Below are 144,179 nucleotides of genomic sequence, written 5' to 3'. Positions count from 1 at the left end.
GGATTTGCCCTCAACTTCACTTCTAACTGTACTTTTATGCTCATTTAAAGTCCTACTGCAAGGTGCACATTTCAGCAAGGTGAGCAGAAGAGAAAAACTCTACCAGTAAGAATTACATATATAGTTCTTTAACATTTTTATTGAAAACATGCTTTATTAATTTTTCACATATGAATGAAATCAGACTTTCATTTCAAAAATGCACAGCTGACTGTTAAAGACACAATATTGTATCCTTACAATTAAAAGTGGTTTGAAACTGTTCGAAAATGTTACAGCAGTCAGCATGAATCATTTTAACACATACATGTTATCTTGTGAAGTCTTAAATAGTCTATGCCTATTTTATTTCTAATCTATTAAACAATTTCATTACATTCAAACTGCATATTTTCTCCCATACATATATAAATCTGTGTTAAAGAGGCAGTCTCCAATACAGAATGATTACAGTTTTACTGGTCACATATCTGAACAAAGTTACTTAATTTTATATATTTTATATTGCTATTTCTGTATTAACAAATGTAAATATGCTTGTCCATGTTTAACTGAATCTTTTTCAGCAAGTCACACCATTAGACTTCAGCTTCTTTGAAGACTCCTTAGTATTTGCTATTTATCTCATATAATGTTAGTAAGCAGTATGTTCAGCTCAGGTCTGATGGTGAGATATATGTAATTTTATTTGCATTAAAAAGAAAACTATCAAAGAAAAAATATTAGTATGTTTTCCTGTGCTTTGTAAGTGGTAAACAAAGCAACAAATATAGTTGTTATTCTAAATCTTACACACAACTGAGACAGATAATGCTCTGTCACAAAATCATAGAACCATAGTATAATTTAAGTTGGAAAGGATATTCGGAGGTCATCTAGTCCAAACTCCTGCTCAGAAGAGATCTAGCCAGATCATGTCTATGCACTCCTAGAGATGACTAGTTTCAGTGATACAGAGAATATAAAATACCTCAGCATATGCAAGTAATACAAAGTCTAAATATGTTCTTATGTAAGCCAAAAAAAAACCAACAACATTCCTTCCTATTTAACCTCCAATGAAAAATGAGCAGATAAAATTTATGCCAAATGCATAAGAATATTTATAAGTACAGAATATTTATACAGCCTATAGAAAGCTATAATGTAATTATTTATTGTTTACTTTTCCTGGACAATTAGACTAATTTTACAAATGCCTAGAAAATCTAGTATAAAAGCAAACAACATGCCATGTTGTATCCCTCTAAACCAAGTCAGCAAACAGTGAGAAATGCTCACTTTGGGGAGGGAGAAAGTGAGAGGGAGATAACTAACTTCTTTCCAAGACCTCCATAACTTCTATGTTGACTTTACCACAATTCATTTATTAGATTACTTCTGGAAGCATCATGGACTATACAAAGAATCTGATTTGGTGTTTGGTAAAGCTATGACCACATGAGCAACTCGTGAGTTATGGTAGAAGCAAGTTTCTAGGACAAAACAATTGGTGATGAAGACGTAACACCTACACTGAATTTTATCAAAGGGTTATTTCATACTATCTCTTGTTAGATCTGACCCAAACTCCTACTAGAGATTGTTGACTCACTAGGTGAACTCCTGAGAAGTCCATTTTCTAGTTGAGTTTCATCTGAAGTGAATTGAGTTTTTGTACTGTGAGCCTGCTCTGCAGTTAAAAGCAAAGTGTGATAAATGGGAACGTCTGTCTTTGCTTTAAGAATTCATTTCTCTTCTATCTGAAATACTGACATAGATGTGCCAAAGGAATTAGAATTACAAATATAACTTCTTAAATGGACAATTAAGAACCTAAATTTCTTCCAAGTCCTAGAGGGCAGTCTTAAAAAAACTGTTTTACTCTTTCAACACCTACATTTCTGCTTCTTTTTGTGTCAAAAAATATTACCTGGTTTAGACTACAAACCAATGCTGTGACTGTCTCCTCAGGGTCTTCAACCCCTGTGCTTATCCACCTCCTTAGATCTAAAAGCTGAGTGTGATCTGACTCCATCACCAAGGTAATTTCTGCATCATAAACTGACATGATAGCCACTCATTCAAAATAACTGGAGTGGGTTTTAATAGAATAGTCAAGTTGCTAAGACAGTTAGAGAGTTATATTCAATCAGATCAAGTGTAGTGATTCTTCCTGACAGATTAGATGTAACAGAAGAATATAAACATTTTTGCTGCCTCATGACTGACTACTTTCCAATTAGCTGAGACAGACCATATTAAGACCCGCTTTTCTCCTGTGTTTAAGTATTAAATTAAACTTGCTTTATTAAGAAAACAAGGAAACAGAGCTACCTGTCATAAATAAAGACAGACACCAAAAGAGTAGAAACACACATTTTTTCCCCACTGTTTCTTATTCATTAGCTTATTGTTTCTCTGTTACCTTCCTTGGTGATTGGATCCTGTTCTGAGGTATCTGATTTCCTGTATCCTTGTTTAGGAAAACTGGGTAAGACTTCATTGTACACTCAGAAAAACAAAACAAAACAAAACAAAAAAAGGTAATATTGGCTGGCACATCGATGTCCACTATTACAGTATTACAGTAACTAAGTCCTTTTGTTGAGTCAAGTGCATCTTTCATTCCTAACTAAAAATTTTGAAATGCAAACAAACAAAAAGCTGCAGTCCTGATCTCTTTAGACTCTTCTTCTTTCTGTTGCTAAAAAACACTTTCTTTCCTACATTTTTCCCCAGAAATGCCATAGGTAAGGTATGTAAGTAGGTAAGGGAATGTTATACAGCTGAGAGTCAGCAGCAAAGAATAGGGACAAGTAATCCCTTTTGCCTCGTACTGCAAGACTTTCACATTTTAAGTTCATTAGTTCATGAAAAGTACAGTAAAATTAGTCCAGTGATATCTAGCTTTAGAATTATAACAGCTTTTATTAATTATAATCAGTCTTTATCATAGTAAAAACCAGCCTTCTAAACCCTGCAGGCTTAAACTTCACATCTCTCCCAGACACCTTGTACTAACTGCCATGTCTGGAGAAACAAGGATATTCAACACACTAGCTGGTACACATAGGAACAAAAAAGTACTTACAGCCAACTCTGTTCACGTTCCAGAAACAGAAATGCAGATCTCATGATGTCAACTCTAGGAATTTGTGCATTCCCTCACTGTTATACATGTTCTCAGAATGAGAAATTTTGCAAATCATTCATGGCAAGGATGGCTTTTTTTCCCCCCTCAAGAAACTGCGTTTTCTGTCGGTTCACTATAGTTAGTGAAATAGAATTCTCTCTATTTATACATATATTTTTGTGTATATGTATATGTATATACATAAGTATGTATATATATTCTGGAAATATTTGACATTATCCATCATGTGAAAAGCCTGTGAGATTGGTTTGTAGGAAACTGTGGGGGAAAATATGCATACATTCTCACCAGATTGTCAATACAGGTCTTTCGGGTTTTGATAGAAACAGCCCTTGTGTACGTAATGAAAGTGTAGGCAAGAAGTAAAATGATGGGATTTTTCTTCTTCACAAATGAGTAGCTAAACTAGTATCATTCTCACTCTTCACTTCAGTTGTACTGTCTTACAAGGGTTGCTGGACTGCACTGCTCACCGTCCATTGTAGATCCAGAGACAAAAAAAGAGCCACCAAAAGACCTGTATTTTGTATTCCCACAGTGCTGCTGAATGCTGCAAGAGGTTCCTAAATGAAGTTTCCTAAGTAGAGTCTCAAATCCACAATGATTGTACTAGTTTTTATATGCATCATAGAAGGGAATTGCATTAGACTATCAATTTATGTGTGTATGTATGTATGGGGAGGAGAAAAAATCGTTGGAAAAAATAATACAACACCATGCAACTACTAGAACAATGTCTAACCTGATCAGAGGTAAAGGTAAAAAGTGCCAAACATCAGTAGGGGTACGGTAAAAAAGGTACACTTTCGTGTTATACCTTTGTATGTCCTCGGGACAAACACTTCTCTAACTTGTTAGTAATTCACTTCTCTAGCTTGTTAGTAGTAGGTCATTTTACTAGTCTACCTAAACTGAATTTGTTTTGCCCATGATGATAATTGGTGAGTCCTTATCTCAACCCTTGAGCCCTTTTCATTGTATTTTCTCCCCCTTTCCCTTTGAGGTGGGTTAGTGAGAAAGCAGTTGTGGTGGAGCTCGGCTGCTCACCTAAGTAAAACCACCACACCCTAAAACGTTGACTCTGTATTTCATTAACCCTGTTCTTATGTAGTGTGTAATTAAGTGTATATACCAAATTACAATCAAATATACTTTGCCATCACTGAATCTTTGTTAAGTTAGGTAAGCTTTGCCAAATCACTACTTTGTATCAATAAACCATATCATTGCTTCTCTCATCCAGGTGGGGTGCATATCATTTCCATTTGCAACACCAGCAGTGAAATAACCTAAGAATACTTGCTTTTTGGCTGATTAATATTCCTTATTAAAAATAAGTGGGTACTTTACTTTTTTAACAATATAAGAGCTGGTTACAATCAGTGAGCTGTTGGACTGAAAATACTTGATTCCAGGATACTAAGAAGTAGGTTCAATACTTAGTTGGCTCCTTTGCTCTGCTCAGCATTGTCTAACAGCTCCAGTGAACATTGTCCTAAACAGGCAAAATGGTGAATTCACTCTCAAGCAGTAATTATCTTCCCCAAAGCTCAGATGGCTTGGACACACCTCATTAACATGTCATGCATACCAGTTTTACTCTTTCACCCAGTTCTACCTTTTTTTCCTTTCCCTGAAGAGCTTTTCTGTTTAGCACAGCCATGAACAACTCTTGCTAGCTCACTATGGGTCCTTCACACCACATAAATGCTTCAAAGAGCATTTTTGCTGAGTGACTGTATGCATGCAGCTGTACTGGGTCTGGCTGGAATGTTAACTTTCCCTGAAGCAGCCCATATAGTGCTGTGCTCTGCACTTGTAGCTGGAACAGCAGTGTTATCACACCAGTGTTGTGTCTACTGCTGAGCAGTGCTGGCACAGTATCGGGACTCTCTCTAACCCTCCAAGGGGTGAGCAAAAAGTGAGAAGAGAAACATCACCAGGGCAGCTGACCTAGACCAACCAAAGGGATATTCCATACCATATGATGTCACACGCAGCTATAAAAGGTGGAAACAGGAACAAGAGGGGAGGGGTGGGCTCTTGTGAAAATTTTTGTCCTCCTCCTGTGCACCAGCTACGTGCGTTGAGGCCCTGCTTCAAGGACGTGGTCAAGCATCGCTCCTTTGTGGGAAGTAGAGAGTAATTTCTTTCCTCTGCACTTCCACGTAGCCTTCATTTGTTTTATTTGTTTGTTTCCCTCCATTTTTTTTCCTTTCCCCTTCCCTTTTCCCCTCTCCCTTTTTTTTTTTTTCCCTTTAGTTACATTGTTTAGTTCATAATAATCTTTTTAAATTATTATTATTATTATTATTTTCCTTTAATTAAATTTTCCTTATCTCAACCCGTGAGTTGTTCTTTGCTTTACTTCTTCCCCTCTTCATCTAAGGAGGGGAAGTGAGAGAGCAGTTGTGGTGTTTAGCTGCCCAGCACAGTAAAACCACCACAGCAGCTTAGTACATGTGCCTTTTATTTCTGTTCTTATTGTTTAGATACATAAAACCTGAAACTCCATTGCAGCAAATTTGGCATTAAGGTTGATTTAGATCACTGAGTAGCAATGATGGCATATATGCTTTTCAAGAAGACCTCCACAATTTCCTGATCCATTTTGTTTAGTAAAAGGTAGCAACTAACCATAACAAAACTTGTAATTTCTTACATACTATTGTTAATGAGTCTGTAACTTCAGTTAACAATTTCAGAACACCTATTTAAGCCATGAAAAAAAAAAAAAAGAAAAAAAAAAAAAGATGAAAAGTGTGTGCATAAAGACTATCACAATTTTTTATTATAAAATTACAAGTATTCATTAAAATACAGTTTGAAGTAAATGGTAGGTAAAATTTTGTAGTCACATTTTTAATGTGTTCACTTTTTAATAATTCTTAGATTTCACTCTTGAAATCAGTTCAGATTTTGACCTTGATCACTCTGTCCACTTACTGTTTTTACACAGTTATTCTTCCTAAAACTGGTAAAATTGTGAACATTTTAAAGGGAACTAACTGTATATATATTTAAGAAAGAATAACATAGGAGACATTGCTTTGGGGTTCATAATTTTCTTATACATATATATTTCCAAACCTACTTTTTAAATTCTTCATCTAGTTTTGCTAGTGGTAAACACTGAATTTCAGATTATGAGCTTCCATACAGAGGAAATATTATAAGGTTGTATGTTTGTTTCAATATCGCAGATGTTTTGAAAATTGAAAAAACAATCTCAGAGAGCATTCTATATGCGAATAATAATAACAACAAAAGAAGTGTATCTATAGTAGTATTTTCAGCCTTTTTTCTTATGCAGATACATCTTATGCCTATTGATAGAACATGCAGGGGCCTAAAAATAGAGTTCTGATTTTGAAAGTACATGGTACCAAGAATATCAGAATTATTTACGATAACTCTTACAACTACAAAATCTTCTGCAATATTAGTCTTATGGCTTGCTCTGGGCTACCTGGTCTTGCTGTTCCTTTTCCTAAATTCTTTCACTTGCAGGCCTCCAGATTGCAAATGTCTGCTTGTTTTCTGAGCAGACAATAAAGTCAGGCAAAAATGCTAGGAGGCCTTCATGGATGAACAAGGAACTCCTGGTCAAACTGAAACACAAAATAAAGCCTACAGAGGGAGGAAGCAAGGACAGGTAAACCAGAAGGAATACAGAGATATTATCCAAACAGCCAGGGATCAGGTTAGGAAAGCTAAAGCCCAGATAGAATTAAATCCGGCCAAGGGCATAAAAAGTGCAACAAAAACAGCTTCTACAAGTACCTCAATGACAAAAGAAAGACTATTGATAATGTGGGCCTTCTCCTGAAAGAAAGTGGAGACCTGGTTACTGGTTACAGTGAAAAGGCCAAGGTACTGAATGTCTTCTTTGCCTCAGTCTTCACCAGCAAGACTAGCTTTCCAGATCCCAGAGTCCAGGATGAATGGCTGGAATAAGGAAGATGTAAGAGGATCAGGTCTGAGAATATTTGAACAAACCAGACATTTGCAAGTCCATGGGCCCTAGCTAATCGAATGAACATACTAGTGCTGAGGAAGCTGGCAACTGTGATTGTTAGGCCACTCTCTACATGTATAATCTTTGCTTGATCATGGCAATTGGGAGAAATGCCTGAAGACTGGAGGAAAGCAGATGTCACTCCTATCTTCAAGAAGCACAAGAAGGATGACATGGGGAGCTACAGGTTGGTCAGCCTCACCTTGATCCCTGGGAAAGTGATGGAGCAACTAAGCTTGGAAACCTTTTCCAGGCCCATGAAGGAGAAAAAAATTATCAAGAGTAGTCAGCATTCCTCACCAACCTCATAAGCTTCTATAATGAAATAGTCTGATAGATGAGGGGGGAGGTGTATATATTGTCTTCCTGGACTTCAGTAAGGCCTTTGACACTGTCCCCCATAAGATCCTCATAGAGAAGCTGTTGGCTGGATGAGCAGATGGTGAGGCAGATCAAAAACTGATTAAATGGCCAAGCCCAGACAGTAGCGGTCACTGGTGCAAAGTCTAGCTGGAGGCCAGTAATGAGCAGAGTAACCCAGGGGTCAATATTGGGTCCAGTCCTGTGTAACATCCTCATTAATGATCTAGACAAGAGAGTAGAGTGCACCCTCAGTAAATTTGTGGATGACATGAAACTGGTGGGAGTGGCTGATTCATCAGAGGGCCGTGCAGCCATACAGCAGAATCTTGACAGGCTGGAGAGGTGGGCTGACAAATAGGACCTAGGAGTCTTTGTGGACACCAAGTTGAACATATCAGCAATGTGCCCTTAGAATGCTAATGGTATTCTTGCTTGTATCAGGCAAAGCATCCCTCGCCAGCAGGTCAAGAGATCCTTCCCCTCTACAAAGTATTAGTGAGGCTGCGCTTGGAGAAATGTGTCAAGTGTTAGGCTCCCCAGTAAAAGAGAGACATGGAAAGCATCCAGCAGAGGGATACCAAGATGATCAAGAACCTCTCCTATGAGGAGAGGCTGAGAGAGCTGGACTGTTCAGCCTGGAGAAGAGAGAAGAGGAGGGCCAAAGGGGATCTTACCAATATCTACAAATACCTGAAGGGAGGGTGGAAAGTGGAGAGAGACATGTTATTTTCAGTGGTGCCAAGTGCCAAAACAAAAGGCAATGAGCACAAACTGAAACACAGGAGGTTCTGTCTAAACATCAGGAAGAACTTCTTTACTGTGCAGGTGATGGAGCTTTGGAACAGGTTGCCCAGAGAGTCTGCGGAGTCTCCCTCTTTGAAGATCTTCAAAAGCCATTCGGACATGGTGCCAGACAACCTCCTCTATGTATCTAGTCCTTGAGCAGGGGAGTTGCCCTGCTCAAGACCTCAGATGACTTCCAAAGGTCCCTTCCAACCTAAACATGATTCTGTGATTCTCTGTGTGTGCTTGTTTCTCATACTCTGCTTGCTAGAAGTATAAAAAGAAATTCAACTTCTGAGTTATTGTTGCCCAATAAATTTCTGACATTTTTCGAGTCACTGTTGTTTTGTTGTTGTTGTTGTTTTTAAACCTAGTTTGACATTGACCCTGTTCCCAAAGAAGAGAAAAATCATTGACATTTAGAAATTGTTCCCTATTACGCAGTAATGTTTCTTCTCATCAGAGAAAATAAACAAAACACAGATTGTCAAATAGATCTTTCAAAATGTCACTCAGAATTTTCATCTCAATTTTACTTGTTCTTATCTTGAAACTAAATACTAGCCCCACTGAAGACAGTGTTGAACTCCCTTTCTACAATGTCAGCCACAAAGCATTTTGTGGGTGGCTTATGCTTCTTACTGTTTTTTCTAAATATATCTTACCAAATGCTGTTATCCTGTCACAGAGGCTTTCTAAGACTGACCATGGTTAACTACGTACTATTCAGAGGAAAAGATTTACAATCCTCTGTTGTAATGTTTGGTAGAAGAAGCCTGGCTGAAAGTGCTTCTTAGAGGCACTGTAAGTTAATCTCAGTTCCTTGTCTGAATTGCCCCTTGCTCACGTAAGACACTTTGAATGTCATTCTTCTGCCGGCATAGATTTTCTATCTAACAACAGAAAGACAATTAACATATTAGCCAAATTCTTTGGTGAAATAAGATTATGAAATACACAAAAAATCACACACACATGCACATAGGCAAACATGCACACAGAGTTAACATCACTGTTTCCCACTGCATTGGGTCTGTCTGGGATGGAGTCACCTTTCCCTGCAGCAGTCCACACAGTGCTGTGCTTTGCACTCATAGCTGGAACAGCACTGATATCACTCCAGTATTGTGTCTATTGCTATAGAGTGCTATAGTGCTGGCACAGCATCAGGACTTCATCCAAGCCTCCAAGAGCCAGCAGGTTGGGGGTGGGCAAGTAATGGGGAGGGGGCATCGCCAGGGCAGCTGACCTAAACCAACCAAAGGAATATTCCATAACACCTGATGTCACATTCAGCAATAAAAAGGGGGCTCTCATGGGGGAGAGGGCTGTCCTCCTGAACAACTGCTACTCATTTGGAGTCCCTGCTTCCCAGAACGTGGCCGAATATTGCTTGTTGATGGGAAGTAGAGAATAATTTTTTTTCCTTCTCTCTGTGCTTCCGTACGGCCTTATTGTTTCTTTGGTTCTTTTTCTTTCCATTCCCTTTCCCTTTAATTAAACCATTCTCATCTCAAACCTCAAGTTCTTTGTGTTGTATTTTCTTCCCCTTCCTCTTTGAGGATAGGTGGAGTGAGAGAGTGGTTGTGGTGGAGCTTGGCTGCCCACCCGAGTAAAACCACCACACCCACCAATCTGAAAGGGCCTTTTAGAGATTCATCAAAGATATCAGGCAATAAGTCTTCTGTTAAAGCCCACCAGGAAGCTTCTCACACCTTCAGTCTGAACTTCTGCTTCAGTCATGTAGTCATACAACACAAACATCACCAAATCTCTAGAATGCACAGGCTGGGCTTAAGGCTGTCAGACTGCTCCTATACAGCAACAGAAGCTTCTCCTCAGCACTACAAAGATGGTGAAGGGTCTGGAGGGGAAGACATACGAGAAACAACTGAGGTCTCTTGGACTGTTCAGCCTGGAAAAAGGAGATTGAGGGGAGACATCACTGAGGTCTACAACTTCCCCACAAGGGAGAGCAGTGGGGCAGGCATTGTTGCATTGTTCTCTTCTCTCTGATCACCAGCAATAAGGTCACCAAAAAAAAAAAAAAAAAAAAAAAAGAAAAGGAACCTGTTCCCAAACCTCAGGAAACAGCTTGAAGCTGTGGCAGGGGCAGTTTAGGCTGGATATCAGGAAAAAGTTTTTCAGTGAGAGGATGGTTGGGCACTGGTACATACTCCCCAGGGCAGTGGTCACAGCATCAAGACTCCCAGAGTTCAAGAAGCATTTGGACTCCACTCTCAGACAGACAGTCTGATTTTTTTTGGTGGTCCTGTGTAGAGTCAGGTGTTGGACTCAGTGATCTCTGTGGGTCCCTTCCAACTCAGGACATTCTATGATTCTGTAATTCTATCATTCTAATATCTACCTGAGAATAACCAACCCATAGGAAAAGTGCCCTAAAGAATATAAGCAATCTTTTAAAGTTTTGTTGAAATTGTGAAATTGTGCATTAAACTTAAACCCAGAAAGTGAGATCTGGAATATCTGCAAGCTTTCGTAATTGTTGTTTTTTAAAAAGTAAAATCAATTATCTTCATGGTAACTTTTCAAAGGGATATTATGAAGTGAATACTTTGGAGTCTATACGGATTGACAAAGAGCACCTCTGTAAGTGGCTAGCTGTTTTATTTAGCTAATGAAAGCAGTAGCTGAAAATGGAAACCAATCAAGTTCAGACAGGAAATAAGACATTCTTTACATTAGGAGAGCAGTATCATTGTAACAACTTTACTTCAAGTCTCTTCCCTTCTTTGAAGCCTTGATGGAAAAGGCATTAAGTTCAGGCTTGTCTGTTTTCTTGTTTGTTTGTTTGTTTTTCAACTGTATCAGCTGTTTAATAAAAGCTGTTCCCTCTCCCCTCAGGCCCCACTTTCTTTATGTCAATATTCACATGCCTTTTTAACATATACACTACAGTTCATCCAAAAGTGACAGCTTCCTTTCATACATAATTACATAATTACATGTGCTTAGTAAATAAATTTAAAGAAAAAAAAAAAAAAAAAAAAGAGAGAGAGAGAGATTGGGGGAATCTATTTGAGTAAACAAGCTTCTCACTTTCTTGTTAAAAACAGAATTTTTTTCCTAAACTTGATTTCGTTGTGAGAATACCTGTGTGCCATGTACAGCTAATGAACTGTCCCTACAGCCTTTGTGAAACAGGGTGTATAAAACCTAAGAAAGTGAGTCCAGGTTTCCACAGAACACACAAAATGCTCCTTGTATCTTTAAAATTTTAACTTTCAGTGATAACCTGAGTATGCGAAAATTGTTTGAAAATAGCAAAAGCAAGGTGTTCTGGTAACCTTCAAATGTTATGCATTTATATAAAATGAAATAGAGATGAAAATTAGCTTAGAATCTACTTGTGTTCTATTGTAGATTTCAACTGTTTCAATTGTATTTTACAGTTGCAGATAAAAAGTAGCAGGAATGTATGAGATTAGCTCCTAATCTCCCAGAAATTGAGGTACTGAATTGATGGCACTGACATACTAGTATTCTAGAATTTAGGGTCTAGGATCAGCAGTTCCAAAACTGTTCCTGAAGCAAGAGCTTATAAAAGCTTCTGCAGTAGCATGTCAGCTGCAATTATTTTTTAAATTGTTTCATATCTAAATCACAGGGATGACATTATATGATCAACTGCTGAGCTATTGAATCACATTTAAAAACTACATGGGAAAATGTGCTGTAGTATCTGCATTCAGGATCATCAGATGTGTTGATGAGTAGCAAAGGAAAGGTAACTGAGGGACAGACTCCAAAGCTGAAAAATTATTCCCACAGTTTTCAATATTTAGCTAGGGGCTGCAGAGTCAGTAGTAGAAAGGGAGCAGCAAGCACAATTTCCTGAGTTTAAATTAGACACCATGAGCCCTAAGATAGTAATAAACAGGGATACTATTTTAAGGCCTAATTCAAACACCAGCTCTAATACTAACTTCAGCTACAGCTAACAACTCATGGCCTCCAGAACTGTTGGCATCTTAGCTTGGCAGGAGAAGCCAGGTAATTTGGTTTCTGCCACAGTTTTGACAGACCAGTACAGTCTCTTCGTGGACATGTTAATATTAATATTAGATCAAGTTGAATCACAGAGTAAATACTGAGGCTAGAGTGAGGTTTGCATTTAAAATTATGGTTCAGTCAGCAGATACACTACTAAACCTCAAAAGACAGGACAGGATATTCTGACAGATATATTTAATAACTTTTATTGACTGTATTTATCAGTGGCTGGCTATAAAGGATGGAGACAGAACAGAGTTTCAGATCAGATGCACACACAGACAACTGCACAAAAATCTCAGTTCATCATTACACTATAGCCAGTTCACAAAACTGACATGAGAGTAGTGAAAACTAAGCAGTGTTTGAGTATTTGTTCCTGGATGAGACACCAAGGTTATAATTAGTATTGTGTGTAAAATTACCGTTAGTCTTGGGAATAAAATGGTTAGAATAAATTTATTGCAAATACAGCAGTCTAAATTAAGGATGGATGTTTGACATTACAAAGGCTTTATAGTGCACTTTAGGGTGATGGTTCAAGAGCAGGATACTATGAAGAATAAAAAAGGTTGCAAAGGTTGGAAAAAGGCTAAAGGTTGGAAATACATTAGTTTGAGGACAAATAATTCATTTTACTGCTTGATTCTGTTACACCCACAAAACTAGTCTGGGTATTCAAGTCCCAAAGAATATTTTAATTTTGAGAGGTGAAGGATAGGGTCACTGTTGGACTGGATTAGGATTGAGTGTGGGAATCCAGTCATCAGGAATAGAAGGTTTTAATATATTTCCAAATTCCGTGAGTCCTATGAAGACAGTGAAATATAATCACTCCAAATCAAATTATGAAACATTTATGAAACACCACATTATAACTGAGAATAGAGATAAAATTAGGCTTAGAACCATTTCTGGTTGAAGAGCTCAGATTAATGCACTCACAAGGCTTAAATTATGTGAGCGAATACATCCCACAATAACACGTGTGGTGGTTTTACTCCACAATTGCTCTCTCATTCCCCCTCCTCAAAGGGAAAAGGGAAGAAAATACAATGGAAAGGGCTCAGGGTTTGAGATAAGGACAGGGAGATCCCTAACCAGTTATCATCACAGGCAAACCAAACTCAGCATAGGGAGATTAATAAAATGTATTGCCTATTCCTAGCAAGTGAGAATCAAAGGAAAGAAACTAAAAACACCTTCCCCCCATTCCGCCTTTTTCCACCTCTTGTGGAAAGCAGCACAGAGAAACAGGGAATGACTGTGGTCAGTCCCTAACACCATCTCCACTGCTCCTTTAGTCACTGCCCCTGCTCCAGTGTGGGGTCCCTCCCACGGGATGCCATCCTTCCTGAACTGGCCCTGCAGGGGCTTTCTACAGGTAGCAGCTCTAAAATCACAGAATTTCTAGGTTGGAAGAGACCTCAAGATCATCGAGTCCAACCTCTGACCTAACGCTAGCAGTCCCCACTAAACCATATCCCTAAGCTCTACATCTAAACATCTTTTGAAGACTTCCAGGGATGGTGACTCCACCACTTCCCTGGGCAGCCTGTTCCAATGCCTCACAACCCTTTCAGTAAAGAAGTTCTTCCTAACATCTAACCTAAAACTCCCTTGGCTCAACTTAAGCCCATTCCCCCTCGTCCTGTCACCAGGCACATGGGAGAACAGACCAACCCCCACCTCGCTACAGCCTCCCTTGAGGTACCTATAGAGTGTGAAAAAAACTGCTCCCACATGGTTCCGTACCACAGGGTCCATCCATCAGGAACAAACTGCTCCAGCACAGGTCCCCCACAGGTGGCAGCTCCCACAGACCCGCTACAAGGGCTCCTCTTCACAGGCTGCAGCCCCTGGGGCCTGCGCCTGCGGGGCCTCTCCATGGGCCGCAGCCTCCTCCAGGCCACATCCACCTGCTCCACTGGGGGCTCCTCCACAGGCTGCAGCATGGAAATCTACTTCATGTGGGACCCATGGGCTGCAGGGGGAACAGCCAGCTCCAACAGGGGCCTCTCCACAGGCCGCAAGGGACCTTCAGCTCCAGTGCCTGGAGCACCTCTTGCCCTCCTTCTGCACTAACATTGGGGCCTGCAGGGCTGGTTCTCCCATATTTCCTCGCTCCCCTCTCTCCCAGCTTCTGTTGCACAGCAGGTTTTTTCCCCTTTCTCAAATCTGCTCTTGCAGCATCACTCACTGGCTCAGTTCTGGGTAGTGGCAGGTCAGTTTGGAGCCAGCTGCAATTGGTCTTTATCTAAAACTGGACGGCATCTGGATTCTTTTCATAGAGGCCACCCCTTCAGCCCCTCACTACCAAAAACCTTCACAAGTAAACCCACTACAAGCTGTCTCATTACTCTTAGATTTTTCTGGCATATATATGATAATACATTTATATTAAAATTAGAAACAATGTAAAAATACAGAAGACCTCACCACTATGCATGTATTTGTATGTCTATAGTAAATCAACTGCACTATTGCTGATCGAAAAATCTTAGAATTAGAAAAGAAAATGCAGAAAAAATGAATTCAACCTATGTTAAAAGTCTCACATTTTGATTAGTGAGTTCATTTAACACATATTTCTGAGCTTAGCTTGGCTTTCTTCATAGCTTTGTAATTTGGTTTTACAAATTTTATCTTTGACACTTTATATAAAATAAGAATTACACTCCAAGATAATGGAGTAGAAGCACTACTGGGAACAGAAACACTAAGGGCAGAGTTAATCTGGGTATATACTTGTGCCCCTGAGGACAGAAAATGTCCCACTCTCTTGGAACAGAATTATGAGAAAGACTGAGCTGAGAACAACCATGTGTACATATAACTGTCTACCCTTCTGGATACGTTATTCCTAAATCTTATATATCCTGTCAGATCTACTAGCCAACTGTTTTCCAGTTATATCACTGGTAATAAAGGACAGTACAGTTACAGATATTTTTAATGATATACAGATAATACCTTGTACAGGTATAATATAATATATATATATAATAATATAATATATATATTTGTATAATATATATATATATGTATTATATAATTTATTATGTAATATATATATTATATATATATGTATAATATAATATATATATATAATAATATAATGATATACAGATAATACCTTAATACAGATATACCTTATTGATAGTACTGAATTCTTAAATAGGAGTTATCTGCTTGCCTATCTTCCTCCAAATTTACAAAAACCTCTTAGTATGTGCTTGAGTCTTAGTGTTATTTGTATGTGTTCAGAATTATGATTCTGCAATTAAATTTTCATTAATTTTGCCACTAATGTTTATTCACCTAAAAAGTCATTGAAGATTCTTTATTGCTACTTTCTTGCTTAAAACTACTTGGTCATTTGAACTGATGAGCAAAAGCAATAACTTACATGTCTAGCCACACAACATAAATGATGGCTAGTCAAGGCAAATGGTTGGAACAACCAACAGAAGGTAAGTGTCAAGGTGGTTTAAAAATTCAAATTGCTAATATATTTCCATGGCTTTGATAGACAGCAGAAGCATAAATACAATAAAGTTATAACTTAACAACAGAAACTATTGAAAATAGTGCTCTGTAGAATGGATTAGAAAGTGTAAACAACCGCATACAAGATTAAGTGTGTGACCATCGTTAGTTCCCTGCTTCTGTTCTAGCCTTGTATGGGCACTGATGTGAAGGAATACAGCATTAGCTGCATTTCTGAATGTGCTAGCCAACATTATAGAAAAGTATATGACTATAACATTTTTTCATTGGAACAAGCTTGTTCTTCCTCGGAATACATTGTCATTTATGCCCACATAAGCCACAAATGGGTATATTTCCCATTGGATATTGGATATTATTGGATATAAGGATATATATATATTGGAGATATATATATATATATGTATATATATATATCTCCAATATATATATATATATATATTGGATATAAGGATATATATATCCTTATATCCTTATATTAATATCAATTGTAGTGAGCAAGTCTTAGGAAAGTTTTACTCAATACTTGTACTATGTCCAGTGATATGTTACAGTTCTTTCTAAAGCCTAGTATATAAAATTGTTTGCTACTTTTTCGTCATTTACATAGTCTGAAACTTCACAAAGTGGTTGTTAATAGTTTACTCTGCATGCTGAAATTGCAGTGGTTACTCGTAATTGAACATATAACTCAAATTGTACAGTTTCAGTTTCCTGGCTGAATGTCTGTAGGTCACAAATAGAGAGCAGTCTTGAAAACAATCAATGTTGCCTATACTGAATCACTGAAAGTTAGTCTTTGTTATGTAAAGTTAAAAAATAATTAACCCTTTGACTTGTTCATATCTCTCAGATTACTCTTGGGGAAAAAAATATTGAAGGATTTACCATGAAATTCACATATAATTTATTATATGAATCCAAACTTGTTCTGCTTGCAATATACTCTTAATTGTTTAGAGTGGAGTCAGGTCATATTTAGACTGAGATTACACATTTAAAAGAATTCAAAATGGGATTTTAGGAACCCCAGCCTCCTACTGCATCAGTTGCATTCCAACTGAGTTACTTTGGCTGAGACAAAGTAATTCCAGGGCAGAAGTGGATCTGCTTTTGAGGATGGATTAAATCTTTCTCTGTGATCCTTAGTTGTCCAGAAAGTATGTGCACTTAATTTCTCTCTGTAATTGTTACAACATGAGTTAATAGCAAAACCCAATGCAAGGAGGATGCATGCCTGATCCTAATTAAATTATTACTGAAAATAAAATAATTATATTTCATCAACAAATAAAAAGCAAAAAATACTCTGTACTTTTCCAGGGCACAGATTCCAATAACTTTTATTAGTTTTACTAAAAATTACAAAAAAAAAATATATATATATATATATATATTCCATAAAGGAGCTCTTGTGATTATAAACCGTATTTTTATATTTGAGAGTAAAGATCCCTTGCTTTAGAAGCAAAGCTGGTAAGGACTATAATAGAAGGTAGATGTTCTGTTTAGAGAAACTAAAGATAGCAATGATTCAAATTTTATATTGTTTCATAAGACAAAAGGAATCACCCACTATCTTTCTCCCCCATCATGCTCAACAGATCACAGCCAATTCCACCCTTACTATGAGCTGCCTCCTGATTACCCATTCAGTAGACTAACAAAATTCAGATGATTTTTACATCTGTATCTCTCTCAAAAAAATGGAGTAGCATTCTATTTAGGACATTGGGCCATGTTTTAGACATAGAAGTTTTTAAACAATAGCAACCACATTTTAAAAGGCTTTAAAGGATCTGATCTTCACTGAAGTTAAAGACTTCAGGAAACATCTGAAACTATACGCTATCCCCCAGAGTGAAATTCAAATGTAATTTAGTCACTGTTGAAAGAGACAATTTTAAAAAAGCCCATCCTAACCCACAGAGTCAATTTTTCTGTTAAAACTTGTTTTGTAATCTGCACAACTTGTGTTTCTCCAGCAGGGTATCATGGACTGATGTCCACATACCTACCTATGATACAAAACAATTATGGATTACCAAAATCATAAATCAGATTCACTCAATGTCCAGTGTGATTGGTATAATCAACAAACAGCAAGCACTCCTGTCAACTCAACACACACTCTTGGAGAAATGGCTCCCATCTTGTATCAGTAGTCTCACAATTTGCCTAGGATGTGGAAAAAAGAAGTGGAAGCTGTTGTGAATTGAACTACAAACAAGGGTCTGACCCTCCTTTTCCCTGGTGGGAAAAGCATTCCCTGCTTTTAAGTCTGAGGCTTTCTGTCTTGTTTGTTCCTACCTGTGCTACATCATAGCTCTGACAGTTACACATGTTCCTAGTCCTTTATCTCCCTGACCCAGGCCTGGATATGACTTTTTGGTGTGACCTTGACTCATCGTGACGGATTTGCTGGGTGATCACTGGTCTGCAGCTGGCCCTGAACCTTTTTTCTGGACCTGATTCTGACCCTGATTTTCTTGGTTCAACGTCCTTGCATGTAAGGCCACTGCCCTGTCTGTCTTTGTGCCACCCTCATTCCCTGCTCCTATTCCTTTGTAGAGGAGCAACCTGCTTTTGCATCTCCCTGACAAGCCCTTCTCTTCAGCTGCAACTTTTACTGGGGTTGTATTTTGATATTTCAGTCTACATGAACCTGTGAATTGTTACACTTGAGAGAAACTACAGAAACATAGTTCAAGGCTACTTCTTAATTAAGACCAGGCATGTTGACTTCCCTTCCTTTGGAGATTCAATGTTTTTGAAGTGACTGGTTCTTAACACAGGTCTGTTTAATTCTGTTTTCTATAACAACAGTCATTGCTGTTCTCTTTCTCCATCACAACATCTAAACTCCTTTTTTGAAATGGTCCCTAGATGTCCGTGAACCTGGACCTCAGTACTATGCAGGGAGCTGTATTGTCTGTTGAATGCAAGTATGTGACAAACACATATTTAAGTATATTCTCTGTCTTTTGATATGAAATACACACTATTTCTTGTAGTATAGCAACTGGTAATGTGTAAAGTTTATCCAAGCTTACACTATATGAACATTTTGCGCAGACATCAGAGAGATGTTACAGGCCATTTTCACTAAAAGGTGTTAGTCTAGATTTGCATCTAATCTCAGATATGTACATAATGCTATTCATGTTAGCCTGAGGACAGCATAGCACAGGAGCAGAGAGAAGTACAATAACACAGTGGGGGATAGAATAGATTAAAACAGCAAATGAGGAGAGAATTTTCAAAAATTATGGAACTAGTAGAACACATTAAAATAAGAATGTGTGAAAGTCAAAGGAGAAATAAACCATGGTTTATGAAGGAAAATAACGTTGACCCAGAAAACCTAAGTAACCAATACGACCAATATCTGGAAGAGATGCAAAGGGACAGTTTAATAATACATTACTACAAAACACAGCTTAGCTGCTTTACCTCTTCTGTGGCTAGTGCTAATGTGTTCCATGAAATTCAAAGATGAAGGATATGACTAATTCCGTATTTAATGTAAAGTCTTCCAGTAAGGTTTCTTTCTAATTACACTGTTTATAAGATAGAGGGGAAAAAAAAAAAAAAAAAAAAAAAAAAAGAGAGAGAAAAAAAAATACTCAGCTTTTTACTATCTGCATACTTAAGAGACAGTAAAGTTAAACCACATGGATAAGAAGGTTAAATATGAAGATCAGTGTTATATCCTTGCTTAAAATAACATTTACATCATAGTTCCTAATAATTGTTATGCAAAATCTGTATTTTCCCACCCTTCATTAATTCTACTTTTTTTAATGTTTCCCAAGATTTTGTCCTATATTTTCCCAAACAACTTCACAGCAGAAAGTGCAAGAACAGTGTTTCCAGCTAAGCTATGTGTACTTAAAGACATGTCTACAAATGCATGAAGACGTCTACTTTGCATGAAGACATCTACTTATTTATGAGTCGTATCCATGCTGCTAATTCAACTTTCACATAAAGTAACTGACGAACAGGTAAGTGATAATTTGCTACCATGATATCTAACCAAAGACTAGGATTCTATGCTACAGACCCTTTTATGGATTCTTAGACACATCTATGAGCACTTCTAAGAGGAATTCTTTTTGTTTTCACAGTTCTATTTCTTCAAATTAAATATATGTTAAAAAGATTTGCTAAAATGCACAAGCAGATCTCTTTTCTGGTAAGCATTCTATTTAGCAGGAAAAAAAAAAAAAAAAAGAGAGAGAGAGAGAGAGAGAATTTGTTTGAATAAATCCCACTTGAAGTAGTTTCTTATGGAAATTCAGCTTCAAAACTCTCAAAAAAAGGTGAATTATATATATATATATTTTATTAATTTAACTGGGTCAGAAAGGTCTTTTTGTGTATTTTTTATGTTTTTTGATTTTTTTTTTGTTTTCATTTTTCATGTTGACATTCTGATTGTCAAATCTCACATTCTCAGAAAGGGAAAAAAATGATTAGGGATGATTTGGGCCAGAGGTCCCCAGAGGATTCTCTTGGCAGAGCAACTTCTCACAAATGTGATGTTTGAACTGCTCAACTTTCTGCAACATATCTGTCACTTCTGATGACTGAAAATCCCAAAATGTCATTATGCCAGTCATATATTTTACTGTATAAACCTGGATACTGTATTCATTACCAGGTTTGGTGGGACGACAGGTTGACCATGAGCCAGCACTGTGCCCTTACGGCCAAGAGGGCCAATGGGATCCTGGCCAGCAGGTCAATGGGGGGTGATTCTCCCCCTCTACTCTGCCCTGATCAGGCCTCATCTGGAGTACTGTGTCCAGTTCTGGGCTCCCTGGTACAAAAAAGACAGGGATCTCCTGGAAATTGTCCAGCAGAGGGCCACAAACATGATACTGGGCCTGGAGCATCTTCCTTATGAGGAAAGACCGAAAGACCTGGGTTGGTTCAGCCTGGAGAAAAGATTGAGAGGGGATCTCATCAATGTGTATAAATACCTGAGGTGTGGGAGACAGGCCAACCTCTTTTCAGTGGTTTGTGGGGACAGGACAAGGAGTAATGGTTACAAGATGGAGCACAGGAAGTTCCACACCAACATGCAAAAGAACTTCTTCACGGTGAGGGTGACGGGGCACTGGAACAGGCTGCCCAGGGAGGTTGTGGAGTCTTCTTCTTTGGAGATATTTAAAGCCTGTCTGGACGCCTATCTGGGCAGCCTGCTCTAAGGAACCTGCTTTGGCAGGGGGGTTGGACCCAATGATCTTTCGAGGTCCTTTCCAACCCCTTTAATTCTGTGATTCTGTGATTCTGTGATTCAGGAAACTACCACTGCTTCCCTGACTGCAGGCAGTTAGGCCTCTGCTGCTGACCTGCAAAGAGCCCTAAACATGGGAGACACTCAAAGCACCTCAGTATCCACAAATCTTTACAGATTATTACACCATAAATAACCTGGCAATTTCTTATCTACAGAGCAAAGCAAGGAAGATGTTGTTAAATGAGACAAACATTTTAAATTCTCAGAAAACAAACAAAATGTGGTACCATTTAAAATCTGATGATTTGGAATGACAGACTTCTTTTCTGTTCTGTAAGGTGAAGAAAAATTATTAAAAATCAGATGTGTGTAGTCTGAGTATGATGTCCAGGATGTAGGCTTTATATGTGTTTTCCATATGGTTCTTCAAGCAAAGGCTTAAATATGAAAAAAAAAAAAAAAAAATCCATAGTACAAATAGCTCTTTGAATATTACCTTTGTATATGCCTCAGAAAAACATAGAATGGAAGATAAATAAAAATAACTCACTGCAACACAGCATAGAATCTGACACTTCAAAACAGCAGGTTCTTTTATCCCCATGGAGATAAACAGAACTGCTGAAAACTACATTAGGGATATTTTATGGTATAGGCTTAACAACTAGGAAGGAAGTTAGGTTGTTTGCCATCAACTGCTGAATTAGGCAAGCAACTTCTTAAAGCAAGAAAATTCATGCTTATTTGGCAACAATTTAGGGATGTTCTTCCTTCAATATTTTTGCTTGTAATGGGAGTGTTCTTCAAGAGGTTAATAAAGTCGGATGTAATTTTGAAACCAGTGAACAGAAAACAAAACTGATGCATGGTTTCTTTCTGTTTAGTCTAGTTTCTTATTGCCTATGTACATCTTTTCATCAAGGGCCGGAGGGCAGACCCGGGAAACTACAGGCCTGTCAGTTTGACCTCAGTGCCAGGAAAGCTCATGGAGCAGATCCTCCTGAGAGTCATCATGCAGCACTTGCAGGGCAAGCAGGCGATCAGGCCCAGTCAGCATGGCTTTATGAAAGGCAGGTCATGCCTGACGAACCTGATCTCCTTCTATGACAGAGTGACGCGCTGGGTGGACAAGGGAAAGGCTGTGGATGTGGTCTACCTTGACTTCAGCAAGGCTTTTGACACCGTCTCCCACAGCATTCTCCTCAAGAAACTGGCTGCTCTTGGCTTGGACTGGCGCACACTTCGTAGGGTTAGAAACTGGCTGGATAGCTGGGCCCAAAGAGTCGTGGTGAATGGAGCCAAGTCCAGTTGGAGGCCAGTCACTAGTGGCGTCCCCCAGGGCTCGGTGCTGGGGCCGGTCCTCTTTAATATCTTCATCGATGATCTGGACGAGGGCATCCAGTGCACCCTCAGTAAGTTCGCAGATGACACCAAGTTAGGTGCGTGTGTCGATCTGCTTGAGGGTAGGAAAGCTCTGCAGGAGGATCTGGATAGACTGCACCGATGGTCTGAGGTCAACTGCATGAAGTTCAACAAGGCCAAGTGCCGGGTCCTGCACCTGGGGCGCAATAACCCCAAGCAGAGCTACAGGCTGGGAGAGGAATGGTTGGAGAGCTGCCAGGCAGAGAAGGACCTGGGAGTGATGGTGGATAGTCGGCTGAATATGAGCCAGCAGTGTGCTCAGGTGGCCAAGAAGGCCAACGGCATCCTGGCTTGTATCAGGAACAGCGTGACCAGCAGGGCTAGGGAGGTGATCGTCCCCCTGTACTCAGCTCTGGTGAGGCCGCACCTCGAGTACTGTGTTCAGTTTTGGGCCCCTCGCTACAAGAAGGACATCGAGGTGCTTGAGCGGGTGCAGAGAAGGGCGACAAAGCTGGTGAGGGGCCTGGAGAACAAGTCCTACGAGGAGCGGCTGAGGGAGCTGGGCTTGTTCAGCCTGGAGAAGAGGAGGCTCAGGGGTGACCTTATCGCTCTTTTTAGGTACCTCAAGGGAGGCTGTAGCGAGGTGGGGGTTGGCCTGTTCTCCCACGTGCCTGGTGACAGGACGAGGGGGAATGGGCTTAAGTTGAGCCAGGGGAGTTTTAGGTTAGATGTTAGGAAGAACTTCTTTACCGAAAGGGTTGTGAGGCATTGGAACAGGCTGCCCAGGGAAGTGGTGGAGTCACCATCCCTGGAAGTCTTCAAAAGACGCTTAGATGTAGAGCTTAGGGATATGGTTTAGTGGAGGGCTGTTAGCGTTAGGTTGGAGGTTGGACTCGATGACCTTGAGGTCTCTTCCAACCTAGAAAATTCTGTGATTCTGTGATTCTGTGATCTGTTAATCAGTTTCCTTGTAGATTTAGAACATGAAAATGAATTCCAAACACATTTCAGTCTGAATTCCTACAAATTTCATGAAAATTGCTACATGTTAACTGGAGGAAAAATGTACAAAATACCACCTTTGAGATAAAGGCTTCAGCATGATTGTACTGTTTAACAGGAAACACAGATATTATAAATTCCAAATAAATGAAAATATGAAAACTGCTGTGGTATAGGTAATTGCAAATGGAAAGCACAGAATCAATTAAACAAATCCTCAGTTTGTATTCCTCATGAAAAGACTTGTATGTATGTAAATTCATTTGGAATTATATTTTTATGTTTTTTTTCCATATCAGTTTATATAAATAAATGAATTGCATTATGAGATGTGCAAATCATACTGAAGCAAGCAAGTGAAGTTTATGTCTGTCTCTCAGTTACACAATTGGCTGTGTAGAATAGAAAAATTAAGTCAACTTTAAACTAGCTGGCCCAGGCGCCACAAATTAGTTAGACACATGACCACAGAACACATTGCTTAACTTGCTGTGATTCACTCTCTATGCCATCATAAATTAGGATTAATTTTAGACACTGAATCAGTATAAAATTTGTGTGTTAACAGACTGGTCAAACACACTTACCACGATCTCTGAAGCATTTATTTAAAGTCATTACAATTGTTATTCTCCAAATAAAATTTGAAAGCTCAGAAATCCAAACATTTTATCAAGATTCCATAACATAAGGTTTTATCCAGTTATGACAAAGCACAGAAGCACTGTTATTAATTTGCTGTTCCATCCATATGCAAGTGAAATAATGAGATAAGATTGAGTACTTCCACTATTATTAATATTCTTGTACTTGAGAGAGGTTGATTACTGTTGATCCTGTAATTATTCAGACAGTGGAGATTCCTCTATGTAATATACCTTTCTTTGTAGAAATGCTATATACCACATTATACGGTACAATAGGTAAGGAGGTCCACTTTTCTTCTGTTCTTTTTCTTCTTGTGTGTGTATGCTGGGTTGCTATCCATTTTATCCATAAACACGTGTTCTTTTAACAGGTTTATTTCTATAGCAAGGACAGAGCTGAGTGGCAGAGTGGGCTGCAGCATAATTGCAGATGGGATCCACACTGTGAAAAAGCAGATGTTTTAAATGTCAAGTCAATTTTAAGAGGAAAATGGCCCAGAAAAAATATAGATCTATGATTTAAGGACACTATTTTTAAACAGCTGATTGCTGGTAACTGAAATAATGTTCAAACTTCAAGCAATTATGAAGCACTCCTATAATTCTGAAATTCAAATTGGTGCCTTGTAAGAAGGAGTCAAATTTATTTTCCTTGTAGTATTGCCAAATGGCTGGTTTGAGAAATTATGAAAAAAAAAAAATATTTCAGTAAATAATATTTTTAATTGAATAGTCACCTTTTAAAAAAAGCATGATTTACTTTCTTCATAATTGCATACTAATTTTAATTACTTGATCATACATTATAAGAATATTAAGATTGAAGTCAAACTCTAACAGTTTGAAAAAGAGAAAATTCATAACACAATTTTAATTTTGCCTTTGTGTCTGTCAACACTACATCACTGAATGTAGTTTTGTTTTTCTCCACAGAATCACACCTCATAGAGTAGTATTTCTTTATATCTTTTTCTGTCAGCTTTTCAAAAAATCTTTTTGTTTGTTTGTTTGTTTTAACCAGACCTTATTTATTATGTATTATCTAAACCCATATTCTATACAAAATAAAAAAATTTCAGTGGTGCTTTTTTTTTTTTTTTTAACCACTATTATCGTAACATCAAAACACTTTCTAGATATTTATTAAATTATTTCCTCAATGATCCCGTGATTAAGTAGCATTATTTTTCCATTTTTTTTTGTGTTCAGAATTTGAAATGAATGCAAAAAAAAAAAAAAAAAAAAAAAAAAACTATTCTGCATGTCAAGCATGGAAGTGTATGAACTTGACTTTTTAGTGCTCTTGGCATTTTAATACATGTGTATCTATGTGTATCCATGTACAGCATGGGTCCAATTAATTTCAAATGCAGTGAAAGAACATAGAAGTTCTGAAAATATGGACTCAAGTTTCTTATGCATGGCAAAGAAACAATATTTCAAATATTGTCAGACAGAATTTTGTTAGGAACAGAATCGCAAGACTGGTAATTAATATATTAATCTGTACAGGTCATTACTTACCTTAATCATAAGATTTCTCTTTTCATGCAGTTTTCTCTTTACTTTCAAAATATATACATTTAATTTCTGCAACCATAAGCATAGATTGCAGGAGGGATTGTACGTGTGATCATTTCTTCAATGTTATGCTGCATGTGTACAAGCAGGTAAATTCAGTATACAAAAACTATTTCAATTGCTAACATTCCTATATTTCAGCTCTCTGATTTTGCAGTTTAATTATATCGTAAATATAATTTCATAACCATTGAATTGCATAAGAAGACTGACAGATAAGGACAGCATTCCATCAACAGCTTCTGTGACAGAATGCAAGGAGATAAGGAAGCAGACAGAGGAGGGCTGTGGTGGATATAGAGACTAGCATCCCGTTGCATCCCTGAGGCAGGGACGGGTGGCTCCAGAATGGGCCAAAATGGGCCTTCCAATAAGCTGGAGTGGTAAGGCCAAACAGAAGTATAAGGCAAGCACCACCACACTTCTGCCCCTGAAGGGTGTTCTTGCATAGAAAAATTCCTACTCTTCCTTTTCTTGTTTGAGAGTATTCTCAATGAACCAGAGTCTCTGTATATATTCGGACAGAAATTGTTTTTTTGCGTGGCTCATGTTCAGGTAAATACAACAGTTTTACAGAGCCTGTCTTTGAAATACAGGGTACAGAGTTTGCCAACTATTATCACCCATAAAAAAATAGTGGCTTTTCAGAGACAGGAAGCATATTTTGTACATATTTTCAAAGCCACATTTGAAGTAATAATAATATGTACAAATAAGTTAGAGGAAATTCAGCTTATATTCATGTATTCTGGAAAATTTAAGGGAATTAAAACTGATACAATTAAAATTAGGAACAATTTAATAACACTTAATAGTTAAGTAGCAATTTCCTTTCCTGGTATCCATCCCACAACATATTATGTGTTTCTGTCTAGTAACGAAATCCTGGCATTTGCGAAATGAAATGTGACATCTGATCTGTCAGTTCTATAAAACAGGTTGTGCAGAAAGAAATGAAGAATTATTTCTTCCTTTGCAAGGTCAAAAGTTTGCCACTGTAGGACATGAATGGGAAATGTAAATTGGGATCTGGTTGGAACTACAGAATCACCATTTCTTTTCTCCTGAAACTTTCCGTAGGATCTCTTTCCTGGCAAACAGTGGTCAGTGCATTAGTCTCAGGACCCATTTGAATAATGGAATAGATACAAGGAATGTATAAACAATGTGTTGCACTAGGTAAAATATGAACTTATATTTTCTTTTATTTTCAAGTACCAAAAATATTACAAATGTACTTCATTTACTTTGCTTTTATTTTTATTTTCTGCATAATAAGGAGAATTTTCTATAGATACCATGTCTTACTGATTCCTTTTAAACCTATATATGCCTTTTGCAAAGTATTTCATTTCAGAATGAATGTTTCCTTTGGGAACTGATGTATTTTGAAACACTGTGGTTTGAAACAACTCCAAACTGTGCAAAGAAATTCTGGAAAGATATAACTTTACTGCCATGGCAAGGAATTTCAAGGATTTCTCAGTTTTAAAAGTCCTTTTCTTTATACTCCTTTGCAGATTTAATTTTAAGTACAGTATCTCAGAAGTTTCTTTCAGCAATTTATTCAATACTAGTTTGAACAGGTAGAACATTTACCAGATTAGTTCAAAACGTAAAGTATCTCAAAATTAATTCCATGAAACAGAGAGTATTCAAAATGTTATTTTCCTATTTCCTTTGTAAAATCTGATTTCGATTATTCATTTTGATTGTTTCTTTTTTTGTTTGTTTTGGACAATACATTGCATAATTGGACACACCTCATTGACACGAAACACTATCAAATTGTGAGGTGAAGTGATGTTTTGTTTTTTGTTTTGTTCTTTTTTTTAATATAATTATCAATAAATAGCAGAAAGTTGTGTACTACCACTTCCTGTGCAAAATGTATAGGCACTTACTATTCCTGAGAGGAATTAAACGATACAGTAGAAAATCTAATTCACACAGAGTGATGAAGTTTAGACATATGTAAGAAAATAAACACAGCTTGTGCAAAATCCTTTCCAAACCCCTCTCTTTAGTCCAACTTAACTTGAGTTCATTTTTTAAAATGTGCTGGAAAAAAAATAATAATACATCCAAATAATACACCCTTTTTCTTCATTGACTGGCTTTTGGTTCTTGACTTCATGATATCACTTTAGGTATTCAGGGAAGAATGACATAAAATTTATTTCAGACAAAGGCTTCTCAAGCCTAAGTGTCCCCCACTCTCCTTCTCCCCACCCCCCCCCACCCCCGCCCCCCCCAGCACTTGAAGAAAAGGAACAGCTATGAGGCACTAGTACTCATAAATTCCCAGGAAAACTTGCTTCTAAGGAAGCTGTACTACAAGTTTGAGAATCTTTCATCAGGGCTACTGTCTCAGTCTGTCCTATAGAGACAGATTTAGGGTTTCATTTTTTTCATTCCATCAGGGTGATGATAGCAGCAGTTTAGAGTCATTTTAATATCCTATGTGTGTCACTTTTCACTGAGTCCTTAAAACTGCTTTAGGGATTATTTTTCCTTTGTCCACTTTTGGTTAATTCTCCTTAATCCCAAATCTTCCAACCTTTGAAACACTTCAGCTGCACAGCATTAGCCTCTCCTTCTAAATTATGCTCCTTCATACCTTCATATTCTGTCACTCTGTATATTCCACAGAAATAAGTTCTCCTCCAGAAGCATACATTTCCACATACCAAACCGTTTCTACAAATATGACCTCTTATTCAGTGTAATTTCATTAAGATAGTATTGACATAACCGGTTTGATTCATTGTCCCCTTGTAGATTCTTTGTTGACCAAGAGTCAACACCCATTTGAACTGCCTCAGGATATCACACCTGCTATGAGTGTAGAATGGCACATACATCCTTCAGGCTCTTTGTTAGATATGTCAGCACCACATAAATGCATCTCAGCTAACCCAGGACAGCATTGTGTACATGGCAGAATCAAGCACTCCAGCAAACCGTATTTCTGTGTGACTTACATAAATGCTTATACAGCTCCAGGGTTCTTCTGAATATGGAAACTATCCTTGCACTGATGGAGTCTATACAGTAAAGCCCATTCTCTTAAAACTGATAAAAGGAACAGTAAAATATCCATTTGACACTTTTCATGAAAATAAATAATTAAACAAATAAAACTTTCTCTTAACCCTACCATACAGAAATAAAACACATAAACCACAAAAGAAAATGAACAAAATATATATACATATATATATATATATAAAAAAAAAAGTAAGAAATGAGATTGTATGATCTAATAATCAGTTTTAAATTATCACTAATGAGTATTATTTTTCTTAGCTCCAAAATGGTAGTATAATATTAGGTAGTATTAGAAGTTTGCTAATTTGTTGAAAAATGCTATAATTGCTTACTGAGGTGTTGATCTGTAATGCTTTTTTTTTTTTGATTACATCATTTGCTTTACTGTTCTATTTTTGGAGCACTGTTGTTATGTTAGCAAAAATATATGCTATTTAAATCTTCAATGTATTTCATTTGTACTGCCTTCAAAGAGCTATTTATTCCTTTCCTGATGTTGAGCTCATTTTATAATAGGGAAAATGTCAATAATCTTCAGTAAGAATGGTGGGATGCAGTCTCAGAATTTCTAGCTTTGCTCATGCAGCTTTGTAAAGGTCTACACTTGAACAGCAAGACTAAATATTTGGTATCCTGCTGACCTAAGTGTATTCAGTTTACAGTAGCAGTAATAACTCCTGTTATGCAGAAAAACTTTTGAAGATTACCTTCTGATATTTTAAGTGGCCAGTGATATTTTGGTAAGAAATGGGTAAGAAACACATAGGAGATAAAAAAAAAAAAAAAAAAAAAAAAAAAAAAAAAAGACAAAATCTTTTTTTGTAAACAATTTTCAAAAATGCATGTTTAGACTTGAATGGTTAGCTATTCTGTGATAGTTAGATAACAAAAAGACCTTGCAGAAACAGTTTTTCCTTGTTTATAAAATGATAAGATATTAGATGGGAACTGTATTTCTGTAGAAATTTAAGTCATGCTATGATATAGATAGGGAAACCTAAAAATAAAATCTTTGTCCAGCAAGCATTGCTAAGTGGATTAGTAGTAAAAGAAACCGTGTTTTGGAAAGCTCTATCTGGCCTTCTCAGTTTCAATACAGTTTTGCTGGTGCTAGGACACACCACATAACAGGTTTTGTTACCTTTTCTTAATGAAGAAATTAGAAGATGTATTTCTGCATTAATATAAGTATCAGATATTGTAATCATCATCTGAGTCAATGGAGGATCCATAAAACAGGTATTTTCCACTCCATTAGATCAGTCTTCACAGATGTGCCCTATGATGCCTCAGAATTTTAGTGAGGTAATTTACCTTTTTTAGTATGTCTAATCAATGTCATAAAGTGGAAGCTACAGGTAAACATTCTGTTCCTTTGCCCTTTTGGCACAATTTTACATTGTTTCTAATGTTTACAGTAAGTTACGTCACAAAACATCAGTGTTTTTCTGACTATAATTGTTGTGACTTTAATTTAATTTTCCCCGAATGACTTAGGAAAACTCTAGCTTGTAAAGAAATGCAGTAGAAGCTTCATAAAATTCATGTTAAAGAAGATATGTGTATAATTATTCTTAGGTCAAATACACCCACTAGTTTAAAATTATTGTATTTTTTTCCTGACAACTCTGATTTGTCTCCTGCCTATTAATTACAGTTATTAATTACACAAATTTGTAAATAGCTTCATTATAATTCTATTTGCTTGTCCCCATTTTGCTGGTCCCTTACTTTCTCTACATCTCTTTTTAACTCTTGTACTGCCATGAGTGCCAGGGGATGTGTGGTGGCAGCACATCTCTTTTCCATCTCTAGCTGCATTACAGGAGGTCATCGTTGTCTCTCCTCAACCCTGGCCCATTTGCTTTCTGAGCTATAAGATAACCGATGAAAACCATGAATCTGAATCCTGGCATAATTCGGTTTAACCTTAATAGTACTGAAATAGTAATTTATCGTCTTGTTAATGGCAAGGCTAGCACTTGTGCAGAGATGGCTGTTGTGTGTTGTAACCCTGAAGATCCCCATCATCCCATCATCTTTCTGTAAATAAGAATTCACTGAATGGTTTTAAAAGCAGTGAAGACTGGTAAATACTGCTCCCCTTTCCACCAAGCTGAATGTGTTCAAAGATTTTATGTATATCCTTTGTAAATAAGGTAATGTTTGCAATCCAGCAAATGATCCTGTGCCACTTGACTAAGAGCTATAAGCAATAAGAGCAATCAGCTATCGAAATTGCATCAGCTATTTAATTGCACCTGCGTGATTCTGTGATCTTTGCTCTGTACTGTTGGGACCCACCTTCTCCCCTGGAATACCTTAAAATGAGAGCAAGTGCCTTGATGAAATATCAGCGCTTAAAATTGGAGGCAAGCCTTAATATCTAATTCAGTCAAGACTGGTTGATAGAATTAAAATCTTTTTTTTTTTTTTTTTTTTCCTAAATCAGAATTAGACAGTATATATGGTTGAATGCCCCATCCCTGGAGGTGTTTAAAACCAGGTTGAAAAGGCCACGGGCAACCTGATACAGGTGGCATCCCTGACCATGGCAAGGGAGTTGGAAATATATCATCTATGAGGTCCCTTCCAACTCAAGCCATTCTATGATTCTAGCAGGTGAACTTCCCAAACCTGATTTCAACTTTTTAACATGATGTTCCTTGTTTTTATCATCTGTGTACTTTACTTAGCTTTTACTATCCAAAATATCCCGTGGCAAACCTCTCATTTTGATCACATACAATGCGAAGCAATTACTTGTTTTGGATAGGTGAGAATTTATCTTGTCCACATTTTCCATGATTGTCACAATTCTACAGATTTCTTCTGTACCTCTCTCCCTCATCAGTCTTCTTTTTTCTTGCATGGGACCCTTCATAAAGAAGACATATACCATGCATTTGATCAGCTTGAAAACCATCTCTCTTTGCATTTCTAAATTCTTGACACAGAGGACTCATGAAGAATATATCATTCAGGAATGTTCACCACTGGTTTACACAGTTATTTTAATTATATTTTGGCTTTCAACCTTTTTTTTTTTTTTTTTTTTTTTTTTTTGTCTTAATAATTTATAATATTTTTGTGTTACTGAGCACTAAGCTTACATTTTACAATTACAAATCTAGAATCTCATTCATGGATTACAGTGGTGTGTGACCAGTTCAAAAAGTATATCTCTGTGTTTCTCGTTTCCTCATGCCTCACTTTCTAACCAATTTATCTGCCACTTTATCACTCAGTCACTTCTCATCTTGAGGTCCTTCTGCAGTTCTTCAGTCAATTATATATTGTCTTTGCTCCCTTCAAGAGAATCCCAGTAGAATGATCTGAAGTATAACTAGCTCAATTTCAAGTAATAAGAAAGTGAATATTAAGGATTTTCTTGGAAGTTTCTGACTGCTATCATTTACTTCAGCAACTCATAGAACTGATCATGCAAGTTCTATTTTCATTATTTATTTTTAATGTAAAAAGAGGAACAAAGATAAACACATGGAACCCCAACGATTTGAACTTTAATAGGCTGTAAACATCACTGTGAACTTTGCCTAAAAATCTTTTGTTATCTAGTGTGACTTGGAGAACAGCTTTTATAATCCAGTATTTGATATCAATATTATGTGATTTGATGTAGCTTTCATCCTTGAAATATGCAACAAATGATAGAACCCCTAAGTGTCAAAGTGCTGTTCCAAAAGGATAAACTGATTTTTTGATTAGTTACTCTGACATAGTCAAAAAGAAAGCACAGATATATATCTTTAGATCTATATTAATCTCCTTAATAGCAACCATGTGATCAGTTTCACATATTGTAAGTATGTTTCTCACAGTAAAAGTTAAAACAACCTTATTAAAAATCAAAAAGGTCAAGGGGAAATTAGAAGTTTATGCTGATGCCATTTTACACAGCTGGGAAAAGCAAAATTCTCCATGTTAAGGGAAGTTTCATTTTCTTATCCCTATATCTTTCCCTTTATTCCACAAATCCCACTGAAAGTGAATGTATTTAAAACATTTTTTACCACTTGCATTAGCTTGCTGGTATTAAATTTTCTCAGTAAGTTTTCCCATAATTTTTTTCCCAATTTTCATAGTACTTAATTTCATTAAGACCTCACCTCAAGTGCTGTGTGCAGTCCTGGGCACCACAGCACAAAAAGGACATTAAACTGTTGGAGAGTGTCCAGAGGAGGGCAACAAAGATGGTGAAGGGCTTAGAGGGGAAGACGTACGAAGAACGGCTGAGGTCACTGGGCCTGTTCAGCCTGGAGAAGAGGAGGCTGAGGGGAGACCTCATTGCAGTCTACAGCTTCCTTGTGAGGGGGAGTGGAGGGACAGGCACCAACCTATTCTCCTTAATCACCAGCGATAGGACCCGCAGCAATGGTGTCAAACTGAGACAGGGGAGGTTTAGGCAGGAAGAGGTTCTTCACTGAGAGGGTGGTTGCACACTGGAACAGGCTCCCCAGTGAAGTAGTCACTTCACCAAGCCTGTCTGAATTTAAGTGTTTGGACTGTGCACTTAGGTCTACCCAAAATTTTAGACCATGTAACTGTGTGGTGCCAGGAGTTGGACTCGATGATCTGTATGGGTCCCTTCCAACTCAGGATATTCTATGATTCTATGATTTATTTTTTTTCTCATAAAGTGGTATTCCTTTTTTTCTTCTCAGTATGTTCTATTTTAAAATTCTCTTTAGGTTTTCCCATAATCCCCTTTTACTTATGTTTTTCTTCTTCCAGTTAGTTGAGAAACACTTTGCATACCATCTCTCCCTCATTCTTCTCTTTCTTTCACACAAATGAAATGGCAGAGCAGTACGATCAGCTAGGTTGAGTTTTATAACACGAATAGGTGAACCCCCTAGCTTCTCTTGCATTGTCTTGCTAGTTTAACTTCAGTATGCCCCAGCCGTTTTCCAACATGGTTACTAATTTTGCAGAAAACTACATGCTAAAACACTGTATTAGGTGTCAAAACCAACATCTAGGCAGTGGAGGCTACATGGGCAGCCTCTGTCAGGAAAGGCTGGAGCTGCCACGTGCTGGACACAGCCAGATCCAGCCAGATCTAACAGACACGCCTCAGAGCACAGTTGAGCCCCTCAGGTAACCCCACTGGTAATACTTCTGGGAAAACATATTTAAGAAAAGGTAGAAAATGCCACAGAGAGAAAAGGAGGGAACACAAAGAGTGAGAAACAGCAGGTACACCAAGGTCAGAGAAGAAGATGGAGAAGGCACCCCATGTGCCATAGCAGATTAACCACGCTGTATACTGTGTTGGACCTGCACCAGTGCAGAGGAAAGTTGTGAGGAAGAAGGAGACACAGGAAAAAAAATGCATATGGAGAATACCAAGAAACTATGTATGGATCATAATGCTTTCCCTGTGGCCTTTGTTTCCTCATGGAAGGGACTGTGGTGATAACAAGGTAGAGAGGAGTCAAGTGAAACAGTTGAGACTGGGAAAGGGGGGAAGGAAAGGTGTTGTTTTAATGTTTCTCTTTTTGTTTCCCACTACCCAAATCAATAATTAAACATTTCTTTTAACTACCAGTAAATATAGTTAGCTATCCCACAATCAAGTGTTTTGCCCTCATTGGTAACTGTTAAGTGATCTCCCTGTTTTAATCTCAACCCCTGAGCTTTTTCATTCCTTTTTGTCCTGTTTTCTCCCTGTCTCTCATCTCACTGGCGAAGGATGTAGTGAATGAGCAGCTGGGTGGGAGTTCAGTTGCTAGCCAAGGCTAGTCACAATGTCAGCTCAAGATGCACACAAGCTTTTCTCTGCATCCTGCAGAATAAATTATACCAACATTCTGAAGTTACAGTCTTCAGAATGAAGATTTATCCTGCATTACCTCTGAAGAACATGGATGGAAATAAATCTTCTTCTAAAAATACATGACATTAACATGGGTAAGACCTAATCCAAAGTTGTAAGCTTTATTTCCGATTTATTTCCGTTTCCTTTTCTCATTTTACACACTTACCTTTTGCGGGTGATTTCTTTTAGTTTTTCATGCCTCTTACTTTCTCTTCTCATTTCCAGTGCCTTTAGTATCATGAAGGAAAGATTCAAAGTAAACTGTAGCCACGATTACTATCATGGACAAGATTTCAGTCATGTGTATTAAACTACATCTTTAAACAACATATGTCACTGTAACAGCATTAATGTTATTGGAAGTAAATTATTATATAGCAACTGAGATCTGGTTTAGAACTCCCTCCTCATGGTACTTAATGGAGCTTTTCTTTTCAAATATGATCAAATGATAAGTTAAATCATTGTGTTCAGACTGAGGGCCTCTGAATAACAAAATGCCTGTGTTATCTTTATTACTTTATAACACATTTTTAGAAAAATGAACATTTTTAGTCTTGTCATGTTTAAGTGAACATATATAGCTAATGTATAATTCTTCAAATATTTTTTAATGCAATAAGAATTTTTAAATTAACTTTTGACTACTAGACATCTTTTTTAACATTCTTCTCTTGTGATATATACTGTGACACATAACACTAGTTATTTTTAGTATTAAAATAGTAAGCACAACATAATGTAACCTATATTTACATAAAACATCAGATGCTCTTGTACAGATTACTGACACAGATGACAGTTTATTGTCAATGGTATTACCTGAATTGGTTGTCAGTGTCATAACCTGAACAGTATGTTTAGAATATGTATTGGCATAATGTACTGGCAATTCTGAGGACAACAATTTTCACAAACCCTAATTATAGAATACTGTGCAAAATAATCAGAAATCTTGATGACAATAGATAGACTATGATCTGTGTTTTAGTAGCTATACGATGAATATATATATATATACATTTAATATTCACAAGGTTCAATGAAAACAATTCAAAATTTGTTGAAAAACAATAAGTGTCTCAGGTGATTTGAAAGAGTCATAGGGACCAACAAAATGAAATTTTACATGGATCCATTAAATGAACATTTTCTATGACTGAAATTGTTCTGGATAGATTTTTGTAATGAAGATATGTTTCAACCATTTTCCTTTGTTCTTTTATGATATGCAGTTTTCATTAATTTGTCTTTAAAACACAAATTAATCCATTCCTAAGATCTCAGTATAGAAAAATGTTAAGCAGAAACCTCTAAGGAATAATAAACTGAAACACAGTTGGCATAAACACATTTGGTGCTGACACCCAAATGAGTGGTGTGTGGGCAGCAAATTAAACACCAGCTTGCAAAGCAAAATGGTAGTATAACAGAGCAGGGAGGTGATCATCTATCTCCATATGGCTCTGCTGAGACCACACATACATCCCTGAATGCAATATTTTTATGTATGTTTCAGTACCAGGGTGATACTCACTAATTGAATCTCTACTGTGAAAAATATTCGTTGACATAATTTAAGGTCTTTTGGAATCTTGCATGAAGTATGCCCTTCTTTATGTCTCTCAGCAATATTCTTAGGTATTACTCTTATGCTTGCATTCCACGGTCTGTTTTTTTTTTGCAGTTTACATTATTTCAGTATTCCAATGAAGAACATTAAAGGATACTTGTTAAAAGAGTTTAAACATTGTTTTGTTTTAAAATATAACTAATAATTTTAGGAACTATAACTTTAATTAAAATAAAAATTAAACCTTTTTAATAGAATTGTTAAAGTTCACAAAAAACAAGCTCCTCAGTCTTTTGCCCGGTATGAACATAAACCAATAAACTATTTGTGTTTCTGTATTTTGCTCTAAATACTATACTCTCCCAAATAAGAGAAGATTGAGAAAATTTCACCTGTACTTATCTTCACTTCCAGAACATTTTAGTTCTAGGTTTGGGTTTGGGATATATGTGTATACACTTGAGAGTAGTCTAGCTGTTTAGACTTATTCAGATCTGCTATAAGCTTTGTTAATAACTTAAAACTAAAGTGAACTAAAGCCTGTTCTATTCTGTTGTATTCTATGTATATAGAATATACATAGAGAGATATATATAGAATATATATATAGAATATATATAGAATATAAGTATATTCTAGTCCAGATTCTTTAGTATTTATTCTTTTCTCAGGACAACGGGATGTATAGTCATTACTTTATAAGTTCACAACATCATAGAATGAAGAGGGCATGTTTGGGTCAGGATGCTTTGCACTATCAGCAAAACAAACCAGACAAATGATGGACTGTGCTATTTCATTCCATTAAGCACGCTTGTTTGTGTTTTTGTTGTTGTTGTACTGTTTTGCTTTGTTCTTAACAATAAGGTTGTCATTTTTATTATTGCAATGTTTGATTTCTTTCAAAAATAATGTGCCCAGTTTCTTAGCATGAAACCTCAGGCCAGGGAACAGAGTTGTATTTCAGTGACTACATTGGGGTCTCAGCTGCCCATCCATGAAATGCAGAAAACATGTAAGAATACTTTAGTGCTTCACATGTGTATTGTGAAGGGAAATACATTAATGTTTCTTGAAGCATTCTTTCTATAATGGGTACAACGTTATAAAAATACCAAGATTATCATTAAATTAAGCAAATGTACTTATGCTCTAAAGACAGATTTATTATTATTATTGTTGTAAATAGTTGAGTATTTTTACTTATTTTGTTCGGGAAAAAATACAATATTTTAGGCACAGATCCTGCAAATATCTACACACCTGAAATCAAAACTGTAAGTAGCATCACTAATATCACAGAATTGCTCTTATATATTACAGTAGGTATCTGCGTGTTTGCAAGATCAAATTTTAAATTGCATTGTTACATGAACAATTTGAATTAGACTAAGCAAATTAATAACAATGAAATTGCATTATGCTAGTATTTTGTTAGGCAATCACTTAAGTTGGAGGCCAATTGGACACTTCTAAGTAAATGGCCAAGCCAAAATAAGTGAAAGCAAACAAGGCTGAATATGTAGTTTCATTCAAGCTGTGAGAAATCTTTTTTTCTTTATTAATCTTTTTAAACAGACTTCCTCTTTATTTTATATCACATTATTGAAACCAGTGTCAGCATTCCCTCATGGGCATTGATAAACTAAGTTTCTTGACTTTACCACAAAGGAGTAGCTGTACCTGAATGTGTTTAGAAGACAAGTATAAATGCACATTTTGGTTGTTTTCCTTAATATGAAGAAAGCATGATTTTAGTGCAAAACATTATGCTTTACAGAAACAAATTACGGGAAACATTCTCCAGGTTAAGTATTTTAAATCTATTGTTCTTATTTACATAAAATATATAGTGTCATAGTGTCATATACAGTGTCTGAAACAGCAGTCATTAGCAGTCCATTAGCAGTCTCTGATGATGACAGCAATTAAATCTAGTGCTATGTTCAATTTAGCTGTATCCTCCTAAGGGTTTAGATAGTACTGATCTCTGAGGACAATCTTGCTTCAGCAACATGATTTTGATCATACTGGCTTAATACTGTTTTGTGGTCTTTGATGTACGTATGTCACTGTAACCAATGCAGTCAGCGTGCTCAGTTCCTTACAATGTGCTAATCTTTGCACATCTTACAGTGCTAATCTTTGAGTACAGAAGTGAAGGACTCAACATTTTTGGCTTATTTCATCCTAGTGGCACAAAAGGTGACTCAGCCAATTATCCTATAGAAGATTTAACTGGGCAAGGTAGTCATTAACCAAGTAATTTTTTTTCTGGTCAGTGGCTTTCCTACATAAACATTCAAGAATCCTTACAAAATTCTTGTGTTCTTTTTCCCTTAATTTATATCTTAATATATCTTAACACAAACACCAAAAAACTCCACCCTCAAACTACAAGAATAACCATTGAGACTTGTACCTTTTTCGTCATAGCTAAGCATTGACTTAACAAGACAATAGTCACACAGTCCTATTATCTGTCTCTCTGACTCTGTTCCTATGATCATTAAGATAAAAGGGCCAATATCTGTCTGAATCTATCTAGGAGCTACCAACATTGCCAGTGGAAGATACTGTAAAAACTTTCTCATGTGATACCAACTCTTTACTTGGGCTATTAATATCTAATGATAGCCCCGTTATCCATACACTCAGAGGAGGAGGAGGTGATGGGGGATGTGAGGCACTTTTTAGTTTATCAAGACTTTATTTTATCATACACAGGCATTAAAGCATTATGTTGAATACAATTACTTTAATTCACATTCAACTGGTTTTTGAGTTACAAACCATTGTTATAACTAAATGATATGGTTATAAAGTCTTTTAAAGGAAACAGCAGAAAAAATGAAGAAAAAGTTATCCCTAATTTTACAGAGTGGTTGCAGACTGGTCTGCTTCTCTCTTTTTTTTTTTCATCTGATTTGTTGCTTCGCAGTTAAACAGAAGATAGAATTTCAGAGCTTACAAATCACAGAATCATAGAATATCTGAGTTGGAGAGGACCTACAATGATCCAATGATCGTTCAACTCCTGGCTCCACACAGAACCACCCAAAAAATCAGACCATGTGTCTGAGAGCATTGTCCAAATGCTGTTTGAACTCTGTCAGGCTTCGTGCCATGACTACTGCTCTGGGCAGCCTTGTTCCAGTGCCCAGCCTCCCTCTCAGTGAAGAATCTTTTCTGGATACCCAGCCTGAACTGCCTTTGTCGCAGCTTCAAGATGTTCCCTCAGGTTCTATTACTGGTCACCAGAGAGAAGAGATTAGCACCTGCCCCTCTGCTCTCCCTCATAAGGAAGTTGTAGACCATGATGAGGTCTCTCCTCAGTCTCCTCTTCTGCTGGCTGAACAAATTATGACTTCAGCTGTTCCTCATACATCTTCTCCTCTAGACCCTTTACAGTCTTTGTAGCCTTCCTTTGGACACTATCTAACAGTTTTATATCTAATAATTTGGTGCCTAAAACTGCACACAATACTTCAAGGCAAGGCCATATCAGTGTAGAGTAGAGCAGGACTAGAGCAATGGACTGAATTTCCCTTCTGCAGCTTTCACAGACACATTAATGATCAGATGATAGAATGTGTAGTAAGCAAGGTCTGTGAAGTTAAGCAGAGGCTGTACATCTGTACAGGACAGAGACTAACACTGCAGGACAACATAAGGGGCACCCATTGCTAGGCTTCCTCAAATAAAGGTAAAAGCAGTATAAAAACTAATTACATTGTGCTGAGTTTACAGTTTTATCTGAACAAGCAGTAAAATAAGATAGAAATCTCTATTTTTAGCTTTTACTTGAAAGAGGTAATTAAGTCTTTTTAACCAAGTCATATGGATCTGTATTCCTGCTTAAATATATAATTTCCTATTGTGTGTTCTAAAATATTTTATTGGTTTAGCACTTATTTCATCATCCATTTTCACTCTACTTGGTATTTCATATTATTTCCAGTAAAATTTAATATTTCTTCATGTTTGTGTAGTTTGGTTTGGGTTTGGTGATAGTTTCTTTTTCATTGATTTTATTTTATTTTATTGCTTTTAGAAATAATAACTAAAAAAATAAATCATTGCACTCAGTTTGAATGTTAGTAGGAAATACAAATTAAAAACATACTGTGTAGCAATGAAACACATTGTTAGTAGCTGTTACAATCATCTAGTGTTGTAGAAATCTAATCTGTTGATGAAGTTAGAACAGCATGCAGTTTGGAGGACATGGAATCAAAATACAAAGTAGAAATATTATGTAAATAAATCCTATACTTGGTCAGTGAATTCCAAGACTCAGAAAACCAATTCTGCAAAGAATTAAGGCAGGCAAATTGGTAGGGTTTTTTGTTGTTGTTGTTTTTGTTTTTAGCTTTATTTAATTTTTGAGAGAGTACAGTTACTAAACATTATGCAATACAAATAACATAATTTGAAAAGAAGGTAAGCAACTGGTAACAAGTTTTCTACATTTAATACCCTTTAAACAGAACTAGATCATCATCTAGTTACTTAATATAATGTTCACAGTCTTTAAAAAGGGAATGAGAGCTTGCCATTTGATGTAGAAACATTTAAATTCTACATAAGTACATTAGTTCAGATTTATGACTAAGATCTTTTCTGGTTATGCCAAAGGTAAAAACCTCTACAGCAGTGGCAGTTGTCTTGACACACAGGCACAAGTTCTCACAAGGTCAAATTTGTAGTACAAAAATCCCTGAAGGATCAATTTCAATGGTATAATGTGGTTATGTAGGGAAAGAAGAGATCTGTATCTTAAATATTTGTATAATTTTATGCTGACACAGTCAGCATGGAAAGAAGAACTCTAAAAATCTGTAAAATCAAAACTGTGTAGTAAGTGGGTTGGAATGATGGGATCATGCATCAACACCATATTACTACAGTGGTCAATAGTACTCTTATGAGTTTTGCTCACCAAAACACAATTATATTTTGATGTGGAGTCATTAAATTTTCTTAGATAACTTTGGTCACTACCAATTCCCAACCCTGCAGTATGCATGCGTGTTCTATTTTGAGTCCTGTGCACAGACAAACGAAATCTGTGACAAGACATACACAGCGTGAGGAAAAAAAAAAAAAAAAAAAAAAAAAAAAAAAAAAAAAGAGAGAGAGATACAAAACTGTTTTATTCTGTTTTCTTAACTGGAAGCAAATATATTGCAAGGCAAATCTTCAGTGGCCATCATATCGAATGATGGCCACTTCTCTTTTGTTTTCAATGGATATTATACACTATCAGTGACTAATTTTGCTATTGCAAATTAAGCAAAAACACTAATGAAAAAGTGATGATTGACAGTACTCTCTTAATCAGATCTTATTAGCAACATCTGACTACAGACACGCTTTCCAGTAAGCAAAAAGTCTTTTGGCACATTCTGATCAAGATTCTGCCTATCTATTATTTTCTTTTTCTACTTTCCAAAATTTGTCAATGTGTCAACTTAAATGTTGTTACACAAAAAAAAATAAATAAATAAATAAATAAATAAATGTCATGGGCAAAATAAACGTATCTTACATATGAAGACAATGATTTATTTTTAGTTTAGTAAGGATTTTAATTGTCCGAGCAAAATACAACGATCAGTTGTTAGCCTAATTCTTAGTCTAATTGTCACAGTATGAATACAGTTTTAATTAACTGATTATTATTGAAATATTTACATATAAAATTTCTGAGTATCTACCCCTCTCATATTAGGTTCATCTTTTCATGTTTCCTTGGGTCCTGAAGTAAATGTTACCTTTGTTCCTCAAGAAGAATGGGATATGGTGGGATTCATGGTGAATTATCATAGTCCTGAGCTATTTGCCAGGTAGTGAGGTACAATGGTGGTAGTGGGGCAACTTCTTCCTTCTTAATCTTGGGTCCACATAGGGTTATTTTTATATGGTTTCTAACACAGTCTACTTAGCCATGCTGTCATTCTTGGTTCCCATCATACTTGTTTTTCTCTTTGTTATTTCTGAAAGCATTTTTACCTGACTCCCAAGGTTGCACTCCTTCAGTGGCAGTTGTTTACTTTTATACTGATTTAGCCTGTGGCATCTGCTATCATTATGTGCAGGTATTCAGCTATGATACAGTTTTATTTAGTGTCATAGGTAGTTCATTCTTTATAGAGTATCTGCTTAATTTTACTATCCATTATTTAACAACAGGTGTCCTGTCACACAATTACATAGACCTAAAGCACATTTGAACATTAGTTACTTGACCAATGAACAATTATTACAAATCAGCTTAGGCTAAAACAAACCAAAGTAAGTCCTGAGGCCTGCACTGACAGACTATGATATTTTATTAGCAAATCAAAACCATACTTAATATATTAAATCCAAAACAAAATTTATATAAAGGTAGAGAAAAGAAAATAATAATTTTGATAAGAAAATTTTCAATTTAAACCTTCAGTTTATTCAATGTTTTACGTTCCTTAGTGATAAGTAAATTAAAATTTGTATATTTCAGTAATACTGAGTCCACCTAAAACAGATAACTGTTAATAAAAGAAAATGTAATCTGGGATAATTCCTCTCATTTCCTCTTCTACAAAGTAAGTCTGAGAGCCTCTTCCTTTTAAACTTATAATTCTATTCCTCTTACTTCACAGTGTTTATTGGTTTGTAATGGTATTAACCTTTTGACTTTTTTTGAAAGAACACAGGTTTCTATAGTTAACATTTCACATTTGAAAGACTTTAGTTTTTCTTAGTGTCATTTGTCTGTCTTCTGCTCATCCAGAAATAGAATATAATACAGCTAACTACTGTTTTCAAATGATTTTAGAGAACATACAGATAGCAATATGTAGACTGTCTAAATGTCCATATAGATCTATATCTAAACTTATTTGTTAATAATAACACAATATGTTGCTCAACATTTTGGTATATTTTTGAATATGCTGTAGAATCATAGAATAGTATGGGTTGGAAGGGACCTTAAAGATCATGTAATTCCAATCTTCCTGCCATGGGCAGAGACACCTCCCACTGGATCAGGTTGCCCAAAGCTTTATCCAACCTGACCTTAAACACTTCCAGAGATGGGTCATCCACAACCTATCTGGGCAACCTCTTCCAGTGCCTCACTGTACTGGGTCTGTACCCTCAAAGTACAAAATTTCTTCCTAATGTCTAATTTAAATTCACTGTCATTTAGTTTAAAGCCATTACCCCTTATCTTATCACTATACTCCCTGACAAAGAGTCCCTCTCCAGCTTTCCTATAAGCCCCCTTTTAGGTACTGGAAGGCCATTATAATGTCTCCCTGTAGCCAGGCTGAACAACCCCAATTCCCTCAGTCTGTCTTCATAGGAGAGGTGCTCCAACCCTCCAGTCATCCTTATGGCCCTTCTCTGGATTCACTGCAATAGGTTCATGTCCTTCTTATGCTGGGGTTCCCAACTGAACAGTCTCACAAGAGTGGAGTAGAGGGGAAGAATCATTTCCATCAACCTGCTGGTCATGCTTCTTTAAATGCAGCTGAGGATATGATCTGCTTTGTGGGCTGCAGGTACACATTGCCAGCTCATGCTGGGTTTTTCATCAACCAACATCTCCAAGTCTTTCTCTGTAGTGCTGTTCCCAATACATTCTCTGACCAACCTGTAACTATGCTTGAAATAGCCCCAGCCCTTACGCAGGACCTTGCACTTGGCCTTATTGAACTTCATGAGGTTCACACAAGCCCACCTCTCAAGCCTGTCCAGATCCATTGACTGCAGTTCTTTGAGTGCAACCATCCAGCCAATTCCTTATCCATTGAGTGGTTCAGCCATTAAATCCATCTCTGTCCAGTTCAGATACAAGTATGTCATGTGGGATAGTGTCAGATACTTTGCACAAGTCCAGGTAGATAGTGTCAGTTGCTCTTCCCTTACCCATCAATGTTGTAACCTTGTTGTAGAAGGCAACCAAATTTGTCAGACACAGTCTGCCATTAGTGAAGCCTTTGTTTTCCATATGCCTTAGCATATTTTTCAGGAGTACCTGCCCCATGATCTTGGAGGGTACACAAATGTGACTGACTGGACTGTAGCTCCCCGGATCTTCCTTTTTTCCTTTTTAAAAAATTAGGGTTGTTTTTACCCACTTCTAGTTAGTGGGAACTTCACCAGACTGCCCTGACTTCTCAAATATGATGAATAGTGGCTTAACAACTACATCCACCTGTTCTGTCAGGACCTATGCATGTTTTTTATCAGGTCCCATTGACATTGGCAGCTTCAGGTTACTTAGATGGTCTCAGACCTGATCTTCTCCTACAGCACACAGTTCTTCATTCTCTCAGTTTCTGCTTTTGCATTCTGCAACTTGGGCAGTGTGGCTAGAACACTTTCCAGTGAAGATTGAAGCAAAAAAGTTGTCAAGTACTTCGATCTTCTCCATATCTTGGGTAACCAGGTTTCCTGTTTCCTTCAGGACAGGGACTATACTTTTCTAGTCTTCTTTTTATAACTGACATACCTATAGAAACTTTTCTTGGTGTCTTCTTGATGCCCTTGATCCCTGGCCAGATTCAGTTCTATCACAGCTTTAGCTTTCCTAACCTGATATCTGGCTGCTCAGAAAATGTCTCTATATTCATCCCAGGTTACCTCTCCTTGCTTTCACCATCTGCAGGATTCCTTATTTACTATTCTTCTGTTCAGATTTTAAACTGATTTTTAAACAGATTTTAAAGTATTTCATTAATGTTTTTCATCATGGTGCTGCAGGGTGAACTCACGTCTACATGATCCAACTGCTCTTCAGTTACTGCTGTCTTTAGTACAGCTTACCTTTCTGTGTTATCATTTATGCTGTTTTCAGTCTTTAATTCTGACAGAAATTCATCTTATTTTCAAGTTCATTTTAGTGAATGGTGTTTATTGTTCCATCAGCCTTTAATGATTGACCTGTTCATATTTTCTACATCAAAAATCTTTGTGACAAGTACCAATTTTAGCAGTATTTATCCAAATCATGATTAAAACGTGAATAAAATTTAGAACAGAACAAATCAATGTAAGGCCAACAGTTTTAATGGTGAACCCTTATTAAGTGCTCTTTTTCACAGTTCTAAGATAACTAAATTTTATTCCATCTAGAATGCATAATGTTGATGCTGCATAGTGCCTAGCAGTATTAATGAAAATAACAGAGAAAAATATAAGCATATTAATATTTGTCTACTTTATTAATATTGATGGTGGGATGACACAGGAGTAATATGAAACCTCTGAATAAATAAACATTATTCTAATGATTAACTCTGACATCCTTTTTATTCTATCATGCTTTGTAAATATTCAGTCTGTCACCCACACAAAGGTTTATACATTTTTAAAGCAAATAATACAACAAACTCAAAAAAATATATAGCATATGTTAGAGTTCACTCTGGGATACATCCATTTCATAAATCCTAATAAGCAGCTTTTATGATAAAACCTTCCTTGCCACGTACTCTGCATTAGAATTTAGTGTAACATGATTATTTAGGACTTTATTAAAATACGTGATCAGGAGAAAAACACAAAATTGAATTTTAGTTACTTTAATATGATTGAATGTAGGTGTTTAAGACAGGTTACTAATACACAAGACAAGTATGTCCTACAAGGGTTTTTGCTTAAAGTACTGGTAACTGATTGCATTTAGTTCCTGCATTCAGAAGAAACTCTCACAGAAAGTTAACAGAGGAAGTACATTCACCTATTGGAATTGTTATGGATCTCAAAAATGTCTGATTTTACTGATAACTAGATAACAATAAAATAAACAATTCATTTATCAAATAGTAAGCTTAGATAAGATGAAAGGACTTCATCTCAGTTCTGAAGGGATTCTTTCTCATTTCTGAAGATTTGGGTTCAGAAACACACTGACAGCCGATGGAGATGTAATTTCTCAAGAAGTGAAGAATACTAGTCCACTGATATTCTCCATATAATATATGCAGGTATAAATGACATTAAAAGTGGAAGGAAATTAGCCAATTTCTCTATTATAACATCTCGCCCCTTTTTTAATCTTTTGTTTTCATTGCAAACAAACAAATAAACAAACAAACAAAAAGAGAGCCAAGCAGAGTTTCATACACAACCAAACAAAAATATACTATAATGAAACAAAGTAAAATGACTAGGATTATTTTTTTTTTTTTTAATAAGAAAACTCTTGTTGTATTCACAAGCTTATGCAGAAATTTCTTCCTTATCAAGTATTTATGGACATGTTTTATTTATAAAATGCTGTGGTAGTTATATACCACATACCATGTGAAAGACTGAAAAAAAAGGCAAGGAATTTTTATATTTTGTAAAAAATATAGCCCTTCAGACGAACTCATTAAGTCATTCTAAAATTGTTAAAGAGTGTAATAAAATCCAGCACCCAATCATTTTCTTAAAGAAACATCAATTTATCTTAATATTCTTCTGTTCTAACAAGTAAGAAATATGCATGTGGAGGACATGAGATGATCCTAACTGCAATGAACAGATGCTTCATGCTTTAGTGTTTTAAATTATGTATGATGCATGAATGTTTCTTTTCATTAATGTACAAATTGCAACTGAAATTTTGCACATTTTGTGTGTCTTGTATCCAAAGGAAAATGACTCATTAAAATGTGATTATTTTATTCATATAAATACAAACACAAAAACACAAGTATACATTAGATGGTGTTCTTCAGAATGTCTGCATTTTCATTAGATTGCACTTTCCTGCACAGTGGATAGTTTTAACATGACCATACCTAATTTATGTCTGAAACATTGTTGCCTACTCTTTCATAACCTGGGGCAATATTGTGTTTTCAACATACAGTTTCTTTCCCCCAGTTAAAAAAAAAAAAAAAAAAAAAAAAAAAAAAAAAAAAGCAGTTTCCTAAAAGCAACAAATACCTTTTATATTTTCTTGTGTTGTTGAAACCATTTAGACACTCACCTTAAAAAAGCAATAGTAATAGTGTCTGTTAGTATCAGATCACTCACATCTGCAGTTGCCAACATGTAAGTAATTAAAAAATGACAAGATGTGTCCAATTATTATGAAGTTTTCATTAACATTTTTAGCTAATGGCATATTTCAGTTTCTAGGTAGGCATTTTTGAAAGAGAATTAAATAACTAGACTAAAGAGAAGGCACCCTTACAAAAAGTCTTTTCTTAGCAACAATATAAGTTTAACTCTAATTTTAAAGAATTTCACAATACCGTAATGTAGCTCCATAAAATTCTGAAACATGTTGAAGACAAGCTGCTTGATGACAGTTCTATTCTCAGTGAAACTGTAGGTATGGCATTAAACTACTTAACAAGTACTGTTTTGCTCAGTAGGTATTTCTCTCTTTTGTGGCTCAGTTTGCTGCATGCTTACACCCAAACATGCATTTGTTTCTAGGAAATAACTTTGATGTAATGGCCATTCTCTGATAGTAAACAAAGTATTTTTTTCTTAAGTTGATAAAATATAATGTCATATGTATTTATTTTGACAATAATTTAATGATTTAATTCACCATAATCATAAAGATAATGCTCTTGCAGCAAAATGGTCATTAAAAACAGTTCTTCTTAGCACCAGTAGTTTCCACAACAAAATAAATAATGACAATATGTTTCAGGACCAAATTATTTCTATGCAAGTATCATAGTCAATATACATTATTTGGCTTTGACAACTCAAAATTTTGCTGTGAGAGGGAATACATTAATCCTTCCTTCAAAGAATTAAGGGATACTATCTATGTGCTGAAATTAGAAAAGGAATAATTCAGTGAATCATAGAAGGTACCCACATGGATCATCGAGTCCAACTCCTGGCTCCACAGAGGACCACCCAAATTCAGACCATGTGTCTGAGAGCACTGTCCAAACACCTCTTGAACTCTGGCAGGCTCAGTGCTGTGACCACTTCCCTGTGGAGCCTGTTCCAGTGCCCGACTACCATCTCAAAGAAGAACCTTTTCCTAAAATCCAGGTTGAACCTCCAAATCCAGGTTGAACCTTTCACAGCTCCATGCTCTTTCCTGGGTCCTGTCACTGTCACCAGAGAGAAGACATCAGTGCTTGTCCCTCCGCTCCCCCTCATGAGGAAGCTGCAGGCTGCCATGAAAACTCTTTTCAGTCATCTCTAGGCCGAACAAACCAAATGGCCTTAGCTGCTCCTCATATGCCTTCCCCTCTAGACCCTTTAACATCTTTGTAGCCCTCTTTTGGAATCTCTCCAGTAGTTGTATGTCCTTATACTGTGATACCCAAAACTGCACACACACTGCTCGAGGTAAGGCTGCACCAGCACAGAGCAGAGTGGGAAAATCCCTTCCCTTGACCAGCTAACAATGCAGTGCTTGATCCACCCCAAGGCATGGTTGGCCCTTTTGTCTGCCAGTGTTGTTGTTTTTGTCTGCCACTGTTGACTCATATTCAACTTGCCATTTTCTCCATACAATGGCAAACAACATCTCTGTTGTCCTCTCACATCACCCAAACTCGCTTCCAGTGGCTATACACTTACTTTTTCTAATGCCTAAGCATTAGAAGAAGACCCTTGCTTAGCCCAGATAGCCTTCTGCCCCACCTGCTTGACTTCCAACATTGTGGAATTGCCTGTTCCTGTGTTTTTCAGAGATGATACTTAAAAAATTGACCAGCATTGATAGACCCCAATGTCTTCAAAAGCAGTTTCTCAGGAGACCTTACTAACTAGTTCCCTGAGCAGATTAAAGTCTGATCTCACCATATCCAAAGTTTGAAGTTTTGGTTCCTCCTTTCATGAAAGATTTTAAGCTTGATTACTTCATGGTTACTATGGCCAAGACAGCCACCAGGCAGCACTTCACCCATGAAACCTTCTCTATTCACAAGCAACAGATCTAGGAAGGCATCTTTCTTAATTGGCTCCCTTAGTACCTGTACCAAGAAGTTATCATCCAGATGTTTTAGGATCTCCTGGAGCTGCTTGTATCAGCTGTGTAACATTACCAGCTCATGTCTAGAAATTTGAAGTCCCCCATAAGGACAAGGGCAGCTGATCTAGATGTATCTCTTAGATGCTTAAAGAATATTTTATCAGTGTCATTATCCTGGCTGGATGGCCTATGGTAGACTACCCTCAATAATATCTGATTTATTTTCTTGTCCCTTAATCCTCACCCAGAGGCTCTCAACCATGTCACTGCTAACTGCAAGCTCCATACAGTCCAGCCCCTCCATTACACATAGTGCCACTCCCTACCTTGCCTGCCCTATCTATCCTTTCTGAAAAGCATATACCCATCCATCTTAACACACCAGTCACAAGACAATTCCCACCAGGTTTTGCTTATACCAATAATGTCATATCTCTGGGACCGAGACAAAGTTTCTAGCTCCTCTTGCTTGTTCCTCATGCTTTGTGTGTTGGCATAGAAACATCTCAAATGTGCTTCAATGTACCCAGCACCTTGCAGAGCAGACTGAAGGATCTTGCTGTCATGCAGTTCCTCAGTTTTTGGTGTGCTATCCCATAGCTTATCACTGGCAGGCCTGGTTTTATCCCTTTCCTCCTTCAAATCTAGTTTAAAGCTCTGCTAACTGTCCTGGCTTTGGCTAGGATAAAGTTAATTTTCCTCTTAGCTGGTATGATGTCGTTTAGGATTTAGGATGAAAATTACTTTGATAACACACTGATGTTTTAATTGTTGCAAAGCAGTGCTTACACTAAGCCAAGGACTTTTCAGCTTTTCACTCTGTCCTGCCAGCGGGCAGGCTGGGGGTGCAGCAGGAGCTGGGAGGGGACAGACCCAGGACAGATGACCCAAACTGGCCAAAGAGGTATTCCATATAATCTGACATCATGCTGAACAATTAATATGGGGTGGCTGGCCGGGGGGTGAACTGCTGCTTGGGGATGGGATGGGCATCAATCAGCAGGTGGTGAGCAATTCTATTGTGCATCACTAGTTTGTACACATTATTATCTGTAGTACTATCACCATTTTTTTCTTTCTTTCTTTCTTTTCTGTCCTAATAAACTGTCTTTATCTCAACCCACAAGCTTTTGCTTTTTCTGATTCTTTGCCCCATGCCACTGGGGATAAAGGGTGAGTGAATGTCTGTATGATGCATAGCTGCCAGTTGGGTTAGTCCACAACACCGACTCATGCACAAAAATCCTTTTATTCCTCTAAAAGAGGAGCAGCCCATCAATCACCAGCAGGGCTGGTGTTGTGTAGACCATCCCATGATTCAGAAACCCAAAATCTTGCTGGTAACACAAGTGTTTCAGTCACATGTTGATCAACTGGGTCTGCCTGTTCCTTTCAATATTGTTCCCTGGTACTGGAAGGATAAAGGAAAACACAACCCATGCACCTGATCCTTTAACCAATTGGCCCAAAGCCCTAAAGTCCTTCTTGATTGCTCTTGGACTTTTCTTAGGTACTTCATCACTGCCAATGCGAAAAACATATGACGGATAATAGAGGGTCATACCAGGCTAGTGACTTTTCTAGTAATGTCTTTTACCCAGGTCCCAGGGAGGCAGTAGAATTTTCCATGTGTTGAGTTTGGATGGCATATTGTGCCCTCTGTTCCCCTCGGAAATAAGTCACTTATGACAATAACCTTTTTCTCTTGATGGAGGTTATTGTGATACGGAGAGTCAGCTGATTTGCCTCTAGCCTGGACGGACCTTCATCAACGTTGTTTTTTATCTGTCCATGAAGGTCCAGAGCCTCATACCTGTTGTGCAAGTGTATCTGGGAAGGTAAGGTAGTCAGGGAGGGTGGTTGCCTGCTGCCCCAAGCAGAAACCTGCTTCCATTCCCCCATGTCTCTTAGGTCTCCTCCTACTGCCTGGTTGCAAGAGGGTACGGGATCCTTCATTTCTTGTGTTGTGACTGGCTGATGTATCTGTCTCAGGTATGGTAGAGTATAATGCCACTAGTCTATCTCATTCTCTGACTCCCTGATGCTCCTCAGCCTGCCCACATCCTCCCAAAGCTCTGTCACCAGGCTGAGCAGGTGTGCTTGGTGCACCTCTCACAGGTGTGTTCACTGCTGCCATCAGTCACTGACAGAAAAGGCCTGGATGGCTATGTGTTCCCTTGGGAGTCCTGTCTGGGTAGCTGTGTCAGTTCCCGTGGCTGAAGAGGCCATAAGGGACACAGAGGACATGGCTTACCCCTGCATGGATACCATGACAGGAGCTCCATACGAGCAGGTTACAACTGCCACTAGAAGTGGCAGTGACAGCACCCTCCCATGTGAACTGCCACGCCACACCTTGGCTGATACACCATGCCCACATAATTCAATGTGTGGTAGATCATGCCTCCAGCATTTTTAATCCTAGGACTTTTTTGGCATCCAGAAACACAAAATATACAGAGAAGTTAGACATCTAGAGCAGAGGTTCCCAAAGTGCATTATACAAGTAATTTAAATTAAAGGCAACTTGGTGAATGGGAGGAAGGAAAGGAAAAAACTTTGGCAGTGTTAGCCTGGTGAATGGCTGAGATATGCTGAATGTTGTTGAGTATGTTGATAAGTGGGAAACAGAGACCAGTAAGAAAGGAAATGAGTTTATTGTTTAGTAAGAGACATGCATTTCCATGATATCCTTCATCCAGCATTTACAGCTCTGAATTCCTTCCATGACTACTTGCACACACTGGATTAGTATTTTTTTATCATAAATTATATGCACTCTGTTGCACAGTTGTTAGAAAACAATTACTTAAGCTACTCAGTATAAAGCTACTACCATGTCCACTGCTCAAAGACAGAATGTTAAAATAACTTTGTAGTTTGTCAGTTCCCAATTTACCCAAACAGTATGTGGTAAGAGTTCATAATTACTGTTTAAGGATTGTATGCAAAACAGTGATTTTACCTCTGAATAAACAATAAACCAGTGCTTAAGTGAAGAAAAAGAGCAAAAGGTATATTTGATACACAGCCTGAAAAGATGGTTTTTTTCAGCAGGTATGATGCATTTAAACCTATGTCTCCCACAGGGTTAATTGGTGTAGAAGACACAAACAGTCATCTCAATATTGGGGAGACACAGTTGTGCTAAAAGGATGGTCCCTGGTCCTATTTAATAATGTTATAGCAATACCTAACAATTATAAGTTCTGTGCCTAATATTTCAATGTCCAATGATTACATATGAGAATAATTCATAATTTAGGACATATTTGTGTGCACAGCCCAGTGCACTCATAGGCACTAAAAAGTTTGGTAACAAGTAGGAAGAAATATTTTTTGAGTCAATAATGTTTAAGTATTTGTTTAAACATAATATATATGTACATTCTTAAAAATATGTGTTTAAATGCAGAGGGCACTTAGGAGTCTATCATCTCCAACAATGCTACTTCTCTAACATAGCTGTCCTTGATGTGATTTTGCTTGGCTTTTATACAAATATGGGAGATTATAAATAAAAGTCTGTTAACTCTTAAAATCAAGTAGCTGCTACTTTCTTCCTGGGTGCAAGATGCCTATACATGGAGCAGCTAAGAAGGATGAGATGGTTCCACGCAAACTATGCTATGAAGCTAAGCATTTTGACACAGAATATAAGCCAATAAACATAAGGATTTGCAGGCAAAATTCCCCTATGGCTTCTAGAGTAACAGTTTCATACAAACTATTTTTATAAACTATATCTACCAGGAAAAAATATGTTATAGGGAAGTATTTTTTAAAGAGCAGTCATTTTTTATAGGAAAACCATTCTCTATAGTAAAATTCAGCAGATCATCTCAGTTTACAACACAATGTTTCATTTTTGGAATGCATTCAAGCCAAGCATTCACGCATGGTAAAAGTGAAGATGACAGGTAAGACAGCAGTTGGGTGTACCATGCCGTATACATTATCTAAGAAATTATACAGAACTTGCACTTACCTCTTGTAATCAGTGTTCTAGGATGCCCTGAAAAGGTCATGTAAATGTGTACAGATAAAACAAAGTACTTAACAGTTCAAAAGAAAAAATGGAATTAGAAAGAATTCAGTGGATTGATAAACTAATTTGTCAGATGCAATGGAAATCTTGTGAAAAAAATATTATTTTTCCCTGCTATTTGTAATAAAACTGACACTGAAAAAAAAAATGCATTTTTTCTTCAATTAATTGATAGAAGTTCCAAAATATATAAAATTATAAGTTTATCCAATAATAACACATATTTTGGATGCAAGACTTTATCACTAATAAGTTTGGTAGTATGACTTGCAAAACTGAATTATTTTATAATCAATCAAACTCCAGTAAAAAATGGACTAGCAGAGAAGTTAGAAAGTAAATTTGATAGACATATTTAACATTGTCATTAACATTGTTGTTTAACATTTAATAGACACATTTAACATTGATTTAAAAGTTTGTGGAGGAAGCCAGAGAGACAAAATGTTGTTCCGTCTATTTAAATTTGTGATACTTTGAACCATATTGAAAATCTTCCAAAAATACAAATCCAATGTCAAGGTGTTCATTCTTGATTAAATCAAAGGAAAGTCATGAGTGAATTAAAATACAATAAGCTAATATTTTATACAATACACTCTCAGATTTACAAAAATATCTTACTAGACCTCAGAAATGTTGACTATCTTGCCTGAGTTCAAAATTTAGCTCAATCCTGAAAAGTATGGATTAAAGGTTTTTTGTTTGTTTGTTTTTAATGAAATTATTTATACAAAATAACACATCTGCAACAGCAATTTCCTTGCCTCAAATGTCACTGTCTCATACATTCAACTCAGATGCAGAATAATGTAGTTTGAAGCATGGTTTTTCACATCCCAGGAAAATATCAGCATCTTAAGAAGACGTATATGTTTCCAATTGTTTATAAAAATTCAAGTTGTTTTTTTTTTCAGCATAGTTCCACAGAAAGCATATGGTTTTGATAGTAATATATCCTTTAATTCATTCATTTATTTACATTGATACCAGGAGGTTGTAGGTTTTGTAAAATATAAAAAGTGTTTGGAAAATGTTTGGAGAGGAGCTTCAAACACACAGATTCTATAGGTACTGAGACAAGCTACAGTGGAAAGGTGAAATAAGAGAGATGTGTTGAAAATATCCGGTCTAGCTGCAAGGAAGAACTCTGAAAAATTCCCCAAATGACTATTTGGTCCAGATACTGCAAGTGAAAACAATGATTGTGATGAAATCCCTAATAAAAATAAATGAAATAAATAAATAAAACTATCTGCAGATATTATAGAATTGTAGATAAAATAGGTAAATTATTAATCTTCTGTTTGTTTTTAATGAATAATCAAAGAAAAAAAAAATATTCCTTGGGTCCAATACATACATTCCATATCTCTCAAGATGCTAGCCAAGATGTATAAATTTGGCAAAGAAGTTAAATTAATGTATGCCATGAATACGCAACAAATTCTTTGCAAGGGAGTTTTTGCAGAAGTTCATGGTAAGCTGACCTCTAAAGCTGACTAGGAACTTCATTTCAGTCTGAGGTCATTTTAGTTCAAGGTGATAAAGCTCAGATAATTTGCTTTGCCTCCTTGTAACATATAGTTTTTCTCCAGAATATGCTAACAGTGCTATCATTTTAATTCTGCAAGTGTAGAAATTTACCTCTATGTAAAATGCACAGCAAAAGAATAATATACTCAATTTAAGTTTTATGTGTCATTTAAAAGGTTTTCATGCTGTTTCTCTGCACAGTAAGGAGCTGGTTAGGCATGTAAATTACTTAGCTGGTATCTACGCCAGTTCTGAAAGGCTGCTTATTCAAATGTACAGGATTCTGTATCCATTTATGAACTACAGAAAAATAAAATATTGAAAGTATACTCCAACCTGGGACCTACTATTTACAGTATTACATTGAACTAAAGCAAAATGTCATACTGATCAAAACAAAACCCAATCATTTAGTCAAGCGGGTTATACCGTATTATATTTTTATTGTATCATCAAAGTGTTATTTTGAATAATCAGTGTCTATATATGTGCCAAAAAGTGAGCAATTGCATAAAGAGCAGGCGATAAAGCTACAATGGATCCATAGCTTGAGATACAGGAATAAAGGTATATGAACAAAGAAAGCAAATAATTAGACCATAACATATATTTTCTTTAAAAATAGATCATCTTTAAGAATCTCATGTTAGCTAAGGAAAAGGCTCATGTTAGGTGGCAGTGAAAATACATTGAATTCTTTGCCAATCACCGTATGCCAAAGTAATGACTATTTCCTACACTCTGTGCAACCAGGAATAAATGAAATTATTTACTTTAAGTTCATCATTAAGTCTGAAATGGTGGGGTAAAATGATCGAGCTCTGTAGGAATAAATCTGTGAAAATTAGAAAGACAAATGAAACAATCTTAGTGTTCTTTCATTCTCTACTTGGAAGTATTAAATATCAGTAAAATGAAAAACATGCATGGTACAGCCTTATTTTTTGAGTGGTTGTTTTTGCAGCACCATCTTTCTACTTATTTTCGATTACCTTACACAGATGACAATTGCAAAAAACACCTGACAGAAGTTAAAGAATAAACCAAACCCAAAATAAGTCTAACATAGAGGCATGTTTACATAGTTCATAAGAAGGAATGATAATCTATTAAACATCTTGTGAAAAAATGGAAAATTATATATGGGTAGAACTTAAAACACTGGACCTAATAACTGATTCACCAAGATAATAGTTCACTGGGGGAACTTGGGTCAAGAGAAGTGAGGGAAAGTATTGGTGGGAATTTTTCCGTGACTCAGGAAGTCCAGAATCAGGCCAGGCTGGAGAGTGGACAGGAGTCTGACAATGTGAAGAGAAAACTATCCTTAAAGAAAAGACTTCAAGAGTCATAATTAAGTAAGAACAGCAAGAAAGGTTGTATTCACAGTGACTACCAGCACAGTATATTGTCAAAAGATGGAAGAAATTCAATGGATTGTACAATTTTATAGGAATTTGCAAATCCTCAAAGAGCTTGTGAAGCAGTGATTAACAAAAGAGGTTATTCTTTGAGTGCACTCAGCAAGTGTAAGCCAAAGGGACTGTGATTGTGCTTATAAATAGTTAGGGATTTCCACAGGAATCCTTAAAGAAGGTTAGTGATACAGAGTGCTTAACATCAATCTTGTGGGGTTTTTTTGTTTGTTTTGTTGTTTTTTTTTTTTTTTTACAGTGTAAGTGTGTAATATTTCCTTTAGTAATTTTAATGTGACTTTTAAGAAGGTTCTATCCAATTAAAAAACATCTATTTAATGGCCTGTCTTTATCTCTATCTTTCTTTTACATTATGCAAAAGATATTAAATTTGGAATGTTCTTCATAACCTTAAGAAATCAATAAAATGAAGCAAAATAATGATAAAACCAAAAATATTAGCACATTTCAGGAGAAAAATCATATGCATGAATAGAAAAGAGGAAATATTTTGCTTGGCAACGGTACTGAAAAAGGTTCTACATACTGTGGAAAATTACTATTAGCATGTGAGTCACCTGTATGGGTGATTCAGGGCAAAAGTCATTTTAGTAGGATTTTACAGAGGTGTAAAATGTAAGACACAGATGGTAATTATTCTGCTCTACTTGGCACTGGTGAGGTTTCACTTGGAATTCTGTTCTTTTGGCCACTGAACTATAAGAAAGTTGTAGACAACAGAAATCCAGAATATGGTAACAAAAAATATTTAGAAGCTTTGAAAATTTCCCACAAAGGAAAAACAGGGAAAAAAAATAGCCTTGAAAAGACAGAGAAAAAGCAGATAGCAAACCTGAGATATTTTAGAGAGTATGTTCTATGCCCACAGAGACAACATAGAGAACAGAATGTCTAAATGTCAACAAGCTATATTTCATATATAGAGACAAAAAAAAAGGCTTCATTTGGGTTAAAAAAGTTCAGGCCTATTGACTAAATATGTGATAGGGCAATAAAAGGTCTAATTCTGCATGTCTACAGTTATATCTATCAGTTCTAATGAGAGGGTTGAAATTCAAAGTGAGTGATGGTTCAAAAGGATCAATGTCCATTTCTAACAGGATCCCTCCAGGCTACATCAATATTTCATTTCCATTAGTAGCAAGGCTGAAACAGTGAACTCCTATGACTATACAGTGATAATGGCATGAAGGCTACACTTGTCTTATCAGCTCACATCCCAAGATTGCCTTTCTTTATTTTTATCATAATAAAACAAAGTCCTGAATAAATTCCAGTTTTATTAGCTATCACAACACCCTTGAACATTTTTCTTGGCTGCCAAATCATAACCAAAATTCCAATATTTTTGTAAATTGGTTTCACTTCCAGTCATTGTTTCATTTATTAGGCTGAAAGTGAAATCATATTTCACTTGAAAGTGAAATAATTTGTTTAGCTTTTTTCTGACACTATTGAGTGACAACACAGGAGTTGGACTTGATAATCCTTGTGGGTTACTTCCAACTCAGGTATTCTATGAACATTTTTCAGACACAATGTGTCATAGGTTTTAAATGTGTCAGAACAGTTTTTCTTTTATTTTGCAAACCTGGAAATTAAGCATCTGGAAAAAGTACAATTTTTTAGGAGCTATAAGACTTTATATTTTTGTCATGCTCCACTAAATCAAGATCATTAAGTCACAAGAAAACACCAGAGTTTTAAACAAACCTGTTAAGCAGTGTGTTATTTCACAGAATCACAGAGATCATCTAGTCCAACCCCCCTGCTCAAGCAGGGTCAAAACCAAACCAATTTCCATGGTTATTTAGTTCAAATGAATGTTCAGAAAAAAAACAAACAAACAAACAAACAAACAAATGAACAAACAAACCTGCATTTCTGAAAACAATGAAAAAAAAAACCATATTTTTGATAACTACTTTATATCAGAATTAGAAGCAAACCATACTTTTCACAATCCATATCATTTCAGAAATCTGAAAATACATCTAACTTTATAGCTTTATAGATCTAGTTTTGATAAAGTAACCCTTTTTCATTGCAGCTTTCAAGAGACTTTTAATGTAGCCTGGCATTTTCTCATTGCCGTTTTTTCTTAGTGAACTTAGGAAGCTCTTAGGAATATTAGTGACCATCTTTTTAATTCAGCAAGACCAGCACTAAACATGCACTTTTTGACGCTAATTCTGATGCATTGGCCCCAGTCCATATCACTTTCTTTATAAAACTATTATCCACATCATATACATATATCTTTGCCCAAGTTCAAGTAGGAAAAGGGCAACAAATTAAAAAAAAAAAAAAAAAAAAAAAAAAAAGGAAAATTATTGACAGTAAAACCTACTTAGTCTCCTTCAATTGCAAAGTAAAACAGGGACTATTTTAAGACAAACTGAAAACTGTATGGTTTTGGCCATATCTTGAAAATATTGTGTAATAGTATTACCTCCAAAAGCTATTAAATCAGCATTCTTGAATGTAACTTTTCTTCCTCCATAGGTATTTCTTCTTTTCTGCTGCAAGGTAGTTAATAGTCTCTGGTGACTTTCTGATCTTTTCTAATATTCATAATTTGGTGGTTCATACATAGAGATTATTTTAACACTTCTATATTCATAGGTGCAGCTGAACAATTTTCTTTCTTGTTGTCATTTTTTTCCAGTTCACTCAATTCACGCTTGAAGGAATTCTCCCTATTGTCTTTGAAATGAAGGTGCCTTCTTCCAAGGTGGTGTCCAAGATCAAATAGTTTCATTTTTCCATGAGCAAATACTTTGTAATACAGCTTTGAAATTATTGTTCATCACAGTTTGAGAAAAGACCATTGAACATAATTTGGTCTATATTAGCTAGTTTGCTTTTAGGGTTCTCATACTATTCATCCTTTTACTTTTAATGATAATAAAAGTTGAGAGATTATTTCAGCTTTTTGCTGAACAGTACTTACAGCTCATTGCTAAAAGACACTGAAACTATTTTTTTTCTTCACTGTTCCTTCCTTTAGTCACTGACCCACTGTCAGTCATAAGATGCACAAGCACAGCTTCTAGTAGTTTAATCACTGATCATGACTCAAAGTTGACAGCACTGCTATAATAATAGGGAATATATAATCATCAGTATCGGAATACAAGGAATTATGTCTACTGCCATGATGTCATTGGTGCCAGCTACTTAGAAGAATAAATAACTGAAGATGCAGAAAACCGTTATGCTTTGATTCTATCCAATTCTGCAATTGTATTCCAAAAATAATGGCCTCAACTGAAAGACATGACAAAGCTGTAGTGATAAAACAAGAAGGAACTGCTTTTCTTATCACTATTGGAATTGACCTGTTCCACTGTTCCAATTGTCCTTTCCCCTCATTTGTCCCCGCGGTCTTCTATTTTTGAAAACCAAAAATAATTAAGCAACTTTTGGGACACCATTTATTTTGAACACTGGAGGCAACTAGAGTCTTTTTTTTTTTTTTTAATTGCAGGATATAGTTGTACCAGTTTGAGATGTGACTGAATAGCAGAACAGTACAACGTCTTGTACAATTGCAGCAAAATTTCGGATTGCTAATTTTTTTATTCACTTTCTATAGGTTCCTAAGAAAAAAGTGGCAGCAAAAAAAGGTGCTGCCTGCAAGTCAAAATTGTTTTTGCAGGACATGACGAACTTGATATAGTAAAGTGTGAGAATAAGTGTAGGTTACTCAACATGACTTCAAATAGTACTCCAAGATGTCTGAGGTTAGACATATAGCCTGCATCATATATGGGCTGGTAGAAATAAGTGTCAAAATGATAAACAGATAATGAAAGGCTGCAGGGTGAAATAGTAAGCTATTTAGTGTCATTATCTTGCAGGAAGAATCACTGATTGACAGCTGCTAATATTCTATTTAACAGACATTTGAGATCAAGAATATCTGTAATGTGATAAATTGTGTTAGCTGAAATGGAAATGTACAAATATTTTAAAAAACAGCTGAAGACAAACAAAGGTGTCAGTAAAATGTGGGGTGCCAGAAGTTGCCACACATGATTTGTGTTCAGTTTGAGGAACAACATTAGTATTACTATACGAAATTGTCCAACTACCTTATGAAATGGTCACCTAAAAAAATCCATAATAAGGAGAAATAGAAGAAATATGCTTCCACTTCCAAAAGAAAGAAAAATAAAGTCTGTTTAATGCCTGAAATCTCAAGAATCTCTACAGAGTAAGATAGACAAGCCACCAGATCTGGTACTGTCATCTCTTCCTCCTGACAATTGTGCAACAATATCTCAGAAGAGATGTTCAAGTCCCAGTAGCAGTAAAAGACACCTAATTGTACACTTAATTTGTTGTTATGGTTTAACCTGGCAGGCAGCTAAGCACCAAACAGCCATTTGCTCACCCTCCCCCCTCCCTCTCTGGGGTGGGGGGAGAGAATTAGAAAGAAATGAAAACCTTTGGGTTGAGATAAAGACAGTTCATTAGGACAGACAATAAAGGAAAATAATAATGATAATGGTACTACTAATAATAGTGAGTACAAAAAAGTGATGCACAGTGCAATTGCTCACCACCCGCTGACCAATGCCCAGACTATCCCTGAGCAGCCGGACCCCCTACCCCGCCAGCCACCCCTATATATTGTTTAGCATGACATCAGATAGTATGGAATACCCCTTTGGCCAATTTGGGTCAGCTGCCCTGGGTCTGTCCCCTCCCAGCTCCTGCTGCACCTCTAGCCTGCCTGCTGGCAGGAAAGAACGAGAAGCTGAAAAGTCCTTCGCTTAGTGTAAGCATTGCTCTGCAACAATTAAAACATCAGTATGTTATCAACATTCTTCTCATCCTAAATCCCAAACACAGCACCACACCAGCTACCAGGCGGAAAATTAACTCTATCCTATCTGAAACCAGGACAATTTCTTACTCCTAAACTAGGTTTCTCCAGCTCCAAGTCTCCTTTTCTTTAATTGACAGTTAAGTCAGTGGTTTATAGCCATGGGATCCACCAGCCTATGCAACATCCCTTATCTTCCTACATCTGTGCTCCTCTATTCTTCATCTTGTGTCTCTGCTTCTCAAGGCCTCCACTAGCATACTAGGTCTGATATGATCTATCCTACATCATCACATTAGTCTTAAATACATCATTCTACAAAGAATAATGTCTCTCTCTATATCTATATATAATATAGATATATAGATATCTCTTTATATATATTATATATATATTATATTATATTACTATATTATATATAGTAATATATATGTTATATATATTTATATATTATCTATATATTATATAGATAGATATAGAGAGAGTCATTATATATATATAATATTTATATTTATATTTATATTTATATCTCTCTCTATATTTATATCTATATAAAACTATGATTGTACCATACAAAGAGAAACAAAAGTAAAACAGATTAGATGCAGACACCTTGTCAATTAGAAATCAAATTTTAAAAAAGTTACAGGCAGGTCAAGAAAAGTTCATACAGAGCAAACCTGACAAGCCTCAGTCCTGATGACTTCAAAACACACTGAAAAGTTTATTGCCTATTTCTAGCAATGGCATTCAGGTCCTGTATTCTGTAATACAGAATTATATTCTACTCTCTGCTTGATTAGTTCTTTTTCTACCCATTTACCAAGTCTATACTATCTGATCCTTTCTCATTTCTCATGAATGATACATTGAGTAGGGGTACTAATTTGCAGAAAGAATGTCATACTGTATAAGTATTTGTTTTTATCAACAAAGCCTACGGGTGTAACAATGTCAATCCAACATTTCTTATGTTTTGTAGCATACTTTTAAAGCTCAGTGCCATATGTTCTCTTCTGTTAAAGAGACAGTGAAAATCCACTAATCCAATGCAAATAAGGGCAGGGTATAATCATAGTAAGCATGCAAAAATAAACAAGTGACACCAGATCAGAAGCGATTGCCTTGAATATGTTGTATCCTTATCGGTATTCATTCCCCAGTAACAGCACCTGCTATCTTGTCTAAAGAGTAAAATGCAAAAGAGGAAACAGCTGAAGGAAAAAGGTATAAAATGCTACACTGGAGGCCAGAGTGTATTATGCCAGCTTTACTGGCAGCACTGGAAAGAAAGGAAGTCAGAGCTTTGTCATAGGGTTAACCAAAAAAACACTGAAATTACTGTGTTTATGTCCAGAAGCTCTTTCTTTGAGTATTGTTGCAGCTATGGGATCCCTCAGCTGTAGTTTTTAGTTTTGCTTTGATTTTTGTAGTATTTTGTACTACTACAAAACTTACAAAACTTCACTTTTAGTTGGAAGAAGTACAGAAACCTGTATGGGCTTTCAATTAAACTTTCTTGAAACTGTCCAATAAAATACATTTCCTGTAACTAACTACTTAAAATACTTTACAACTGCAATATTGCAATATAGTTGTTTTTTTTGTTGTTGTTGTTTTTCTTGAAATATTGTACTTTTTAGTACTTTTATTACATTTTATCTTAATTTTAGACCATTTGTTGTGGTCATTGTGCATTTTAATCCTTGGTGTATGAGGAGACTTGACTCCTAGAGTCACCCACAGATTTTATGTAGACCTTCCAAAGTACCATCTCTGAAATTGCTAATTGATTTAATAGGAAATGTTGACAAAGAGAAAATTTTCAGTCAAATGTACACCCTCCTAAAATCAGTTTTACCTCTAGTTCTTATTTCCCCAGTTTTGGGCCATTAACAGATAATTTTCTATTTAGTTTCTGTATTTGCACCCATTCAGTTTTACACAGAACTGTTTTATCTAATACATGAATTTGCTTCACTGTTGTGTTTGAAAACAGTATTTAAAACAATTTTCAATGCAATAACCGACTGATCAGAAAGTGCATATATTGTTTGGGCCCTGACTGTATCAGTGTATCAATTAGGACAGCCTTTTTCACTGGCAGAAAAATCTCATTACTGAATTCACTAATATTTTTCCATAAATCACTGAGTGCAGTAGCTGCCTATAGGAAAGTAGAGATTGAGTCTCATTAAAGCTCTTGCTAAGAAATATGGGCAGAACTTAATTATCTTCCTTCAGGTTTTCTGAATAAAAAAAATCTGTCTAGATCATATTTCTCTTTAAAATTTCAAACTCAACTTGCTCAACTTGCCATAATTTCAGTCCTAATTAATAGTTTGGAGATATTAAAGAGTTCCTGATTTAAATGAATATTTCTTTTTAAGTTACAAAATGAAACTAGTATTTTATTTTTTTTTATTTATATGAACATGGCAAACTATAAATTAATGGAGTAAATATAAAAGGATAAATTAGCATCAGTACTATGTTATCATTCAGATTATCATTTATTATTCTAATGTGCTATTTGTGCAAGAAGAATGCAACTGAGCAATAAATTGAAGCTAATACCTAAATTATGAACTAAAGGGTAACTCTTCATAATACTTTACAAAGTAAGACTTTTCAAACATACATAAACAATAATAAGAATTTATAATAAATTAACTTGTTAATGGTCAATGCAGTAAAAAACATAGATGAAGGCATAGACAATCCACTCAGGCAGGAAAAAACAATAGAGCAATATACAGGCAGCAGTTTCCTGAATCAAACTAATTGCTAATTTATGTAGTCACATACTCACATCAAGAGGTGGAATTTCACGTGCTTCAGTGGAAGATGCACACAATCACTATGCACATAATTGTTTACCCTTAAAATGCATAAGGCTAGTTTTACAAAAAATAATACGTATAATTTAACTAATATTTAAGTGCATCTATATTTATAGTCTCATGGTATAAATGTATAAAATCTATAGATTCTATAGTTGTATCTTTGTGCTGTTTTTATTCCTAAAGGTCGGTTTCAGTATTGGGTTGAAATAACAAAGAAAAAAAGTAAATTAAGTGTAAGAACTTGTATAAGAACAAATGGTAAATAAGAGTTTATTATATCCAATGAATTAGACTAGATGAGTAGTAAATTATTCTAATACAATTTCCCACTTGTTCCATTTCTTATGTGAGATTAGAAACAGTATGATGATAACAAAACTTATTTTTTTTTTAACTTAACTTACTTATTATGATCTTTTATGTTCCACTGCTTTTAACCATTTAATTCCCAAGAAATGTAAATATGAATGATAATTATATCCTTTATTTTTACCTGCACTGTAAGTTATAGGCAACATGTAATTCACTGCAAGATTAGCTACTTGAACTAAAACTGAAGACTTCGAGAAGAGCCAGGAAGATAGGCACTGACTGAATTCAAGAGATCTCAACCTCACAGTTACTTCACATTCCTTCCAGTGTAAATTTATTAAATATAGTATGTTTGCCATCAAATTATCTAGTCTAATATTAATTTCCTTAAAGTGACAAGAATAAAAATTTCCACTCAAAGGAAACACATCTGTGAAAAAGGTTAGATAATGAGGAGGGCTGGGTGAAAGCAAGGAGCCTACCTCCTCTATCCAATTATTTTAATTGTATTACTTCCTTCTAGCCATTAATTCTTCTAATATTTCCTATCAGATTGTAAAAAAAAAAAAAAAAAAAAAAAAAAAAAAAAAAAAAAAGGATTTACAGCTATTTTCCAGTCAATTAATTTCATTTTTGATAAAAAAGCCAAAATTCTACTTTTGTCTTCAATTAATCCTGCCCTCAAAATTCAAGAAGATAAACTTTATCTTCTTCTGTTACTCCTTGCATGAGAACAATGAGATTATTTGGAAATTGTTGTTTTATACTTTATACAGCTGTGCAAATGATATCTCAAATATAGCGTAGCGTATAGTATAGTGTAAAGGTACAGAAACATAAATTTGGGCATCGTGTTTAAGACATTTAGCAATAAAATTAGCCTCTCTTGTTTAGTAGATACAGTTAAAGCATTCAAAAATAAGATAAACGGTACAGTACTTCCACATTTAATATTGGAACTGTGTTAATATTGGATAATATTAAGATACTTGTTTTCAAACTACCTGTTATTCTATTGTAAATGAGGACTTCTGCCTTTTCGGTAGTACAGAAATCTTCCTAGACTTGGTGAGTTGAGAATTTGAGAATTGAGTATGCTGTTGGCCTTGGTGTAAATATGATTTCCTATTTGGAAAGGAAAAGGAAACCATTCTTTGTTGGCATAATAAGTCTTGAAATTTATTAGAACTTTGATTAATATTGTAACTTTTATTTTATTAAGATTAGATGCAGATTTACTTGTCCACATTAAACTAATAATTATTGTTCTTTTTGAACGTGTTATTGTTCAGTAATAAGTATTGTCCTTTTTAAGATCATTTTGTTATTTCAGAGAAAGTGGGATAAACTCCTCAAAATTTCTCCCTAATCTCTCTTAATTTGGATTGCATATGCCAAATAGATATTTATATTATACAAAATAAAACCATCTCTCCTGACACCCCCCAAAAAATCAAAAGACTGGAGAAGAAGCAAGGAGTAGTGACAGTTCTTTTGTTTCAATAAAGAAAAATGTGCATCATTTTATGTATTTTATCATGTTGAAATACATACTAAATCATTAATTGTACATTCTTGGTTTTTATGGCACATTACACAATGGTGTAACAGAGTGCAAATTACACTATGTATTTGCAACACATACCACATGTTACTAAGCTGAAGCTTAGACTGAGAATACACAGAGATGTAAATCAATGCAAGTAGATACTCTGAGATCAAATTAAACTTTACATTTCCCATCTACTCCCATTTATATACTAATGTTTTTTATAAATTGCCTGAATATATTTACCTGAAACAATATTTCTAATATGTGTGGGAAGGAGGGTAGGGGGAAGATTAACATTGCTAATGATAAATTTTGAAAATTAGCCTTTAAGTTTGATGTCAAGCATACTTTGACCTGACCTTTCAGAGACCCTTCCATTCTTTTTGAATGCCTGGGTTTCACATGCAGTTTGGTACTTCTTTGAAGGCAGCTGTTACCTGTAAGATTTCTAGTCTGACTTTCGTTCATAACCTGTTTCACTGGGGAATCATATCTTGGTTCACTGCAGTAGCCTTAGTAAAGTATAGCATAATTGCTAATCAAATACTGTCAGTGGCTAACATATTTTTTTTGTTGTTGTTGTTTAATCTCATGTAATAATAGAGTAATTAACATCTGAACACATTAGCCATTTACTAGTAAACAAGTTTAAGAGGATCTGTGTTGCACTGATAATTCTCAGATGAATAAATGTAAAGATAACAACCAGAGATTTCGTAAATAGCTTTTATATTAGATATTTTAGATTGAGCTGAATGCTAATTGTCTCACCATTGCATTTTGTTAGGACTTGCGTAATGTACTGTCGATTCTAAATGGCTCCTGGTGTTAAGGGCACAGCTGTCATATGATTTATAAAATTTCTTTCATAAGATTTTGTTTTGCTTAGTAAGTGTTAGATAGTTACAGAGAAAATGGGAAAATTTTATATGTAAACATGATGAGAAATAATTGGGAAACCCTCTGTTATCTCTGTGTTCCAAGAATAATTTACACAACAACGTGCAGCTTCAGAAGGATTTTCTAGTCAAGGTACCTCTTTGTTGCCTTCTTTCACTGATACACCTGAAAATTCAGTGGTCCTGAAAAGTTTGAATTATTGTTTAATCCTTTCCTGTTCCTCAGCTCTCTCCAGCTTTCCAACTACTGTGAAGTGTATAACCTGGCATGCAGTGTCCTTGTTACCACCATATATGCTAAACCCTAAGATTCAAATAGATGTTCATAGGTACCCACTGAGGTTTTTTTTCTCGTATTCATCACGTGTAGATAGACATCAAACTATCTACCCACACATCCCATAACTGGTTGCATATTTCCTTTTTATGTACAGTGTCTATGAATAAAAGTTCTGAAGACTGATGACTCAGAGATTTCATGTTGAATTTTATAAGATTTGCAAATTAAATTTGGGCAATCTGGATACACTCATGAGCAAAAAGTATTAAGGGGTCTTTAGGTTCTCAATTAGTCTCTCATTTTCTTGCTGTAGTGCTTGAACTACACAAAGAATGGAATTGGAAGTGGATCTGCAATGCAGCTGAACAGCCATTCTGCCTCTCTTTCAACAACTCTCCATTTTAGCAGTCTCTTTTTGCTATGCCATGCCAAAGAGTAATCCCTACATTAAGAAGGCTCCCATTTTCTAAATCACACTTGCCTCTGGTTTGAATACTTACTGTATATTTTTCTTAGCATAGGTGTTTCCATTTTAATCTTAAAAGTTGTGATATTGAAACCGTTAAAATTGTACAGATTAGCAATTTGCTTGAAAGAACAAGACATATAAACATTCCCAGACTAAGTACATGGAATAATCTTAAAAGACATCTCCAAGAAGAGCAGAAGCAAATCCATGACCGATATCCACTCTCACCGAATGACAGAAGAAAGGAAATGTTTCAGTCTGGAAGTTCCTAGATCACTTAGTGCTGCCTATGTTGGAACCAATTATTTGAACATCGAGTAGTAACTCAACTAGTACAAATGTTTTTGTAACAATGTAATGTATTAATGCACCAAGTGAAAAGTTTGCTTATAAAGCATGATGATGCAGCAAGTATAACTGCAGTCACCTGATGGGTGTCAAGCATGCCCTGACCAACTTATGCTTTCTATTCCAATTTGCAGAGGTCTCTTTTTTGCTTTAATTAAAAGTCCTTCATTTCTTTCTCCTTCCCTGTCTCTTTATAGCAGCCTCCACTGACAAAAGTCAGCATAAGAAATATATTTCAGGCTGGATAGTAGGAAGAACTTCTTTACCAAGAGGGTTGTTAGGCATTGGAATGGGCTACCCAGGGAAGTGGTTTAGTCACCATCTCTGGAGGTCTTTAAAAGACGTTTAGATGTTGAACTTAGTGATATGGTTTAGTGGAGGACTTGTTAGTGCTTGGTCAGAGGTTGGACTCGATGATCTTGAGGTCTCTTCCAACCTAGACAATTCTGTGTTTCTGTGAATGTTCTAAAAGAATTAATTTGAATCACCAACTGAACTCATGCAAACAACTGAGGAAATCAAATTATTGTTCTTCACTTACCTGTATTCCAGTAGCAATGTTGTTTTGCTTCTATTTTTTCCTGATGCCTTTAGGTCCATTTCAATTAATCAGTTAAATATCACCTGAAATAATTTGAAAAGCTTCCAGCTAAGCTGAATGAAATCCTGTTTAATCAAGAAGGCTGGAAATGCCTTGTACTTTGTTCTCCAGTGGGGACTTATCAAGTACATACTCTGTTGAATCAATATCAAATGAAGTTATTAATACATAGATTGCTAATATTTTTATTTTATTTTATTATTTTTTTACCCTTTTAGTTATTTTTGGTATTGCCTAGATGTTTCTAACACCCAAATTATTGTCCCAAACTCCAAGGAATCAAAATTGCTGCCTGTACATATTCTAAGACAATATACATGATACAAAACATGTGTAGTTCAATCTTGAATTATTGTCATTAAACAAAAACATAGAATTGGATTTGTGACAGAGATATATGAGCAGCTCCTGTTTTGCAGGAAGACTATTGCCATGCCTAGTCCTAAGGCAAGATGGAAGAGATGTGCAAGGAGATGGAAATAGATGTGCAGCAAAATATGAACAGAGACGGCCAGCCTTGAACTGAATGCACATAAAATCATATCAGCATCACTCAAAATCACAAAGAGAGTAGGTGATAGAGCTGGAGTTGTTTTCTGCCAGTTTTCTCTGTGAGTGAGACAACCTCCACTGAAAGCCCATTTAGGAAACAGGGATGATAGAGAAGCAAGCGTCAAGAGTAAGAAGCTGCACTGAAGGAGGGCTGATAGGGGCAGAAAAACAGATTATCTCTGTTCCGAAACTGACAGCAGAAAATGGGTTGTCTATGAGGCCTCCACATGCTGCAAATATAGATAACTACAGATCTGTGACACACTGTAAAAAGTTGATTTAGAGAAATTAATTGTAATAATGAGGCATATAATGGTAGTCTGAAGATTTAATGGGCATGGGGGTGAGCAGGAGGGATTTTATTTTATTTTATTTTATTTTATTTTATTTTATTTTATTTTATTTTATTTTATTTTATTTTATTTCATTTCATTTCATTTCATTTCATTTCATTTCATTTTATTTTATTTAACAATTGATATAGTTGGAAAAAAAATAAAAACAACACAACTGCATACAAAATTAGAATACCACCTCTCTCTAAACAATTTTTTCATTCATAAAGTATGTGGAGGTTTTGTTCATTACTTGCTCTTTTGATATGAAAACAGATGATACAGAGTATCTCAATCTTATTTGTAAATTGTTCCATAATGCTTTGACTGTACACACTGGAACAGACAGTTATAAACCTATTTGAAATACTCTTGTGACATACATGGATAAATTGCAATTGAAGCAGCTCTCTTGATCAATACATCCCTCTTAAGCAGCATCCCTCATGCTGCTAAAAAGTCTGGTTAAAAAACAGTGTGATGAAGTAAAAAAAAGTAGAAATAGATAACTGAATCCTAAATATTTCATCTTTGATTAAGAATATATACTAGGACTGTCTCTGATCAACATATATTACAGGAGTCTCTGGTGGAAGTGGTTGCAGTCTCAGTTCTGCCTGCTGCTAACATAGTATAGGTGATAAAACCTTACGACATCATTAGGAAATTCTTATGAGGAAAAAGTCTTGAATAGATCATATTATCTTCTTTTATGATTTTCCAATACCGTGTAAAGGAACTGATGACTATCATCACTAAAGTGGTACTATAAGTTATAAGTTATGAAACATTTCTTTCAAAAGAATTAAATCTGAGAGCCTGTTTATAGAAACAAATCAGATCACAGTGAAATCACATTTTCTTGGTCTTTCTGAATTATATGGCATAATTTTTTTTTCTGCCTATGCTCAGCTATAACCTTTGGAATTAGTGATTCCAAACAAACTTTATAATTAAAGTAATAAACTGGCTTCACAGAAGACTTTGCATGTTGTTTGTAAAACAGAAATTTCCAGAATAGCAGCATTCTACAGATGGACATAACTGTGGTGGTTTTATTTTGCTGGGCACCTGAAGTCCACCAAAACCACTCTCTCACTTTCCCTATTCAAAAGGAGAGGGGGAAAGGAAAGTATGATGCAAAGAAAAACAAAAACAAACAAACAAACAAACAAAAACAGGTTGAGAAAAGGATAAGTTAATTAAAGGGGAAAACAAAACAAAACAAACAAAAAAACAAAGGCTGCACAGAAGCACAGAGAGAGAGCAAAAAAAAATTCTCTACTTCCCATCAATGAGCAACGTTCAGCCATGCCCCACAAAGCAGGGCCTCAATCAGTACACATAATTTGTTTGGGAGGACAGACATCTTCATAAAGAAATTCACCCCATCTCCTTCTGCTTTCCCACCTGTTATTGCTGAGTGTGACACCATATGATATGGTATATTCCTTTGGTTGGTTTAGGTCAGCTGCCTTGGTGATGTCCCCTCCCCACCCCTTGCCCATCCCCCGCCTGCTGGCTCTGGGGGAGTTGAAGAGTCTTGGTGCTGTGCCAGCACTGCTCAGAAATAGACACAACACTGGTGTGATACCAGTGCTATTCTAGCTACAAGTGCAGAGCACAGCACATGTATGGACTTCTGCAGGGAAATTAACTCCATGGCTACCAGACCTAGTACAATGACATAAAAAGAAGACTATTTTGCAGTGAAACAAACAAATAACAATAACAATAACAATAATAATAATAATAATAATAAAAGTTGTATTCTGCTATCTCATACTGAGTGGAATTATTCTTTGAAGGATGGTGTAGTTGAAAGTAGATAAAATATGAGTTGTACTTTAATATCTACTCACATAAAAACATATTGATTTATAATTTTAGTTAAGGGTAAAAAACATAATGACAAAGAATTACGTTTTCTGTTTGATTGATCTTAGCTTCTTAAGACTCAGTATGTTTTAATAGCATAGGAGTTGTGGTTTTATAGGACGGGAATTTTATCTATTAGATCTAAACACAAAATAAGGTGGTTTATTTTAATTGTATTTAGATAATATAAATTCTGTCTTGTATTTAAGTGGTCCAGCTGAAAATATCTTCTTTTTATGTAGCGTAGAGAAAAAATAAAATATAATGATCACATTTGCTATTATTACGGATGAATCCGAATAACTACAGGTTTAAATCTGTCAGTCCTGCACTAAAGAGACAAAGACTGTTTGCAATGAAGATGCTGTTAAAAGCAAAACGAGTGCTACAATGCTCTTTTAACTCTAATTGTATTGTGCTGACATTTGGTGTAATTATTTGCAGTTCAGTATAATTTTATCTTTCATGCCACTCAAAGAAATTCCAGAGTAAATTGAGGTAGCTATCTGTTTTCAGATGAATTTGATCACTTTATTTTACCCCGGTCTCAGAATTTAGTTAGAGAGGTCTGAAACCCAGTATTTATCATAATCTGCTTCGTTTGTTCAGTCCCCATGCAGCAATACTAATTAGAATTTTATCAAAGTCATCCTTAGAGCAATAATGATAATCCTTTAGCATCTATCTGGATTAGGTCTCTGTTTTATTCTACTAATGAATACTCTGGAGGGGTCTGGGCAATTTTACAGAACAAATTAACCTTAGAGCATAACCATTTAAAGTGTTCATTATACTGGACACCTGCAAACCATACTGGGTTTAAATGCAATTTAATAGACCCTTCTAGGCCCATTTTAAAGTATACAGAAGAGAGTATGAATATGATGATATTTAAATTATAATGGTAATAATGTTTTTATATAGCACTTTAAATAAATATAAATTGTTCTATACATAAATATCAGTTCTGGAGTGCAACAAAGAGCATTATGCAACTGCGGTTTTTGAAATTTAAAATTTAAAGTTTCAAAATACTGAAATATGAAATCTGTTATCTCAGAAATGATTTTCTCTTTTTCATTTCCACCTTTCTGTATAGCATGCTGAAGATGAATGATCTGGAGATGATATGCAATTTTTCTTATTCAAAGACTCTTACTGTGACAAAAATGTATTAACTGCAATTCTGAAATAGGCCTATAATGGAAAGGGATTGTGAGAGAGAGGGCAGAAGAGCAGAAAGAAATGGAGAAGCTAATTGGTATTCTCTGTTTTCAACTATTTGTGTCCCCAAGCCACTATAAATTAAAATAATAATAGTAATATATATATTAGAATAATAATAAAAGTCAGTCTCTTCATTATCTTATTATCCTACAATTATTGCATACTCCAGTGCCAAGACCCAGAGTGATTCATTTGCATTGTTCATCAGTCCAAACTTTTGCCTCTAGAACTGAATGCAAGCCCAGTTTGAACACATCAGATATTGCTTGCATGGCTGTTAGTCCTACATTAATACAGCAGGCAAATAATTTGATCTTTATTAATAGTCATAACAGTTAAATAAATAAACTTTCAATTTGAGTAACTTCAGTCGGCTTCTAAAATCATTAATATCTCTTTTACGTTCTTACAGTTTTTCATGTGTTTTTATGCTCTGAAATAAATTAAGAAGAAATGCAGAGTGCCTTCAGCTTGCTTTCAGGTTGTGGTTGTATTTTCTGTCTCATTTTAGTCAAGGACATCGCAAATCTGCCTGTAAGGTAGTATTGCCAGCAAACTTTATAACATGGATGGACCATGGTTTTGGCTAGATTATACTTATCTCTAGGATATTTTTGTGACAAGCATGACATACACGTAAAGTCCTAACACAGATAAATCTGAGTTAGGTAAGATACTGTGACACGCAAATCACTCTAGAATGGGTGGGATGAGGCAGCTGAAAAATGAGTGTGAGTGCTCCGTCGATTTGTCATGGTTGAACTTGTGATGGGATGACAGAACGGGTTTAGTGGGAAAACAGCAATGTCTATTATAAAGATTCTAGTGTAAGATTCCTGTTCTATGACACTCACAAAATTCACATTCACACACGATTTACCAAACTTCATTTCTCTCCAGTCCAATTGAGGTAGGTACTGTAGTCCCATGGAAACAGTGTCTTACATTTGAGTGATTTATTGAGTGCTACATTGCTACATTTGAGTGCTGGCTTCTACTGGGTTAGGATGTCTATGAGCAGAGCCCCGTTCCCCCCAACCCTCCCCAGAAAATGAGGGGCTATTTCTAAAATATATATTTATTTTAAAATTGGGTTGTCAACATAACCCACCAATGGTCTTCCTACTCATGTAGCTCCCAGCTAAGTTCTTTGGCTATTTCTAAAACCAACTAGTGGTTGTTTTCCAAGTTACTATCATCTTCTGTTTTCCCATCCCAAATGTGCTGCAAAGATGTAAGTTGTGTGTTTCTGTGCTTTCTAGCATTTAAAAACAAATGTAGACAAAAAGACAGAAAAATTACAGAAAACATGCCTTTCCAGCATCTTGGAAACAAATTTCATTCATGTTTCTTCCCTTACACATTGAGTTTGCTTAAACATTCTGCAGGTACAGTTTTAAGATCCTCTTTTACTCTATTCATCAGTCACTCCTTAAATAATCCCATCTGCCTGAAGCAGTATACACTACAGGAATAAAGTGATTATCCATTGTTGCATGATTCACACTTCTTTCAAATCTAATGAATTTAAATACACTGTACTTCGTGTAAAATATCACCATACTATTAAGTAGGTGTCATTTAAATATGTTCATATAGTATCTACAATTCAAATATGTTCTGTAATATAAAATCTGGTCACTTAATGTAGCATGAAAAGACAATTTGAAATAAAATGAGAAAAAAATATTAAAACATTGATTTTAAACTGACTTGACGGTACAGAGGATTGGCAGTGAATGAGAACGTACTTGCTACAGGTCTAAAAGCTATTTCACATTGTGCATACATAGTGGTAATGAGCCTAAACTGCAGGCAAAACTACCATTAAAATCATATAGGGGAAAAAAAAAGAAGAAAAAAGAAAAAGAAAGAGAAAGAAAGAAAGAAAGAAAGAAAGAAAGAAAGAAAGAAAGAAAGAAAGAAAGAAAGAAAGAAAGAAAGAAAGAAAGAAAGAAAGAAAGAAAGAAAGAAAGAAAGAAAATTATATTTTAACTTTAAGCCTACAATACAGAGAAGTTTCAATTCTCTGAAACAGCAGTAAATAAAATTTGGCTCAGCCACCTAACTTGCCTTTGTGTGAGTAATTGTTTCAGGCACTATACTGCATGTCCATTCCAGAGACCAGTTTGAAAATCCATGTTCCTTTTACTTATATGATATTTTTGTTGTTGTTGTTTTTCTTTTGACATGTTACTTACCAGTAAAGAGAATATAATTCATAAAAAAAATAAACAGAATGTTTGGTTATGCTGTCTCAAGAAGTTCTGAGTCTTCAGAACTAGAACTTAATCAGATGGGGCAAGGCCCAGCCATTAAACTTCTCCCTCCTATACACGCACTTTTTAATCCAGCAAACTGGATCTACAAAGACCATTTTTAGGAGCAGCAATGAAAGTAGTTGTCCAGATCTCTATGCTGGGGGTTGATGGTCCCAGAGATGTACTAGTGTAATCCCACTGCAACAGTGCAAATCAAGTGCAGTAGCAGTGGAAATGCACTGCAATGTCCAAGTCTGGGGCATGAGGGACATACATCCCACCTTTGTGGGGCAAGAGTGAGGTATAGCAGAAGTCTAAAACTAGTCATTATTTTGTAATACTATTAATGTTATTCCAATTGAACAAGTGCTTCAACAAATTTTTAACTTAATGTACAATATAGTAAATTGTGATTTAGTAATAAAGAGATACACAGCTGACCATCGCCTGTATTCAATACAACAGCAGCTAAAGTTGGGATAAACTGTTTAGATAAACCCCAGTAAATATACACCAAATATGTACTAAGCATAGATGTAAAAGACATATCAGAGACTTGTTCAGCACCTGTCAGAATACCACAGGGGAATTGAAGAAGAAAAGATTAAGTTATCGGTTGTAATAGTTACAGCTATCAGGTAGTCCTTCTGACCTCTTCTTAAAAGTTGTGTTTTCCCATAAGGGAATACAGAAGATCACTTACCCGTGACACAAGAAGTAGGTGCCTTTGCATTACTAAAATGTTAAATAAGATTATTTTGAGAGGTGATAAAGTACCATGAATCTCAGTGAGTCACTGAAAAACGCAGTAAAAGGCCTGAACTTAAAGGTCAAATCCAAGTTCTAAAAAGTTCAAATCCAAGCACTACATAGCTGTACACAGAAGTATTCCACAACAAGATAAAGAAAAAAAAAATCTTCACATCAAATTATAAAACATTACATTGCTTTTCTGCACCCAACTATGAAACTTTTACTAAATAATCTCTCCAATATTATTTCAGTAGCTTTATAATTACTTTTAGTTAATGCTTTAAATAGTGCATAAAACCAGTCATTTACATTTTGTTATCACTGGCTTTGGGTTTTGTTTTTAGCTAATTTGCATATAGCAGTTGATGTGCTGTTGGAGTCAGAAATGAATTTCTGACCAAACGTGAATGCTTCAAAGTGATATTTAATATACAAAATAATTTTGTCAGTCCTAGAGAGACACAATAGAACCATGCCTTTGTGAAGAACTTAACAATTTAAGGAAAACAGTCTATCATCCAGCACACTCTTATGTAATATTTGTTTGCTACATACTCAATTTTCAGCAAGCAAATGGTATTCAAAAGATATAGTAGATAAACACCTTGTTTATATGATAACATTTTGGCTTTCAGCACCTGCCTTCTTCATATTGTACTCTGAAGATGGTGGAAACTGTAATGTTACAGCATAAAAAAAAATGTTTCTTAAACCTGAAGAGAACTTTCAATAGCATTTTTTCTGCTAAAGAATGGTATATAGGTGATAGTATTACTTGCAGAAAATGAACTTGCTACAGTTGAATTTCAGACACCAATCTTCTCCACAAAAAGGAGTAAAGGGAAAAAAATTTAATACGTATTTTCATTGTATGCACAGAGAAACAGACAAAATGGAGCCAAGACAAGGCTATTAGAATTACACATTGAAAAATACCTCATATTATCATCACTTTGGTCAGTAGACTGCACACATCTGTGGCTCAGATTGACATGGTCAATTGCAGTTGACATTTCCAGTTGTCCAGGGTTAGCCCAGTATTAATTAAAACTTTGCACTAGACTATTATCATTTTTCTTCTTCATTGTAATGGATCTTACTCTATTTTTAAAATTCTGCTTCTTTCAGGTAGAAATGAATCCTAATCTTACATTTCTCAGCAAAAATAGCAGGTTAAATTAGTAACCTTAGTGCCACTTAATGAAGTCTTTGCATTAATCTTCCTTCCCCAGTCCTTAATATTGGATTACCCTTTCTCTAAGTATCTCAATATCTGGAAAAAAAGATAATAACACAAGAATAATTGTTTGTAATACACACAGCACATCGGTTTTCAAAACACCTAAGGCCATGGAGAAATAACTTTAGCAAATCCAAAGCTGATTAAAACCCTATTTGATCATTCAACTCACTCAGAAGACACCTGGAATAGCTCATGAGTCTCATTATACACCAATGGATTCTTCTACTAGAATTCACATGATAAAGAGTAGATTTACTATGAAAAGTCACTACTTAATGATTGTACATTCTGATATATCCCACTAACTCCCTAGCCATACAAGATCAATGTCATGCTAGCTTATTTTCATGACAATAATTAGAATTAATTGCTTATTGCCTCAACTACAGAGCCAAACCAACTGAGAGCCAGTCTGTCTGCTACCTCTGTCCCTTTACTGTGCATATGTGGAAACGGGAGAGATTCTTATGTGTCACTAGTGATGTGATTTGAAAAGACTGGATCAAATCACTTTAACTTTATGTCAGTATAATCTGAATTTCATCTGTATTAGTGAAAATCCATTATCCTATAAAAATGTTAACAGCAAGAAAGATGTCTGACAAGTCTACACAGGTCAAGACGAGGTAGACTATTGAACAGTATGTCTAGTTTGTGAGAGATAAGTATGTATTACTTCTTGTATTCTGCACCACTGGAAATTTCTCACAGAAAAAAAAAAAAAAGAAAAAAAAAAGAAAAAAAAAGGAACACCTATGACAGTATAATACCATTCTTTACCATTCTTGGAGCAAAAACAAATTTTAAACGGTGGAATTTCATGTTTCCTGGTGTAGAAGGCAAAAAGAGATCAGACCACTGAGCCTTTAAAGCCTGCATTGTTCTGCCCTCAGAAAACGTATGCTTTTATTCAAACACATTTTTGTGTGTGGATGTTCTTGTACCCAGGTGCTTACATTGTATTAACTAGCAACAGGTATGTAGTAGCAATATAGGATTTACTGTCTTGCAAGTAATCAAATAATCAAAAGGGAAAAAAAAAAAAAAAACTATTAATGATCCTTACTTTGAGGAATTAATCACTGAAATGCTGTAATTCACCACAATATCACTTTAGCAGATTTCAGCATCTTTCTTTCAGACATCTCAATAAGGCTCAGTTTGTGACTTCTTCACTGACTCTGTCTTCAGCCTAAACTTTCAAGGGCTGTTTGTGAATTCACTGTAGAATAACGCTGTGTACCTTGCCTAGACAAATTTTTGTCTACCGTGCCTACACAAATTTTTTTGAGAATTATCCAATTCATTTTAAACCAATTTCATCATCAGCAATTTGTATAGCATGAATGGAAGAAAATATGTCTGAATGCAAAGTAGTTTTTCTGCAAGAAAAATATTGTGAGTTTATTTTCTTTTCACAAAATATTATGATTTTTTTCCTGGGAAAGTGTCACTGAAATAGAACTCTGTTTAGCATTTCCCTGCCATGCAGATCAGCTGCCAGAAGTTACTATTTAGAACTGCAAGTATTACTTTAGAAATCATTTATTCTGATAGTCATCTTCATAGATTTTTCACCTTCTGTTGTTGCTCACCTTCTTCTGTTGTTTCACCTTCTATAGTTGCTCAACTATATTTTTTTTCCACTAGTTCTAATAAATTTCATAAATAAATAAATAAATAAATAAATCCCACAAATTTATTATCTTAATGCCAGTTTCCTGCAGTACATGTTCAAGTTTTGAACTTCTGCTCTTACTATCATAGTTTTCCTACCTAGCAAAAATAGTTGCTCAAAATACTTTTTCTAAAGAAAATTAAGTTGCTTACAATTTAAATTCTTGTTGTGAATACACAGAACTCCTATTTACCTGATTCTAAATTTTTGTGCAAATCTAATAATTAGTAGTTATGTTTGGAAAATTCCAAGTTTTAAAGAGAATGAATAAATAAAAATAATTGGTTTTACTAACTGAGAGTAATGTTTTCAATTTCTGGCATAAAAATAAGTTTGCATTCATTCTGGTTGCCAGGACAACAATGTGGATTAGTTGTCATCCCACAGAATATTCTGGGAGCCTTTAATTATTTCACAGTTTGAGTTTACTTGATAGAAAAGGTCACTATTTTGAATTACATATTTCTTTAATTTGTTTTTAAATATACTATTTTTAAATACTCTTGGTAAAATGTAGTTTGATGGGAAGTCTGAAGTGAAAAATGAAGACAAATTGTGGCACACTCCGTAAACAACAATATTTTGTTCTTAAACAGTTGAGTTTTAGCAATCTGTTGTAATTATCTCTGTACCTTTTAAACCAGTGGCAAAAGAGAAACATTCAGTCTCATAGTCATTTTAATCAGATTTTCTAGAGAAGTTAGACTTTAAAAACAGTAACTATAGTCTCCTTAATTGCAGCAGACAGAAACAATCTGATATAAGCAACAAGAGAAGTGATTATTAATATCTGACCAAAACAAACCAACTAAACAAAAACAAACAAACAAACAAACAAACAAACAAAAAAGCCGAATACTGGCATGAGTCTCTATAACTTAAAGATTTGATATGATAAATAATTTAAGATAAATAATTTAAGAGTCTTTACTGAATCAATTCAGAAAATAGAAAAACAGTACTGCTATAAAGCAATTTTAGATTCCAGGGGCAGATCCACAAAAGTGTTGACATGATGGTGTCAGAAACTGTGTAAAGCATCCTACACATATATGCTGAAGGGCCCAACATATTACATGGAAGTTTTAAGCAGCACAGTAGAGATTTACAACAGATTCCATCTTGAACTGGTCAATAGAAAATGAGAAAGGAGAGTGGACCTTGAACGCTATACCTTTCAGGGTCTATCAGCCCAATTCTAAGCTGTAAGAAGAGGTCATTGTCAGTCTTGGATTACATCCTCTTCTCGAGTTGGATACATAACCTCTCCCTTTTGTAAAAGAAGAAGGGTGTCTCCTTTTCTTTTCATACTGTTGGTGGTTGTTCCATTGTCTTTTTATGTATTGGATCAGAGATCAGACCACTGAACCAAGAAGTAAGAAACCTGGATTCTGTGCCATCATCAGCTTTAAAGAATTTTTACCCCAGTTCTCAAATACTTGAAGAGGATTTAGTCTATTCATGATGCCTTCTCCCCTGGACTGCTGAACTGTGCCATTTGGGATACATTTCAAGACTTAAGGGATCAGGAGGAGAAAAACAGGGGGATGAAAGAGCCTAGAGATCTGAGACACAGGCCTGGCAGAATGCAGCCTCTGGCTCTAGCTCTGTGTCAAGGCTGTTTTATGTATTTCCTTTAATAACTGCTTAATGTCAATTGCATTATCTGAAACTTCTGTTCTCATGGATAGTTTCCAAAATTAACAGGGTTTTCACAGTGCTCAGAAGTCAGATAAAAAAAATATCAGCATTATGTTTTAGTAGGAAAAATAAGTAACATAAGTAGTGAATATAAACACAAAATGGAAAAAAAAAAAAAAAAAAAAGAGAGAGACTTTCATTTCAGGTGAGGGGAAGGGAAGGGAAGGGAAGGGAAGGGAAGGGAAGGGAAGGGAAGGGAAGGGAAGGGAAGGGAAGGGAAGGGAAGGGAAGGGAAGGGAAGGGAAGGGAAGGGAAGGGAAGGGAAGGGAAGGGAAGGGAAGGGAAGGGAAGGGAAGGGAAGGGAAAAATAGAAAGAAAGTAGTAGAAAGTTGTAGAAAGTAGAAAGAGAGATGGGTAGAGGGTTGGAGGAAGGGGGAAGGAAGACATATTGCTTGTCAGCATGACAAAGAGTTGCTGTGGTACCCAGTTTACCTGCCTGGAAATTTTCCCCAAAGAAATCACAGAGTTCCTTATTTCAACTGATAAACTCCATTTAAATTTATAAATGTATTCCACATTGATCATACCATTTATATCCTATTTGCACAGTTCATATGACACATTTTACAACTGAGTTAGTCTGAATGCAAGAAAATCCCAAAAATCTATTTAAGTTTTTTTTATTTTCCGCCAAGATCACCCTCTCCTCCACACTACAGTTATGCCTAATACCACTGATGCAACACTTGATCCTTATCTACTAAACTATCTAGTAGTAAACAATCCATACATATATATATACAAGATGTCTAAGGTGTCTGGACCTGTGTGCAGTACCTGTTGGTAGTGAATATCTCATTTCCAGCACATGCCTATTCAAAGATAGAATTTTAGAGAAGTTGTTGCTGTGGTACAATATTGACGTATGAGCATGGTTTAGCTAAATGACTCCCTCACTGTACTGGAACTGTGGCCATTAGCTAACTTGTGCTACAAATGTGGCACTTCACATACTAGCTAAAAGAATTACAACAAAATAATGTTTTAGGCAATTAATTTTTTACTTACACTCTAAATCACTAAGATTTCCACAATTTAAAAACCATTTGTTGGCATGGAAACATGAGCATAATTAAAAATGGATTAAACTAATTAACCTAAAACATATCGTACTATAGTGTTTGATTTAGAATATATTAGAAGAAACAGAACATTTTTCATTATCATTTTTTGTCTTTTATCTATTGAAAATGCTTTGCTTTTGTGAAAATTTACATGCTTGATGTGCGTAAGCTGTCTCCCAAAGGGAAGGATAACGTTGACAAGTAATGTTAAATGTTCCTGCTTCGGAAAGGTGGGCTCCGTTTGTACATATATTTTTTATCCCTCACCATAGTTTAATTTTCTAATTGTCCATCTATGGACATCACTATGTGGTGTATCATCTTTTACAGCTGAAAATTTTCTTTCGGATTTGATGTTCTGCAACACAGGGAATTGATTGCGTTAAATGGAAAACAAAGATATACAATATCAAAATGATTCATATTCTTCTGTCAATTTGTTAAATTATGATATGACAGAGAAAAAAGAAAAAAAAAAAAAAAGTATTTAGCCAAATGCTATCCCTGAAAAAGAAGCCTTAAAGATTTGAAGCTTCTTTTCCGCAGCTGCCTTTCTCTCTGTCATTCCGCCCCATATATATACCACTACATATATCATCTTCCAGTTTCAGTAGGGTCAAAAAGCAGTTGTTTCTCACTTGTAATTTGCTTTTCATTTGAATGACCTTAGATAGTAGCAAGTTTTCAAAGGAAGTATTACAAATTACACTCAATGTCTGACATTACGACAATGTTTACAACAGCATTACATCATTGGTCTACATATATTACTGTGGTGTTAAAGGTTAAAGTAATTGGGAGTGATACCCAATTTGTCGGTATAAGTCCAGTTGTGTTGAGGGTACTGAACTATCATGATTACAGATGCACAAATAACTTAATACACCCTCAATCTAAATGCAGTCCATGAACAACCACAGCCACACTTTAAAGAGTTTGGTCGCATTCAGTGAAACTACCATGGCTAGATTTAATGTGTAGTGCAATTTACTAAAGCAACAGGTACACAGCACAGGTTCTTTGGATTGCCAGTGATAAATTCACCATCTACAAAGTACGTACATATACCAAAAGCATGAGTAACACAGACTGGCTATAAATACACTAAAGGGTATAAAGTGACTCTACAGAGATTCCCAACTTTCCTAGGGAGGCACTAGGTAAAACCAAGGGTTCAAATCTTACCCAAAGTCATCCCAATGGGGTGGAAGAGAGGCTCAGCCCATCAACTTATCCCAGAAGTCAGAAGGTATCCTTCTCAATGGTATCTTCCATGACAACCTTTCCTTCTTAAGCCAATTTATATTATTTTCTGTCTTTTAGGTGGAGCTTGGGTGACTCTAATCATGAATATCTTGGTTACAATTGGTGCAAAATTTTCTTGCTTTTGTTTAAATGTATAGGCTCAGAGAAATTCAGAGCACATGCTCTGTGAGGCGTGGCCACACATGGAGGTGGGTTGCCTTTGGGATGGAGGTGTGTTTTGGTATTTTAATGATATTGCAATGAGCAAAGTTCACCAAAGTACAGCATTTTGTCCAAAAAATGTCAGGTCATTGGCTCAGAGTAGCAATACGCATCTTATCAGTTTCAGTGTGCACAAGAACAATCAAGTTCCCATCTTATCACAGAGCCTGGCAATGGTGTCTCCACCTTGCTGCACACTCCATGCTGTTCCTCTTAGGGTCCATGCATGAAGTTCCCCTTGTGTGATTAACATCTAAGGTGGGGTCGTAGGGAACTTCTATGTAGTGCAGCCACATTCCACCCTGGAAACTTCTTCAATGCTGTGCCTTTTATTTAAAATGTGAATATAAGTTTAATTTCCAAGTCACCTCAGGCAATTATTCCACAATTACTTAGTGCAAGTCTGGCTAGATTCTGAATTACTCACTATTAACTTCCATAGGAAAGACAACTCTTAATGCAGTCTGCAGCTTGAGCTTCATGAAAACAGACTTTTGCTGTGCTGCTATTCTAACGCTCTTTGCAAGGGCAAAAGAATAATGACCTGATGGTCAGGATGAGCAGTCTGAGTACAAGATGAGATTTCCTTCCTTCCTTCCTTCCTTCCTTCCTTCCTTCCTTCCTTCCTTCCTTCCTTCCTTCCTTCCTTCCTTCCTTCCTTCCTTCCTTCCTTCCTTCCTTTCCTCCTTTCCTCCTTCCTTCCTTTCTCTTTTGCTCAGTCTTTTTTCCAATTTAAAATAAATTAAAATCAAACAGGGCTTGCAGACTGTTTCTAATATGAAGCAACTGTTCTTTGTAATAGAAATCTTGTAATGCAACAAGCAGCTACTTCTTCATTCAAATGCAGAGCTTAGGTAATGTCAAAATGTTGTATCTATAGCATGTAACGTGACTATAAATATGGAGTAAAACAAACAAATATCTCAATACTGTTTGAATTCTTGGATTTCATTCCTCAGTGCTCCTTACTATTATTGACAGCTGGAGGCTGAAGGAGATAGAAGACTGAAATCCCATTTTAAAAATATAAATATTGCAGTGCTCTCTTGGATGGTTATAGATGTCTGTCCTGAAATACTAGGGTTTCATTTCTTGCAGGATGTGAAAGATCTATTTTATTGAGCAACTCAGTGTCAACCTTGCCATTCAGCCCTTAATGTGGCACATAGTGAATGCTGCTATGCCTAGCAGGTGGCCTGAGGGTTCCCTGTCAGCATTTTTGTCATGCACAGCAGGAAGACTAAAACCACTCATACAGCTCTGAGAGTTCGAACACTTTAATATTGCTCCAAGTTTCCACTTAAAATATAAATGTCAGTGACCTCTGAGAAAACTTCTATTTAAAAAAGATCTCAATTGTATGTCTCTGGTTGATGAAAAGACACCCATATTCAAAACAGTTTAAACCTACTGGTGTTGCTGCTAGCATGAGGCATCACAACAGCACCATTTTTTGACTGCAACACTATAATAATACATTAAGGTCAAAGATAATACTCAGGTTCAGTGGAGTAGTGTAAGCATCTGACAAAAAAAAAAAAAAAAAAAAAAAAAAAAAAAAAAAGGTAGGAAAATCCAATGTGCTCAAACTTTTTAGTGTTTCAGATGGGGCTTCCAAAAAGCAGTGAGGACATCTCATACTCAGTACTAAAAAGCAAAGAATTGAAAAAAGTTCCAAACTTTTACCAGGGGTTCTATCATGCACTCTCAGTTGAAATCCTGATGGTGTAAACTGGCCTGCTGAGGAAAGGATGACAGCTTCTGAGCTTCTGCTTTGAAAGGGAACCCTAAACCCTGAAAAAGATTAAGTGAGACTCAGTTAAAATTATTGAGAGTTAGGGCAAAACCTCCATATCTATGCGACCTAAAACTATGTCTTTGATTTTAACATGACAAGTACATAGAACCAGAACAATAACAACAACAAGATTTAACCATGCACATATGGATACTAACAGTAACTCAGTGTGCTTTCACAAGCATTTTGATCACTCATATACCTACTTCCCACATGGGGGTGCTGCATTTTATATCACATAAACACTATAGTATGACCTAAGCTTTTATATCTCTAAGACACTTTTGATAGTTTATTCTAATCACCTTGCCAAAGTATCTGAGTAAAGAAAAAGATTTTTTATATCCTAAACCCATTCCCTAACTACAGTAGGAACTCCGTGTAAAAGATAAGGAGAGACATTGGGAGATCAGAGCCAGCAGATATGAGCCAGCAGTGTGCTCAGGTGGCTAAGAAGGCCAACAGCATCCTGGCTTGTATAAGAAACAGTGTGGCCAGCAGGGCTAGGGAAGTGATTGTCCCCCTGTACTCAGCTCTGGTGAGGCCGCACCTCAAGTTATGTGTTCAGTTTTGGACCCCTCGCTACAAGAAGGACATGGAGGTGCTTGAAAGAGTCCAGAGAAGGGCAACAAAGCTGGTGAGGGGCCTGGAGAACAAGTCCTACGAGGAGCGGCTGAGGGAGCTGGGCTTGTTCAGCCTGGAGAAAAGGAGGCTCAGGGGCGACCTTATCGCTCTCCTTAAGTTCATTAAAGGAGTCTGTAGCGAGGTGGGGGTTGGTCTGTTCTCCCACGTGCCTGGTGACAGGACAAGGGGAAACAGGCTAAAGTTGTGCCAGGGGTGTTTTAGGTTGGATATTAGGAAAAACTTTTTTACTGGGAGGGTTGTGAGACATTGGAATGGGCTGCCCAGGGAAGTGTCACCATCTCTGGAGGTCTTTAAAAGACGTTTAGATGTTGAACTTAGCGATATGGTTTAGTGGAGGATTTGTTAGTGTTAGGTCAGAAGTTGGACTCGATGATCTTGAGGTCTCTTCCAACCTAGAAAATTCTGTGATTCTGTGATAATTAATACTAATTATGGAATAGAAGCCTCAGGGGTTTGATAATGCTTTCCTCAGCACCTGTGTATACTTAACAAGACACTACATATTTTTAAAAAGTCGCTGCACACGTTTATGTCACTTTGTATATTTTTAAAACGTTGTGCCTTGGGGAAAAAATAATAAATAAATAAATAAATAAATGTTTGTTATGTTCACTACAATCATTAGACTTAATACTAAAATGAATACTACTCTGGTGTCAAGTAATGAGGACCAAAATTTCACAACCAAAATGTATGGCTTCCTCTGGCATTGTTTTGATTCTAACTTAAAACTTAAAACAAACAAATAAACATTCAAAAATACACTATGGTAATATGCATTCTGTACAAGATGTGGAAGCACATCTTGTTTTGATATGGATAGACAGATGGATACATACATAAAATGTTCTGGCAGCAGAACATTCAAACACCTGTGACAGAATTTGGTGTTATAACAATATATATATAAGCAAGGTGCACCTTTCCTTTACGTTCTTGCATTTTTTGAGGTCTTCATAACTTCATATGAAAATATTATTTGTTCCAGTGGCACTTAGAATCATGGAATCATTAAAGTTGGAAGAGAACTTCAAGATCATCTGGTCCAACCATTACCCTACTACAAATGTCACCGACTAAACATCCTTAAGCATCAGGTCCAGCCTTTCCTTGAACACCCCCAGGGACGGTGACACCACCACCTCCCTGGGCAACCCATTCCAATGCATGACTTCTAGAACTCAATCTTATATTATTGTTCAATCCATTAAAAATATGTATATATATATATATATATATATTCCAGAACTGCAGGTCTCATTTAGATCACAGTGATTGGTTAAGATATTTTCCTCAGAAGAAACCTACCAACACTCTTTTGGTAGGGAAAAAAAGACACAGTTACTGCAAGTGCACAATAAAAAAGTTGGCTATACAGGAGTATTCTATACTTTTCAAGGGTGAGGGTGAAGCGCATTATGCTCACATACACGCTCAGCACAAATAGGAAAACCTGGGAAGTATCATGTCTTCTCCAGATTTTTTTCTTTCCTCTTTTCTTTCAGTACTAAGCTTTTGGGTATGACATCTTATCCGAGACAGATGGGCATTGCAGTTAGTAATAATTTTCGTTCATACTTTGACAAATCATTTGTCCTAGATCCACATTTGATAGTTATAAATGCAGATATAAGGTAGAGTTATTTTTCCAGTTCTTTCAAAAATGTATTAATTGTCTCAGAATATTAATCCAAAGATTAAATAATACCACTTGCATATGTAGGGACAAACTCTGGTCCCCATGAAGAATAAAATTTCCAATGTGATCCATGGCAGTACAATTTAATTTTCAGTCACTTAGCTACAGACAGGAAACAGAACACAACACAAATAAAATTGTTTTATTAATCCATAAAATCTGGTCAGAATCTAGATATACTGCACATTGCTCTTTTTGAGGTGAATGATTTGCAAAGACAGCCTCAAGGAGAAGATACAATTTTGCCAGAAGCTCATTATCTGATGTCAAAGCAAATTTTATGTTTTGTATCTTTGGCTGACAATGTTCAGCCTTTTCTGAAAAGGCTGCATTTTCTACTGCAGAATGCCTGTAATAAAATGTCACCATGCAGAAGGAAAAGAAATATGCTTATACTCTCTCTTAAGGGCTCAAACTCCTTTTAAAACCAGATTAAAACACAAAGATGGACAATCATGTTTCTGTATCAGTGTGTCTGCATGTGTGTATTTACTTGTTTGCTTTCATATTTTTTTCTTTAATATTCATTTGGCTATCTCTTATGTGCCCATACCTGTGGTTGTTATACATATTCATATTTTGAATGAAGACAATGGGATGATCAAAAATATCCTGAGGCAAGTGTAAAAGTTCACACAACTCTCATATTGGCTTTGTTCTTTGCAGATATATCTGACCATTATACTTTGATTCTGACCTCAGCATAATTTTACCTTGTTTGACTTCAGTAGCATTATGCAAAATTCACAAAGATCTGAGAGAAAAATAATAATAATTATTATTATTATCTTGTCTGCTCAAAGTATGCTGAAAGAAACATTTACTATCAAAATGCAGGAATGGTTTGCTTCAAAAATTGAAATAATGCAAGCATTGCACAAGTGGAACAGAATTTTAATATGTTTTTAAAGTGACTGAGGTTTTATGATACAAAGAAAGACAGGTAGATATTTCTGTTTCTCCAATGATATAATACATAACTGGCTGTAATTAATAAGCAATAACTTTTAGAAGGATAAAATTATCTTTTCAATTTGTTAAAAAGCTTTAAGATTCAGTGGGTAAGTATGATATCTATACATTGATTTGGCAATATACACTGTGTAGGCTGGAGTTCAAAGACACATCTGTTTTTCGTGGCTCCTTGAGGATTCTCATTCTGCTACTGATTTCTGCTAAGTAGTTCAGTAACTGGAAAATGGCACTACAGTCACATACTCCTGTCTCCTCTCCATTTGTGCTTTCAAGGGGAAAATGAATCATACAGAGAAATAGGAATTTAGGAAACTGAGACTATATCTACATTATCAAGTAGTGTTCCGCTTAAAGAAGCAGGCCGGCAAGCTGAAACAGCAAAATTTCCTCACTTTTTGGAGTATTTATACTTTCTAGTTGAACAAGGAAGACAGTCTTCCTCTGACTACTTAGAACTTTTCTTCTGCCAATCTTGTTCTTTAGACAATCACTATACAGGAGAGTGTTAAAGAAAAAAACAGTGCTATAAAATTGTAACTCAATGAACAAATGAATTATAAATAAAATCAATGAGACTATTTCCAAGAACACTTTTGGGAGCCAGAGCAAAATTTCATACATATCACAGTATGCCCCCTAACAGGGCAGAGAAAAAGATATATACTGATTTTCTCCTTATGGGTTGTAGACAGTTCGCCATATCCGAAACTGGCTTTATATATAAGCCTCTTGTTCAGTGTGTTCTATATCACCCCATGTCCACTCTGATGTTTTCCATTTATATATATATCACATGGTGCAGAAAGGGGGACAATTCACACACAATGCTGAATAGAGAGCATGAATAGACTTAGAATTATAGAATGATTTGGGCTGAACAGTGTTGTCTTATGCTGCTGGGCAGTTAACTCCATCACTACTGCTCTCCCACTTGCCCTCCTCAAAGGGAAAGGGGGAGAAAATACAGTGAAAAGGGTTCAAAGGTTGAGATAAGGGCAGTTAGGTGACTCACCAATTCTCATGACACGCACAACAGACTCAGCATAGGGAGATTATAATAATTTATTGCCTATTACTAACAGGCTAGAACAGGGAGAAACTAAAAGCAAACTAAAAACATCTCCACCCCCTCAAACTTCTCCCTCAAGTAGCGCAGAAGAACAGGGAATAGGGGCTGTGATCGGTCCCTAATGCTTTGGCTCTGGGCTCCTTCACAGTCACTCTCTTCCCTTAGTCCATGTGGGGTCCCTCCCATGGGATGCCGTCCTTCCTGAACTGATCCTGTGTGGGTTTCCCACAGGCAGCAGCTCTTCAAGAATTACTCCAACTTGTGTCCGTACCACGGGTTCCATCTGTCAGGAACAAACTGCTCCAACATGGGTCCCCCACAGGAGGCAGCTCTCCCCAGACCCCCTTCTTCTGTGTGAGCTCCTCTCCATGGCCTGCAGCTCAAGCCTGAGGCCTGCTCCTATGGGGCCTGTCCAGGGGCCCTCCTTCTGCACTGACTTCCTTCTCCTCCTGCCCTCCTTCTGCACTGATCTTGGGGTCTGCAGGGCTGTTTCTTACTCCTTGCTCTCCCAGCTGCTGTTGTACAGCAGTTATTTTTTCCCTTTCTTAAATATGCTCTCACAGAAGTGCAACCAATGTCACTTATTGGTTCAGCTCTGGCCACCAGCAGGTCCCTTTTGCAGCCATCTGGAACTGGCTCTTACCTAGCATGGGGCAGATTCAGGGATCTTCTCACAGAGCCACCCCTGCAGTCCCCTTGCTACCAAACCATTGCCACATACATCCGTAAAAATCTAGTCCAACCCCCCCTGCCAAGGACAGGGATGCCAGCCACTAGATCAGTTTGCAAAAAGTCCAATCCAACCTGGCCTTGAACACATACAGGGATGGGGCATCCATATTCTCTGGGCAACCTGTTCTAGTGCTTTACCACCCTCATAGATAAGAATTTCTTCCTTATATTTAATCTAAATCTACTAACTTACAGTTTAAAACCTTTTGTCCTATCACTACACCCCTGTCAGTGAGTTCCCCTCCATCTTTCCTGTAGGCCTTCTATAAGTACTAGAAGGCTGCAATACAGTCTCCCTAGAAACTTCTCTTCTTTTGACTAATGAAACACAATTCTTTCAGCCTGTCTTCATAGGTGTCCCAGTTCCCTGATCATGTTTGTGGCCCTTCTCTGGACCCACTCTAACGTGTCTGTGTATTTTTTATTTTGGAGTCCCAAGACCTGAAGTCAGTACTTCAGTTGGGGTCTCACAGGAGCAGAGTAGAGTAGAGGGGGAGAATCTCCTTCAACCTGCTGGATAAGCTTCTTTTGTTGCAGTCAGTATGATTGGCTTTCTGGACTTCAAGTGCACATTACCAGCTCATGTTCATTTTTATATCCACCAGTACCCCAAGTTCTTAACAGTCTGTACTTTTCATCCACTCTGTATTGATTGGAATTGCTCTCAAGGTCCTGGGTGCAGGACCTTGCACTTGGACTTGTTGAACTTCACAGTTGTCTTAATAGTTGCCTAGTAGTGGGATGTACTAAATCTAGATAAATTTTCTATGAGTTCCCCCATTGAAAGTACATTCAACACACTGGCTCTCATATTGACCCATGTGGATACACTATGCGTTCTCCAGGTATCAAAATTTTGGAAATATTATATTCTACGTAAGCTACTACTGTACATTTAAAATCACAAGTAGATGAGATAATTAACTTGAATGCCATGTCTACAAGTTTTTTAAATCCAGTTTATTCAAGATAGCTTCTTTTTAATTAGTTCTTGGCAGGCACTGCTGCTTTGATAGTAATTCTAAGCCATATTGCACTGAAGTGTTTCAGCAAGTTTCCGTATCTTAAAGCTGTAATACAGAATTTGCAGCAAAATCCATTGTGCTGGTTCTTTAAAACTATCTCTGGTGTCTAATCTGCTGAAGATGAGGAACATGCATACGTGCAGAGCTTTGTAAGATTGTACACATAATTGTAGCTACTAATTGTAGATATTGAGATGTTTGCTACATTAGTTCAGTTTCAGCTACAACCCAGACCTGTAATTGGTGGAAAGTATACAGAAGTGGATTGCTCAGTATGCATGTTTATTGTTTGTTTGTTTGTTTTGTTTTATTTTGTTTTCTTTCTGTTTTCAAGAAGCAAGTACACTACTAGCAATTTATCGTGGAAATTATTCTGCCTTTTATCATGAGGGTAGATAAAATCAGATTTAGCATCAATGCTGAATCTGGTCTATCAGAAGCATAGATTTTTATTTTTAACAGAACTTTTTTGTACATATATACCATACTAAAGCTGGAACCAATTACTGATGGTTATGGAGAGGAAGCCTAGGAGATTTCTTTAGCCCACTCAAGCTCAGAAATACAGACTGTATAGACAGAAGTTTACAAGACCTGAAATAGAATTGGAAGCTGCCCATAGCAAAAAAAAAAAAAAATAATAATAATAATAATAATAATTTTGTATAAATTATTGTGTTTTTCTTTAGGTAGTTATCATACTCCATTTTCACAGCTGGGATTTGATTCTGATTTGGCTTAAACCAGTTTCTAAATAGATTTAGGGGACTTTAAATTGTCTCTTTCACTGTGCAGAGAATCTCTACGTTATTGGGCATATACACAAGTGAATGAGATACTGAGAAGAGTCATTCTGCTCATGTTTCAGCCTCTATTAGCTGTATCTCCTGCCTCTTCACTCAGAAAAAGACATCCTCAGCAATTCATGATTTCATTGATTCTATTTCAATTCAGTAGGCAGTCAAGAAATTTAGATAGTAAATATGGAATTTCACCCATATAGTCATATCTAATGTGAGAAAAGCCTAAGGAACATACTTGAGTAACACCTGGATAAAAATCCTGATGCCTGTTAGGAGTATGCACACATACAGTTTTTGTACTTTTCTAGAATTAAATTCTGTCCTGTACTGTTCAAATCATCTGCTAGTGAAAATACACTAATTTTCTATTAAATATTTATCAAAAATTTTGCCAACCATTTTTCACTTTCACTGTGGTCAGAATCGATTGCCATCATTCATATGACTGCTCATAGAGTATGATTGTCTTTTCACAATAGAAATCCAACAATACAGAGTTATTGTCAAATTTAGCATAGATCTTAGCAGAGAATGTCTGTATTGATGAAACTTGCCCGATTTCATCAGTTTGCTTCAGTGTTTTCATTCTGTTTGTATGACCCAATTTTAGCTCATTGATGATAACATAATTTGATTTAAACTCACTTAGATGTCAAGACAGTTTGGTTCAAAAATCCTGTTGAATTTAACTCATTTCAGTGTTTCTTGATGTGATGTTCTTATACATCAGCAAGTATAAGAAGTTTTGTCTTTACTGTTTTCCTGAACTGGGAACAAATGGTTACCCATAAAATTGCCAGTCATAAAATTTTGATCTTGCCATTTTCTGCTCACTGATGAATAATCAACTCTGAGTGTCCTGTGCGACTTCCAATCAGTTTTAATCTCATTTTTAACTTAACAAACATATTCTTTAGTTCTCACTTTCATTTTAACTCACTCCAACTTTATCTGCTGACAAGATGCCATATTATTTAGACACCAATTTCTTAACAAACAGAAGGAGAATATGCAAACATGATGTGCCAAGAATATATGTCAGTGCCCTGAAAGCTGCCAAGTTTCATAGATGATGATTTTCCTTGTTAATTGTTTTGACATGACTACCCATTGCAATAGCCTTAACACAATTTTTTCGGTTTCTAGATATCCTTAAAACTCACACATAAAATTTCCACATAAATATCAAGCTCTCTTCTGTCTCCTACTGGCAGAAATATATGAAGTCTGGGGCTCCATGACTGGCAGTGGATAAGATGCAGAGAATTTTAGGGGTGCAAGTTTTAGCTGTAACTGTTGCAGTTTTAAGTTTGAAAATGCTTAAACAATCTCAGGAACATACTGTTTCACATTAAAAATCCCGTTAGTCACAGATATTGTTTAACAGCTAAAGCGTGTAGATAACATACTTGATAAAATCATTTTCATCATGTATTCCTTGCTTCACATTCATTCACCTTTTTGACAGGGTTTTCTTCACATCTAAATGACATTAAAGCACAGGCTTGCACTGTTTTCATGTTTAAACCTTGTACTACAGTATCTTATTTCATTAAATACAATTTCAACCTTGATCCTAGGTAAATATGTTGCCTGTTCTCCATTTAAACTGAACTGTTTTTATTGGTCAAGATGTAACCCTAGTTCTAAGACAAAATCTTTAATACAAACCCAGTATCCATTAAGCTATTTGCTTCGAAACTTCTTTGTGTCATGATTTAGTTGTGACAGAAGTGTATTAAAGGTTTCAATAGATATTTTAATATGCAGTGGATTCAGATTGTATGATGGCTACTTAAATTAGCCTGTAAGTAAAAAATTTCAGGAAAAAAATCAATGTGGTAGCTCTCCATTTAATATTTTGGATATCAAATTAGAGTTAAACTCATCTTCATGAACATTACTATATGTTAAAAAAGAGTTCCAGATTACACCGACTTATGCATTACATATAATGTACTTACAATATACTTCATGGAAATGTCTTAAGTTTATGTTTATTATATGAATAAAAAATCCTTTTGCTTACTAGGCATTGCTACAAAAATACTTTTTAAAAGATTCAAACTTAGAAGGCACACAGCCTTAGAAAAATCCTATAACATCCTTTAAAAGACTGTGACTTCTCACTGAAAACAATAGTTAAATTCACCTTCCACTTCAGGTCATGATGAAATAGTAATGCATCAGATCACAAATAAATTATTTGTCTACAGAAGGATATTGGTATAGATATCAATCCAGAATAATAGTGTGTTCTGGATTCTACTATCTTTAGCATAACTCCAGTAGCATTAGTAGATTTCCAGCAGTGAAGCTGTGTTCTACGGTAAGTCCATGCAACTGAGGAATTAGTTACAGTTATTGATCACTAATTTGCTTGTGCTTCTGTTTCAGCTGCTGATCATTATTTGTATGAGTGATCAGAAAAATGCTTTGTTCTCTTATCTCTGACTTTCTTATTTGATATATTGTCTTTGATCAGCAGAATTTAAGAAATGTCTGCGTATTGTCCAATTATCATCCTTATAAAAACCTGTTGTAGCGTTATTTGATATGTCTGTTAAGTGAATTGATTTGCTTTACTGCTTTCCTACATAAATTGACAGCTTCACTATGAGTCAGTTCTTACAGTTCTTTTAATTTTAATTTTTTTTTTTTTGACAACTTGATCTTTCTTTTTCCAAACTTTTCCATCATAAAGTGTTCAGTTTAGTAGGTTATTAAAGTAGGAAGATCTGAGTTTCCCTAAGCCTCAGTTCACCAGAAGATGCAGAAGATGACCAAGAAACTTAGAGTAACAGAGTCCAAAGACTACACATTACAGTTGAGACTACAAGGAAATAAAACCAGGATTATTTACTGGGATTTTGACCTTGGGAAAGAAAAAAATAAAATAAATAAATAAATAAAAACCTTTAAAATGTTTATACATAGGATATATGACATCCAGATAAAAACAATAAATGATGAAAACATAGCTTTATACTGCAGCCAAATTCTCTGAATTCTCTAAAATGAAATGTTAATGATGAAACCTTAACATATAAAAGCATTACAAAATCATTTATCTATGGGTGAAAATTAGAACATGCACTTTTGCCCCTATCAGTGCAGGACTGTTCTTAATAGTATTTCATAATAATTTTGCTGTAACCAGGAAACTTAACAGTTGTCAGTTTGACAGAAAGCATTGCCACTTAGGTTTAAGACATAAAAATCTATGGCAGACATTTCAGACACGTGAGATTGCTTACAGTTAAGGAGAACCCTCCCTTCTTAATATTAGCAGTAAAAGTCATTAAAGTCTTACAATTAAATCAGACTCTTTCAGTAAGGGCAACAGTTCACATGCCTATTAGAAGTTAATCATGTTATTCGTGAGAACTTTTTTGACCTAAAATCTTTAACCAGAATGACTGGAATTATTTAGGTAACACATGTCTCACTATCAACAAGTTATGGTCCTGAAATGAAACAAAGGAAATAAGATCACTCATTCGAAACACATTTTTAAAATGTATGGCAAAAGAAAACCTAAACCATTGCAGTGAAACTGCAGAGCAGTCCCAATTCTGCATCTTTAATCTTGAATCTTATTTTATACCTATTTCTTGTCACAAACCCATCATCCAGCATGCATCACTGCTGCTTCTATGTCAAATTCAACTGACTGTTGCCGCTTGGATGCAGAACAGAGTCTAATTTTGCTGGCAAATAGCAATATATATTCTCTCCAGTTTCTGACAGAAACAGACAGACAAACACAAACAGCAGAAATGAGTGAGGCAAGTAAGCCATTAACCTAATGGATGAAGAATGAGGAGCTAGTATTGCAGTTTAGATCTCTGGGGTACAGCTCTTTGCAGCTCTAATTTACCAATTTGTTTAATTTCAAATACAGCTAAGAAACATTATAGCCAATTAGTTCCAGTAGGGCTATAAGGCTGTATATTTAAATACCCCACTTGTATTGCTTTCCTGATAAACTGAAATATGTCTCATTTCATTCCAGGCTGTTCCACAATAGCAGCTGTTTTTTAAATTCTCATCTGGGACAGCAGTTAAAAGTCCTTGAAAATTAAATGAAATTCACTCAATTAGCCTAAAGAAACATCTAAACCAACTATTACTTAGAGGAATTTTATTTAGTTTATTCCCGTCAAAGCACAGAGTTACAGAATGATTGGAATCATAAAATGGCTTGAGTTGAAGGGGACCTGAAAGATCATCTAGTTCCAACCTAGCTGCCTTGAGCAGGTACACTTTCCACTAGACCAGGTTGTCCAAATCACCATCCAGCTTGACCTTGAACACTTGCAGGGATGGGACATCAACAATTTCTCTGGGCTACCTGTTTCAGTGTCTCACTACCCTCATAGTAAAGAATTTCTTCCTTATATCTAATCTAAACATGTATATATGTTGTGAGCTGTCTTTATTTGCAGTATAAACAAATTATACTGCAGTCGTTTCCAAAAACCTATCCTAATGATTGCATCCTCCTGTAGTAGTTTCTTCACTTTAGACCATAGAATTTAACAGAATCCTATATTATCCCTTTTCGTGAAATGAAAAGACAAAAAAAAAAAAATAGCTAGCGGGTATAGAGGGTAGTAATTTATATGCTTTCTATCACCAGAGATTCCTCAGTCAACCCATTGTCTCATGTCCAAATTAATACAAAGAGGGAGACAATATACAATAAAGAATTGTTAGGACAAAGAAGCAGCCTGCTGCCATGCAATGTCATTGGAGTCCTTGAAGAAAGAAAAGAACGGACATCCAAGAGCAGATCTCAAATTTATATCTCTGACAAGCACATTACGTATTACCACATTTCCTAACTAACACACCAGAAAATAGATTAGTTTAGCTTTACGTATGGTGCTCTTGGTCAGTTATACCGCTCTCTGTATCTGTTATTCTCATGAGAACTGTGGTAATGAATACCTTCTCTACACGTCTTGGTGCAGTGTGCATTGGGGGCTCCCTTGGTCTGGGAGTTGTGAGCTATGGTGGCTGCCCCAGGGCTGCAGGGCAGCAAAGGCCCATTCCACCATCCCAAGTTCAGGCTCTAGGCACATCCCTGGCGACAGTGATGGGCCAAGTTGGACTGGGATGTTGGTCCATGAGTGGGAGTCTGGATCAGGCCCAGTGAGGGTCAGTCACAGCCCCAGGATGGCTAGGCAGGGCTGTGGGCCCAGATGGTGTGCTGTGGCTGAGCACAGGCCAGGCTGCATCATGAAAGAGCTGTTGCCCTAGCAGGGGCCAAGCATGTGTCCCTTAGCCAAAATCACTCTCCATGAGCAGGAAATTGCCATGCTACTGCCAAGCTGGCCCCAAGGCCAGCCCCTTGACCTTTCAAGGACATCAGAAATCTTTCTCAGCAATCTTGGATGAAGCTCATCTGGTGCCACCATATATATGGGTCAAGTTCTGTCAAGATCCCTGAGTCAATCATCACCCATTTCTGTTTTCTATCACCTCTTTGAATCCTGTCTCTCATCACAGAGATCATAGAGACTTCCTCAGTGAAAAGTATGGAAAAGAAGACATTGGATATTTTAGTCTTATCTATGTCCACTGTCAAAGTGGACACAACAGCTTTGACCTAACTATAGTGTTACAGTGGGAAAAACGCAAGGCTTCTTCAACAGCTATTCCCTTAAATTAAGACTTGGGGAAGAAACTTCTCAAACTGACAGGTATGGCCAAAAGCCCATATGTGTGAGGAAAGTTATATTGAGATTTGATAAATTTTTCAAAATTTATTCAATAATTCTGTGAGTTAAGATTGAGTTCATGAGTTTAGAAATTGGTGATATACAGGTTGTTATCCAGGGTGACTAAATCTTTTTTTGACCTGGAAAACTTAATTACCTTAAAAGCTAAATAGGTCATAATCATGTCCATGTCATCATAAACAAAACCACCATGATTAAAGTAACTAACTGATGGCTGGCTGAATATTTAATGAATGAAGGTTTGTTGCCATTAGAGAGGGAAGGGTTGTGATGAAGAGAGAAGTTAAAGCAATATTATATTGTAACAGCTTTTATTTTCTATACAATCTTAATGAAATCAAATGTTGTCAAAAATAAATAAATAAATAAATAATAAAAAATCAATAAATATTACATAACTTAGCTGAAAAAAAAAAAAAAAAAAAAAAAAAACTCAAGAATCATTCTAAAGAAACAGAGGTAATAAATTTTTCTGGAACATTTCAAAGTTCCTTTTTTATTAAAAAGGACAGGGATTATTTCAGTTATAACTAGTAAAAGATTGGGTGATAGAGAATGAATGATAACATGTTTGAAATAAATCATGAGATGCACTGAACACCAGTCTCTAAAATATGGCATATCATAAATGGCACAAATAGTTTGATTTTTTATATAATGCAAATCAGTTCAAATACCACTCAGAAGTTTTTGTTATTTTTATTGGTGAACTTTAGCACAGTATTGGTGATCTTTAGCACAGTAATAAACAGATATACTTAGGAAGCCTCTGCTAATATCCTCAGATTTGTTTCATTTTTTTCTATATTTTAGTCTTCTTCCCTAGATGCCATTGACACAATAAATGGTGAGATTAACAAAATGAGCATGAGTGAGCAACTGACTAAATGTTACAGTAATTAGATGCTTGGTAATATGTATGGAATTTTTCATTTGAATTTTATTGGTCTTTATTATGGACATTAAATTTGTGCTCAGAGAGGAAATAAATGCAACGAGTTTATGCACAGACATAATGTAAAGTAACCATTACAAAAATCCATAACTACAAACAAGAAATTATAGGAGGCCATTAACAAAAAACAGTATTCTGTAATGGAGTTATAGTTCACACATAAATTGAGCTTAGTGTTGTCACATTGTCCTGGTGTTTCCTTATCTGCATGACAGACATATTTGAAATTCTTTCTTTCAGTCTTCTTTCTTCTACGCCAAGAAAACCTTGTTCTTACAATTTGCATGGCTAGGTCACTTTTATAAAAGTTTTATCATTCCTATTACTGTGCTTTGTCTTCTGTCTAGTTTGTCTTAATGCTTCTTTTAGTGTTCTGGTGGAAACTAAGTACCCTATTCCCACTGTGATTACCGTATCACATGGTAGGACTGAGTTATAAATTTCTGTGTGCTACATGGCAGTGTTGTTAAAAGTAACCCAGAATTACATTTCACTTTCTACAAAAGCATCGCCAACTTGTGATTCTTTTTAAAAAATCTTTCAACTTTAGTGTTAATGACTGAGAGATACTTCTCATTTTATATGTTTAATGTTTCCAAGCTGAGTGTGATTATGTACTTTGTCTTTATAGTATGCAATAGTCTCTGTTTCAGACTGTTTCTCTGATTTATGAAAATCATTCTGTCTTCTGAAGTGTTAGGAAAACATTTTAGTTTTGCATTATCTGCGTAGCTTATATTTCTATCCTTAGTTTCATCATCTCAGTCTTTCATGAAAATACCAAATATTGCTTGACCAAGTACAGATTTCTGAGATCCATGGCATTTATATTGCAATTTTACAGCAAAATATTAATAACAGGTCTTAGTGCAGGTCTGAGGTTTCTTTTTCTTTTCTTAAAAGGATGGGCATATGCCTTTATTGAGGCAAAAGTTTAAAGCAAACACTACACCTATTTAAAGAAAGCACAGATTTACCTTCACCTTTGGTATTGCTCTGGAGAGAACATTTTTAAATTATTGTTAGGAAAATGGAATTTCTTTCTGTAAGGCAAAATTTCCTACATAGACAAAACAGGAAAAGTCTTTATGGTATAGTAATGCCAGTGTCTCAGAATGATTCTCTTATAAACACTGGATTATGCTTTAATGAAAAGAAAGCATTTTCCACTTTCTATAAGAATTAGATATTCCATATATTGTGCTAAAAAGATTTATCTTAAATTTGTGATTCCATAACTCATCACAATGTTACGGCTTACAAATTTGCACTGAGAAAAGAGAGCAACTTGTAATGGAATATATTCAGAACATGATAGGCAGAAAATTAACCTTATTCTGCTATTAAGTTGGTCATAATCAATAGCTTTCACAAATACTATAAAGTGTCCCTAACTTCATGTCCTAAAAATTAACATCTAGTATAAATTATTTTTTTATTATTATTATTGTGAGGCACCTTCTCCTTGGAATTACTGTTAAGGTCACATATAATAAAAATATGTCTTTAAAGTACAAAATGAGTGTGACAAGGAATTCAGATGCCAGAAGGTAATGGTTCCAGATAAGCCTACATTTCAAATATATTTGACATAGCAGCAAATTGTCTGCATAGTTCAGAAACTGCAAGTGCTGGGGAAGTATTTCATACTGCAAATTCATGGCCTTTTTACTTGTTGAAATATAATTAATGACAATCCTATAGATCAGATACGCATTGTTAAATTTCACAAAGAAGCTAATAGTTTCTTCATTTATGAAAATAGGTTGCTTTAAAATGCACAGCCTGAACCTCATTGTACATCCACAGGCTCTTAGGATCCATTCTCTTTCACACAACTTTAGACATTCTTTCAATGAAAGACACCAGGACTACATCAATTAAAGAGTAATTTAAATATATATGCGCACAATAGAGAGACAAAACGAGAGACAAAATCAACTGTGAACAGAATGGAGTCTTTTCATCAATACAATACAATACATTATTTCTTACAGGATAAAATTCACTTTACTCTGAAAGTCCAAATAATCATTTTGTGAGAGAAAATGTGTGAATGGGATGAAAAGATAAAAATCAGACACTCCTCAAAGTAAGCTAGGGTAGGGAGCTGTAGCGGAACTTCCCTGTGATGCCTATAGCATCTAATCCAACATAGGAATTAGGGCATCATTCATACTATGGCATTTAGAGAATTTGTTGCACTTTCCCAGGTTTTACTGCATGGGTTTTAGGCCAGTCTGCTCAGACCACCTAGGCTGCTTTTCTTCCTGACTTATGATTGATACATCATAACATATCCCTCCTGCACTGGGCTCCCTACTACTTCTTTGTGCCATGATTACAAGACCATATTACAAGGGTTTTCCATTTTTGTAAGTTAATGCTTCTTTTTATCCAGTTATACAACTAGAGGTTCAGTGTAAATGGTTTTGAGACTTCCCAAGCTATTTATTCTACTGAAAGACCCTCTCCCTTAACAAATTATGATTCTCGTTATATATATTTATATATATATATAAATGTATATGTATACTCTCTATATACTTCATGTTAGAAGATGGCATTGGTAAACATGCTAATTTACAAGCCAAATTTTGCCTTGGAGATCTGAAAGGATAGTCTAATTTTCTACCATTACACTTTGACGTGGTTTTGTCAAATAAGTGGAAATATCACTTTCAATTTTTCAGCCAAATGCAGAGTTCTTATGTTTTACCTGCTCATTTCTAAAATTAATGTAAATTGTGAACAATCACAAAAATTTGTTGGTTTTGGTTTTCTTTGTTTTGTCTTGTTTTGCTGCTGATCCTTACAGTGTTTGCTATATGTATCTAAGGATACTGAGGATATATGCATCCTATGAGGATATAAGTATCTGAGAATACTGAGGATGTGTAATAGTCACAATTACACTTGAAAGTAAACTGACAGTTGTTTTCTGGTAATCTCAGAGAATAATTTTGATCAATGGTGGGATGTACATTACATGTCACTGAAAGCAATGAGAAAGATGGAGGACTGATGATTTCTTTTGGTGACTATTAAGTTTTCATTTGTTTTTTGTTCAGAGGACTTCTTCCTCCCTGTCTCCCAAGCCATGCTTGCTAATAAATAAATAAATAAAATAAACTTTTGACCTATATGAATAACTGTATAAACTATGTATAAACTATGACGTTACAAAGACTCTCCAGTGTGTTCCATAAGTTTCATCTCTATACACTTACTCAATTTCTTGTTCTGGTACAAATAAGAACTATTAAAAACTCATAGTAATGTCCTTTTTAAAGAAAAAAATTATATTGAATAAATTTAACTTCTGTTGGTTTGATTTCAAAAGGTTTTGATTTGAGAAGGAGCTTCTTTTCTCCCCACCCCACCTCCCACCCCCTGCACCTTCTAAGATTTCTAAGAGCTGTGAAATGACTATAAAAGGAATTGGCATAAAGCTAGCAGGAAATATGACAGGCAAAGGAAGAACATAATGGCAGGAGTAGAACATGGAGCCAAACAATAACTGGAACATGAAGTTGCCTGTATTATATGAGTAGATATTTTCTTATTAAATAACCCAAGATCCTGCATTAAACTGGCTTTGTCATGATACACGGATCTAGTAAGCTTGTAGTTTCTTATCTGAGTGCATTCTGAGAAACATACTGGTTTGGTGGATGCCACTGGTAGTCCTCTACCAGCTATTATGTTAAGATCTGTTGCTGTGACAATGCAGTCCATGACTCTGAGGCAGATGAAATTACTTCAGTAACTCCTATGCCCATCTATTTCCAAAATCCTTCTGTAGCAGAAGAACATGAGTCTGTTGAAAGTACTTCCTTCAAAATCTAATGCACTTTAAAAGGCATCTGATGTGCAACTGATGTGAACATATGAATAGCTATACCTTACTCAGGTGCATCCATTTTTATTTCAGATGTAGTACTTCTGTACCTATAGCTCATGATTTCTTGTCATTTAATGTACCATACTGTCTTTCTAGTCACCAAATCTAATATTTACTTTTGTTGATTTGTTTACTTGCTTGTTTGTTTGTTGTTTCTGGAATTGGAAGGATATATAGGACAAACTGTTTCTATTTCCAAACATACAGAAAATAACTTAATCTCAATGGTCTGCATTATGAAAGTGTTAATGTAGTTACATTTGATCTAGTGAACTAAATTGAGAAGTTGAAATTTGACCTTAATCATTCAGGGCAGTAGCTAATATTGAGAAGAGTAGTTCAGAGGTTTAGGAAAACTCCTTCTGGGAATTCAACACAGAAAATTTTCCTTTCTGATATCCCTCAATGGACTGTTTTCATTCCCTTTGTACAGGCAGCTGTCAGGATCCAAAAGACATTTGACAGTCTAATTTAGAGGTATAAATGCTGTTATCATGTGATTAATTTTCTTCACCTACTGATTCTGTCTGACATGGCACACTTCAGAAAGTCATAGTGCATGCAAATAACATGATAGAACAGAAGTACTTACAGCATTGTATTGTACATCTCAGGAAAATGTAGACCTGTTAGAGCGGGACTAGAAGAGGGCCATGAAGATGACCAGAGGGCTGGAGCACCTATTCTATGAACAAAGTATGAAAGAAATGGGGATGTTGAAAAAAACCTTAAAGGACAACACAGACATTGGTCAGAGCCAACATGGGTTCACTATGGGAAGGTCATGTCTAACAAACTTAATTTCCAAAAATAACCAGAATACAGTTAGATAAAAGCATAATAAGATGGGTGAACAATTGGTTGATGGGTCGAGCCTAGAGGGTTCCTGTAAATGGGGTTACATTAGGCTGGTGACCTGTCACTAGTGGGTTTCCCCAGAGCTCCATTTTAGAACCAGTCCTCTTCATTTTTTTCATAAATGATTTGGATGAAGGACTTGAAGATTTTTTGAGCATGTTCATGGATGATACCAAATTGTGTGGAGGTGTTGACTCCATCAAGGGTGGTGAGGCCTTTCAGAGAGATCTGGACAAATTAGAGAGATGGGCAATCACCGACAATATGAAGTTTATAAAGAGTAAGTGTCAGATTCTAAACCTGGGAAGGTGTAACCCTGGTTATACATACACACTGAAGGACAAGACGCTGGACAGCAGCCCCACAGAATGGGAACTGGGCGTTTTGGTTGACAGCTAGCCAAACTTGATCCTGCAGTGTGCACTGATGGCCAGGAGGGTCAAAAATATGCTGGGATGCATCAAACACGGCATTGCTAACTGATTAAGGGAAGTGACTCTCCCACCCTACTCTGCACTGGTACAGCCCCACTTCAAGCACTGTGTGCAGTTTTGGGCACCACAGTATAAGAAAGATATAAAACTGGTAGAGAGTGTCCAAAGGAGGGTAACAAAGATCATAAAGAGACTAGAAGGGAAGACGTGTGGAATGGCTGAAGCCACTTGGATTGTTCAGCCTGCAGAAGAGGAGACTGAGGGGAGACCTCATCACGGTCTACAACTTCCTCACAAGGGGGAGTGGAGGGGCAGGTGCTGTTTTCTATCTGGTAACCACTGGTAGGATCTGAGGGAATGGCATGAAGCTGTGACAGGGGAGGTTCAGATTGAATGTCAGGAATATGTTCTTCACCGAGAGGGTGGTGAGGCACTGGAACCCACTGGAACTCTGTTTGCCCAGAGGGGCTGTGTGTGGAACACATCCATACCTGGAAGTGTTCAAGGCCAGGTTGGATGGGGCAACCTGATCTAGTGGGTGGCGTCCATGCCTAGAGCAAGAGGATTGCAACTAGATGATCTTTAAGGTCCCTTCCAACACAAGCCTTTCTATGATTCCACAAAACAGTCTGCTCTGGCAACCAGGAGGACCAACCCTGAGGTGCATCAAGCATGGCATTGCTACCCAGTTAAGGGAAGGAATTATCCTGCTCTTCTCTGCACTGGTGTGGCTTCATCTTGAGTACTGTGGACAGTTTTGGGCACCACAGTATGAAAAGGACATACAATTATTAGAGAGTGTCCAAAGGCGGACTACAAAGATGGTCAAGGGTCTAGAGAATCTATCAGGAGCTGCTGAAGTCACTTGTATTGTTCAGCCCAGAAAAGAAGAGACTAAGAGAAGACCTCATCACGGCCTACAGCTTCCTCACAAGGGGGAGCAGGGAGCAGAGGGGCAGGTGCTGAGCTCTTCTTCCTGGTGACCAGCAATAAGACCTGAGTGAACAGCATGAAGCTGTGACAAGAATGTTTCAGTCTGGACATTAGGAAAAGGTTTTTCACCAAGCTGGGTACTGGGACAGGCTCAACAGGGAAGTGGTCACAGCACCAAGCCTGACAGAGTTCAAGAAGCATTTGGACAGTGCTCTCAGACATACAATCTTATTTCTGAGTGGTCTTGTGCAGACCCAGGAGTTGGACTTGATGATCCTTGTGGGTTTCTTACCACATGTAATATTCTATGATTCTATGGTTAATCATTCTGTAATTTACTGGTAATAAATTATTGGCAAACGCAGAAAGATAGCATTGCTGTTATGTTAGAGAAAATCTGAACTATCTGAATCAGCTAACAAGAGTAAGTACTATTGTTTCTATTACACAGAAAAATACTTGCTTTCAGTTGGACTACACAAAAAGGCTTTGATACTTTTGTGTATATATTTTTATTAGTATTCATTAGGATTTTGTCCTTTATTGAAAAAATCAGCACCAGATTGCAAATTGAAGGGAAAAAATAGCTATAGTACTTGCAATACATTTCACTAATTTTAAATAATTGCAAAACATTTTTTCCATGTGAAAAAATAAAATAAAATAAAATAATGCAATAAAACTGGAGGAATCCTACTGAGCATTACCAATATTATATAAAGCAGATTCACTGATCTGATATACAGAAAAATAAAATTTTAATATAGTCTCCTTCTCTGGAGATATTTAAGGCCCATCTGGATGCCTACCTGGGCAGCCTGCTCTAAGAAACATGCTCTGGCAGGGGGGTTGGATCCGATGAGCTCTCGAGGTCCCTTTCAACCCCTACAATTCTGTGATTTTGTGATGCTGCGCTAACAAGTAGCTGAACAATTATAACAAGAAATAACTTTTGAGAATGTATTAATTGATGTCATTACTGAATAATGTGTACCAAGCACATTACATGCATCACAAACATAGTTTCTATTACTTATTACACAAATGTCATCCAATATGTTTTTAGCAGATGCTTAAGAAGAACAAGAAAATAAGAAATAAAGGAAAAAAAGTGTGGTATTTCTGTCAGAAAGAGTCATATTGGTAAATTTCCACCTATATATTAATTTAATAATGCTATTAAACTTGATGTAATTTCTTCCTTTTCAAAATGTCAATTCCTGGTGAAATGCTGGAAAAGCTATAATGACAAGGCTAATTCATTAAAAATAAGGATATAAATTAATTTGTACAAAATTGGAATTTTCATTAATATAAAACATAATGTGAGGGGATTCTTAAGTAAATAATAATAATAGTAATAATAATAATAATAATAAATTCATTTCAGAATAAGGGATAAGAGAATGTGCTATCACTGAAAGAATTAATTCTGTAAGTCTTTCTCTGCAATGCAGACAGGACAAATCTTGTTCTGCTATTTAAGGCTAAGAAGGAGCAAACAGTTTGGAGGGGGGGTGGACCACGGACACTTTACAGCAGACATAATGGGACAAGAGTATAATAGGCCCTCATGTTCTCCCTGAATATCAGTTGAGATGGTAAAAATATTTTGCTGTTTCTGTGACAATAGTTCGAATATTTTATGTTTTTACCTATGCCTTACACTCAGTTGAAAGTAATCAGAATATGTTTCTCATGTTCATTGATATGTGTAATCCTTGTTCCAAAACTGAGACTTTAAAGTATATTTATGTAAGGGAAAAGTTCCAGACATTAAATGCATATAAAGGAAACATCAGTTCTTTAACTACAAACAAAATTGTGTTTAACCCTTCTCAAGTTCCTTAGCTGACTGTATTACCGTCTTTTTAAGAAAAAAGATGCTTAATGGTGACTGAAATGACAGGTGGTACTTTTTTGTGAAATATTTGAAGCTTACAGAGGTAGTTTTTTTCTTCAGTTCTAAAAGTTCATGCCACACTAAAAATCCATCTATTTCAATAGCTGTAAAAATAGTTTCTTGCAACTATTCTTGTATTGTTACATAAATTATTGGATACAATAACTGTATAAGGACTCTCAGATTTTCACAGTGGACATCTGAGTACATTATTGTTGTCTAAAAAAAGCATAATATTTTTTTCTATTCTTTTGCTTTAAAGAGCAATAGATTGACATTCCTTACTCAAAATAATAATAATAATAATATTCTTCTTTTTCAGACTTTATCTTTCTTCTTCCAAGTCTTTTATCACTACAGCACTAAATTTCAGTCCATCAGTTAGATCTGAAAATACAAATATTCAAATCAATCAATTATACTTCTAATGTGAAGATGTCCCAGACCTCGGTTTTCTGATATGGACATTTCTGTATGTACTTTTCAAAAATAAATAAATAAATAAATAAAGCAAATATAATTTTCTATAGTTTTCAGTATGTGCAAATACTTGTTCTGAATTTCTGGGTTTAAATTTTAGTTACCTGTAATTTTATCAGATTTATAATTTTCATTTTTACTGAAGATAAACACCAGTAATGCACCTAAAATTCACATCAGATAGAAATCTGAGAAACTCATCTTTTCTGGCAATATCAGAATCTGAACCTCTGATGATATTCTTTGGAAAGTTGATCAGTATTATGAAAGCTGAACAGCATTATGAGTTCTAAGTAAAATTCTGTTGTTGTTTTGTTTGTTTGTTTGTTTTTTATCTGAGTCATTGAAGTCTGATATCTGCCGAGGTAAGAACATCTGACCATTCTTCTCCACTGTCTTTTCATCTGAGAAAACAGTTTCAAATGCAAAATATATTTCTGTTTCAGATTTGCCATAAATTTCTTTCATAGACTAATCAACCAAACACTCCTCCTTACTTCTTAGGATTCTGAAATTGTCAAGAAGAGAGACAGAAGAGAGACACAGATAATTTGGCTTGAAATATACTCTCTTAGATATTATTTTTTTGCATGCCATTCTAATTATTTGGGGTACATAATTGCCAGCTTTCCAATATGATAAAACTTATTTTAACAATATGATCAACGTCAAAACCTGACACTATATTCCTATATATAGTTTTGCATTGATTTTTGATTTTTGCTGCAAATTGTAACACTTTGATTACATTTTATTTTTTATTTTTAAAACATTCTTGCTCAATAATGCTTGTTACAATAGCATATTTAAAGTAGGAAGGTGAAAGTGTTTGAGAGTTCTTTATTGTTTTGGTGTTGGAAAAGCTACTGCCTTTGAAAAGAGAGAAGAAGAAACTTTTTTAAGACTATGACTTCCTTGCCATATCTAATTTAAAATTTGGTCTTTCTTTTCTTTCCATGTCTGTGGGATACTGAGAATGATGCAAAACTGTCCAGAAAGCAGATTTTAGGAACATTTGCCTGGTATTCTAATTCTTCTCAACCATAGGCTCACAAAGCATTTCTGTAGTTTTGATTTTGTTTGTAACATTGTGCCCTCATATACCACCCACTATCCAGTGCTATCCACTATCTGTAGTGAACTGAAGTCCCACAATTATAAGTACAAGATCAGAACTCTGGTTTGCTATTAGACAACTGCAAGAGAGATGAGGAGCCTTCCTGCTTTCCTAAGTCCTTGCTTTAGCAGGAATTTTATAATTAAGACTATCAGATAAATCAAAGAAGCAGTTAATCTCCCATACAGAAGAAGGCGCATCATGCAAAATATCCAGAATCAATAAAATAACCATACCTGTCAGCATGACAAGAGGAAAAATCCCTCTCTTAACTCCAAATCTGAATATCAGTTTAACCATAGGAACATGTTACAGTACGCTAACAGACCTTCTGATGTATTTTAATGTGATTTAGAGATCAGTTCAATCCTTCCTGTAAAATATCTCTAGATTAGGTTTATTGTCAGGATTTCATAGGAAGGTAAATTCCAAATTCTTCCATGACTTTCACTGCACTTGCATACCTAAAGTTAAGCATAAGCTTAAATGTTAAAGTACATTATATATATGTGTGTGTATATATATATATATATATATATATATATATATATATTCCCTTTCAAGGAATGCAGAAGAGGCTTTTTGAGAAATTTGCAAAGAAGCTGCATGTGTTCCAGGTTCTGATTCTCTATTGCTAACTATTCCAGATCCATCTAAGATTTTATTCATGTTCAATAGTATTGAGAAGGATCAGATACCTGAATGCAGACTGGATTTATATCCCTCATGTGCCAGATGACCTCAGAAACACATAAACACTGCAGTGGTCCTAGTTTCTAACATCAAAGTTTCTTGGGTACCTAAAATTCCTCCCCTGTATATACTTCTTGGTGTTTAAGATCTAATTCACCCTGAGGACCATAAGAAGTCATAAAAAAAGACTTTTTTTTTCTGCCTGTTTTCTATTTACAGAATCCAATCTGATAGAAGTGTGCTGAGAATATCTCAACACAGTGCTTCTAAATATATAGCACCCTCTTTAAACATCTTATGATGCCTGTTCCTTCTCAATTGTTTAGCTTCAGAATATTTCTGCAGTGTAAAAGATATGATAAAGATATCATGTAAAAGATATTTCAGTCTCTTTTTCTGAGGGGTTTCGAACAAATATGGCCAGTTTTTCAATATGTCCAAGTGTAAAACCTAGGATAAATTCATCCTGAGCAGAACTCAGATGTGTAGGTTAGTGTATTTTTTCAGGAGATGGTTGTTTAGTCTATTCACAAAGCATACAAGATTCAAAATTCAAATCTTCAAGACGAATTTAAGCAGTGCTCCTTGCTCCTTTATTTATTTATTTATTTTACTTATTTATTTTTTAAGGGTGGGGTGGCGTGGGGGGTGGTCTCTGTGTTCACATTAAGATCACATTTTTAAGCACCTAATTTTTACAGACATGGTACAGTCTGGATAAGTGCCTAATCTGGATGATGATTAGCTTGTTTGGCATATTGTGACATAAAGAAAGGACCCTTAGGAATGAATGGGAGTTTTGACATTAACATTTGGGGAATAAATCAACAGGTGTTGTTATTGGAAAATATAGCTATGGAAGCATGATTTACTTTCACTCACTTTTCTAAATCTCATAATCATTAACATTTCTGGAGGTCCTGACTATACTCTGAGAACCTTAATAAAAAATAATTAAAAAATGTTTTCAATAATGTATAATACCAGGAATGCAGTGTAATAAATTATAAAAATTATAAAATAAAATGCAAAAAAGTTGTAAATGGGAAAAAAAAAAAAAAGAAGAAGAAGATAAAAGGAGATGAAGAAACCTTTAGAATGAGAGGGGTATGAGAGGAAACTGGACTAAATGTTCAAAAATAAACAAGAAAAACAGAAATACACCTGCTGAGCAAAACTCAGTTGTGACCTTGGAACTTGACTTAGTTCATATTAATTTTGTTGCAAAAGAAACAAAAACAAAAACATTTTCCCCAAACGTACAAACAGTTTTTAAAAATATTACTTAATTAATTAATTATTAATTAATTAATGAGTTTTAAATGATGAGTCTTATTGTAGGTTAGTTTTATCTGGTATGGCATTATATGGTATTAAAATCTTAATAAGATCATAAGTGAAAGCCTTTTTGAAACAAAGCTTATTGGATATTTTCCTAAAACAAGCAGCACAAACTCCTTTTTTATTAGTTTAAAGTAGACATTGATGCATTTTTTTATATATTATACATTGTTTTTTCCTTAATATCAGAAACATTGTTTTTGTTACAAAATAGAACAGTATTGTTCAGTTGGAAGGGACTTTGAAAGATAATGTACTCCAACTGTTTTCTCAGAAAATCTTAAATAATAAAGACCCACAAACTTCATACACAAACCTCTGTCTCATTAGCTTTAGGTCCTATAAATAACTGTCAGATGTTGAAACATTCACACAAAAGAGGCCACACAGTTGTTGCAGATGAGTATCAGCAATCAGGTTTGTATTCTATACAAAATTTTACATCCTTCTACTTCTCTCTTTATTTCCTTATATTCACTATAAACTTTCTATTCTACTAATAGCAAGAAAAGGGAGAAGGGAGAGAAGATACAGAAAAGGATCTATTACTGTCTTATTATGTCTCAAAATTGCATGATGAATTAGTAAGATTGGCTCAAACACAGTTTTAAAAACTGAAGCTATGTCTGAGCTATATCTGACATTCTCTATTCATATAGCATTTATGTAACACTTAGAATGTTACTACCATTGCACATTTGAACAAAATCCCATTTTGTACTGACAGCTTTCCCTTCACTAGACAACAGAAGATGGCAATGTGCCCTTCTATAGTCTGCCAGAATTTGGTAGACTCAAAATTAAGGGTCTTAGCCCACTCCAGATGAGAAAGGAATGGAATTGCTTTTCTTACTTCTTAATCATCTTTACCTTATAAGGCTATCTTCTGTAACAGATATGTCTCCCCAACAGTGCAGCACTTTGGCAGCTTTTTGTGGTAGGCCCATATCCTGTATGCACTGGCCTTTTGTTCCAATAGGTTATTTTTGCAGGATGAAATAATAATAATAATAATAATAATAATAATAATAATAATAATAATAATAATAATAATAATAATAATATAATTCTGGATTTTTATGAAGGTGAGGCAACAAACTCAAATAAACTAAAGCAGTTCTGTGCCTGCACAGAAGAGTTATAAATGCCAACAGATCTTTACAATCAGAGCCAGAAGTTCTTAATATGCCTAGGCAACAGCTAAGAAGATGATGGGAGAGAATGAATCATTACTTCAGATTCAGGTTTCTCAGCTATGACTGTACTCTCTTCTACCTAATCCTTAATTGAAATGCCCCCCTGCAGACAGCAAGTTTGCTACTATGCAGGGCAACACCGTGTCTTTATTTTTAATGATTAAAGATAACTTCTGGCTCAGTAATGCTGTGTTCCACTTCTGTATGACAAATTAGCTTCATAAAAATTCTTGGTCTTTGTTTTGGAGATTAAATATTAATTTTGAATCTGCTAAAACTGAGGTTTAACTCATTTATCCACCTATTTTTTGATATATTCTAGGGTAAATAAGGTATCTGCATGGGGTGACAGATATGACAAAGACTGCATGAAACTTGTACAATTTTAAGGTTGGATTGGGGACCAGAGAGGTTTTTTTACAGTCAAATGGTATTAGACATCTGTATGTGACTGACTCAAGCCCTAAGTGTTAAATAATACTTTTAAACTTTTTTGTTATCCTTCAATAAACAATACTTCAATGTTCCTCTTATTCCAAAGAACTAATTTAGAGCAAGTCTGTCCTTTAAGGAAGAATGCAATTCATGTTAAGTGGATGTTGTTTTAGTGCTAAATTGTAATATGAATAAACTGTTCCCCATATAATGTATGATACAGATTTTCTTTTTACAGTTGTAAATAATGCAACCTTCAGTGGATATGTGAAAACTGCTGATCCGTGAAAGTATCATTTACTGCTTCTGATTGATAAATTAGTCAAAATAAGCTGTTTGAAATAAAACTGTTTTAAATAATTACATTATATTTTTGTGCTGAGGAAATGGTAATTAAAGATAAGATGGCAATTCCTTTATCACTTCTTTTTACATAAGGTTGCCCACATTTTATTTTTTACCTTTTACATCCAATTTTTCCCTAACTACAGGGAAAGAAGAGTTCTCCATGAGGCTTCCCCATACCTCTCTCTGTCTAGATGAAAGAATGACGTTGACACTAATGTCGAGCGCTACCTGTTGCAGAAGGTATTTGGGACAAGCCTGACAATATAGGAGCTTCAGAATCGTGTTTTTTTTTATTTTTTCTTTTTCGGGAACCACTCATTCAAGTCATTGTCAGGCAGGGATACAGTCTGTTATTCATTTGACTGGTTTGTGCTGAATAGGACAAAGAGAAAATTCAGTGCTTGGAGAGATATGAAGTATATACAGTTTCCTGTGATTATGAATATGAGCCTTTACCATTATTTGATCAACTGAGAGCCTATAGATAGAGACTGGTAGTGTGGAATATGAAATATCCTAACAGAAGAATACCTCTGATTTTAGTTGGCTTGCATGTGGAATTCATCACTGTGAATGCTGAATGAAAAAGAGCAAAGTCTCTGTACAGTGTAAACCTGAGTAAATACCACCTTTCCAAAATGATAAGTACTTAACTATAATTACATACATTTCTAATGCATTTTTTTTTTTTATCTGCTGTAATTCCTGGTGCAACGTTTATATTTTTTTTACTTATTGCAAATCTTGGGCTGAACTTTTTCTGCTTTTTACAGTATGATAACTTCAAGCTTATCCACAGTGTCTTGCAGAGATCAATTCTGATCAATTCAGCATCCTGCTGAATTGCATGAGGCCCTGCAAAGTAGCTTTTATGTTTTAAGGTACAACTACCGTAATCTCTTAAACTATCTGATAAAATTTTAATCTCTCTGCCCTTCTTTTTTAAAAGTCTGCCCAGGAAAGATGCCTTGACAGCATCTTAGTGTGCTTACTTTTTCTGAATCCCTATCTCTGCCATGTTTAATCGCTTATCTGCTTCCTCCAGTTTTCTTTCCCCTCCTCCTCACTTCAATCTTTTCTCTCCATTCAGCTTACTGTGGCTGAAGTCCAGCTTTGCCTTATCCTAATTATTGTGCAGACTATATTCTGTTATCTAAACATGCTCTTTGTCTCCTAAAATGCTCCTGTACTTTATCATTAGATTCTCTCAATGTCATCACTACTTGTGCTTTTCCTGTCTTGATTATTTGATCATTGATGACAGAAAGGATGAGCTGCAGTTTATTAGATTTACTCTGTGGACCATGTTGTTGCTAGGTGATACCCCCTAGACACTGCTATAAATACTTAATAATCTTAAGATTTAATTTCCTTGTTACTTTTCGTTTAAGTAGTGTAAGGCACCTGAACTTCAATGATTTAAAATGCATTATAAAACTATTTGGGTTAGGGGAGAATTCTGATTGGCTGCTAGATTAATGTTAAGGGATGGATTAATTTATATGAAGCACACAGCTTTCCACTGCTGTTCAGTATTTCATACTGCTAACCTCATCTTATTTCAACAGTTTGACATTTATTTATTTTTTCAGAATAGAACTGTTAAGGGCAAATAAGGCACAACTAAGCAGGCTGTTTAGTAGCCTGAAAAGAATTAAATGTATGAGACTGTAGGGGTTGTATGACTGTCCTATGTTAGTCTCACTCCTTATCTCACCTTGCTGCTTAATATTCATCTAACTAAAATTAATGCTGTTAATCAAATTAATCAGTGCATAATCATAGAATCATTAAGGTTCAAAAAGACCTCCAAGATCATCTTGTCCAACCTTCCCCCTATCACCAATATGAACTACTATACAATGTCCCTAAGCATCACGTCCAACCTTTCCTTAAACACCTGCAGGGACAATGACTCCACCACCTCCCCAGGCAACCTATTCCAATGCCTAACTACTCCTTCTGAGAAGAAATGTCTCCTATTTGCAACCTTAACCTCCCTGTTGCAATTTGAGATCACTCCCTCTAGTCCTAATCTTGCACAATTTTCCATACCATGGATATACGTGAGTATATTTTGGTAGTTCTTACAAGAGTGCCTATATGAAGTCATAGCCATTTTAGCCTTTGGATTGTTTTGTAACTGGGAAGAGAGTTATCCACTTTAATGAAGACTTTTACAGGAAAACTGGAATCAGAATGGAAAGTTTGTATGTGCTGATCTAAGCTAGATAAAAAAGTGAGCAAATAATGATTTTTTATCTCTTCAGTGCTTGTAGATCATGAACCTAAACTTCAACTAACCAACAGTGAAAGCTATATATATTTTATATCTATTACTCTTAGCTCATTTCATCCTCTCTAATTAACTGTTTTATCTGTTGATTAATTTCATTAATAGAGCCTAACACTACAGTAGTATTTCATATTTTTTATTCTTTATATCTGCTGTGAGTTTATACTTGTTTTTCACAGAATACCTGTTCGTCTTATTCCTGTTCATTTCTGTCATCATCAGGAAATTCTAGGCTGTTTCTTTCCTGAATTTTTTTACATTCTTTCTTTGTAACTTCTTTCCTGCAACTTACCCATTCATCAGGGCAGAAAGCATATTTTGTCTATCAAATAGAAAGCACAGTATGAATATGTAATGTAAACAGTTATTTCTGCAAAAATCGATATTTTAAAGAAGAAAATATGTTAGGAGACCAATATCTGCAGAAACTTGTTTTACACATTTGCCTTCATGTTGTCCACTGACAAAGGTTGCAGTATTGCTGAAAATTGCCAGATACCTAATGTAAGTGAATAAGTCTCCCATTTCCTCACTATCTGGAACATTCATAACTGGAGGAATATTTGTGGAACTGTTTCCAAAGCAGTCAGTCATTGTCTGAGACCATTACTTACAAATCCATCATGAGAAATGTTTCATCTATTTTTGTTTTAATTGGGGCAGCTTAACTTTTTGTCTTTTTGTCTTGCAGAAATGTCACGGCCAAGAGGATGAGACTCAGCTGTACTTAGAGACCTCAAACTCAAAATTGGATGCTAAAATAAGCTTTGAAATATTTGAATCCAAGATAGGAGAACTGTCACAGTGTAGGTTTTGCAAAGTAGCTAGTCTGAAAAGACTAATACTTCTTTTCTGATTTTTATGACCTTCTAAATGAAAATCTCTTTCAAAAGTTTCACTACTTCTATCAAAATATGATTTGCCTGTAGCTGAATTCATGTTTTAATTTATAATGTATCCTATTTTGTTTCTAAAATATCTGAAATAAAAGTAAACAATGCAAGGATGAAAATTGTTCTTTGAACAGAAGACCTACAACACTGAGTTGGGAGGAAGTGTCAATCTGCTGGAGGGGTAGGAAGGCCTTGCAGAGGGACCTGGAAAGGATGGGCAGAGGCCGTTCCACATGGGTAAGTGCCAGGTCCTGCACTTAGATCACAACAACCCCATGCCCCTACAGGCTTGGGGCAGAGTGGCTGGCAATCTGTGCAGACAAAAGAGATCTGGGATGTTGGTTGATGCTGGCAGTGTGCCCAGGTGTCCAAGAAGGGCAATGGCATCCTGGCTTGTATCAGGAATAGTGTAGCCAGCAGGACCAGTGATCGTCCCCCTGTACTCTGCTCTGGTGAAGCCGCACCTCGAGTACTGTGCTCTGTTTTGGGCCCCTCACTACAAGAAATATATCAAGGCCCTAGAATGTGTTCAGAGAAGGGCTATGAAGCTGGTGAAGGTACTAGAACACAAGTCCTCTGAGGAGTGTCTGAGGGAACTGGGGTCTGGAGAAGAGGAGGCTCAGAGAAGACCTTATTGCTCTCTACAACTATCTGAAAAGGAAGTTGTGGAGGGATGGGTGTTGGCCTCTTGCAGATAACTAGTGATAGAACTAGAGGGAATGGCCTCAAGTTGTGCCAGGGGAGATTTAGATTAGCCACTTTTTCTCCAGTAAACTGTCTTTTTCTGAAATAATTTCCAATTTCTCTTCTCTTTCTTACCTAATATTCTTTTATTCAGTTTCCTTTACTTTCCCTCCCATTCTTGTATTTTTTTCAGAGGTATTCAAACCTGAGGTTTTTACTTTGTAAGTTCAATACACAGCTATCAATATATTTTTGCATGCACAATGAAACTACCCATTCTGTTACCTCAGAAATACCTTGACAAATATTTTTTTCTCAAAAATCCACATATGTAGTAACAGAATTGTCTTGAATTCATGATGAATTTGTTTATTATCTTCAGTGAATTATACATTTTCAATGTCTAAATAATTAACTACGATGTATCACAGAATCACAGAATCATCTAGGTTGGAAGAGACCTCCAAGACCACCGAGTCCAACCTCTGACCTAACACTAACAAGTCCTCCACTAAACCATATCACTAAGCTCTACATCTAAACATCTTTTAAAGACCTCCAGAGATGGTGACTCAACCACTTCCCTGGGCAGCCCATTCCAGTGCCTAAAAAACCTTTCAGTGAAGAAGTTCTTCCTTATATCCAACCTAAACCTTCCCTGACACAATTTTGGCCTATTCCCCCTCATCCTGTCACCATATATTATTATGTTTTTCTTATTAATTAGATTTTTTTCATATTTATTTAAAGAGCAAACCTTTAATTTTTTCCACTATACACTTTTTTTTTCCCATTTTGCAGAGAATTCAAAATACAATTAATACAATTCTTATTTTTTTTATAATTGTATTTGACCGACTTTTTAGATCAAAGTAAAATTAAACTAAATACTGTGCTGTGTTTTGTATTTAGGACAAAAATAATGCTGATGTGTTAGTTGCTGCTGGGCACTACTTACACTAAGACTTCAACTTCTCATAGTGCCTACTAGCTGAGGATGCACAAGGAGCTGGGAGGTGACATAACTAGGACAGCTGACCCAAACTGGCCAAAAGAATACTTGTATTCCTTACCCTTTGATATCCTCCAGGGGAGGCAGACATTGCTCAGGGTCTCAGTGGGCATCGGTCAGTGGGTGGTGAGTAATTGCATTGTACTTCATTTGTTTTGTATATTGTAGAATCCTAGAATCTTTGAATCATAGAAGTGTTTGGGTTGGAAGGGACTTTAAAGATCATCTAATTCCAACCTCCCTGCCATGGGTAGGGACAGCTCCCACTAGACCATCCAACCTGGCCTTGAACACTTCAACACCATCCAGGGATGGGGCATCCACAACTGTTATTGTTTCTTTCCCTTCCTATACTGTCCTATTAAGCTATCTTTATATCAAGCCACAAGTTTTACTTTTTTTACCTCTACTCCATCCCACTGTTGGAGGTGGGGAAGTAAGAAAACAGTTGCATGGTAGTTAGCTGCCTGCAATGTTAAACCACAGCAAAGGACTATCTTTATATAGTTTCTGTGGACTAATAATTGCTCTAGACTTACTTTTAGGTATTTGTCATTGTTTTCAATAAGGAAAAGATCAAACACATTTTGCTCAACTCTTTTCTCTTGTTTAGCATAAATCCTTCCTTTGTAACTGTCAGTATAGAGGAACTGTAAAAGAAACACATTTGAAGGACCACTATGCTAGTACAGGAAGGTAAAACAGCCTTTGTTCTAAATGATATATTGACCTCATCTCTGTTATTTTTCCCTCTTACTTCAAAGTTATCTGTTTCTTTCCTAGTACCTTTTCTTCTGTTCTTGTTTAGCCCACTGAAGAGCTTTTGAAATATTACTGAAATATCCATTTTAATAAATATATTATTAAAAATATTGTATTAATAATATTCGTTCCTCCTAGAGTATGTCTAGAAAAATTAGGAAGTCCCTGAGCAATAAATATTGTGGATATTTAAGGGATTGGACTGAACACTGTAGATAAAATCAACATGAACCCATAGAGACAAAATCGAGTCTGGCCAATTTTAATGGGCTATGATGGGACAAGAAGCTGGAACATTTAAAACAGAAACAATCTGTATATTAGTATTTTTGCAATAACAACACTATATTCAACATGAAGCAAAAACAAGAAAGAAAACAGAGAGAAAACAAGATTATAAAAAGAGGAGAAAAATGATCAATTTAGCAGAGCTAATGGGAAGTTTTCCTCTGAGGTCATCTTGCTCTAAGTTGAGAGACATAAAATGCAGAAGAAAGTATTCGAAAGCATAAGTGGTCTTCAGAAGTCCAGCCACAAATGAATTACAGATCCCAACAAATAAGTCATTAAAGTAAGAATTTTCATTTTACTTGAGTTATTTCAAAATGGTTAATGCTCACTAAATGTGCAAATGTCAAAAAGTGAAATTATGGGGGAGGAAGAGAGAGAGGGAAAAACAAAAACACACAAAAAAAAAAAAAATCCTTGAAAAATACAGAAAGAAACTGGAAATTAAGGTGTAAATTAATGAAATTCGGAGTAGCATAACAATACAGGGAACCAAAATATATGGGAAAAGCATGCAAGATGGAGAAAAAAATATCTCCCCAGAATGAAGAAAAGATGGGAAAAATATGTTATGGTTTAATGCTGCAGAGTGCTGAGCACCACACAGACACACAGCTCTCCCCAGGTGGGGTAGGGAATTGGAAAGAACTCATGGGTTGAGATAAAGACAGTTAAATGTAAAGCAAAAACAAAGCAAAATAAGCAACTGAATAATAAAATAAGTAACTGAATAATATTCCAGGGCTTGATATAACTTAAAAGGTTGGGCAAGGTGATCTAGTCATCACAAATATATATATACTCAGAAGAGAGCTTTAAAAATTACCGTATCATAGTAAAGAAAGTAGTTAGATAAATACAAAATAGCAGAAAATAAATAATCCAGACGTGAAAAGGCAGAAACATAACAAAAATTATATCCTTTGCATAGTGCTTGATGTTTTCTGTCACGGATTAGATTCCAGTGTACTAGGTGCTGCAAAATAAATAAATAAATAAATAAATAAATAAAAATAACACAAGGTTAGAACCTGTCCCAGATGGCCCATACACTAAACCTACAACAAAACACAACCACTGAACAATCAGGGTCTGCAGGGGAAGATAAGGGTCTGGGCAGGAATTCATGCATAAATTAGATGTGACAGTGGCTCAACAGTCATATGTGTCCATTAACCCATGGCAACAGATAACAATTATTTATAGGAATATTTTGTTATATATTTTATCTTATATTTAAGGCAAACAGTTTAACTGTATTTCTCCATATCCGATGGTATGCAAAAGTTAAATATCGTGGTCATTTCTATTTATAATTTTCAGGCTTAATAATATAAAAGAACATTCACAAAATGAAGAATGACCTTGATTTCCATTAAGAGATTTTCCCCCTGACTCAAGTTTAAGAAATCTACAAACGAACAATACTTCTTTAGATTTACTGACAACTGGTTAGCAATTCAAATCCTTACCTGGACAGGCAAATTTGATAACTAACCTCTGCATTTGTTATATTGAATATGAATTCTCACTACAGATATAATCATAACTGTTTCAAACACATCTTTCCATTGTGTCAAAATACTTTACCTCAAATATGCAAAAAATCTAGTAATAATGAGAACTGCTTTTGGTGAGGTCAACTTTTCACCAAGGGACGTGACAGAAGAGAGATAAAACTTCAGAAAAATATTTTCATTATATAGCTTTAAAGGCAATAGTTACTCGGAATAGATTTATAGGCAGAATGTGGGATGAGAAGCTATAAAGCTGTAGCAATTAATATAATAATACTCATTAATGACTTGAGAATTGTTTTTGTCTCTATAATAATGATACTATGATCTAACAAACCTTCTGGCATTTTGCCTTGGGATTTATTTTAAAATAATTATAGTTATTACCTCATAAACAGGTAGAAACCATTCATTGCCCATTGCAAAATAAATGGCAAACTTAAGGGGAAATTTCAGATAGAAAAAAGAAATTTAATAATCTCAGCATTTACCTGCTTCATTCACTGTTACATAGATTACTATTTTAATAAAAAGATTTACTGATAAGCAGTAATAAAACTATTCCTATTCTTGCCATTCATGCCATAATCTGACACATTAGTGTCAGATTGAAGAGTATATTTGTTCATTTGTACAGAAATTGTATGTGACTCTAGAAAACAGTCTCTTCCTTATCCCTATTTTCTTCATATTTATTGCAATATATCAGGATGCATCCACAGGCTACAAAACCAGTGAAGCAAGAAAGAATTCACGAGGCCTCAGAACTGTTATTATGGAAACTATACATAGAATCACTGCTTCTGATAGTTTGGAAGGATAGAGTATTGATTAAAAAACATACTTATATTTTGAATAATAATAATACAGATGTGTTGCATTTTTTTACAGATATCAAAGAAGAAAAAAAAAAAAGTGATAGTCTTTTCCAGATTAATTGTATATGTTAATCACGAAACACAGCAAATTGCTGTTATATTCAACACTATATGTAATAAAAAGATCAAGCTATATGATTAAATATTTATTACTTTTTTTTTTAAGCCAGGAGCATTGTTATTACGATTTTCAGATTAGAAGAATATATAGCGTATTTGCAGAAAATAATCATAGTTCTATTAAAATTTTATTCTTCTACATACAAGATCTCCATTAACTTCTTTATTCTGGTGAGCTAAGCATGCTTTATTGTTACTATGTTAAAAGAATATTAGGCTATTAAGGCCAAGGAGGTATGTAGTTTCATATTCCTCTCCATAAGACGAACCCATATTCATAAGATGAATATGGATAATGTTGTCAAGTAGAGAAGGCATCCTTTATATAAATTTCTGCCTGACTCTGCAAGTATTTCCAGAATTGGAATATAAAATAAGTTTTTATGGTGAAGCTTCTTAAATTCTGAGGTATAAGTTCTTATTTTAATTCTCAAGATTCTTGGGGGGAGGGTTGTTGTTTATTTGTTTGTTTTGTTGTTTGTGTGTGTGCGTGTTTTTCATCCACTGAAACAGTGTTTTAATAAAGTCTGTGTTACATTATCTCTTTAGAAACCCAGAAATGTATGGTGAAGGAAGCTCATTCTTAAACCTTGTAGTTCAAGTGGAAAAAGCCTTCACCCTGCTTCTTGTTCACTTTTCTCCTTCTCTTTGCAAGGAGGAATAGTCAGCATGAAATACAGGATTTTTCTTTCTTCCTTAACATCCATTTTCACATCCACTCAGAGATTACCAAACAAACAAAAGCACAAGAAAGCATTGAAAAACTGGTGTGAGGAAATTGTCATAAACATTTGGAAGCCAATACTCTTCCCCGCCCCCCTTCCCCGCCCCCCTTAATTGTCTGAAAACCCCTTTTAAGAACTTATATTCTAGGTCACCTCTTTAACACAGAGAAGTACTATGAAATGTAAGAATTATCCACAGAAAATAGACAGCTACAGAAATTACTGTAGAACAATAGATTTAAATATGACCTTGTTAAAATAAATTGTTTCTTTCATGGATTGAAAGTATGTTGTCTGTTGCTGACTATAGATTAAAGATAATAAAAATTGATTTTCCCATCTTTTACATTTTAAGTAGTGTCATTAACACCTCTAGGACAGCCTGAATGGGTAAGGTAAGCTAGATTTGTCCTCAATTTATTTTCTTCCCTGACTTATTTCAATGCAAACATCTTTGAAAACTTTGTATAAGCACTTCAAAAATTTAAACAGATTCTCAAGAGAGGATGTGTAATTTTCAGTTCACTGAACCAGAGAATAGTTTCTGTATGTCTCTCAAAGCTGTTTTAGTGTTGTCATTGCTTCCACCTACAAAAGAAACAGTGATGACTTGGAGTTGGAAACAAGAATAAATAAGCAAATACCTTCATAAAAGAAAGCTTTCAGAAAGTACTGATTCAACATTTTTCTGTGTTCTAGATAGTTTTATGCATGATAAATGTTAGAACCTTCATTTCACTATCTGAAATACACTAATTATCTTTCAATATATTTAATCACTCTAATATAATAAAAATCAGACAATCTGATTTCAGTCTTAAACTTTTCTATTAAAGATACAAACAGAATAAACACATTGCTGAACATCATAAATTAAAATCAGGCACAAACTGCAGTTTCCAAGACTACATAAATTAATGATGTATCTAAGGAAGCTGTAGTTTTGATGACTACTTCTGCGTATGTTTTCCAATAAGAATACAAACAGACAATTTTTTCCTTAGAGGATCAGGTCTTTTAAAATCAGTTTTACTGACCTGATGGCTGCACACATCCTGAAAGATGTTTTTATGAAAATTACATTAAAGAGGAGCTTATGTATCAAGAAAATTGTACTTTGACCACAAATTACTGACTGGCTGCAGTTATATTTGATGAAGTCAGATTTGAAGCTTATTGTCCCTAAATTAAGAAATCTTTGGCTGTACTGTTTGTGGAAAATAATAATAATAATAATAATAATAATAATAATAATAATAATAATAATATAGTAAAATTAACCTTTTAAATATGTACAAAAGTTTTAAATTATTATGCTTTTCATATTTGCTGTGTATACTGTGAATGAGCACAATTTCAGACACTAATTCAAACTAACCATTCAGGACTCTGTATTCATTGATGCCGTATGCATATTGCACGTATATATGTATATACTTGCATAATTACCCATATGCTATGCAGAAATTCAGGAAGTATTTTAACAATGTTAGGCTCATTCACATCAACAAATTCAGTGAAAAATCATTACATTAACAAATGCGGCAAAGGAACTTATTTAAGAAGACTTTGAGAGTTTCCATGTTATTTTGAAGGAAGAAATTGCTAGAAGCTTACTTCATTTTGTCAGAAATTGTTATTAATAACCATAGTATCTACAAAATGCTTAACCAGCATTTTTTAGCAGTCCCATATAACTTTATTATTACCTAAGTATTAGATCCATGACAACAGTTATAGATAACCAAACTAAAAGCTCTGAAGTAGTAAAAGACCCACAAAATGCCAACTTGTTGATAAGCTTGAGCTAGTACAGCAGGGAGCCAACAAGATAGCTAAGGATCTAAGTACTTGGCCTGTGGCTGAGAGAGACCAGTTTGTTCAGCCTAAAGAAGACATGGCTTCAGGGGCACATAAGAGCAGCCCCCCAGCAACTATGGGGAGGTCACTGAGAAGCTGAAGACAAGCTTTTTACAGCAGTGCCTAACAGGAGGATAAGGTGTAAATTAAAATAAGAGTGGTTCAGATGGAGATAAAAAAAAAAAATAATAATGCTGAGAGGATATTTAATATTGGAACTTTAGTATTTCCAGCTGATGCTGGTATCTCTTTTCTTGGAGGTTTTTAAGTCATTCTTAGAGGTTTTTAAGTCATGGAAAAAGTCAGAAACCTGAACTCGTTGATGTTGCTGCTTAGAGCAGTGGATTGGATTAGTAACCTCCTAAGGTATCTTTTAAACTCTTGCATACTACAGCTTTTCTGCTCCACAACTTGATGCCCCTGACAGTGCAATTCAAAACATAATTATTCTTTTATCAAACTCAAATATTAGGTAAGTAGCAGATCATTCAAGATTATCTTTTTAGGTAATTCTGTTAAGAAAATCTTATTCTCTCGTTGCATGTAGATATTTTTGATTGCCTTTTTCCTGAGTGTGTTAACACTTATTTTTTCAAGATTAATTTCATTTTTTATTCCATACTAATATTTCAAACGTCTGTTCACTCCTTTTCATTATTTTTCATATTGCTGCACAAAAGAAGTTTAAATGAAGTTCTTTGTACAAAGGGTCGAGACACTAAATTTTCAACATATCAGATCACCAATGAAAGTACATTACTGTATCTTTTGGAAACTTTGCCATGCAGATATATTCCCACTGAAAAAGAGAATAAATAGCAAATTAGGAAATATTGTCAGAGAGTCAAAACAATTTAGATTTTTAAATCAGTATTAGCTGCAAATAGTTACACAAAGTTTTGTGATAGGAGTGGCTGTGCAATAAGACAGAAAATGAAATAACGTCAATAGATTGAAAACAATGCACATAGTCAAAAACACAACTGTTACTCCGAGACTGTGAGGAAAATTATCTAATTCTACTCAGTAAAGAGATCCTACATTATTATTAGCAGCTTTACAAAAAAAAAAAAAAAAAAAAAAAAAAAAAAAATCAGATTCATGGCAATGGCAATGAAAAGGAAACAATGTAAAATATTATTAGCAAAATAATACAGAAAACCCACAATATTTGATTATGCTGTTGTATAAATTCATGGTATATCTACGTCCTGAGTGCTTCCTGCCGTTCTAATCATACCATCTCAGAAAGGTAGATGCTGTGAAGTACAAAGATGGCAGGAATGATCAAAGACATGGAACAGTTTTCATATGAGGAAAGACTTAATAAACTAGGACTCTTCAGCCTGCAAAAGAGACAGAAAGGGACACATGCAGTAGAATTCCACAGCACTGTGAAGGGCATGAAGAAATTGATTAAGGAACAATTATTCACTTTCTTTCAGAGTCCAGGAAATAGAAGTATCCAATGAAATTATCATTGGATAAGTGGAAAGTACATTTCCACACAGGGTATAATTAAATTGTGGATAGTTAATAGTTATAAAGTTCTGCAAAGACCAAAAGTAGGTTGAATATGTGATTAAGTAATTTAGTGAAAATTCTATCAAGCTCTATAAAATACAAGGGATTTAACTCTCAGTAAGAAAAGATGTCTAAAAGACACACATTTATACCACCTCTACCCTGCCTTTATGTTTGTTCTCAAAACACCTTACTGCTGCTGTGTTCTGCACTGCTTAAGTGCACTGCTTTTATCCATTTAGTGCCTTTATTCTGTTTTGCTGTGTTTCCTTTCTCTAAACACTCAACAAATCAGTCCAGCACTGGAAAACTCACCCTTTGCTGAGTATTGTTAATTTTGTCGTGTGGTCTTTCAGCCACTTTAACTACTTTTTACGTTTACGTAATTTGAATATTGATTGTAGATATTGATTGTAGGTTTCTGATTGCATTCAACCCATTTCTCATTTCTCATTTTGATACTCAAGGTGTTAAAATCAAAATTGTGAAGGTAAATATAACAATGAGTGGCAACCTACAGTTCACCAAATCTGAAAATTCCAAAACTTGTGTAATTATGCTATGGAAGTTTGTTATAATGTACGAATTTATGTTATTTGAGTCCAGAAAATATTTCACTTCCTCTTTTCCTGGTTTTCATCTCTCCATTTCCTGCAAGACAGACTTTGTGTAGGAGGAGTAGAATCAAACATGGAAGTAATATCTATAGTAACAAAACTTACTTGATACTTGAAAAGGCAAATAAAATCTCTTGAGTATTGTCAAGTGCTTGTGACAGAGATCAGATGATTATTTATGCTAGCTATATATTAATAATAAAACCATAGGGCTAGAAAATCAGCATGACAAATTTTAGTTAATCTCGTGACACCAAGACAAACACAGCTACATCATTACTACAAGACATCTAACTCGTTATGCAAGATATCCATAGATTATATTCTACATTTCATCAGAAAAACATTGCTACTTATTTCTTCTCACTAGGTATTCAAAATCTATTACTAGACTCTATCTGGAATGAAGGTCCACCCATGCTCAAGAGAGGTAACAGGCTATTAGAGATACTAAACATGAGGCTGCTTGGTTTGGAAATACTGTTCCTAAATGAGTTTGAAATGGATTCAATGAGAAAATGGATTAATTTGCTTTCTACTGATGCATCAATGGAACAAGATCATAAAAACAGAAAAAAACAGTTGTGATATAAAACACAAAGCATGGGAAAAAAAAAAAAAAAAAAAAAAAGTATAGGCTATTTTTGTTTAAACAAGCTATTTTTGAACACTAGCTAAAATATAAAATTTATAAACATGAAATCAGTGTTTCCAGTTTGGGGGAACATAAGGATTTAATTCAGCTTTTTAATCTTCTTTTTGTCTCACACTTATCAGAACTAGTTTTTTGTTTGCTTGCTTTTTTTGTTTGTTTTGTTTGTTTTTGTTTTTCAGATAACAGAGAAGCAGGTGCCAAAACTTTGCAGTTGCCCAGTGTAAATATTTTTCTTAATGTTTCATGGCTAACATTAAATAGTAAAATTAATGTGCTTTTCTGCTCTTGCCTTCTCATGGATTTACATAGATTAGCACCTTGTGGAAATAAGCATATACGTGTCTGTCACACAGAACAAATAAATCTTGCCAATTATTTGACACTAGACATAACCTGTAGTCCTGTTTAATGAAATAAGGTTAACACTGTGTCTTTGCACATTTATGCCAACACTGAGGTCTGTGAGGTTATAATGCTACTTTGAAATACATATGTATTAATAGCAGCCAATTGCTAATAAAGGCTAATAACTTGAAGAAAAACATAAGACCACAGGATAATTTAGTTTGGAAATGGCCTAATGCAGTCTCTAGTCCAAACCCTGTTCAGAGCAGGACAAGTTCTGATGTCACACAAAGCTGCTCAGCCGAGTTTTGAAAACATCCAAGGACTGAGACTGGACAGACTCTCTGGGAGGCCTCTTCCACAGCTGAATCACAGAATCACAGAATCACAGAATTTCTAGGTTGGAAGAGACCTCAAGATCATTGAGTCCAACCTCTGACCTAATGCTAACAGTCCCCACTAAACCATATCCCTAAGCTCTACATCTAAACGTCTTTTAAAGACTTCCAGGGATGGTGACTCCACCACTTCCCTGGGCAGCCTGTTCCAATGCCTAACAACCCTTTCGGTAAAGAAGTTCTTCCTAACATCCAGCCTAAAACTCCCCTGGCGCAACTTAAGCCCATTCCCCCTCGTCCTGTCACTAGGCACGTGGGAGAATAGACCAACCCCCACCTCGCTACAGCCTCCTTTAAGGTATCTGTAAAGAGCAATAAGGTCACCCCTGAGCCTCCTTTTCTCCAGGCTGAACAAGCCCAGCTCCCTCAGCCGCTCCTCATAGGACTTGTTCTCCAGGCCCCTCACCAGCTTCGTCGCCCTTCTCTGGACCCGCTCAAGCACCTCGATGTCCTTCTTGTAGCAAGGGGCCCAAAACTGAACACAGTACTCGAGGTGCGGCCTCACCAGAGCTGAGTACAGGGGGACAATCACCTCCCTTGCCCTGCTGGCCACACTGTTTCTTATGCAAGCCAGAATGCTGTTGGCCTTCTTGGCCACCTGAGCGCACTGCTGGCTCATATTCAGCTGACTATCAACCATAAACGTCTCCTTTGAGGGAAAAATGATCTCTTTACATCCAATATGAACTTATTTAAAATTTCTATTCCAACTTCATATCTCTTGTTATTACCTGTTTTGTATCAATACAGACTGCAGAAAGCATGGAGAAAGTGGAAAAGCAGCTGATAGTTTATTTGAGTTTCCAAAAGCATTTTATCATGGTTCCTTACCAAACACTTTTAGAGGCACTAAGAGGTTATAAGACACAACATTAACACTTAGATAAACTGCTGATGTTCATGCCACAGGATGTAAAATAAAGTGGATAAATTTTTGGAAATCTATTGAGGATTATTTCACACAAAGAAACTACCTCTAAAGCAGTTAGTACCTAAAACAGATAGTATTGCATGCTCAAAAGGGGAAAATATCATTGTGTGTTTATTCTAGCTTTGTAACCTGACATAGATTTCCATTATTCACCAGTGTTGGAGACAGGATATTGAGCTGGAGTACAAGACAGTCATACAATTATGAAATCACTTAATTCTCCGTTTCACTGATCATCTAATCATCCTCAGTTCATCCTTGGGATTGTCTTCAGAATGAATGTGTCATTTATTCCTTCTGCAACAGAAATAACAGGTGTGGCTTTTGGAGTAACTGAGCCTAGAATTGCCTCTAACAGTCAGGATCTTTTTTTCTTCCTTTCTTCCCCAGAACTTCTACTGCTCCTTCAGCTTCGTCTTCACTCTTAAACAATCCACACAGTCATGTGCCACACCCTATATCAAGCAGCCCATACTTACAGGGACTTTATATCTATTATGCTATAAAACACCATATCAGGTAGCCTATGAAATTATAATTACATAATATATACATAATTATATAGTTATACAATAAAATTATAATATATATATATTATAATTATACGGTCATATAAGAAAAAATACATTTTTCTCAATATTATGGTCAAAGGTCTAATACATGGAGAAGACTTGATCAAATCTTAGACCACATGGATGCACTTTGAACTGTGCTCTTTCTGATGCAATTACCCCTAAACTATATAGAGGTGAAAAACACTGTACAGGCCAAAAGTAACACACATGGATCTCTTGGCTAGCCCAGGAGGGCAATTTTTATCCTCTTTACATGAGTTTAATCTCAAATTACAAAATGCACAATGTGTGCACAATCAAGAAGGCATCTGGCACCACCTACATGTACTTGTTTGCTTGTGTTTTTTTTCTTACCACTTTTGCTAATACTACATTAATTTCTCTTGGGCTTGCTTCCAAGTGCCAAGTTACATGCTTGTGTAAACAACAGAACTGCTATTTATGAAGATGGTGAAGGAGAGAGAAAAACGTGTATAAGCCAAATCTTAGACAAAACAAGGAATTTGTTAGCAATGGAGGGATATTTTTTGTCTTCAACAAAGCTTTTTTTACATTTGTGAGAGCCACTTGCCACTTGACTATTACTGAAGAATCTTCAAGAATGCTTAACAAAAGTGTCTTTAAACACTCAAACTCAACCTAGAAATGAATGTTAATTAAAAGCACTTAAAAATGGCTTTGTACAACAAAAGCATTTCCTTTGCCATGTTACAGCCCTTGATATTGAAAAATGCACATCAAAATGACACAGACACTTCAATTAGTTCTGAAAGCTTTCCTAAATTGTTAGAATAAGGATATTGGTTCACAGATTTGCACCATATATTTAGATGTCAGAAGCATAACTCTGAATTCAGAACAATGATGAACAATTTTCCACTAATGTGTAAACTGTAGAAGTGACACAGGGTTTAAATAATCAGGGTTTCTTTTTTTTTTTTTTCTTACCAAGCACTTTCTATTGCCGCTTTCCACATTATCTGAGCTTAGAAATTGGTGATTAGTTTGCATTTGTGGTCATAAAAAAAAATGGCTGCTAAAATCTTACTTATATATGCCAGTTTTATATATATTTATTCTACAAGTGGAGGATCTTAATCACTACAAATTCAGAATTAATTTCATTTTATTTCTCTATCAAATTGCTACCATAAGAGAAGCAACTGTGTTACAACCCAGCTAAATTAAAATGCCTTTTCTCTGCCTTTTCAGTTACTTTTACAATGGTAAAGACAGTTGTTTTATTTTGTCTGTTTGTTTGTTTTTGTTATTTTTGTCATATCCAAGTTTTATAGTTGGTGTTAACAGATTCAGGACTTATCCTTGCTTCTGCAACCAGAGCCCTGTTATCTAAGATGTCTCTGTAAAATTATCATTCCAGTCTGTACTATCATAGGCTGAAGCATGCATAAAGAGTAGTCTTTGTCACATTGAGAATTGTGAGGAGGAATGATTCCTGAACAGTAAGGTTTTTGAGAAAGTAAGCTTTCTCACATGGTGGGTTTTTAAGGGATTAACTGTTCTTTGGCATGGTCAAAACCGGTTTTCAAGGCATCCTTGGGTAGACTGGTGGCAGCACTAGCTCCATTGCTTCTTGTTCCAGGAAGCTGAACTCAGCAAGTTAGAGAACTTCTCCCAATATAAAGAAATAAGTTTGAGAGCCACAGAACATCTCTGCCCAGGACGAGGGACATGGCTGACACCTTTTCCTTTGCAGGTTCAACCAGTGGTGGAACTGAGCACATCCCAGAGACACACATGTGTTGGTCACACGGACAGCCACAGGCAAGGCACTGCCTTCCACAGCATCCACACAAAAACAGACTCACATAAAACATAAGCATAGCCCACTCCCCTTCCTCTGTTTCAGCTGGCAGAGACAGGCTGCGCTTGTGAAAGCACATGTTCAACACCCTCCAGGTTCACATACATACACATGTTTCCAGATTCCCCACATACCAGCACAACCCTTCTGTCTACCCAGTACTCATGCAAGGGTCCCAGACCCTCTTATCCACACCCCCGGGCCTCCCACTCACCTGCTGGTCCAGTTCAGTGCTCGCCACAATGGGAACATACAGGTTTGGGGCAATGCAGACATTCTCTCCCCCAGCAGCTGGCACCAAGCACCGGCTTTCTCTGGGACTCATCCTTCCTGCCCCAGTGCTTGGGGCTGAGACCCCAGCTGCTGCAGTGGGTGGCAATCAAGTCCCCAGAGCTCCAGTAGCTGGAACCAGGACTCCCGCTGGCTGCAGGGCATATACACCCCTGGTCTGACTGCAGTCACTGGCCCCAAATGCACTCATACCAGTCCTCAGTAGCTGGCACCTCATCCTTGCAGCATTCACACATGTGGGACAGAGAGCGAGACAACCCACATACAGTTAAGAAAGTACTTTTCTTTTGGTCAGGTTTGTCTCTCTGTTGTGTTCTTGCTCATGCTTTCTTCTTTTACTTGTTATCACTCTTTTTTTCCACAGAAAAAGTCCTTGACTGAAACTATTAAATGTACACATACTTTCCTCTTCCACATACCAGTAAAGTATTCAATATTTGTAATGAAAGTTATAGCCACAAGAATAAAATCATTCCTGTACAAAGACTGCTAGAGTGATCATAAAGGGGGTACTTCACAACAGGGAGATGTTGATCTCTTCCATTTAGTTGGTAGACATTTCGTTGGTAATAGAACAGCTACATCAAGCAATTTCATTTTTTGGGTGGCATCCCTGCCCATGACAGGGAGGGTGGAACTAGGTGATTTTTAAGGTCCCCTCCAACCCAAGCCATTCTATGATTCTGTGATTTTTAGGGTGTGAATTACCTAACTTCCAAAATAGATCCCTAAAAATGCCTTTCACTCTCTCCTGAATACAAAGATGTCTATGAACTGTCAGGTGAATCATCAGGTTGTGGCTGACATTCATGAGGACTCGCTAGAGTAAACTGAAATGTTCTTGAACAAGATGTGTTTTAGCACAAATAATATAAAATTCTGCAGCTAGGAATGTGGAATGGAGGCCCACAACCACAAATTGGAACTCTGGACTTAAGAGAATATAATGAATATATGATAAAGCAATACCATCTAATCCCTTATAACAATGTGGTGGCAAAAGAACTAACCAGGACCACGAATAAGGAAATTGAAACAGTATTTATAAAGAGTTTCTACTTCTTCAGTGTCCATTATAGGAATTAATATTGGATTAGGCCACTTATTTTCCTGTAAATGTAAATATTTCATAATATTTACATAAAAATGTAAAATATTTCATATTTTAAAGGATATTTGGTGGGGGGAGGGAGGGAGGAGGAGGAAGTGAGAGAAAATCAGGGAGATAAGAGACACCAAAATTACTAGAGAGACAGAAAAAAAAATATTTTTTTTTAAAAAGAATAAATCAAAACCAAACTGATAAGTTATTTGATATAAATATTTTTACAAGAAAAAAAATAATTTATTAGTTAATTTTTAATTTCTTAATTAAGAGAAAGACATTAAAAGCCTATGGCTGTGTGATGAAGACTGATAAATTGTAATTGAAAACAATGTTTTCAATTGTTTCAATATGTTTAAACATTATTTGCTAATAGAGAAGGATACCAAGGGAGGGTATGGATGCTCATGGTCTTCGTTTACAGAAGGATGCCTGATGCATAGCACGTTTCAGAAAAGTGCAAGTTGCTGGCCTTACTATAGAGCTTACTGAGAGTCAGTCAACAGCCTGTATACAGGGGGGTCAAACTACACCCTTAGGCCCTATGCATTTATGAAACATAACAGCAAAGTGTAAAAGTTTACTTCAGAGGTACCTAGATAATCATTTAAAGACAAATAAAAAGCCATGACATTAGCAGGTATCTCAAGGATTGTAATAAAAGTCATTATAAAAGCAAAAATGATCTTAAGATCTTTGTAGTCATAAAGGAGGGACTTGCTATAACACCAAAGCCTTTTAAAACTCTAGAATTCCAAGGCTTAAAATGACAATATACTTTTTTGATGGTCATCTAAATAAAGGTGGTAAAGCCACATAGGTTCTTTGTGTGTGACATAAAAACATGTATTTTTGTCTTCCAAGGCTTATTGTTCCAGAAGATCTACTGTACTGTACAGAACATTCAACTAGTGAGTGGGCTTTTTTGTCCAGAAACATGAAGACACCAAAACACTGTAAATATTGAAGGTTAACTTAGGGGGAAAAAAAAAAGCATGGCATATTTTGCTACAAAGTATTGTGTAAGAAGCAGTTTAAAAAAATAGATGCCTCATATTTCCTTGTCTGTGAAATATGACTAAATCCAGTAAACAGTCATAAATTGTATCATAGTCTAGGTATGCTTTATGTTGCCTCATGTTGGCAAAGTAAGGGTAATTGGAGAAATGTGATAAAAGTCAAATCTTCATTGAGCAGAGTGTATTGCAGGGTTTATGGCCTATTTTTTTTTCTGTTTCATATTTTGTTAACAAATTTTATTAATATGCCTTTGTTATTTTTTATATGTTCTTTATAGTTAAGAATGTGGAAATGGCCTAAATAAGTAAAGATTGTTTTTTCCTTCAATTATGTTCAAAATTTTCAGCATAGCATGACCCTCTTAGGGGGAAAGATTATATGAGATCTTCAAGACAGCAGATGCATGGAGAAGTCAATAGTTTTGGTTGATTTATTTATTTATTTATTTTAATTATTATTATTTTGACTGTCTTACTACCTTACTGATCCAAATGGCATAGCAGGTGTTGCTACAGGTCTTTCATGGTGAGGCTTCCTGCTGGCAAACTGGTTTGAAATCAAGAATTGCATTTATAATCTTGACAATAATACCTATGAGAAACATTTTGCTGAAGGATGCATGAAAAGCAGATCATCTTTTCTCCCAAGGCTTAAGAATAAGTGTTTTCAAATGATGTACCTTCCTATATTTCGTAAAGTAGAATTTTTTATATGTGAAACATGAACCAGAAAATTTAGGCCTTAGATACGCTTTTTTAAACCATCAAATTTGTACATACGTTTGATAAATCTGACACATTCATAGTTTTAAGTTCCAAATGTTATTGGAACTTAAACTTAACGCTGATTGTTACTGTGTACATTAAGATATATAGCAGAAAGAGATTGGTCCGTCTGTGGCTGTTAAAATTAGCTTGTTTATTATGATTTATCATTGCTTACATAAAATTTTGCATTTGTAACTTGCATTTGATGAATATCCCTTAAGTTTTATATTTCTCTAAATATATGTTTCTTTAGTCAAACCTTGTAATGAATGTGTACTCAGGCAAAATTCCTCCTGAAATAAGTGAGAATTATTTCTTTGCTTGTACCTGTGTTTGGATAGTTAATACAAAATATATGTGAAGATATGAAAAACAAAAACATGTTACTCTAGAATAAAAATTTATGTTTACTTCAGGTCACTGCTCCTGTTTAAAACTTTGAGTCTGCTTAGGACAGATAAATCCTGTAAACTGTATGCAAGGGGGTTACAATCTCTAAGGAGGAAGGAAAACTCTGCATAGTTTGTCTTTCACTCTAATCATACCCAGACGGGCATAACAGTCTTTTAGGAGGGATTCATTTTTACCTAGATTTATGTCTACAATCTGACTATATTAAACTACTTACAGGATGCATTATGGGATTCATTTGAGTAAACATACACTTGACACTAGGATCACTAGCTCAGATGCAGAGATTTTCATTCAGTGTTAAAAATTCCGCCTTTGGGGACCACTTCAAATTGATGCAGATTATGGTTATCTGGGCCAGTGTAAGACACTAATCAGAGTCCTTGATTCTCCCTTTCTTTTTTATTGACCTCTGTGGAAATGAAATGCTGTGAGTAACATCTTGGGAAGATTGTTCCAGAAGCATTTAGCGTTTAGTTTTATATCAGTTGGCTCAGATAACCTTCTGACTTTGTACCGACAGCCCAAAGTAAAGTTTTCACATCCAGAACTCCAAAGACAAACACAATTTCACAGGCATAATTTCAAATAATATGATCGTACCTTCTCGTGTTGACTTCAGCAACAGTATTTCCTAGCAGTTTTTGAAACAAATAACATATGTATGTACCCAATCTTGTTCTTCCTTTTAAACAGGAGACATCATCATAATGTGTCTGTTACAGACCACTACAACCACTACACCCTGCAGCCTGCTAGGTCCACTCTTTTGACTGAAGCGATAGATAAATACTTTCACAGAAGAAATGCCAATCTCATAGTTACTGAGAGATATAATAAGCCTTTGTTAGTGTTGAAAGGAAAAGGGATGACAAACTTGCCAGGAAGGATAGAAAAGTGTAGAGAAATATGCACTGGGAAAAACAAACTAATTCTTCTGATATACTTGTGAAATTATGATGGGATTTGCAAAAAACAATTGTGATCATGTTAGGTGAGATTGAAACATGGACAGTGTACAGTGATAGAAAAATTTTGAGAACGTAAATGTAAATAAGCAGTGCAAGAAACAAGAGAAAAACCTGAGTTAATTTTGTTTTAATTCCTTTAAAATCTGGTTTACAGACAAGACTGTGGATCATTTAAAGATTAAAAATCCTGCAGAAGCATAAGTTTTTAATATGAAAGATCAGTCCCATTGATTATCCAGATAGTATATTTTACATGCCTCATTTAATATACTTCGCTAAAACAGTTCTCAAACTGTCAAACAAGTTAAAGTGCTCATCAGCATCCATTGCAAAATGTTAAAACTTCATGTGTGAATTGACATGGCTCCACAAACTGGGATCTATTTCAGTTCTTATCAGCTTTCCAGACACTGCATTTATGTAATTGAAATACTAAAACTAAGAGATGAGTGTGTTTTAAACTCCTTTGGAATGCACAGCTGAAAACTAAATCAAAAAATTGAGGTCAGATGTGAATATGCATTCAAGCACTCCTGACTGTGACTGTGCAGTACTAGAAACATCTCCATAGATTTATTTGTGAATGAGATTTGCTTAAAACAGGTAAATATGTGGAAACTAAACACTGGAGAGGAGGCAACTTGTTGTTGAATGAGGATGAGTGACACACTGGTGCGAGAATTACCTGGCTTTCCAGGAGATAAAATTTAGGGCCCTGAGTTCACCAGTATCACCCTCACCAGCCTCACTGGGGACTGCCATCCATGCACCCTTGTGATATCACAGTTGTATCTGAGCTCAGGCCCCAGCCCTTGTTGAGCTACAAAGTATGTATACTGTGTTTGGGCACTGTAACCTTGCCTTGAAGATTTGACTTCCTGGATTCACCTTGAACCTGCCTTAGCATTTCTGACTCATCTGGCAATCTGTGGCTCATCTGATCTGATCTGCTCTTCTTGGTTGGGATGGTGCCTCTGCCTGCCTTTCTGTCTCCTTTGAATCCCAGCTTGCCCCTGTCGTGGAGACCCCATTGGCTTCCTGATAAAAACACCATTATCATTTGGAAGTAGTACATTGAAAGAAAAAATGCTTTTCATCCAGATTTTAGCTGTGTTTTGCTGATACACTGGTGAAAGTGTTATGGATAAAACAGAACTAAACCTTGAGTTTCACAGCAATGGGCAGAATTCCCTTTTTCAGGCACAGAGTTGTAAGGCATATCTATCCCACATGCTCAAAGCCACCTGAAACAGGACTGCATTCTGCCAAATACATAAATGAGTTTGCCCATGGGGAAGAAAAGTCTGAAAAGTAGCTACTGTACTCTATTTGTATTGTTGTGCTCATGTCTGGGTTTCTGATAAAGTAACCATGTGCCATTCACTCCATAGGCAGGCAGGCAGCCTTGATTTTTTGCTGGGTTATGTCTGCAAGCAGCCAGGTTAAGGACATCTGGAGATGTCCTTAAGGAAGCCAGAAGGAAACCACTCTTTACATGCAGGAGCCCAGAAATCCTATTCTCTTCAGCTAAAGAAAACAAAAGTGCTAAAATTTTAGCATCCTATAATAATTAAATTTAAGGAAGACTTGACCACCAACTCACTTATTCGTTTACAGCCATGAGGGAAAAAATAAATTAAGTGGAAAAAAAAGACTGAGGCACAATAAGCAGTGAGAGCTTACCTAATGGTTGAAAATTCTGTTTTCCTAAGTCTTTATCATTCTTCCCCATCGCCAAATAAAATTGGTGTCTTTTGAGCTCTGGAAAGAGAATACATGAATAAAATAATATATTTTCCTCCCTTTTTTCCCAAAACATTTGTATATTATTTTTATAAGACTATTTAAGATTGTGAAGGGATCCCCAAACAATTTGATTTGGCACTTTATATAATCTGGTAACTTGTAAGAAGAATTGCATTTCAATAATATTGATTATTTTCTTTTATTGTTTGTTTAAAAAGTGCTATTCAAACAGCTAATATATATATATGCATATATATATTTCAATATAACAGACTAAAAAGAATAAAAAACTAATTTTTAACAGCAGAGACATTTTTCCATATTGGCCTGGCTGTTCTATGTGTGTTTACAGGGAGAACTTTGTTAGATATTAGAAAGCAGAAAGTTTTATTTCATATGACAAGTTGTACACCTTGCAGAAATCCTTGTAACATGCCCTCTGACCCTCAGGCCTACATGTCAGCTTTGTGCACAGAGTATGAGGTCTTTCTAAGTGAACTCCTCATACACATGCAGACTGTGTTTCCTGCAGCACTCCAAAGGAGACAGTGAAGAAAACTTCAGGAACAAAACTGGCACAAGGAAGGCTGTGCAATCAGCTCACTTGCATGCCTGTTTTGACAGATCAGCCCTGGCATGAACACTGGTTTCCTAGCTAAATTAGCTCTTAGCCAAATGTACTGATGGCTAGAAAATAAATATTATAGGAGCTGAATGTACAGGCAAGGTGCTTAGCAGTCTTCACTGCCCTTTGACCCGCAGCACATTTGGAAGGTGAAGTGAATTTGAGGATGGAGAAGAAGGCAAAAGAAAAAGAAGCAAAATGTGTTTTTTCTGTAAATAATGTTAATGGAACACAGATGTGTCATAAGCCTAGGCAAACAATAATTGAAAAACACAATGCTTAAATTTACCTGCTTCTTACTGAAGATGTTTTCTGTTTATTTCAATAATAATAATAATAATAATAATAATAATAATAATAATAATAATAATAATAATAATATATTAATTCAATTCAGTCATTAGAACCCTTTTTGGATTTGTCTTTGTCCTAGGAACAACATGGCTTAATTTCTGTTAATGTTTTTATTGCAAAGAGTAAATATTTGAACTTCATTTGACTCTGCTCTGTACCAAGCATTAGTTTTTCTCTATTACACAATATGATTACAAACAGGTCCTATTAACATCTGAAAACATTTTGTTCTTTAATGACTAGTTAAAACAGAGTAAGTAGGTGAACTCAAAATTTTCTTTGAACGACATCTTAGTTCAGATCACAGTCTTTCCTCTACCAAATAAGATCACTCACAAATGTTTTGTAATACTTATACCTCTCGTTTTTTACATTAATTCACATTTAATTTGATCCTAAACTGACCAAGCCTGTACTCATGGTTAAGCATGAGAAAATAATCATTTTCAGCTTTGGCCCTGTCTCAACATTCTTTTGATATTCTGAATTACTTATTTATTTATTCTACTTTTAACAAATAGTAGTAAAATTGGATCCTGTTCTGATGAGCTTTTGTTGCCAAGAGAAATGAAAGTGCTAATTGCACCTGTTTTCAGTTACTCCTTAAAACCTTCTGAGGAGTTCTTTAAGTTTAGCACATAGTGAACTACAAAAATAGATTAAAAGGGATTGTTTTTCAGGGCTCAAACACAACATTAAGTTAATATAGTTTAATGACCTGAGTTAATCCTGGATAACCACACACGTCACAAACAGTTAATGAAAGTTTAAGTCAGTGTATTTTACCTCCTAATTATTACAGCTTGAAAGAACACACATGGATCTGTTACTTATGACCAACTAACATGTCTTAATAACTTTACTATATTGTGGAAAACCACGAGAAGTTGACTGAATTTACATAAATGTTGGAAGCATCAGTATAGCAATACTGTCTATCCAAAGCATCTTGATTAAGTCAAGGAACAAAAGATCACATTAAAAAACATTTTTAAATTCTTTAGACTGTAATAAATGTATTTTCTACTAGAAGACAGATGTTTAGGTGAGCTGTTAAGGATATACTGCATCTAGAAACTTACAGAAAAGATGCATGTAGTTTTGTTTTCTTTGAGATTATATTCTCGTCATCTGAAGTAGAAGATGGAAAACAGGTATGCAAATCTCTGCATTACACAATTACTTCCAGCAAAAAATTCAACTCTGAAGGAAATATATCTGCTAACCTGAACTAAAAAAGATTCACTAGAGAATCTGACTGTCCGGGTGCTGTTGTGTTTTTGTTTTGTTTGTTTTTAAAGTAATTGAACTGTTAATACTCCTATTAAAATAAGGGATTTCTGTCAAGAATATGAAAAATGAAACTTACAGATGAGCAATATGATGAAATTTACCTCAGAAAACTTCATTTATTTTTCTTCATCAGTACGTTATGGTCTTACCCACTTTGTACTGTCTTCTGCATACCCAAACACTGAAAATTGGTATCCTAATCTAGTGGACAGGTGACTAACAGCTGTGTTCTGCACACACACACACACACAAATATAGAAAAGCAACACAAGACAAAACTTTGTATGCCTGTCACATGTATGTGTAATGTTTATGAAGTATATATTTCCTATTAGCACTTTAAAATCTTATAATCTGCCAACTTCTCTACTCTGTGACCTTTCCCAATGCTGTTTTTATTGTAGCTCTTCCAAGCCAATATTCCCACATGAAGAATTTCTTGTTTATTGTTCTAAACATCAACCTGTCCACAATTCCTATGGTGAGACAAATATCCCAGTGGTCACCCATAAATCTGGGTGGCATTAGGAAGTGGGTGGTAAGCAGCACAGAGATGATGCAACTATATGAATCAAGTTTGTTCTAAAAATTACCAAAATGTGTTTTATTGCAGACATAGTGCTGTTGTTCAAAGGCATTCAGTGACTATCTGCATTACTCTTCTATGGAGAAAGAAGCCAGAAAAAAAAATCCTGACACTGCTAAAATCATTCAGGTTTTCCCACAGGAAACTTCATCTCTGAACTGCTGTTCTTGTGCTGCTCTTATCTCTGAGCTATAGTACACTGCCTGGCCTTTGCAACACTGCTGAGGGTACTTGGGCATTGTGTCAGTTAGTCTTTGCTACCACTGGTCATCTGCATATGCCCTGGGAACCTACTGGACTGGCTCTGTTTGTCCTTTGTATTTTGAATCTGAAGTCCATGTACCACGCCATAACAAAATTTTCTTTCTCATATAGTGCTCTGAAGTGGTGGCCTGTCAGACCTACAGCTTTTTTTATTGATACTAAATTTATCCTGCACTTCCCTTAGTTTATTGCTCAAAGCTGGGCCTTGAAGGGTCTACAAGACTGAATTAATGAATAGACACTGGCAATTAAAAGCAAAGTAACAGGTATTTGTCTTATGAGTATGCAAGGCTGTGATATTAAAATCACTTAAACTAAACATCTAATACACTATATTTTTTTAGTTTATTTATTTTATTAGTTTAGTTTATTTAAATCATTTATTATAGTTTTGCAGATTATTAGTTATTTTCTTGGGATACTATAAACATTTTCTCACAAAACTGGGGACAGTTTCATGAAAGCATCCAGTTTTCTTCTCTGATTAATCCAGTTGATGGGGAGTAGCTGGATAAAGTTAAGTGGCCCTCATTTTGTTATTATGTTCCCGGAGCTGCTTTTGTTCTCTGCTTTCAGGAAAGGACTCAAGTATTTTTATCTGCAGTCCAACTACAATTCCCTTTCTTGAGTGTGATATGAGGAGAAATAAAATTGTTTACAAATCCCTCCCTCTATTTCATGCCACTCTTGATAGCAAATGCTTTTACCTCATAAAAAAAAAATAATAATAATAATAATAAAAAAAAAACTGTAGTGACACAATCCCTGTCATTACAAGGCCCATAAGCAGATTTCAGAAACCAATTGCATGTGAAAAAATATATGGAAAATCATGGACTGGAATTTGTTCTCAAACAGTAAGTTTAACTTACAGTTGATACATAGATATTTGTTTAATCTTTACAAAGGTAATTAAAAAAAAAATAAATGAAGTTGTAGATAAAGTCTATGATTGCAGTGAGATCATTATGTGTAAATATTAATATTTTTAATTATTTTGGCAGTTTCAGATCGACAGAGTATTTGTGAAGCAACACTAGTTTTGTGAGTGTGTTTGTCATTCAAACAGTGTGGCAGCATTGCATGCAAATATTTAAAGCCTTGAGAGCCTCTGAGATTTGTCCAGTTCCAGACTTTGTTGGTCTTTATTCAAGTTTGAAACCAACACTAATTTCTCTTTCCTATCTGGATTCACAAATACAAGACCTTGAAAAATATAAACATAGCCCCAGTGTTAACAAAAAGAATGCCTGAACTAGGGATGGAGAGTAAGGAAACTCAGTTCTTTGGGTCAAATAATGGATGAGTGTCCAAATATTTGCTCATATGATGAATGGAGACCAATTTAGACGTGCAGAGAATGACATACAGGCAGAGTGCCACAACTTCTTTCCTGTTCCTTGCATCTTTCACACAGGATCAAATAGCCAGAGAGAAGATGAAGTTAATCATTGGGAATATGCTAGACACATCTGGTAAAAGACAGGGAAAATTGGTTAAAATACCTTCAACCCCAGTGTTACTCAGACCATTGTTTCTTATCCATGATGCCTACTGTTCTTCTTGGCATACATACACATTCTGCATCCAATAGTGCCATTTCTGTAGTTAGCTTTGAGATAAGTGGTAGCTTTCTTAGCCTGAGACTCTCTGTCATTTTCATGGTATTTGTTAAAAATAAGAGCAGAAAGATACAGGACATAAATTACACTTCAGTTCAATAAAATGTTGCTTGGTATGAAGGTACCTTACTGGTGTACTAGTACTAATGGAAAGTACCGCTGTACTGAGTATTTAGTAAAATGGTGAAAAAATGGTAAAAAAAAAAAAAAAAAAAAAAAAGTTATTTCTGTTATTTCTTTTTCCTTTTGTCTATGGGTATAAAAAAGTACTATTTAATGATTACTAAGTGTTGTGATATAAAAAGACAATTCAGAGGGGCACGAATGCTGATCATCGTATTTGAAAAGCATTGAATGACTCATGTGGGGAGATTAATGCATTTCAAAAAGTTCAGTACTCAAAATAATGTTTCGTGATCTAATAAATACTTAGAAGTAAAGGTCCTTGCTGCTGTTAGTACTTCTACAGCACGAACAGATGGTTTTGAAAGTTCTCTATTTGTTATTTAATTTCTTCCCACTAGTTCTCTAGACTTCCAGGCTGTGTTAAAGTAATAGAAGGAAAGTCACAAAGGAAATGACCTTGCATTCAAGACCTTGATCCATCTCATTCAGTATTGCATTTCAAATAGTGGCCCATACTAGATGTTCCAGAAGATGATGATGATGATGATGATGATGATGATGATGATGATGATGATGATGATGATGATGATGATGATAATAATAAAGTACCTCACATTTTTTCTACCTCATAAAAGCCATTCAGGAGTCTAAATTGCATTGATACTAATCTTTGGGAATTTGGGTTTTAAGGAAAAAATTGCCTTAAGCATCTCAGATGACTTGAGGTAGCAATAAAAGAAAATACATGTTTAATCCTAACCTTTGGCAACAATTATTTGGCTTACCTATTGAAGCAGGAAAGGTAATGGTTGTTTTCAGGTCATTTATGAATTACCCTACCTACCACATACAAGAAAAAATTATATCCTTTTCTCCTCTATGCAAGCACATACTGGCATACCAAAACTCTGCACAGTCAGTGATTTGTGTAGATTTTTTTCATGGAGTACACAGATCTGATCAGGAAAAGTAGGGCTTCCCACCACATTCAGGGCTCCTCCAAGGCAGCTGGACAACCTTTTCTATGTTGAATTTTGTTACTATTGGCCAGCACCTTCAGAAATTTCAAGGAAAATTACATTCTCATAGTTCTTTCTCACATAGGTATTATATACATGACTTCAAGTCTTAGAAAATTGAGCTGAAGATAGATTCAATCAGTTCTTCAAACAGTGAGAGCGCGTGTTTCTGGTAGGAATTTTCTGCATAGGAATTATGTGGTAGAGACATAGTTACATAATCTAGAATTCACACGAGCTGACAAAAACTTAATTTCAAGAAATAACTTTACTAAATATGGGTTTTCTTCCTGCACAGTTCTCACGAGAAAAACTACAGGAGACACTAAATCCAATTATTCACCTACAGTTCTTCATTGAATTTTTTCAGCACAGGAAACACATCTGCCTTTGTACATTTTTCTAAGACTTTTCTCATTTCACTATTTTTATTGTGTCTGTTTCTTTTTGCTGTCTTTTTCAACACTTTAGAGGTTTTCTTGTTTTTTGTTTGATTTTGTTTTGTTGTGTTCTGTTTTTCTGTTTGTTTTGGCTCTTAGTCTTATTTGGTTTAGTTTTAATTTTTTCCCTTGTCCATTTTATTAAGCCTGTCTCATCTTTTTATTTTCCTCATTAATGCTGTTCCTTAAAAAAAATGGTATTGGACTCAGCTTCATGGTTATGGGTTACATTTGCAGAAAGACACTGAGTAGTTAAAATTCCACACCCATCCTTTGCATATCCATACTGCCTGGAGACCAAGATAATTAGAAGTTCAATAAATATTTTCAATATAATTAGTGATAATTAACCAGGAAAATAGGGTATGCCCATTAGAACCTGGTAGGAGGAGACAGAGAATGTCTCTAACACAGTTCCCTACCTGGCTAGGTTTTTGCATTTTCAGCTGTCTATTTCCCAGTTGGATGAATGAAGAATATTTTTATTGTTGCTGTTACTTCAAATAGATAGAGTTCATACTATCCAAATGCTATTTACTTCTGTATAGAGAATTTCACAGTCTCTCCAAAATCGTAGTCTATGAGCTGTTTTTCCTGTTAAAGTTATGATAAATTTCTAGGCAAGTCACTCTCTTGTCAGTCAGAAGCAGCATAGTTTTCAATGATTTACAAAGAGTAGTTAGTTTCATGAAAAGTGCTGTCAGAAAATGTTCCTCATTTGAAAACGGCTACAACTTCAAAATAGAAAGCTTACATCAAAATCAACCATTAATTGTCAGGTAAGTATCTAAACAAATAACTAAATGATTCCAGCAAGCACCCATATACAGTTCATCCAAATATTAACTATCCATACACATAAGTATGTACAACTGCTAAAGGTAGTTTAGTCAGTAGGGTTTGTTTTAATTGAATCAGAATTATTGATGTAATTTTTAGACAACAGATTCAGTCAATTACTGCAGTTCCAATTTCCTTTGATTACAAAAGGATATAAGACAGGTCTGACCACCGTCTACAATGCTAAAAGTATTTATGTTAACACAGGACTCATGTCTCCTATTTAGAGAAATAATGCCTGTTCTCCCTGATGAAAAAATAGTGTATATTTTAGCTTCCTTTATGGTTACCAAATTATTCATCTTTTCATTTCAATATTCATAGATAAATAGAACCAATCATAAAATAAATAAATAAATAAATACATGAACAATAATTGGAACTAGTATGGAAAAGTGAAGCTGTTAATATTGGAGAAAAGTCTTGATTTCTTTGCTGTCTGGAAAGATCCTTTTTTCCAAACTGTAATTGAAAATATAGCAACCACCTTAAATACCCAGAACTGGGTCAACATAAATAGAAGGAATGCTGAAAAATATTTTACTTAGCAGCATAGCATGTTTCTTTCTGGGAGGGGGGGGTGGGAGTATGGAAGAAAGGAAGAAAGGAAGAAAGGAAGAAGAAAGGAAGAAAGGAAGAAAGGAAGAAAGGAAGAAAGGAAGAAAGGAAGAAAGGAAGAAAGGAAGAAAGGAAGAAAGGAAGAAAGGAAGAAAGGAAGAAAGGAAGAAAGGAAGAAAGGAAGAAAGGAAGAAAGGAAGAAAGAAAGAAAGAAAGAAAGAAAGAAAGAAAGAAAGAAAGAAAGAAAGAAAGAAAGAAAGAAAGAAAGAAAGAAAGAAAGAAAGAAAGGAAGGAAGGGATGATACAAAAACCTCACATTACTTAAAGGATTTTGCATTTACATCTTTGTCTGTTTAGGATGAGGACTTAACTGGTGTAAACGGGCTTAGCTCTCTGAATGCCAGGACTGTTAAATCAAATAGTTTTGTTTTTTTTTTTAATTGTTTCTTCTTTTCTGTCTTGATAGACTAAGATACATTTAATTAACAATCAGGATAGAGATGCTGGAAATAAGGTCTAACAATCCTTTCAAAGTATCTCCTCCTTAGTGAAGAAAAAAAATTTTTTTTTTGCTTGTTTAGGTATTAAGGATTAGTTCTGATACCAAGCAAGGTGTTTTCCTCATGACCAGAAGTCAAAGTAATCTCCACAGGACTGGAAGTCAAAGTAATTCACTGTAAGCATTTGCAAAGATTTATATAGGTCTAGGAAGAATATTGAAAAGTGTGGTGGGTCATTATGGCCATAGTGAGCCCA

The sequence above is a fragment of the Aythya ferina genome (genome assembly GCF_964211825.1).
Source record: "Aythya ferina genome assembly, chromosome: 4".
Taxonomy (NCBI): Eukaryota; Metazoa; Chordata; class Aves; order Anseriformes; family Anatidae; genus Aythya; species Aythya ferina.
The sequence above is the reverse complement of the archived record's forward strand: the minus strand, read 5'-3'. Positions refer to the sequence as shown.